Consider the following 121,896-nt stretch of genomic DNA (forward strand, 5'->3'; position numbering starts at 1 on the left):
CTGAGTCCCAGGAATTCAACTGAAGTCTTTTCAATGCATCGAAAATTATCAAGGCTCTTCCGAAAAAGTCCATTCAGTTTTATTGTGAGCAGAAAAGGAAGTGGTACCAGACAAAAGCTGGCATTTCCGCACCCTTTCCTGCAGGACCCAGGAGCTGGTCAGCCCCTCCCTCCTTCCAGGCTCTCCCTCCCCCATCCCCCGTCCCTGCCCAGTGAAACTTTCTGTCCAGGGAATGGAAATGATTGCAGATGGAGTTTTGAATTTTAACGTTTTTGAGGCAGGTTCTCTTGTATCTGACCTCACACTTAGGAACCTGAGTATGACCTCGAACCGATCCTCCTGCCTCTGGCTCCTAGTCACTGGTACTCCAGGTCTGCACATTCATGCCTGGACTGTGAGGTGCTGGGAAGCAAACTTGAGGCTCCGTGTGCATAAGGAAGCCATGTTTCTAGTCCATACTCACTCAATTCGACATTACCTTCGTAAATTTAGTTTTATGTGTATGGGCTTTTGCCCGTGTGCCTGTTTGTGCACCTACTGCCTGAAGAGTCCAGAAGAGGGTGTCACAGGTCCTGAAATTGGAACCACAAACGGTTATGAGTTGCTGTGTGGGTGCTGGGAATTGAACCTAGGTTCTCTGGAAGAGCAGCCAACTCTGAGCCATTTCTCAAACATTTACTTTTGAGACGGGAGCTCACATAGCCTCGGCTGGCTTCAAACTTATAGAAGTAGCTTAGGATGATGCTGTATTTCAGATCCTTTTTACTACTTCCCCAGACCTGGGATCACAGGTGTGCAATGCCGTTCCTGGTTTATGTGGTACTAAGGTTTGAACCTAGGACCTTGGGCTTGTGAGGCACACGGTCTATATTGGCTTTTGTTTCAGTGCTGGGGACAGAATTCAGGGCACTGCCCATAGCAAAGGGCTCTACCACGGAGTTGCACCCCCCCCTCGGTTTTCCTTAATTTAAATGGATTTAAGGAGGACCATCCTGCTCATGGCTGCTACACTGAACAGTCTAATGCCATCTCTTTACTTGGGACAAATGTGGCTTTAGGTGTCCTGTCCTGGTACACATGGGTTCTAAGTTATGCCTCTCTCTAGACTGCTGCAGGCTTGTGTATCAGAAGAGACTAGATTAACGGGTAGAGTGGGAGTGGGTTGGTGGGGAGGCCCAGTGGTTAGGGGCACTACGTTCCTAACCCGCTGAGAGGACTCAGGCTGGGTTCCCAGCACCCATATGTCGACTCACAACCATCTGCAATTCCAATTTTCAGAGGATCTGATGCCCTCTTCTGGCCTCTGTGGGCACTGCATGCTCATGACATACGCATTAAAAAAATGAAGACAGGATTAAGTAGCCCGTGCTGGATGGATGAACTTTGCTTTTAATAGTGGTAAAATGAGATGCACACCGAAGAATTATTTTAAAGTAAATGACATAACATCCGTAGGTAATTGATTTGGGCGAAATATACCTATTTTCTATGCTTCCACTCTCTCAGTAGTGTAAACGTCTTGGGGGTAAAATGGGCTCTGAGTGGGAAAGGTTAAGCATCTCTAAGTTCATCCCTCAGCCACACCCAGTGGCTTCATTTTTGGGGAATAATGTGCTAGTGTGAAAGAACTCGGGGGGGGGGTATGGCTATTCAGGACCATGTTTTATGGGGCCTGGAGTCTTTTTCATGACTGGGATCTGCCCTTTTTATTAACGGAAGTGAGCAGTATTCCCTTCCTGAGTTCCTGAGTGACCTTTTCCCCCCTCAGAGAGGCTTTATGCTGCCAGTTTCCCCACAGCCAGATTCCTTACAGGGGACCCACCCACACCTCACATGAGGTGCCTGCCTGCTCTGGCCTCAGGAGCTGAGACGTAGCCACTAGGGGACAGTGGCTCTGGGGCTGACCTTGCCAGTGGCGCCGGTCCCTCAGGACAGTGAGAACCGCAGGACTCTGCCTTCCCTCCTGGTTCTCAACCAACTACAGCAGTAGAAGGGTGTGTCCCTCCGGTGACCCAGATCCCTTTAAAGTGTAGACTCAGGAAGCTCAAAGCTGCCAGGACAGTTTACTGTTCGGCCCGACCATCACCTAACATCTGTGACCTGCAGACTGTGGCAGACCACAGGCTGTTCTTGTAAATGCACGTGTGTTAACTTAGAAATACCTCTCGAAGGCCCGTGATCCATTCCTCTGAGCTGCAGTCATCATGAAGGCGAGCTCCGTCTCGTCTGTCTCTGTGGGGGACGGGATGCTAAGGTCAGCTAGCACTGCTGGCCCAGGCACTTCGACACTGACCAGCCCTCTCTGCTTTTCACTTCAGAGCCGCTCTCCCCCCAGCCATTGCAGGCTGATTTTCTTGTTCTAACCAAATACCTGACCAAGCAGAGCAACCCGAGGAAGGAAGGCTTTGTTTCAGCTCAAGGCCTGAGGGAATAAAGTCTGTCCCAGCAGAGAAGGAAGACAACAGGAACGGGAACTGCTGGCCGCATCCTACCCACAGGTAGGAAGGGAGACGGGTGCTGAGGTTTGGCTCACTTCTTTCTGATTTATTCTGCGGGCTGCCCTGGCTCATGGGACAGGGTGACCACCGTCAGGACGGCTCTTCTGTTCTCAGTTACGGATCCTTGGAAACACCCTCACGGACTCTCGCAGAGGTGTGTCTCCTGGGCGATTCACCACCCAGTGTAGTTGTCAGTAGAGATTGGTCTTCACACCCCGCTTGCTCCCTTCTCCTCTGTGCACAAAGGAGCCAAGCCTGTACTGCCTGGCCAGCAGTTACTGAGGAGAATCAACTCCCGTCACATTAGCTAAACTGCAACGGTGTTTACCTTTGACTGTATAGATGTCCTCAGGAAAGTCTGCCCGAGGAGGAGGAGGAGGAAGAGGAGGAGGAGGAGGAGGAGGAGGAGGAGGAGGAGGAGGAGGAGGAGGAAGAGTGGTTCAGGGAAATGCCCTATTCCTTAGGGCTGAGATCCAGGTGGGATGGAGTGTCTCTCAACCAGACAATGCCCCTGCCTCAGTCAGTGAGCTGAGCCAGTCCCTTTGAATGTCTCTCAATCTGAGTGTGCTTCGTTCAAGTCAGTGAACTGAGCCAGAACCTTTGAATGTCGTGCCTTTTGGCTCTGGCACAGGAGGCGGGGCCAGCCTGGGTCAGGGAGTCTGTATTGGGTGAAGGGTTGGGAGAGATGCTTGAGTTAGTCCCTAGGGTCCTTGGGACCGTTACTGTCCTGGGAAACCCATGGCCGGGAAGCTTTGGGGGGGGTCATCAACTTCCCAGGAAGATTTGTCTCACCCTAAGAATAGACTTGAACAGTCTCTCCTGGACAGATGAGGTCATGGCTTGACTGTGAAAGCCTCTGTTTTAGATCTAGAAATGAGCAGGTGAAGGAGGCAAACGTTGAAGACACTACAGATGAGCTATTTATCCTTTTTTTAAAAAAAATTTAAAATCTATTTTTAACGTTTGTGTATCTGAGTACACTGTCGCCATCTTCAGATACACCAGAAGAGGGCATCAGATCTCATTACAGATGGTTGTGAGCCACCATGTGGTTGCTGGGATTTGAACTCAGGACCTCTGGAAGAGCAGTCGGTGCTCTTAACCCCTGAGCCATCTCTCCAGCCAGAGTTATTTATTCTTTGTGGATGGAAAGTAATACGAGGCACCTAATACGAGGATGTATTAAAACACATGGGGCTGGAGAGATGGCTCAGCGGTTAAGAGCACCTGACTGCTCTTCCAGAGGTCCTGAGTTCAATTCCCAGCAACCACATGGTGGCTCACAACCATCTGTAAAGAGATCCGATGCCCTCTTCTGGTGTATCTGAAGACAGCTACAGTGTACTTATATATAATAAATGAATAAATAAATCTTAAAAAAAAAATAAAACACATTAAAAAAAAAACACGATGCAAGTGTAAGTCTAAATATTCGTAAGCATATACGAATTTCCTCAGCGTTATTGATAGGAAGAAATAAAATACACAACAAAACAAAACAGGCCTCAAAACCATTTGGCCCTCAGTGAATGTCTTCAAGTTCCATCCCCCATCCCCCACCCCCCACCCTGGACCACTCTGTTGAGTTTTTTCCAAACACTTGCTCAGTGCAGGGAGCTATGGAGCCAGAAGGCTCTCCCTGCCTGACTGGACAGTCCAGTCTCTTCACTGTGGGCTCTTCTTGGTATGTTTGGTTGACACCAATCTCTGGTCTCTCGATGGTGGTGATGGTGGGGCGGGTGTTCCTGCGTGGTCTCTCATGGCCTTGGGTCAGCCTGCCCTCCATGTCCTCAGAGCCCAGCTCGAGGCAGTAAGGGAGTCCATCTGCTAGAAAGGATCTCTGACCACACAGAGTTCTGCCATTCAACTTCCCACAATCACGGTGGGAGGACTGTAACGGACAAATAGACTTCTTCTTGGACCCCATGACCTGGCCACGTTGCCTTTCTTGAGCAAAGTGCAAGATCACTGAACTCATACCCTCTAGGAACTATTCACATTTTGGCCACCAGAGGGCAGCAGAGGCCGAGGAAGCCTAGTGAAGACTTTCTGAGGGCATATGTGGATGTATAAATATATTACACAATAATATATACTAAAAACAAGCCCATATAGATTGATTTTACTTGTATGTGTGTACACCTTTGTGAGTGTATGTCACATGAGTGCAGTTTGCAGCCGAGGCCTCGGAGGGAGCTGGAGCTGCTGAAGCTGGCGTTACAGGCGCTGAAAGCTCCTGACAAGGATGTTGGGATCCCGTGAAAGACCTCGCCTGATGGCTGAGCCATCTCTCCAGCACCTGGCCTAGCACTTCATACAGCCTTGGGGTAGCCTCTTGCTGGGCCCAGCCAGTCTCTTGCCCACCTCTGAGCTGTACCGTTCTTCCAACCCCTTTTAAACACTCCTTAAGAATACGATGTTTAGGGTTGGAGAGATGGTGGGGGGCTCATGCTGGCCACCGACATCAACCCTGGTTCTAGGTCCTCAAGGCCTGCGATGGCCGACCATGTACTGGGGCAGTGCAGAAGTTCCTGGCCTTGGTGCTCCCAGCCTGTGGGGACCTTAGTTTCCAGCAGGACCAGATGACACAGACTTACGGCTTCAGGAGATCACGTGAGATGTGGTGGGGTCAATAAGTCAGGCCTCTGGCAGGGCTTTTCCTTCTGAGTGAGCTGTGTTTCTGTTTAGTAAAGTGAAGTGCACTCCACCCTGCAAGAGAGCAGGCCTTGGGGAGAGCCTTGGACTAGAAATCAGAAGAACCAGAGGCTTGCCCAATATAAGGCCTAGCCGGAGCCATGCCTGATGATGCTCTGAGGGTAGAAAATGGCAAAGGCTGCAGGGTCCCCTCTAAAGAGAAGGTACTAGGCAAGGTCTCAGGACAGAAGGATGTTAGTGCCACACTAACTCCTGCTGGCCTCCTGCTTTCTAACTCCCCAGTAAGTAGTGGGGGCCGAGTGGGGAGAGTTCACAGGTCATGATGAGCCCAGAGATGACCCCCACTCCTCAGGCACATTTTGGGGGCTGTGCTCAGGGAGGGCTTCCCAAGGATGCTGTTTTATCAACAAGCAGTCTTTACCAAGAGGACTGGGGAGCCGGCTTGCTTGGGAAAGTCTGCTGTGTGAGTATGGGGGCCTGAGTGAGCTCCAGTCCCAGCACCCGATAGCTGAGCATAGCGAGGTGCCTGGGACCCCAGTGCTGGAAGTCGGGGCATAGGCAGGAGGATCCCTGACGCTCACTGGCTAGCGGGGTGTATGCAAACCAATGAGCTTCATGGTCAGTGAGAGACGCTAGCACAGCATATGGTCAAGCTAGGCGTGGTGCACACCTTTTATCCCAGTGCTCCAGAGGCAGACGAATCTCAGAGTTTGGGGTTAGCCTGATCTACAGAGCAAGGTCCAGGACAGCCGGGGCTACACAGAGAAACCCTGTCTTGAAAAATAAAAGGGAAAAATAGCGCGGTGTTTAAGAGCACTGGCTGCTCTTCTAGAGGACCCAAGTTCAATTCCCAGCACCCACAAAATGGCTCTTAACAGTCTATAACTCCAACTTCAGGGGACCCAGTACCCTCGCTGGCCATCACAGACACTGTACTGTATGCATGTGGTAAACATGTAGTCAAAATGTGTTTTAAAAAAAGTCAATAGTTATTGCACATACTTAATGTAAACCTGTAGCCTCTACATGCTTGTGTACCTGTTCACACAATATACTCTACACATGCATGTACACATGCACACGTGTGCACACATGCACATGTACACAGACGCACACACGTGCACACACATGCACACACATGCCTGCACGTACACACATGCACACATACAAGCACACACACATGCATGCACACACATGCACACACACATGTACGCACATACGCACACATACGCGCGCACACCCACACACACGATATTACAGAGAAAGTACAGAAGGACACCCAGGCAGCAGTGGTGGCACCAGAAGGGTAAGTGGATCCCTGCTTGGGTTGCTTGTGTTTCTGGAAGCTCAGTGTCCACGCATCAGCGGTTGGGAAGGGAGGGTTCTCCAAGCCCAGGCGGCATCATCATGGCTGCCTACCACCTGCAGGCACCTGGTGAATGCTGGAGTCCTCACTGTCCGTGATGCTGGAAGCTGGTGGCTGGCTGTGCCCGGAGCTGGGAGATTCATTAAGTGCTTTGTTAAAGGTAAGGTACCCCAGGTTGAACAACGCCCTTTGGAGGGGGTTTTTAGGGGTGTCCTTAGGTCTCCATGTTTGACTCACCTCTTCCTTTTCCTGGATCCTCTCCTCCAGGACGCCAGGCTGTACTGAGCATGGTGCGGAAGGCCAAGTACCGGGAGCTTCCCCTGTCGGAGCTCCTGGGCTGCAGGGCCCCTTCAGCAGTGCGGCTAGGTCTTGCCTACCATGTGCATGACCTCATTGGGGCACAGCTGGTGGACTGGTGAGTCTAGTCCTGAGACCTGGGAAACTGCAGGGACCAGGGTTGGCTTCCCTAAGTCATGCTTCAGTGAAGCCCAGTTTCTCTCAGTCTTTGTGGTGAGTTCCACAACACTGTACTAAATTCTGAGTATTTTTCACCCTCAGGCTGAGGCAGTTGGCTCCAGTCTTGTCTTTCTGTTACACAGTGTCCCCACCACTTCTGGAACCCTCCTTCGCCTGCCAGATACGTGAGGAGTCAGCTCTTGGATTCTTCAGCTCACTGAGCGAGGTTCCCGGACGTGCCGCCCCAGGGACTGAGCGAGGTTCCCGGACGTGCCACCCCAGGGTGGCTGTACAAGTCACCACAGAGGGCGCAAGGCTCTGCTGCTGCAAGCTGAGGCTCCCACCTGAGCTGGGCTGTGGGCACTGCAGCCCTTGGTTCCTTCCGTGGGTGTGGAGCCAGGAGCCGAGCCAAGGGGATAAGAAGATGGCTGGAGACACTGGAGAAGGAAGCAGAAAACTCTGCCCTTCACGTCAGACTGAAATTGCCAAATAAAATACTTGTGCCTGCACTTCTTCCCGGTGCTTTGTTCAGTGTGGTGTGTGCTGATGCCTGTGGAGAGGGTGAAGCCCAACTTAGGCCTGAGTTTCCTCATAGTTTACAGAGAGAACAAGGCTTACTAAGGCCAATTTCCCTGTGGGGTGAAAGTGTACCCCACTTCTGAACTACAGGCTTCCTGTTAGAGCCTATACGAAGCAGACTGTCTTGACTATGAGGCAAGGGTCCGGAGTCCATTCTAGTTTTGCTAGGAACTTTACCTGCCTGCCCTGTCCTGTCCTGCCCTGTCCTGTCCATGCGCCATGTTGGAGCTGTATACACTTGTACATGGGCAAGCACATGCACATGTGTACACACACACACACACACACACACACACATATACACACACACACATACACACACACACATACACACACACACACACACACACACACACACACACACACACACACACACACACACACACGGGAGGGAGGAACCTGGTTGGTACTGGGAATAAACAAGGAAGCACAAGATGCATTTTGGGGCCAAGATTTCTTCAGAGACCCTGACGTTTGGGTTGCCTCCCTTGCTTTGGGCCTGGGGCCAGTTATGTTTCTTGGCCATCACGTGATTTCCCGACTCATGGGGCGAGGGGAGGGGCAAGGTCCAGAGTCAAACTCTGCCCCAACCCTAGGTTGACCAGAAGGGAGCAGACTGTCAGACTAGACGGGCTGACCTCTCCTGGATCCTCCAACCATGCGGCTCCTCTGGGGCCTGGCCTGGGCATTCAGCTTCTTCGCCTCCTCTCTGCAGAAGCCCAGGTCCTGGGGAAGGAAGTGGCATTTGGGGGGTCAGGAGTGAGGGAGAGGAGGGTGGCAGGGTTAGGGTTAGGCTGGGTCTGAAGATGCACCTCACTGCTCTCATAGGTTGCTCCTGTTCTCCCCTTCTGTGGTTAATTTGGGGACCCCCCTGTCAGTAGGGGTGCAGCTCCTGGATGCCCCTGCAGGACAGGAGGTGAAAGGCTCAGTGTACCTCAGAAACCCAACAAGCGGTCCCTGCTCCCCAAAGAAGGACTTTAAGCTCAGCTCGGGAAATGACTTTGTGCTTCTCAGACTTGAGGTAACCAGTGCCCACACCCCTGCTGTTTCCTCAGGCCTCTCTGCTACACCCCATTGGCTGTTTCCTTAATTACAGACAGGAGCTTGCTATGCGACATAGGCTGGCTTTGAACTCATGGCTGTCCTCTTGCCTCAGCCTCCGAAGTGCTAAGATTTACAAGTACACCTGGTTTGCCTGTTGTCTTTTATTTTATTGTTTAGTTTTGCTTTTGAGACAGGGTTCGCTCAGTGACCCTATTGTGGCCTCCCAAGAGTTGGGATTACAGCTGTGCTCCATTGTGCCTGGCCCTTCTGTTGTGTTTTCAAGCCCTATCTCCCTCGGTGACCTCCTGCCTCTCCTCCAGCACTATGGCCTTGCTGTCCCTACCTGGGGCTCTGTATCGGGTTCTTTTGCCGTCTGATCCTTTCCTTCTCTCTTGACAGGTCCCACTGGAAGATGTGAGGAATTGTGGCCTCTTTGACCTACGCAGAGCCCCCCACATCCAGCTGGTGGCTTACTCTCCGTGGCTAAAGAACACAGCACCCAAAGCCACCGAGACTCAGGGGGTCAACCTGCTTTTCTCTTCCCGACGAGGCCACATCTTTGTGCAGACCGATCAGCCTATCTATAACCCTGGGCAGCGGGGTGAGCCATCAGCCTCGGGAGGGGCCTTTGCTCTGTAGCTCTCAGGCTGCTCAGAGCGTGTTTGGTCACCTCTATGTAAGGTGACTCCACATACAGGGCCACCCTGAAGTCTTGCTTAGCAGTTTAGTCCCTATTGTCTTCCTGCAGCTGTCCCAGTCCCTTTGCCCATTCACCTCTGATCCCCCTCCCCATCCTCCTTATAGTACGTTATCGGGTCTTTGCACTGGATCAAAAGATGCGTCCATCTACGGACACCCTCACGGTCACAGTAGAGGTGAGTGTCTGACCTCTGACCTTCCCAGCCCTGTGCACGAATGTGACCTCCTCCCTGACCACACCAACTCCCCTTGCAGAACTCCCATGGCCTCCGTGTACGCAAGAAGGTGGTATTTGCCCCCACATCCATCTTCACAGATGACTTCGTAATTCCAGACATCTCAGAGTGAGCTCCCCCACCTCAGGGTACCCCTTTATCTGCAGCACCCCAAGTCCTGCTTCCCTTGGCACTGTCCACCACCTCTGACAGACAGAGACACATTCCAGATGTTCTGACCCACCCCCCAAACCTCTGTTCAAAGCACAGCTTTCTTCTGGAGGACTCAGGCCATAGCTGTCTATGGGTGGGTAGCTCAACTCTCTACCTTGTCCATTCTCAGGCCGGGGACCTGGAAGATCTCAGCTAGGTTCTCAGATGGCCTCGAGTCCAACAGAAGCACCCACTTTGAAGTGAAGAAATATGGTTAGTGCTGAAAGCATGGGGTAGGGAGAGGGTGAGGTGGGTAGGCCTGCGGGTGGACGACCTGGTCTCTAGTACCTGGCCCATCCATCTCTTCACTCTTATTCAGTCCTTCCCAACTTTGAGGTGAAGCTTACTCCTTGGAAGCCATATATCCTGACAGTGCCTAGCTACCGTGAAGAAATCCAGTTAGACATCCAGGCCAGGTAAACCACCCCCTGGTCCTTTGCAAAGCCCAGCTTCCTGCTATCTTTGGCTTTCCTTCTCTTTCTTCCTCTTTTATTTGAGGGTTTTGTTTTCTTGAGACAGTCTCACGCCCACTGTATACTCATCATGTAGTCCTGTCTGGCTTGAATTCACAGAGATCCATCTGCCTCTGCCTCCTGAGTGCTGGGATTAAAGGTGTGCACACATGTGTCTGTGTGTGCAGGGCCATAAGTGTGTATGTGGAGGCCAGAGGATGACCTTAGGTGTCCTCCTTTGGGACACAGTCTCTCACTGCTGTGGAACTCACTGAGTGGTTAAGTTGGCTGGCCAGGTAGCCCTCAGAACCCTCCTGTCTCTGTGCTCCCACTGCTGGGATTACAAGCGGATGCTGCCACACCTCCGGGCATTTCCACAGGGATCCTGGGGCATCGAACTCAGGTCTTTGTGCTTGCATGGCAACACTTTAGCAAGTGAGTTATCGCCCCAGCCCTCAGCTCTAGCCCCCTCTTCTCTACCTCCCCCCACCCCGTGGCAACAGATACGTCTACGGGAAGCCCGTGCAGGGCGTGGCATATACCCGCTTCGCACTCATGGATGAGCAGGGGAAGAAGACTTTCCTTCGGGGCCTAGAGACCCAGACCAAGGTAGGGTAGTGGTGAGGGGTGTGATGAGGGGGTGACAGAGGGGGAGACAGGTGAGATGCCGGCCCCACTCACGGCCTTTTTCCTTCATCTTAGTTGGTGGAAGGCCAGACTCACATCTCCATCTCAAGGGACCAGTTCCAGGCTGCCCTGGGTAAAGTGAATACTGAGATCGGAGACCTGGAGGGGCTGCGGCTCTACGCTGCTGTAGCTGTCATTGAGTCTCCAGGTGGGTGGCTTCCCTCTGCTGGCACCTCAACCCTTGCTCTCGAGGATGTGAGGGGGCAGCTTAAAGATACAAATGACACCATCAGCCTGCTCCTCCCGTCCTCACTGCCCGTGCACTGACCTCTGCCACCTCCTCTCAGGCTCACAACTAAACACAGACCCAGGAAAGGGTCCTGTCGTTTCCTGTCTCCCTTTACTTAACTGTTCCCAGTCACTCTTCTCGGGTTCACTATCAGATAGACATGATGGAGATGAACGGCTCTTGTCTCCTTTTCCCTGGGCCACGCCCTCCACCTCCCTGCCTTCTCTGTCTTTCAGGAGGAGAGATGGAGGAAGCAGAGCTCACATCCTGGCCCTTCGTGTCATCTGCCTTCTCCTTGGATCTCAGCCACACCAAGCAGCATCTTGTGCCCGGGGCCCCCTTCCTGCTGCAGGTTCTTCTTGGAAGGGCGTGGCCGGAGGGGAGAGCGTGTGGGCCACACAGTCTTGATGACTGACTCTTTTTGACTGACTCCTCTAGGCCCTGGTTCGAGAAATGTCAGGCTCTGAAGCCTCTGATGTTCCTGTCAAAGTCTCTGCCACATTGTTATCTGGGTCCGACTCGAAAGTCCTTGACTTTCAACAGAACACCAACGGGATTGGCCAAGTCAGCTTTTCTATCCATGTCCCGCCAACCATCACAGAACTTCGACTCTTGGTAGTGCTTCTCTGTGTAGATGGGCTTGGGGACAGGGAGGGCATGCAAGTTGTTTCCTGGGTGCCTCTGGCCGAGCTCGGGAGAAGGGATGACATATCTGGGTCCTTGGTCATAGGTCTTCATGCCTTTCTCGCCAGGTATCTGCCGGTTCCCTCTACCCAGCTGTAGCCAAGCTCACTGTGCAAGCCCCACCTTCAAGAGGCCCTGGCTTTCTGTCCATTGAGCCACTAGACCTTCGGTCCCCTCGTGTGGGGGACACCTTCATCCTGAACCTTCGAACCGTGGGCATCCCTGTGCCTACCTTCTCTCATTACTACTACATGGTATGTGGGACTTGGGGTATAGGAGCTCTAGGTGTAGGATTGGGGGCAGGGTGTATACCAAACAGGAAGCCACTCACTGCCCCTGCCCCCTGCTCAGATCATCTCCAGAGGCCAGATCATGGCCATGAGTCGGGAGCCCAGGACGACCCTGACCTCCATCTCTGTCTTGGTGGACCATCACCTGGCTCCCTCTTTCTACTTTGTGGCCTACTTCTATCACCAAGGACTCCCAGTGGCCAACTCCCTGCTCATCAATGTCCAGCCTGGGGACTGTGAGGGCAAGGTATGGAGAGGTGGTGTGGGCTGTGTGTGTATGTGTGTGCGTGTGTGTGTGTGTGTGTGTGTACATGTTCATTTGCATGTGTGTGTGCATGCATGTGTGTGTGAGTGCTCGAAAGCATCTCTGCTTGTATGTGTGTGGGGGGACATGTGCTTATGTGCTCGTCTGCACATGTGCATGTGTGCTTGTGTCTGTGCATATGTGTGTGTGTCCAAGTGTGCATGTGCATCCAGGGGTTAAGAGGAGAACAGGATGATTGGTTTAGCCACTGAGTGTGCATGGGGCTGGAGGTGAGAGTTGACTGTTTTTCATTTTCCTGCGTGTGAGGTGGACATGTTTGCATGCATATTCTGCATACTGCATGCATTCACATGCACACATGCATATCCTTGTAGTGAGCTGGGGATCATCTGGCTCTCTCTTCAGCGTTAGTCATTGGGTCAGTTTTTGTCAATCAAGCCTAATGCTCACTGATAAGCCTCGTCTTGCTGACCACCTTGCTGTCAGGATCCCCCTGTCTCCACCTTTCCAGGCTGGAAGTACAGGCATACCCTCATGCCCACCTGGCTTCTGGGGGTTCAATCCTCGTGCTTGGATGGCGCATACTTCAACTACTGACTCATGTCCCCAGCCCACTCCCCATGTGCTGATTGGCCGTTTCTCCCCATCTCTGCCAGCTGGAATTGAAGGTGGACGGTGCCAAGGAGTATCGAAATGGGGAGAGCATGAAGCTCCAACTTCAAACTGACTCCGAAGCCCTGGTGGCACTGGGAGCTGTGGACACAGCTCTGTATGCTGTGGGTGGCCGGTCTCACAAACCCCTCGACATGAGCAAGGTTTGTCAAACCTTCATCATGCATCCCTCTCCTCCCACCTCTCTCCCTCCTCTCTGTCTTCCCCTCTCTCTCCCTCTCCCCCTCCCCCTCCCTCTCCTCTGAGCTTAAGCTCTGGGGCTTAGTTCTCCAGTCTCAGTCCCTATAGGCTTTCCCCAGTCTTCCCCTGGGCCCTAGACTCCCTGGTCTCTCCACTCCCATCTCTCATCTTTGGGCCCTACCCTAATTCCCTCAGCCAAGCGAGCGGCAGATCCTGCTTTTCAGTTGCTCACATCTCCCAGCATCTCTTGCCTTATCCTGCTAGGTCTTTGAAGTAATGAACAGTTATAACCTTGGCTGTGGTCCTGGAGGTGGGGACGATGCCCTTCAGGTGTTCCAGACTGCTGGTTTGGCCTTTTCTGACGGTGATCGACTAACTCAGACCAAAGAGGGTAAGGACGGAGTGAGTGGGGACAGACAAAGGAGGAAAGGCCGTGTGTGTATGTGTGTGTGTGTGTGTATGTCTATGTGTCTCTGTGTATATCTCTGTGTGTGTCTCTGTATGTCTGTGTGTGCATGCCTGTGTGTCTGTGTATCTGTGTGTGTGTCTGTATGTCTCTGAGTGTGTGTGTGTATGTCTGTGTGTCTCTGTATGTCTCTGAGTGTGTGTGTGTCTGTGAGTATCTGAATGTGTGTGTATATCTGTGAGTATCTGAGTGTGTTTATGTGTGTGTGGGGCTGAGGGATGGGGAAGGAGGCAAGATGTACTTCCTGTGGCTTGCCTACTCTCTTGCCCTCTACCAGACTTGAGCTGTCCCAAGGAGAAGATAAGTCGGCAAAAGAGAAATGTTAACTTCCAGAAGGCTATTAGCGAGAAGTGTATGTTGTGGGTGCCCATGGAACACTGGGAACCATGTCTGGGGCCAGGGTGGGATCTGCTTCTCTGTCCTCTGCAACCCCCTCAGCCAGTTGTGGTGTTGAGGGTGAGGAAGCCTAGGGCTGGAGGAGGCTGGCTGGTGCAGTCCACCGGCTTGCTGACTGCTCTCCAAGCATGGCTCTAGGGGTTGGTGGGGTCGAGTGGGGCTGAGGTTTCAGTCCCTGCCGCTTGCCTAGCCTCCGCTGGCCGGCAGTGGGCCAGTATTCCTCTCCAGACACCAAGCGCTGCTGCCAGGATGGGATGACCAAGCTGCCCATGGCACGCACCTGCGAGCAGCGGGCAGCCCGAGTGCCTCAGCCGGCCTGCCGGGAGCCCTTCTTGTCCTGTTGCAAGTTTGCTGAGGACCTCCGCAGGAACCAGACCAGGAGCCAGGCGGGCCTCGCCCGAGGTGAGCAGCCGCTGAAGCTGAGGGATGGGTGCTGATGCCTGAGAGGGCAAAATCATTCCCTCCTCACCGTCTGTCCGTCTGTCCGTCCCCACTGTCCCCAGCCCAGAACGTGATGCAGGAGGAGGATCTGATAGATGAAGATGACATTCTTGTGCGCAGCTTCTTCCCAGAGAACTGGCTCTGGAAAGTGGAACCTGTGGACCGCTCCAAACTGTGAGGGCCTGGCGTGCCCGATCTTGCCTCTGGACTGGGTCTGGGGACAGTCCTGGGGGTGACAGGGTGACTCTGCATTTCCCCTCCACAGGTTGACTGTGTGGCTCCCTGACTCTCTGACCACATGGGAGATTCATGGTGTGAGCCTGTCCAAAAGCAAAGGTGAGGTGGCACTGTCCAGACATCTTCTCATTCCCGGTGACCCTGCTCAGCCTTCTGCTCCCTGTGCGGGGGGACGGGGGTGGGGGAGGGCGCGAAGCCCTTGGATCTCGGAAAATCTTCACTGGCCCTTCCTCTCCATGGCCCCGTGGCTCCATCTCTGTCCTGTGCCCCATCTCCCTGTCCACAGGCCTGTGTGTAGCCAAGCCAACTCGCGTGCGAGTGTTCCGAGAATTCCACCTGCACCTGCGCCTGCCCATCTCTGTCCGGCGCTTCGAGCAGCTTGAATTACGGCCCGTTCTCTACAACTATCTGAGTGAGGACGTGACTGTAAGACCCCACGGGGGAGTATCCAGGGTGGAGGGGGGAGGGAGGGGTTGCAGCCAGGAGCAGGTCAGGCAGTGGTCCTGATCCCATGAGGGCTCCGTGGCCATCCCTGTTTTCCTGTCCCCAGGTGAGTGTCCATGTGTCCCCAGTGGAGGGGCTGTGCCTGGCTGGTGGTGGATTGCTGGCCCAGCAGGTATCAGTGCCTGCAGGCTCCGCCCGGCCTGTGGCCTTCTCTGTGGTACCCACAGCTGCTGCCAGCATGCCCCTGAAAGTGGTGGCTCGGGGGTCTTTTGATATAGGGGATGCTGTGTCTAAGATTCTCCAAATTGAGGTGAGTGACTGTTGGGTAATCTAGCATTCCCCTCCTTCTCAACACCCCTTCCCCCTCAACACCTCCCTCAACCCTGGCTCCCAGCCATTTAGCATTCCGTTGGCCAGGCCTTGTATCAGTGCTCAAACCTAGTGCATTGATAAGCTCGTGTCCCAGAAATTGCTTACTTATATTGAGACAGAGCTTGCCTATGTAGCCCAGGCTTGCCTCAAACTCATTCTGCAGTCCAGGCTGACCTTCATCATCCAGTAATCCCCCTGCCTTTGCCTTCTGAATTACTGGTGCTACAGGCACTCGCTGTCACACCCAGCTGTCTCTGAAACTGTTTACTCTGTTTTATTTTATTTTGGTGGTCATGGAGGTTAAGTCCAGGACCTTGTACGAGGTAGAGAAGTGAGCTGTGTCCCTGTTTCCAGCTATGAAGTTCACATGCCAAGTCCCAGGGGGGTCTACCCAGGATGGGAGGGTGTAGCCCTGGCTAATCTCCCACTCCATTTTTTAATTGAGACAGAAGGAAGGGGCCATCCACAGAGAAGAGATAGTCTACAACCTCGACCCCCTAAGTGAGTGCCCCCTGCCCCACCACCTATATACTAAGGGAGTTATGGGGCACAGGGGCTGGGCCACAAGCTCCTCTCCTCACCCCAGATAACCTTGGTCGGAGTTTGGAAATCCCTGGCAGCTCAGACCCCAACGTCATTCCTGATGGAGATTTCAGCAGCTTCGTCAGGGTTACAGGTGGGTGTCCGGTCCACACCTGAGCGCCTGTGTTCACCTGAAGCCGGTGGAGCCCTCTTCTAGTCATCTGAGTCTTTAGACTCAGTCTCATCTTCAACATCTCTGTCCTTTAGCCTCCGAACCCTTGGAGACTTTGGGCTCTGAAGGCGCCTTGTCCCCAGGGGGAGTGGCCTCCCTCCTGAAGCTCCCCACGGGCTGCGCAGAACAAACCATGGTCCTTTTGGCCCCTACCCTGACTGCTTCCCGCTACCTGGACAGGACCGAGCAGTGGAGCAAACTGCCCCCTGAGACAAAGGACCATGCTGTGGATCTGATCCAGAAAGGTTAAGGGAAAGCCAGCATCAGAGCCAGGGAGGGCAAGAAGGGCAGGCAGGAGCCTAGTGAGTGAAGCTGGGGTAGGGGTGGTGGTGGGGCGCTGGGAGTGCAGCCAGGAAACAGACAGCAGGAGAGTCAGAACCTTGACTGTCCTCTTTCCCAGGCCACATGCGGATCCAGCAGTTTAGGAAGAAAGATGGCTCCTTTGGGGCGTGGTTAGACCGGGACAGCAGCACCTGGTGAGTCTAGGGACCCTGTTCAGGGCAGCCAGAGAGTAAAAGGCCACAAGCCAGGTCTCCGGAGAGACTAGCATTGTTTCCCACCCCACCAAACTCCCTTCTGCTCCAGGCTCACGGCCTTTGTGCTGAAGATTCTGAGTCTGGCCCAGGAACAGATTGGTGACTCCCCCGAGAAGCTGCAAGAGACCGCCGGGTGGCTGCTGGGCCAGCAGCTGGACGATGGCTCATTCCACGACCCGTGTCCGGTCATTCAAAGAGGCATGCAGGTAGAACACGCCAGAGGCACCGCGAGGATGTCAGCAGTGAGATGGACTCACAACTCTGGCCTGACAGTCTCTCTCTGTCTCTCTGTCTCTCTGTCTCTGTCTCTCTTTCTCTCCTCACTAGGGGGGCTTGGTGGGGACCGACGAGACAGTGGCACTGACCGCCTTTGTGGTCATCGCCCTTCACCACGGGCTGGCCGTCTTCCAAGACGAGAACTCGCAGCAGCTGAAGAAGAGGGTGGTAAGGAAGCCCGGGTCTGTCTGCCCTTCCTGCCCGACCGTCCTCGCTCTGGGAGCCCAGGCACACAGGCTCAGGCCTCTGCTCTGTTCTAGGAAGCCTCCATCATGAAGGCAAACTCGTTCTTGGGGCAGAAGGCAAGTGCTGGGCTCCTGGGTGCACACGCATCCGCCATCACAGCCTATGCCCTGACACTGACCAAGGCCTCGGAGGACCTGCGGAATGTTGCCCACAACAGCCTGATGGCCATGGCTGAGGAAACAGGGGGTGAGGGCGAGGGCGCCCTGGCAGAGCACCAGGGATTTGGGGCCCTTGGGATTCCTGAGCAGAGACTGAAAAGGCCTGAAGAGAAAGGGTGTGGGAGCGGGGCGCTGACAGGGGGCGCCAGAGAGCCTGGAGGCTCAGCTGCAGTCTCCTCATTCAATCCGTGTTGCATTTCCCTCCCTTCCAGAAAACCTCTACTGGGGCTTAGCCATTGGCTCTCAGGACAACGTTGTGTCATCCACCGCAGCCCCTCGTAATCCCTCAGAACCTGTGCCCCAGGCCCCAGCCCTGTGGATCGAAACCACAGCCTACGGCCTGCTACATCTGCTGCTGCGGGAGGGGAAGGGAGAAATGGCTGACAAGGCGGCAACCTGGCTCACACACCAGGGAAGCTTCCAAGGGGGATTCCGCAGTACCCAGGTAGGGGCAGCCACAGGGCAGCTCCGGGTAGGTGGTTCCTAGACCAAGTGCCCGACTCTCGCCCTGACCTCCTTAGGACACTGTGGTCGCCCTGGATGCCCTGTCTGCATACTGGATCGCTTCACACACCACCGAGGAGAAGGCACTCAATGTGACTCTCAGCTCCATGGGCCGCAATGGGTACAAGTCCCACCTGCTACAGCTGAACAACCACCAAGTCAAGGGCCTGGAGGAGGAGCTGAAGGTGACCTCCTCCTTCCCTCCCTCGTGGGGTGGCTGGGGGTATCAGGGCCAGGTCAGAAGCCTCTTTCCAACGCCCAGTCCAGCATTGAGGGTGCCGTGGGAAGACTGCCTTTCTTCTGGTCGTGTGGTCAAACCTCCAGGGTTATGTTCCCTCACCCATACAACAGTGTGTCTCTAGAGTCCACACAGGGCACTGGTTCTCACCTTCCCTAATGCTGTACCCTTTAATATAGTTCCTCATGTTGTGGTGATGCCCTACCGTGAAAGTATGTCACTGCTACTTGATAACTGCAGTTCTGCTACTGTTATGAATTGTAATAGAAACATCTGATATACAGGATATCTGATAGATGACTCCCAAAGGGGGTCACGACCCACAGGTTGAGAAACTCTGGTCTTGGCATCAAGATTGATACTGTAGCCAATTCTGGGACAGAGGGTGTGTGTGTGGGTTGGGGGGCACACCCGGCCTGCTCCCGGGTGCCCTCTGACCGGCTTTCTTCTCCCTCCTGGAAGTTCTCCCTGGGCAGCACCATCAATGTGAAAGTGGGAGGAAATAGCAAAGGCACCTTAAAGGTGAGGGGAGTCTGGTGCAGGGGGGAGAGTGGGGTGCAGGGGTGGGTGGGAGAGGGTGATGGGGTGGGGTGGGAGCAGAGGGTGGGGCAGCAGGCTAGAGTTGGGGTGGAGGGCAGCAGGGTGCAGTGGGCAGTGCGTGTAAGGGGTAAAGGGTGCTGGTGTGGGGACGGGGTGCTGGACATGGTGGTACCAGGTCGCGTATGGTAGAACAGCAAGGTGGGAAGGGGTGGAGTGGGAGGTGTGGGGTGCAGGGATGGGAGTGGGGGGTGGGTGAAGTGGGGTGGGGATCTGGGCCTTGACTGGGACTTTGTGGGTGGAGCTTTGTGTTAGGGAGGAGGAGGCCCTCTCTGCCTTGCTGTCCCCTGTGCCTTTCCTGAGCCGCCATCTTTGCTCTGGGCTGGTTTCCCTCCATTTCTGGATATCTGCTGTCACCTGCAGCTTCACAGCCCAGTTCTCAGCCCAGGCTGTCTCTTGTCCCGAGTACCTCAGACATGGGTCCCCATGCCCCGTTTCTTCCTATATGCCTCATTTGACCAGGGAGCCAGCTCTACCTATGAGGCTGTCTCTCTAGAGATGCCTTGGTAGCCTCCCTCCTCTTGCCCAGGTGATTCTTGCCTTCTGTCACGCTAACCTTCTGATCACTGCCCCCATGGCTGTGAGGCCGGCAGCCTGGGGAAATGCGTCCCTTTCAGCATGAAGTGGAGTCCAGAGGATCAGTGTGAGCCCAGGCTGTGAGAGAGGCCAGGAGCACTGCGGCTTCTGGCAGGCTGGGCTCTCGGGCCACCCCGCCTCCTCGCTGGGGCACCTTACCCAGCGCTGTAGATGCGCTGGGCTGTTCACTGGGGCTGGGGATGGGGGAAGGGAGAAGTAAATCCCAGGAGACCCCCTCAAGCCTGTGACATATACGTTGTGTGTTCTTGCCTGGTCTCCGACTGAGTCAGATCCTTCGTACCTACAATGTCCTGGACATGAAGAACACAACATGCCAAGACCTTCGGATAGAAGTGACAATCACAGGCTATGTGGAATATACAAGTAAGGCCAGGGTCAGGGACCCTTGACCGACCCCTGCATGGCTGACATGGTCTGGTCACCTCCTCACCACTGCTCTGCACAGGGGAGGCCAACGAAGACTATGAATACGACTATGATATGCCAGCCGCAGATGACCCCAGTGTCCACTCGCAGCCTGTGACACCCCTGCAGCTGTTTGAGGGTCGTCGGAGCCGCCGCAGGAGGGAGGCCCCCAAGGCTGCGGATGAGCAGGAGTCCAGAGTGCAGTACACCGTGTGCATCTGGTGGGTGCCAAGTGCATGTGGTGGGTGCCAGGAGCTCTGGGGCAGAAGGGTGTTGGGAAGAAGCAGGGCCAGGTTTGGAGGCGTGGCAGTCAGAGAGTCTGTATAGCCAGCCCCTCTTCCCTCCCTATAGGCGGAACGGTAACCTGGGGCTGTCTGGGATGGCCATTGCTGACATCACCCTCCTGAGTGGATTCCAAGCCCTGAGGGCTGACCTGGAGAAGGTACAGCCACCCACGGCCTCCTCCTTAAGAGCCCTGTTCCCACTTTATAGTCACTTCAAGTATCGAACCCAGTCATACAATGACCAGGGTCCCTGACCCGTGACTCCCTCTCTGTCCCTGTAGCTGACCTCCCTCTCTGACCGTTACGTGAGTCACTTTGAGACCGACGGGCCCCACGTCCTACTGTACTTTGACTCGGTGAGTGGAGAGAAGTTCTACAGGAGGGGACATCATGGCACTGGGTTCTTGAGTCTATGTGGTAGGGGTCAGAGGTTGTAGAAGGTGAGGAGGGTGAGGCATGAGGAGGTGGCTGGGAGGCTGAGAGCCTTAAAGAACTCACAGGTCCTCCCATTCAAGGCTGGGGCTGTGAGCTTAGCTTGGCAGGGTTTATGGGGAGCCATGGGGAATTAGAGACCACCGTGGACACTGGCAGGGGAACAAGGGCCTGCACAGGCCTGTGCTGCTGGGGAACGAGGGGGAGCCAGGGAGGCAGGGTTGATTCAAAGGAGGATCCCTCAGGAATGTGTGCCCGTAGTGAGGCTCCACAGAGATCCTCCAGCAGTGAAGGACTGGGACAAGGTCACCGGATTGACAGTGAAGTCACCAGAAACCTTGGGGACCAGGTTTTAGAGTCCAGTGGCAGGAAGATGACAGAACATGAAGGGTGCGAGAGATAAGGTCATGGTAAGCAAGCTGAGGCAAGGCAGGTGACGGCAGCCAGTCCTGTGGCCCTGAGCAGCCTTCCATCCTGGCACCAGGTCCCGACCACCCGGGAGTGTGTGGGCTTTGGAGCTTTGCAGGAGGTGGCCGTGGGGCTGGTGCAGCCAGCCAGTGCTGTCCTGTATGACTACTACAGCCCTGGTGAGCACTTGGGAAGCAAGATGGTGGGGGTCAGTCCTCTCATCAGGGAAATGGTGGGGCGGGCAGGGGAGGCCTGGGCTCCACAAGGCCCTCATCTCTTGCTGCCTTGTCTAGATCACAAGTGCTCTGTGTTCTATGCTGGACCCACCAAGAGCAAGCTCCTCTCCACCTTGTGCTCTGCAGACGTCTGCCAGTGCGCTGAAGGTGAGATGAGACCCGGGTGGGGCTGAGGGAAAGGGCAGGGTGGTCGAGCTGCTCTCATCTGACCCTTGACTGCAGGGAAGTGTCCTCGACAGCGAAGGTCACTGGAGCGAGGGGTGGAGGACAAGGATGGTTACCGGATGAAGTTCGCCTGCTATTATCCCCGAGTGGAGTATGGTCAGTCCCCTTGGCCTCCGTTCTCTCCAGGCCCACCTGTGGCCTCCCTGCTTTGCCCTGACTGCCTTCCCCTTCCCTGTCCCTCCCAGGCTTCCAGGTTAAGGTTCTCCGAGAAGACAGCAGATCTGCCTTCCGCCTCTTTGAGACCAAGATCACCCAAGTCCTGCATTTCAGTAGGAAGGAGAAGTGGGCGGGCAGACTGGGGAGTGGCAGAGGCTGAGGTCTGGGTGTGGGGCCTCTTGGAATTGGGAAAACTCAAAATCTGAATATGAACCCCCATCCTCCCGTTTCCCCAGTCCCTGGTCTTTAGGAACCTGGGCTTGCTCAAACAAATGCTGTTGTGAGCAGAGTGGGTTAAACCACAGGATCTACAGAGTCCTGCCCTGGGTTTCTCCCAGCCCTGAGTTTCTTCTCCTCTGATGGCTCTGTCTCTTTGTTCCCTCAGCAAAGGATGCCAAGGCCTCCATAGGTCAGACCCGCAACTTTCTGGTCCGGGCTTCTTGCCGCCTTCGTTTGGAGCCTAGCAAAGAGTACTTAATCATGGGGATGGACGGAGTCACCAGTGACCTCAAGGGAGAGTGAGTTACCCAATCCATCCCTTCCCCTCCCTTAACTATGGCCTTCCTTTGGGGACAAATCCTAGGCACCCAGCTCTGCCTGTCCAAAGCCAAGTCCTTGAGTACCTGTCCTGACACTGCCATGTCACCCGCAGCCCCCAGTACTTGCTGGACTCAAACAGTTGGATCGAGGAGATGCCATCTGAGCGCCTGTGCAGGAGCACCCGTCAGCGGGCAGCCTGTGGCCAGCTCAATGACTTCCTGCAGGAGTACAGAAGCCAGGGGTGCCAGGTGTGAGGGCGTCGGACTCTGGATCCCTGAGCTCAGCCCCAGGGTCAGGGCCTCTCACGAAGCAGGGCCTGCTTAACAGGGTAAATAAAATAAAACTTTTGACAGTAAAGTGTCCCCGGTGTCTGTCTGTCGGCGCCGCAGCCTGCCACCCACCCAGGGGTTACAGGCCAGAGCCTTGGGCTGTGAAGACTGAACCCTCCCTAAGGTCTTCCTGGGACTCAGGCAATCTTGGGGCCCAGTAGCCAGTGCCACAGAGGCCTGTTCTGGGTGTCACAGTCAGTGAACCTCACCTCAGGGGCACCTCTCATCTTTAAGCCACTGTTGTCTGTGACTTGTGTCATCGGAGTCCTGGGGTCCAGTGGCTTGAACTGTGTCAAGGCCTGATGCAAGCCTAGTGACCTTGTTAATGGGGCCATTAGGCAATTTTCTGGAGTTGTGCAAACTTTAGGTCTGATGGTGATTTAAACAGGACAAAGGTTGACCGTATTTTTCCTGAATATTCAAGGGGAACACAGCTCACAGGGCCAACCCTCCCCACCCTGTCTGCCTACCTCCCCCGACCTTGGTGGCCCCTTTGGTTATTCAAGGGTGACCTCCTTCTTCCAAGGAAATTTCCTGAGGTCAGACGAATCTGCCATTTGACATTCCACAGGGATCCACAACCCATCTTGTTCTCTGTTCTGCTCAGTGATTGGTTCCAGAACCAGAACCATAGCCTCTTATCCCAGAAGCCCATACTGGGCAATAGAATGGGACCAGGTAGTTCCTGTGCCCTGAGGAGGTAGGACATCATTGAGGGAAGGACCAGAGGAGTGCGAATACTCCCCATGTCTGCTTTGTTTTGTTAAGCAGGGTCTCATGCATCCCGGGCTGGCCTCAGACTTGGTGTAGAACCTCGATATCTGAGTGCTTAGATTGTAGCAAACATCACCACACCAAGGGATTTTGCAGTGCTAGGAATTGAACCCAGGGCTTTGTGCACACCAGGCAAGCACTCTGCCAACCGCATCATATCCCTGAATGGTTTGTTTATTTGTTTGTTTTGACTTTTTGAGACAGGTCTTATGTCAACCCTGGCCTTTGAACTCGTGATCCTCAGGTTCCCTGGAATTACAGGTACAGCGAGCACACGTGTGGGTCTGTGTTTGGAAGGTGGAATAGTTGGGCAAAGAGGGCAAGGACGTTTGGAAGGTCGCTGGAAGCAGAGAAAGGGAAATGTACAAGGGTGGGGACAGGACAGAGCATGTTTGGGATGTACTGCTGGAGGCGTGGGGGGCACGGTGAGGCAAGCAGATGCATTTTTGGAGGGACTCCCACAAACACCAGCTTTCTAGGTCATCCCAGCAAACAGAGCCCCTCGTGCGGGGAACTGTGGGGAGTTCTAGATTCCTGGGTGTTTTAGAACCTCAGGTCCCCTGCTTTCAAGGTCCTGAGACTTACACCTGCCTCCCCCGAACCAGTCACCAGAGCAGGGATTCACTGTAACCTGGGTCTGGAGGGTCACCCATAAAGAGGGTGCTGCTGTTACTGCCCCACCCTAGAAATACCTCCTTTTTACGTCCTGCTTGGCAAGGCTGGGACCCAGGCTGGGCCTGAGCCTCTGCCACAAGGGTCTGTCAACTTTTTGCTCACCCGACTGTGGCTAGCACAGTTGGATTCTCATCTTGAGCCTCCAGCTGTACTGCTGTGCTTTGCGTGAGTTTTGGAGTAGAGGGGGGCCCCCTGGTCCTGGGGTCTGTCTATGAAGTTGGGGATGGGAAGTTGGGGGACTTCTCACCCATCTCCTTAAGTTCTGCCACCCTAATTGGAATAGTCTCTTCCCGGATACTCCAGGAGACTTCCAACTGCCCCCTTATCAAGGGTCCCTGATCTGGTCTGGGGAAACCCCATCTCTAAGAGTTCTAACTTCTGAACCAGCTGTCTCTGCCCAGCTCCCTCCTGGGGAGGCCTGGGTTGGGAGACTGCCTTTATCATGATGGGAGCCATCTTCTCCCTGAACTGGTAACCTGTGGAACCCTGGGTGCCTGCCGAAGGCTGGTTGTTCCTCTCTGCCGCTCTACACATGCACTAGTCATTCAGCCTTGACCCAAGCATCTCCATTAAAGGACAGGGGCTATGGTGAATGGTGTAGCCTGTGGTTTGCTCCAAAACGGGGCGCCTTGTCTTCTGAACGCTTTTTGTGTGGTGCTGGGGTAGAACCCAGCCCAGGGCCTCTCAATGTGAGGCAAATACTAACACAGAGCCTTGTTTCTTCTGAGATACGGTCTTGCTGTGCAGCCCAAGCTGACAGACTCAGCCCTCCTGCTACTGCCTCAAAGTGCTGAGATAGGCAAGCGCCACCACACCTAGCTGTCCACGTTTCTGACACTGAAAGAGGCCATATAGGTAATGGCACTAGGCCAGGCATTGTAGTATAGGTCTGTCATCCCAGCACTTAGAGTTGGAAACAGAGGGGTCACATTAAGGTCACCCTTGGCTACATCAAGACCAGTCAGAGTTATATATCGAGACCTATATAAGAGAGAGAGAGAGAGAGAGAGAGAGAGAGAGAGAGAGAGAGAGAGAAGAAGGGGGAGGAAGAGGAAGAGGGGGAGGGGGAGGAAGAGGAGGAGGGGGAGGGGGAGGAAGAGGAGGAGGAGGAGAAGGAAGAAAAGAAGAAGAAGAGGAAGAAGAAGAGGAAGAGGAAGAGGAAGAGGAAGAAGAAGAGAAGAAGAAGAAGAAGAAGAAGAAGAAGAAGAAGAAGAAGAAGAAGAAGAAGAAGAAGAAGAAGAAGAAGAAGAAGACGACGACGACGACGACGACAACCACGATGAAAGTCTGGCTGTGGTTGTGGTGGAACATAAATTTTTGTATGTTTGTTTACTTTTGCACATACATACAACATGAAATATAATAAGTAAATGTAAAACTAAACAACCAAAGAACCCCCCCGCCCCTGTGTTTTGTCTGCATGCGTGTATGTGCACCATATACATGCAGTACCCCTCTGCAGCCAGAAGAGGGCACTGGAACTTCGGTACTGGCGTTAGAGAAGGTAGTGAGCTGCCAAGTAGGTGCTGGGAACTGAACCTAGATCCTCAGCAAGAACAGCCAGTGCTCTTAACCACTGAGCCACCTCTCCAGTGGTTACATGTTTACCATTCCAGAAATGGTGAGGCAGAGGCAGGAACATCCCTGGGGCTCAGTGGCCAGGGTTGTTCAGGAAAATGAAAACTCAGAGGTCATTTTCCTTGGACAAACCACCTGAGGTTGACCTTTGGTTTCCACACACGAGCACAAATATATACCCACACGTAACTCCCTCTGCTGTTCTCACCCCTGCCTCACCCTCATCCAAAGCCTCAAACCAAAGGGAAGAACAACAAAGAATTACACAGGGAACCACGTGACTCATGTCTGCCTTCTGGGCCATTAGAGCGGCTGGAGGAAGTTTCAAAGTTTCAGCCTGCCTGAAGGAAGTTTCAAAATTTCAGCCTGCCTGAGCTACACTGTGAGTTCAAGGCACCCTGGGCAACTTAGTGATGCTCTGTATCAAAGCTAACAAAAGAGGGCATAGGGCTGTGAGTGCAGCTGGCAGTGGAGGGCTGGCCTAGCCTCACAAAAATAAAGTAACTAGTGGTAACAGTTAGCAATATGATACTTGCAGGGACTATAGGTAAACTCAAAAGGTGTATTGTGCAGAGACGGTCATTCATTTCTTTTCTCTAGAACAAATCCACTCCACTCAGCCGGTCCAAGGTGAGGTATGGCGGGAGGGGTCGACTCGGGTGGACCTCTTGGCCCACATGGCTGATGGCTAACATGGAGTTAGGAAGTGGATCGTGATAGGGAAAGGTCAGGGTTTTACATCCCTTCCTTCTTCTTGATGGATGGTCCCATCTTTGATCCATGGACTTTCCAAGGCTGATGGTGCCAATTTGAAAACACACTGCTCCGTGTGTGGGACAAGTGGGAAGGGACCTGAAGCTAAGGGTCAGAGCCACAAGAGAAGAGAGGGCTGGAGCTGGGGCTATAAAAGGCCATACCAGTGTCCTGCACAAGCGTTGGGCCATGCTGCTACCTGGGCTGCTGCTGCTGCTGCTAGCTGGCACCCGCTGGCTGTGGGGTCAGTGGAAGCTCTGGAAACTCCGCCTCCCGCCTCTGCCCCCCGGGGTTTCTGCACTTTCTACGGCCTAAACTCTTGGGAGCGATGCACTTGAAGCCCTCCATTATTGATGTTATTTTTATGGTTAGAATTAAGTATGACTGGGTTCATAGAAAATCCCCAGCCAGCTGCAGAAGATTAATACAAATCTGGTGGTCAAGATAAATAATAATATGATAAAGTTCTCCTGCTGACTAATAATATGACAAACCTGTGACCTTTCTGACATCCTGTCAACATCAGCCGGTTCCCTGACCACACGAATACTGTGTCCTTGGCCTGCGTAAATGTTTCACACTTCCCCCTCCCTCTGTTACCCATGTTATGGTATAAATTCAGCCTTGGGGAAATATAAAATTGTTGCCTTGACCAGACTCTTGTCTTGGCGTCCTTCTTCATATCCCTTGTACCCCATTCTCTTCCAGGTACCCTCAGCTGCCCTCATTGATTAATGGCGCCCAGCGTGAAGCTGTTTGGAGGTCTTCTGGAGGAGAACGTCGTCTGTCACTTCCAACCACGACCAGCAGGAAAGGAGCGACACCACGACGTTCTTCTCAAAGCAGTTTATTCAGGAACCTTTTAGCATGCAAACAGCAACAATGTCTCTCTCCAGCCCTCTGAGCGCCCTCCCTTATAACCTCCCTCAACTCCGCCTCAACCGTCCAGTCTGCGTAACCTCCGTTCATAGGTCCACGTCACATGGCCTGATCTATCATGGTGCACCTGCGCAGCTCTCACGATGGGGCGTGGCTTACTTTCAGGTGCTAGTCATAAGACTCGGCAGAAGTCCTGGACGCCATCTTGGGATTGCCGCTGCACCTGCTCCCTATATCTCCCCCTTCTTTATGTTTTTGGCAGAGAGAATGCCTGTCTTAGGTTGCCCCCTGCAGCAATGCCCCTTACCCATCATCGGGAGACAAACAGCTTAGGTTTGATCCCTGTCTTAGGTTGGTGACACGCCCAGGGAGTTTTACCCGTCATTGACTACTTCTCTAGCATACCAAGCCACACTTAAGGAGACTGTCCTGTCTCCACTGCTGCAAAAGCTTGAATCATTAAGGCTTGAGGTCTTCGTTGATGAAACCGCATACGGCAAATGCACCAAAAGGCCAGGACGCACCTAAGAATCAGGCACAGGGCGAGTCCAGTGAGTTCTGCCCATTCTTTTAGCCGAGAGGCAGCTGTGGTGATCCAACCGTCCAGTCCTCCAGCTAAAGATACGTCCACACGGGTGGAATTGATATGGACGATAGATTGTCTAAGCTCCCGAACCAGTACAATAAACACAAAAGGAGGCCATATACAGACAGGCGTAGCCTTAAAGGAAACATTAAGCCCATAAGCAAGTTGAGAAACAGAGGTTTCAAACCCTATAGATCCATTCCAATGAAAGCTTACATTACCCCAACCCCTTCCCACTAACCTGCTCAGAGGAGAGATATCTGTGTAAATACCATTCACTCCACATAACAACCACACATTGAAAGGATTACTAGCTACTGCCTGAGCAGGATTCTGATAAGTCCAATTATACCCTGAAAATGAGCCATTATGGGCTGTGCTAATATAAGGAGAAAAGGTAAAATACTTCTTTACAGCCCATGTTGCCTTTCTATCCTGACACCCAGTCCATGGCGGAAGTGACTCACGGGTACCCTTGCAAAAGGGAGCCCATCTAAGTTGGGAAGGCATGGTATCATTGCCTTTGGAAATACTGGCAGGTGACACCCTTCGAATCCATGTGGCATTAGTTTTGGTAGAACTATTGATAGGCATGTCACACCATGCAGCTGATTGATTATCATTTCAGCTGAAGCTGCAATGAATCATTGATAGGTGCTATTTCTCCATCCCATGGCAAAAAGGGTAACTGTAACAAAGCATTAGAAGAGAAAAACCGGGGAAACACTTGTGCCGAATGTGTCAATGGCAGGGGTTTGGGAAATACAGATAAAAGTCCTCAGCGTAGGTCTTCAGCCATCACCGAAGGAAGCATCGGCAACAACAGGAACATTCATAGTATCCTCCTTTCGTTCATCTTGGACCACTCTGGTCAGCCTCTCCGGGACCCACAGCAGCTGCCGATGATCCTGAGGAGACACACAAACAGACCCTCTTGCCCAGACCAACACTGGGTCAGGGCCCTTCCAACAACCAGTTAAAACATCCTTCCACATCACCATGCCCTTAGGAGAAACATCAGGGTTGACGTGACGCTCGGCTGCAACCTGACCCTGCTTATCTTCATTTAAAAAATTCAAGGTAAAGAGAGCAATGGCTAATCTTTCCCTAGGGTTGGAGCCAGCGGAGGCAATTCCCCCCTTTTGTTTAATTAAACATTCTTTTAGGGTGAGATAGGGTTGTTCAATAATGCCCTGACCCTGAGGGTTATAGGGTAATCCATGGGTCAATCGAACACCCATCATTTTACAAAAGGACACAAAAGAGGCAGAAGTATAAGTTGGCCCATTATCAGTTTTCAATTCTTTAGGCTGCCCCCAGGCACTCCAAGCTTCAAAGCAATGTGCAATCACGTGACGTGCCTTCTCTCCTGTATGCAGAGAGGCAAAAACAACTCCAGAAGCTGTATCAATGGAAACATGAAGATATTTTAACTTTCCAAATTCTGGAAAGTGGGTAACATCCATTTGCCATAGGTGTAGAGGGCACAACCCGTGTGGATTGACTCCCACTCCAGTCTGAGGCAATAATGGCGCACATGTTTGGCACATTTTTGCAATATCCCTTGCTTCCGCTTGAGAAATATTAAAGGGATGACAGGGTCTTTGAATTAACATGAAAATGTGAATGAAAATCTTGAGCCAATGCAACAGGTGAAGCAATGAAAAAGGCCATGCATGCCTTTGAGGCTTTATCTACAATATCATTCCTCTCAGCTAGGGGTCCAGGCAACCTGGTATGAGCATGGATATGTTGTGCAAAAAAAGGTGAAGACCTACGCAAAATTAAGTCTTGTAATGCTAGAACCAATTTTCCAATGGTAGATGTTAAATTAACTTTGCCCACCACCTCCAAACATTGTAACATATTAACAACATATTGGCTATCAGAGATCAAATTAAAAGGGCCTGGAAATAATTCAAACACCTTAATCACAATTTGTAACTCAATAATTTGGGGTGATGCAGGGGGAAATAGTATAGTAACTGGTGCTGCTCCTGGAACTACATATGCTCCACAACCCGTCTTGGAACCATCTGTAAAGATGAGCAGAGCATCTGTTAAGGGATGTTTAGAAGTAATATGAGGAAAAAAATCACAGGATGAGCTGTAATCAATTGCAATATTGGGTCCTTGGGAAAACGACTATCAATGTTACCTTGAAAACTGCACCTTACAGTAGCCCAATCATCTACTGTGTCTGACAACACTTTTAACTGTTTAACATTATAAGGAACTGTTAAAGTTCCTGGCGGGATGCCAAAAAATTGTACACATTGCTGAATACCAAGCAAAGCTAATTGGGCCACCGAGGTGGGATAATGAACAAGCGTTTTAGCTGGGGAGATCTTTGGATGTATCCAAAGCAAGGGAGCCCCTTGCCATAAGACCCCTGTTGGCTGTAATTCTGTTGGCAGGATACACAATACAATAGGCTGTGACTCATCTCGGTGCTTCAAAGCAGCAACTTTAATGCCCTCCTCCACCAAACTCAAAGCTGCTCTGGCAGCGTCAGTAAGATGTTTGGGAGAATTCAAGTCAGTATCGCCTGGCAAAAGGTCATATAGTGGCTGCAATTGTTTATTGGTTAAAGACAAATAAGGTCGAACCCACTGAATGTTTTTGAACCCGATAATTTTTGAAAATCATTTAAGGTACATAACTTATCAGTATGAATGTGGATCTTTTGTGGGGTCACTGAATCTGCAGTTATTTTTGCCCCTAAATAGTTTACTACTAAGCCCTTTTGTACCTTTTCCGGGGCCACAACTAAGTTCCTTTCCTGTAGCTGTGTAACCACGAAGCTATACGCTTCATCAAGCAACTCCTCTCTGGGAGCCGCAATAAGGATGTCATCCATGTAATGATAACATTTCACCATAGGAAATCTCTGTCTAACCCCTTTTAAGGCTGTATCAACATATAGTTGACACATAGTAGGACTATTTGCCATACCCTGTAGCAGAACCGTTCACTCAAACCTTTTATCAGGCTCTTCATGATTTTGAGAAGGAACAGTGAAGGCAAACCTAACCATATCATTCTGATGCAAAGGAATTGAGAAAAAACAATCTTTAATATCTCAAACTATTATAGGCCAATTTTTGGGCAAAGTAGATGGGAATGGTAGCCCTCTCTGTACCGAGACCATCAAAACCATTTGTCTATTTATTTCTCTCAGGTCATGTAAAAGTCTCCATTTTCCTGATTTTTTCTTTATAACAAATGTAGGAGTATTCCAGGGGGAAGTAGAAGGAAGTATATGGCCCAATTCTAGCTGTTCTTGTACCAATTCCTGGACAGCATTCAACTTTTCTGAGGGAAGTGGCCACTGAGGAACCCACACCGGATCCTCAGTTTTCCATGTAATGGATAAAGCCTCCTCAGTGGCCCCTATGAAAAACCCAGCCCGCCACGATCAGTCTTTTTGCGGACCGTCACAGGGGAGGCTTTGCCCTGTAAACAGTGGCCTAGCCCCCTTCCAGGGACATAGCCCATTCCCATCATCATATCCTGGGCCTGTGTGCTGTAGCTCCCTTCATTGGTTAAAATAAAGCCCATTTCTTTCATCAGGTCCCGACTCCATAAGGACACTGGAATGGCCAATACATATGGTTGAAACTCACCAGAATGTCCCTCGTCATCCTTCCAATGTAGGATATGAGAGCTCATTTCTGGCATCTGAGCATATCCTAGTCCTCTCAGTGTTTGCTCTGACTGTTGTCTTGGCTACCCAGTGGACCAATCCTTGATGCTGATGATACTACGATCAGCACCAGTATCTAGGAGGTGGGATATGGATTTCCCTTCAATAGACAGTTTTAACAGTGGTCGAGTGTCAAGGTCCAAGGAACAAAAGTTGTTAGAGACCCTGGTTGAGCCAAAGCCCTTACTTCCTCGTTCCAAATCTTTAGCAGGAAATTTAGAGTGATAGCTAGATAAAAGGAGCAATTGAGCTATCCTATCCCCTGGAGATATCACAACGATACCTCTAGGGGAAGACACCATTATTTTAACCTGTCCGGTAAAATCTGGATCAATCATCCTGGGATGAACTATTAACCCTTGCATGGTAACAGAGTTTCTTCCTAAAATCAATCCCACTGTATCAGCAGGTAAAGGGCCCTGAAAATCTGTATCCACTAATTGAGTTCCCATTCGGGGGGTTAATATGAGTCTGGTGGTGGAACTAAGGTCAAGTCCTGCACTTCCTTTTGTTGCTCTCCGGGGTGGCCCCAGTGCATCGGAGGATTCAGGTTGGGCCATCCTTCTGACACCGCCCCATATATTTGCGGGCCTTGGGTTGGGGGCCCCTCCTCAAGTTTTTTGGCCAGGCACCAGTATTAAGTGTCTACCCGTGAATGTCCTTAACCGACTGGCACTCATTGGCCCAGTGATTACCTTTTCTGCATTTGGGGCATAGTCCAGGCATCTTAGGCTGTTGATCCCCTTTTCCTTTTAGCTGTGGGCATTGGCGCCTCATATGGCCAGGCTGCCCACATTTAAAGCAGTTATTATTCTTTTGGCCATTCTGTCCTTGGGACATCTGCATGATGGCAGCAGCCAACCCTGAATTAGACAAAGGCCCCCCCAAGTCCCTGCAGAGCTTCATCCACACCTCTAAGCCTTTTCCCTTATATGGAGTAATAGCTTGTCTGCACTCTTTATTACACTGCTCAAAGATAAGCCATTTCAACAGTGGCATGGTGGTATCAGGATCCCCAAAGACCCAGCCTCCCGCCTCCACTATACAAGCCACGTAATCTGCAAAGGGCTCAGAGGGTCCCTGGATGATCTTAGTCAATTTTCCGCTCACCTCTCCTCTATTAGGAAGGGATTTCCATGCCCTGGTCCCTATGGTGTTGATTTGTTCATATACTTGAAGAGGATAATTGATCTGAGCTGCTGCAAATCTCCCTTGTCCTAGCAACATGTCCTGATCCCAAGCTTGCTGCCCGTTACGAGCGTTGACCACAGCCTGCTCGGCGGCAAACTCAGGAAAGTATGCTTTCTAGTCCAAATACTGGCCTGATGTCAGACAGGCACGAGCCAGATTCTGCCAATTGCTAGGAGTCATACAAAAGCAATGTAAGGATTCTAACTGCGCCACTACATAAGCAGCGGTAACACTGTATGCGGAAACTCCTTCGGCCAGTCTTTGGACGATCTTCCAGTCCAGTGGCTCATGTGTGCGATTGCCCTGCGCATCCTGAAATACAGGGAAGCATTGGGCTCGCAGTTCCCTCCAGGTTTCCGGGTGTAGACTACATCCCTCTGTCCCGCCCGGAGCGTACAGCGGTGGATGAGGCGGCCCCGGAGCTTGTTGTGCCCACCTCGGCCAGCAAGGAAGACACAACACGGTCGGATTCTTCTCAACAGCCTTTATTGCAGGACCACCTCATTGTTGATACGGGGACCTCGAGCGGCAAAGGCGCTCGCCTTATATACACAACAGGCTGTGGTCGTACTACTTGTCCTTCAGGGATTGGCGGAGCATGAATCACCCCACTATCACCCCTGCTACTTGTCCTCCAGGGATTGGCGAAGCACGAATCACCCCAACAGCATGGTACCGCCCCGGCCAGACTGACGCCAGGTGCAAACCCACGTATGCGCAGTACTGTTGTGTACCACAGGAGGGCGCCGGATCCTACAGCCGCCCTGGCAAGGGGACAAGCCTGCGCATGCACGATAAGTTGTTTACTACCAGATGGGACTGGATGTCGGCGCCATCTTTGTTTTACCGCGCCGCTCCCTACAGGAGCTGATGGCTCTACCTTCAGCTTTACTTTCTCTAAGCTGTCTGCAATGCTCTCCAGATCGTCTTTGACTTATCTCCCTCGCTAGAAGTTCCCTCGGTCTCCGATCTTTGGGAGCGTTCCTCTCTAACCTGACTTAACACCTCATTGCCCTTTTTTTGCTCTGCACCATATCTTTCCTTGTCTCCTATACAATTTTTCACTAATTTCCATACTGGCATTACTCCTTTTGGTAAAACCCCCTGCTCCTCGGCAAACCTCAAGTCTTTCCCTAATTTTCCCCAACTGGGCATCGTCAGGTGTCATGTTACAGGAAACCATGGAGCAACCTGGTCCACTGCTTTTAAAAAATTCTCCACTGTGTCTTCCTTTAGCCCGATTCCTTTCGCTTTCAACAAATCCTTGAGGGCTTGGCGAACTGTCTGAGCGGAGGTCAAGTTCCCCATTGCGCTTGGTGTAACTTGTCCCAAAACCGGGAACCTTACTGTCTTAATCCGAGAACTTAACCCTCGTCCCAAAACCTGGAACCTTATTGTCTCAATCCGAGAACTTAACTTGTCCCACTTACCTGGAAACTTACCGGCTAGCCACCCTGACTGCGATGAGTTCTGAATGAATATCCCCGTACGGGCCACCACTTGTTGCTTCCAACCCCGACCAGCAGGAAAGGAGCGATACCACGACGTTCTTCTCAAAGCAGTCAGTTTATTCAGGAACCTTTTAGCATGCAAGCAGCAACAATCTCTCTCCAGCCCCCGAGCGCACTCCCTCATAACCTCCCTCAACTCCGCCTCAACCGTCCAGTCTGTGTAACCTCCGTTCATAGGTCCACGTCACATGGCCTGATCTATCGTCATGGTGCGCCTGCGCAGCTCTCACGAGGGGGCATGGCTTACTTTAAGGTGCTAGTCGTAAGACTCGCAGCAGTCCCGGGCGCCATCTTGGGATTACCGATACACCCGCTCCCCACAGTCGTCCCCCGTGAATAGGCAGGCCTGTCTTCCTTGTTTGTCGGAGCCTTTGCTCTCCCCTCGGAGCCTTTGCTCCCCCGCTTCTGGCAACCATGGACTTCCCGACCTTGGTTCAGAGGCTTGGTGTGTGTTTCTCCCCTGACGACGCAGATCTTAGTGGTGAGTGATGGGACAAGCATTCTACAGTCACCTTTTGTGACAGGACTCAGGGAGTCACTCAGGACGAGAAGAATAGGGTTAAGAAAAAAGATTTAAAGAAATTCTTATACTTTGTAGGAAATATTTGTCCATTGTTGCCCCAGGAGGAAACAATTGATACAAAAGATAGTGCAGAATTAGTGAATGTTTAGGGGATCGGCTAACCTTGTTGCTGAAGTCTTCCCTCTGTAATGAATAAAAATTGTGTGCTTTTTGGGTTCAAGGTTGCCTCTCCCTGCGTGGATGAGCAACCCCATGTATGTGGATTAAAAACCTTACACCCTCATGCTATTGCAGCAGTCACTTTGTCAATCTGTGCTCTGTGGGTGGCGCTCCTGAGGTAAGGCCATTACGGGGTCTTACAACATTTTGGTGCATCAGCTGGGAACTGCACTCCTCCCAGACCACAATTGGCAAAGAGATCGGAGGTAAGCTCGAGTAAATCTGTGTTTTGTGTTCTGTGTCTGCTGTCTGAAGGGTTCAAGTCCCTTCAGAGGGGGGTTCGAGTCCCCCTCCCAGGGGTTAGACTCCCCTTGGTGGTTGCTATGGGTCCCATGAAGGGCTTATAGCTGTGACAGGCAGATGTGCTAGTTGTCACAGGCCACAGGCCCTGAAGGATGCTCTAGGAGAAGAAAGGAATCTAGAGGAAACTCTAGAATCCCGTTGGGAGGTGGGATCAGATGGTCCGCCTCATCCTGGAAGCAGCTAAGGTTAAGCTGCAGTTTGGGCCACTTACTGAAGGTATCAGGCATCTGTGGAAATCGCTTATAGGATGCCTTGTCTTGGTCTTGTTTGTCTAGTTTGTTTTCTGTGGTATTGTCGAGTGTCTTTTTGGCTTTTGTTTCGTTTTTGGACTTGGCCTGAAGACTGTGTTTGAAATCACGGAACTGTTTGTTTTGTTTGTCAAAGAGTTTTACTTGGTCCTCAACTTGGAAATAATTTGTTTCTGCCTGGGAGTTTTGTCTTTCTCTCTTGAGCCTCCTCCCCAAGGAGAGATGCCCCTCCCTTTGCTTCCCTTGTCCAGCCTAGCTGCTGCTAACAGTTCATCACACATGTGCATGAAGGACTCCATGTTAGCGAGTGACCCTGTCTGAAGTAGGCACAAACAAGAACCTGAAAGCTTTGCCTTGGATCCTGAAGAAAGGATCTCCCTGTTGCTTAGAAGTCACAGCTTCTAAAGATGAGACTTTTGGCCCTGAAAAAAAATTCCAGTCTCTGCCTTCAGTGGCCAGACCGTCAACACTTGCTCACAGAAGGAGAGCGTTCATTAAGGGAGCCTGTCTTATCTGCTGGCCCTATTCCAAGAGAGGAGTCTGTCTCCAACATTAAGTCATCTTCCCCGTTAGTCATCATTGACATAAAGAGTGCCTCTGATCCTATTCCCGCAGCAGTCAGTTCCTGCCCCTGTGGTCAAAATGCCCCAGGTTGGGGGGCAGGGATCCCCTAAAGTAGTTTCAGAAAGAGTCTGCAGCAAACTTCGAGGAACTTTGTTTTGCCAGACAGAACAGGCTTTACTTACTCTAGGATGATAACAGGAGAAAGTCTTGGCACCGGCTCTTCAGCTTACTCCAACTGGAGGCTGTGGCCAAGGTCAGGATCAATGTTTTCTTTTCCATGGACCTCTAACCCAGTGAGACAGCTTGGCGAAGGGCTACTACTGCAGTCCTGGGAGGGCTGTAGTTCTATTAAAGATCAATATTCCAGTGTTAGCAAACTCTATATTGGATATAAGAGTCAGGAAGTCCCGCTCAACTGTGTACACCTGCCTCAGGAATGGCAGCAGAAAGAGTCCTTATAGCCAGTCATCTCTGACTATAGCGTAATCTCTGATACCCGAGGCTTCAAACGGATCACCCCCCCCCCCCCGCCGAGCCTCCTTCAATACTCAGATGCTATTTTCTCCTGGTCTTTTGACTCAAGGTTGCCAGGCATGTCTGACAGCCTGGAAGAAACGTCCCCCCTAAAGCGGACGAGACATACAATTCTTTTGTCAGCCACTTGGCATCTAGTACCCAGGTCCTAACTATCTCTCCATCCTTTTGTTAAGAGTTCTTACTGGAAGCCTAGTGACGTTTGGAGGCTGGGTCTCTTGAGAGGCAGAGCCACGGAGCTGACACTGAAGGGAGGTACTCCTTAAGCAAAATCTAAGTCCAGAGAGACAGCCAGGAACAGACCAGCTGCCCCTCTGCTCGCCTTTCTGTTTCACAGGCACAAAGCTTGCGCTCATTTTTGCAATGGCCTTTTCATCCCAGGAAAGCTTCCTCATTTAGCTGTGTGACTGAATGCTATTTGTCACCTGATCTGGTTGTTCCACCAGCTCTCACCAGGCCACACCCTAGCTTTCTTGCCTGGGCCCCTTTCTTTTGTTTTTAAGAATTTTATCACCTAATACACCTTGTTGTTTTGACTTATAATACCTCCCATCCTACTAATATGCATGTCCCAGATTCCCATTGTGAAGGTTTTAATTCTAAAACAAGGGGATGGTGCATCGCCCTAAATATTAAATTTACCTCCACGGTTTGAAACCAGGATTGGACACGTGGATATACTTGGGGACTTAGAATGTTTCAATCAGGTGCTGATACAGAGATTATATTTACCATAAAATTGTTAAAAGAGCCTATGCATTTTTACTCCTGGCTTCTGGGCACTGACCCCAAGAAGGAGCCCACGGAGGCACTGAACACGGCACAGGGCACACATGTGACTTCATCTACAGCCTGCACTCCACCGAGAGGGGCTGCTTGCTCAAAGAACTGCACCGTTTCGAGTCCATTGCCGTCGCACAAGAAGAACTGGAAGCTCTTGTAGGGCGCCCTCCAGTGGTAAACAACGGCACTGCGCATGCGCAGGTTTTGCACCTGGTGTCAGTTGGCCGGTAATATGCTAATGAGGGGGCGGTACCATGCTAGTGAGGTGATTCATTCTCTGCCAAGACAAGTAGCAGGGGTGATAGTGGGGTGATTCATGCTCCGCCAATCCCTGAAGGACAAGTAGTACGACCACAGCCTGTTGTGTATATAAGGCGAGCGCTTTTGCTGCTTGGGGTCCCCGTATCAGCAATGAAGGTGTCCTGCAATAAAGGCTGTTGACAAGGATCCGACGGTGTTGCGTCTTCCTTGCTGGACGAGGTGGGCGCAACAACTGGTGGCCCCGTACGGTGACCCGAGAATATTCTCGTGGATCCAGAAGTCTTCAGATTCAGGACGGCGACATCGATAAATTCTCGGATAAGGGAAGATAAGGTTCTCTGGAGGTAAGCAGAGACGATGAAGAAAGTTCTCTGGAGGTAAGCAGAGAAGTTGAAAGCCTTGGTATAGAGGCCGAGAGTTAGTGAAGTTGAAAGCCTTGGTATAGAGGCCGAGAGGTTAGTGAAGTTGAAAGTCTTGGTATAGAGGCCGAGAGGTTTGTGAAGCTGAAAGCCTTGGTATAGAGGTGGAAAGGTTTGGGAACTACGGCAATGTTGTTTCCAATTGATCCTTTGTGGGTAGGGCTTGTAATTTTGTTTCTTTTTTTCTTTGTGTGGGATAGAGAAGCCACAGACAGCAAGCTTAAGCCCGGACCAAAACCTCTTTGGCGAATGGTCCCTGCCTGCTTGGAGGATAAAAGATGTGAGGAAGCCGTTAGGACAGGTCATAGGGTCCTTGCAGAGCAACACGAAAGTATGTTGGAGGGAGAAAAGGTCTCGAAAGAAAAAAAGAAAAGAAAAGGAGATAAAAGGAACACAGTATTTTGGGAGAAAGATTTTGTCTTTGTGTTTTTAAAAGGTGTGACTAGGCTCTGGAAACCTCACAGAGTCATACTGATCAGATTTGATAGAGGTAGACTGCCTGAAAATTTATTCAGAAGAATCAAACAAAAAGATAAACTTTTGTCTTGAGAATTGTATAGAGTGTGCCTACTTGGATTCCTGGTCTCAAGGAGATTTAGCAGGTGACAAGGTGCTTCTCTTAAAAAAGCAGTTTCAATCAGCCCTTGGAGCCTTGCACCTGTAGCTAAGGTATGTGTAGCCACTTCAATTTTGTTTTCTGATTGGTTTTAAATGTATAAATATTCTCTACATGCCTTGGTTGTGGACTATTGGCTTTTAAGTTATTGGATATGGTTAAAAAATGTAACATTGGTAACAGAAAGTTGACATAAAACTGGTAAATTTGGATGGAGTCATTCTAGACAACATGTGGCATGAACCAATCTAGGGAAACAGGTCTAAATTGGGATGATTTTTTTTGGAAATCTTATCCTAGAAACCAGGCTTCAAAAAGATTTTAAGACAATGTCTCTTTGTTGGGGTATTGGAGACTGCACCATCATGCGTTCATATGTAGGAATTGGCAGTCAAACCTTGTCGCATGAAGGATAGACTCGGTGTTTTGGAGACTGGATTTTGGGATGATGAGGCTGATCTCGAGGAAGAGGCTGCTCAGTGTGAGAGGGAGAGATATGATCCAGACTGGCCACATGCTAGTGCACATGGCAACGAGGCAGATAATTAGGCAAGAAAGCAGTTATACCAACAGTACCTCCGTATAACCCTCAACATAAAAGGATGGTGAAGCCTACAAAAGCTACTTCCTTTTGCCCAGAGGTGTGGAAAGAGATGGGATTAATAAGACCCTTGAATATTACCCTTCTGCTGTTGCACAGCTTGCTGTATTAGGCGTAAAATCTTGTATTCAGCATTTTGGTATTTTTCCCAAGAAAATTATTATACCATATACAACAGCTCAGATAGAAACATTGTGTGCCTTGATAGATGATTGGGCCATATTACGCTGCAGTTTTGATTGAGAGTTTGACAATCATTATCAAGAACAAATTGAAGCACTGTGTCATATGACGCAGCTGTCTTGCGTTTCCTCCTTTAGAGTTTATGCATTATTCCTTTGCGAGCTAACTTTTCTTAGCATTTTCAACAGAGCAAAGAAATCTCGAATTATCTGAAAGGAAACTGGTCCATGAAAACAGAGCAACTATCAAGACACTTGCTGATGCAGATTGCTGTCCTCAACAGCACTAGGTTGGACCCCATCACAGTTGAAGATTTGACCTCATGGATTACCAATGCTTTCTCCCTTTTTAAGGAGTGGGCGGGCATGTTTGCCTGGGGAGCTATTGTCCTCCTGGGATGCGGAGTAGGTCTCTGGGTTATTGGCCGTTTAAAAAGAGAACATGCCAGACACAAAGAGGTTGTTTACCAGGCTATGACCGCTATAGAGCATGGTGCTTCTCCCAACATATGGCTGGCTTCTTTGAAAGATTAAGAGTTCGCCCTACGGTCCCCAGCTCCAAAAAAAAAAAAAAAGAAACCCCCCCCCCAAAAAAAAGAGTTCGCCGTAGATCATTTTTGTCACTGTCATGTGGAGTCATTGTATCCAGAGACGGGCAACTTTCTTTGAGCTCGGACCAACCTAAGACATGGAGCCCAGTGGTGATAGGGTAACTCTATGACGGATAAGGCCGAGTTTGGATGAGAACGACCTAAGACAGGAGCAATGACAAGATTGACCTGACACCCAGATCTAGACCAGTCATTTTATTAAACAAAAAAGGGGGCGATGTAGGGCGCCCTCCAGTGGTGAACAACAGTACTGTGCATGTGCAGGTTTTGCACCTGGTGTCAGTTGGCCGGTAATATGCTAATGAGGGGGCGGTACCATGCTAGTGAGGTGATTCATTCTCCGCCAATCCCTGGAGGACAAGTAGCAGGGGTGATAGTGGGGTGATAGTGGGGTGATTCGTGCTCCACCAATCCCTGAAAGACAATTAACATAGTCCCAGCCTGTTTGTGTATATAAGGTGAGCGCTTTTGCTGCTTGGGGTCCCCGTATCAGCAATGAAGGTGTCCTGCAATAAAGGTTGTTGACAAGGATCCGACGGTGTTGCGTCTTCCTTGCCAGACGAGGTGGGCGCGACAAGCTCTGCCACCCACTCCACGACAGCTGAGATATGTATTTTTCTACAATGTGATACATTTCGTAGGGTTTAGCTTTTTGGATAATGAAATTATGATTGTTGCAGGAACCCAAATTGAATTGTCTATTGGAATTAATTTTGGGAATTTCAACAATGTCAATCAACATGTTATCTTTATTTCTTTGTATCAACATATTATTTAACTTTCAGTCATTGATACTGTATGTACCGAATTGCTTATTTCTGACATAACATGCATGGGATACCTATTTATGTCTTTAATTTTTTTTCCTGATGGTTATAATTCAATGCTGAGGTTTCTCCAAGTTATTTAAGATGTTTAATATCAGTTAAAATTGTAATTCCCTGCCTGGTGGCATCCCTTCTGTGATATTTCACGGTAAACATTTACAATCATATAAATTCATTCAATTTTTAAACTTCCACGTCTATCCAAAATAGAGCAGAGTTTTAAGTATATCTGAATATTTTAATTTTGACCCCACACTGTCTTTAAGAGTCAGAGGTTAATCAGAAAGAACAATTGTCTGGGCCCCTCTTTTACATAAACCATACGTGATAACAAGTGTGCTTCTTTCTGATTGGCTTTTTACCTTTAATTTCCCAACTTTGAGTTGAATTCTGGTTTGTGAGAGAAAAGGCAGTGCTTGGATACTTCCTGTGTCATAGAATATGGTTAAAGAGAGCATGAAAACAGGTCAGAGAAGGCTTAAAAAAGAGAAAATGAGGAAGAGAAAAAGCTGAGAACTGGTATCAAAATTGGTCTCTGTTGGACCCCCTAGTAGGCCTTCTTTTGCTTATATCTTTTGGCCCTTGGACATTTAATCATTTAAGCAGCTTTGTTAGACAACAGGTAGAGAATATAGCAGCAAAACCTATTCAGGTATATTATCATAGGCTAGCTATGGAGGATGCCTTTGGTGAGGGCCAAGCTCACCTACACATCTCCTCCCAGACCAGGCAAGGACATTTTTGTCCTTTAGCCAAATGAGGCCAACATTCTTTTTTGCCTGCTGTCCTGATGCCTTTGCTGAACAATCAATGAATTGTCACCCCTGCGTGCTGAGCTGGACAGTCAATGTTGGGTAAAAGAGTGATATATTCACTAATAAAGGGCCCAAGACAGGAGGAATGCCATTAGCTGCTGCCTTATCCCTTGATGGACCCTGGCCACAAGGTTCTCTTGGCCATGTGACAAATATCACTCCAACCTAAGACAGATGCAGTTCCCGAGGGGCTCATTTGAGGACAGCATGGCTGTTTGGCCACCTTTTCATTTGACTATAAGGAAGGGGGAGATGTTGGGAGAGATGCCGTTGAAGCCCTCCATTATTGATGTTATTATTATGGTTAGAATTAAGTATGACTGGGTTCATGGAAAATCCCCAGCCAGCTGCAGAAGACTAATACAAATCTGGTGGTCAAGATAAATAATAATATGATAAAGTTCTCCTGCTGACTAATAATATGACAAACCTGTGACCTTTCCAACATCCTGTCAACATCAGCCTACTCCCTGATCACACGAATTCTGTGTCCTTGGCCTGCGTAAATGTTTCACACTTCCCCCCTCCCTCTGTTACCCATGTTATGGTATAAATTCAGCCTTGGGGAAAAATAAAATTGTTGCCTTGACCAGATTCTTGTCTTGGTGCCCTTCTTCGTGTCCCTTGTCCCCCATTCTCTTCCAGGTACACCCAGCCCCGTTGTTGACACTAATCTTCCCCTCCACCTGTTTGGCCTGGCTCAGAAACTTGGGCCCATCTACAGGATCGCTTGGGGCTACAAGGTAAGCCAGTCTTCTGTCTTTGTGTGAGCCCTTCTTCCCTTCTGACACTGCCGTTTCTCCTCAGATGCGGTGGTGCTGAACTCTAACAAAACCATTGAGGAGGCCTTGATCCAAAAGTGGGTGGACTTCACTGGCTGACCCCAGATACTAGATGGTAAGGGGTTGGGACACAGTTTTCCTCCTCCTCCTCCTCCTTCTCCCCCTCCTCCTCCTTCTCCTCCTCCTCCCCCCTCTTCTTCCTCCTCCTCCTTTCCTCCTCCTTCTCCTTCTCCCCCCTCCCCCTCCTCCTTCTCCCCCTCCCCTTCCCCTCCTTCTCCCCTCCCCCTCCTCCTCCTTTCCCTTACCCTTCTCCTTCTTCTTCCATATATCATCAAACTGACTACCAAGAGTCATATCCTAGTGACCCTGTGTCTACACCAACACCAGTTTGCCAGAACTACCCCAGTACCATATTCGTTGTTTTCTCTTCATGCTACAAATGATAGCAATCAAACATCACCAGAAAAAGAGAGCACTTGAGAAAAGCCTTTTACTTGTCCCAATGCAAACAATTCTTCATGGGACTGGAGAGTGGGCTCAGTGGATAAGAGTGTTTGCTGCTCATGCAGAGGACGTGGGTTCAGTTCCCAGCACCCATACAACTGTGCACAAACCCCCGTAGCTCCATTTCACCTCCTCTAATGCCCCCTACTGATCCTGAGCCCCAGGCACACATGAGATGCCCATAAGCACATGCAGGCAAAAACAGCCACCCACACTGAACAGAAATGAATCTTTGAAGAGGATTCTTCATTTACTCTTGGGTGTATAGTGTGGGCATTTGTGTGAGTACAATCAAATAGGAACCAGTGTGCCCTGCCTTGTCTCACTCACGGAGGTCACAGGATGGCGGTCAGGTCTGTTCTTACCCTCATGTGGATCTACAATCCAACTCAGGATGTCAGGCTCGGTAGCTAATGCTTTCTATCTACTTAATTGTGGTGTCACCCATTGTTTTGCTGGTGACTCTTCCCTCCCTTCCTTCCTCTCTTCTTCACTCTCTATCTCTTTCCTTCTTTCTTTTTCCTTTTTTTCTTTTCTTTCCTTATTTAGGAGCTGGGGACCGAACCCATGGTCTTTTTTTTCTTTTTGAGTGAGGAGCCCACTACAGAGGTGTCCTGGAACTGGATGAGTAGCCCAGGCTGGACTAAAAGATACAGTGATTCATGCACTCCACCATTGCTGGTGTAAAGACGTGTGCTGTGTCACTCAGACTCCAGGGTTTGAGACAGGGTTCACATAGCTCAGGCTGACTTTGAACTCACTATGTAGCTAAGGATGCCCTTGAGTTCCTGATGGTCTAGCCTCTACCTTAGAGAAGCTATGGCTATGGATAGAGGGTAGCTTTGCTAGGGTTAGTGTTAGGGTTAGGGGGAGGGTTATGGTCAGTTTTAGGGTTATGGTGCTGGTGTTCGGGATGGTAGGGTTTGGGTTAGAACACTTATGGTTCAGGTCCAGGTTATGGTTATGGTTAGGACCCTTAGGATGGGTTATGGTTAGGGTTAGTGTACAGAGTCAGGATCATGTGACTATAAGAGCAGTCATCGCTGCCTTCTTTATTAGCACTTACTGTCGATGCAGCTGCCTGTGACTGTGATGCCCTGGGAGAAGACACAATGGGCATCCCATACTGGTTTCCTCAGTGTCCACTAAGTCTCTCTGTCAGCTCCTGGTGACTGCCTTAACTGGTCCTCCCCTTTGGGAGACATGGGCTGGGGACTGAGAAGGAGATAAGGTTTGTTTACAGACAGGCCCCTGGAGTCCAAGGTCCCTCGAAGGTTTCTGCTGAGTCTGTGATGTTAGGAGCTGGGGTTGGGCTGGGCTGCAGATGAGGCAGGGACTGTGGTAGGAACTACATGTTTAAGGAAGACAAAGCACCTGCCCCTCACCTCAGCAGTTACTGGAGCTAGACCTGGGCTCATGACACCATGTGGGTTTGGAGCTGTGACAGGAGTTGACATAAGTCTGTGGTGTGCAGATGTGAGCCGCTCCTGATGCTGAAAACAGATTCAGTAAAGATCTCTTGTCTTCTTTCTGTCATCTTTTAAAATTTCCATAAATGGGGGTCTTAGGATTCTTTCCATTGGACAGCGTGGGAAGTGGCCAGGGTGGGATTGCGGTTGGGGTGGTGAGGTGAACCTTCACCTCTTCCCCCTAGAACACCACGTACAGAAGGAACACACCCTGTTCACACTGCTGGAACTTTTGCTTTCAGTGGCTGAAACTGTAATCGCTCTGTTGGCTCAAAGGGCGCTGCTTGAATAGGCGTGACCATTGCCGTGCCCTGGTCCGTGTGTGAGCCTGTTTTGGTCATCCTCATTGTCACCTTTGTCATTGTCTCAGGAGTGGTGGTGACAACTTGGGTAATGCTGTACTCTTGTCCTCTGCTCTAGAAACCATGATTCTGGAGATGTGGAGACCCACTGCTGACTTTGAGAAGAGCCAAGCTTAGAGCTGTGAGAGCCTCTTGGAGCAGGGCTGAGGTGTGAGAGGAAGATTTGGGGTTTGCTGTGTTACCTTTGCCCTGAGCTGTTCCTGATGAAGTCACGGCCTTTCAAAGCTGAGAGCCAAGAGAAGCAGGTAGGTGGGCATTGAAGACAACTGGGGCCTGCAGAAGAAGCAGAGAGAAGATTAGGTTGAGTGAGTCCCAAAAGGTCACCTTCCTGGTGGGTGAGCATGGAGACAGCTCAGAGAGCCTCTGTTTCCCTTCTCCCTTAGGCTCCCTCCCCACCCCTTCTCCTTCCAAGCAGCAGGTGGTTTGGGAAGAAGCTGTTCTTTAATGAAGTTCTTGTTCTTTAGAACCCTGTGTACACCCAGCTTGGTCTTTACCAACAGAGACTATGAGGATAAACCTGTGTTGTGGGACATGTGTGTATGATGCCTGTCATGTAAAGTCATTTCAGGAACCATGGCTCAGGCTGGGCTGGAACAGAAGTGTAGACAAACTCCACAACCAAGATCCAGAACAAGGCTTTTGTGATGGCCATGTCAGCCTTCTCAGAGATCTGTGTCTCTGATCTGCCCGTAAGGGGCTGGTCACAGGTGTGGAGCCATAGAATACAGGGTCCAAGGTATTCCTGAGGATGGGGCTGGGCCCAGGCTCCATGTGTTGGGGTCACAGGCAGTATGTGGCTAAGGGGGAGTTGGAGTCATGGTGTCTATACTGGGCTCTCCCCAAGGCCATGGGACAGGAAGGGCCTATATTTCTGTGTAGAGCTTGGTTGCTCTAGAGCTGGGACTGGGTGGGGAATAAAGTAATAGCTTCTTCTCAGATGACTTGATGTCCCCAGCCTCCCAGTCTTCTGCAGGGCTGAGAGCAGCCCATGTTGGGCCATTTGTCAGTGTTGGCTTGTGGGGAGCCTTCACCCTGTGTGCACAGATAAGTCAGTCCTGTGGATTGATTTGCACCCTCAGCAATGCAGTCTCTGATGAGGGGGTCCAACATCTGGCTTGATTTTGCCTTCTGCTGCCTGCCCCAGGGTGTTTATCTACCACTCTGGTTTCTCTCTTCAGCTCAGCGGACATGGAAAATTGTTGCAAGCCCTCTCTGCTCTTCCATATCTTGTGCCTGTTGGTCCTTACACAGATGACTAGCTTGGTAACCGCAAGTGAGTCTGTCGTGCTCTCCCTTCCCGTGTCTCCCTACAGTGGCTAGGATGTGCCAGGAGCTCTGCAGCTCAGATGTGCAGGAGCTGGGTAGAGGAGGACTGAGTTGGGGGAACCCCGATGGCCTGGGGTACCTTGGTGGGAGACAAAGTCAGCATTGACCCATGAGCAGAGCAGGCAGATTCTTTGTGTCCATGTAAGGGTCAGAACTTGGGGTTGGGAGAGAGCACTCCTGTGTCCTGGATTCTCTAGTGGCAGCAGTGTGCTAGACACAAGTGGAGCAGTGCGCAGTGACAAGGAGCTTGTGGGGCCACAGTCCCTGTGACAAAGTCCTTGGGGTTTACATGGCCAAGGCCCCAGGGAGAGGCACTCAATCTTTCTTCTGTACCAGGAAGTCACTGGGGCACCTGGAGTGTAGGTGGCTCGTTCAGAGAAATCACCCCAGAATGCGTGTCCATGTAACATATATGATGCCCCCAGAATCCAGAAGAGTGACACTGAGTGTCATGAACCCCCCCTGTTTGGGCTGGGATTTGAACCTGTGTCCTCTGCAGGAATCTCTGGGATCTTAGTTTTTCAGTCATCTCTTCATCCTCGGTTCTCTGTTTTAATATTTTCTTTATTCAGTTGATGAAGAAATTGGCTGATAATGGAATTTAGCATTGGTTATGGGAACTTTCCTGGGTCTTGTTTGAGACCACTCAGTACCCCTGTTTCACACCTATATGGTGTGAGCATCGGTAGAGATCTTTATAGGTTTATGATTTTGAACCTACCACAACACACTGACATTAGAATTCTCAGTGACGATTCAGCTGCCTGGTGAGGAAGTAAATGCAAGCTGGAGAAAGATTCCAGAAGGGATTCCTTCATGGAAGGGTCTGGGGCCAGGGTCATAGGTAGCAGAGTTTTTTTTTTTGCATCATTTATGGAGGGCACTGCTGTGTCCAAAGGTAACTTGTCCATTCCTACATTGGTTAAGTTACTCATGAATGCCTGATGCACAATGCCTAGAGCAATCTACCCCTCGTGTTCTCCTGTCATGATATTCTTCTTCAGAGTGTGTTCTGTGCACTGCCCTGTGTCCCTCCAGCCTCTCACTGCTACATCTGTGTCCACAGAGGATTTCCTGGTCTTTGGTCCCTCAGACCCCATTGTCGCCACACTGGGTGGGGAAGCCATCCTTCCCTGCTCCGTGTTTCCAGTCATGAGTGTGGAGAACATGGAGGAGCTGAGGTGGTTCCGCACCAGATTCTCAGAAGCAGTATTTGTCTATCGGGACCAAGAGGAGCAGAAGGAAGGGCAGTTGCCTGGGTATTCACAGCGCACCTCATTGGTGAAGGACCAGTTCCATGAAGGCAAGGCTGCTGTGAGGATCCAGAATGTCCAGGAGTCAGATAGTGGGATATACGTCTGCCACTTCAAACAGGGACACTTCCATGAGGAGGCCATCTTGGAACTGAAGGTGGCAGGTGGGTTAACTGATCCCTGTTCTAAAAACCTTGGGTGACCTGTGTGTGGGAGGAAACACAGATCACATCACCCAGCCCTTCCTTTCTTTTATGCTTTGAGAGAAGTTCTCATGTTTGCCAGACTGTCCTTGAGCTTGTCTGTTGTGCTGGGCTCACATGCATGCTCAGGTCTCTCATTTTAATCTCTACTTATTTTTAATTTCCCATTTTGAGGTGAGAAACAGGTAGTAAGTTTGTCCATGGATAAATTCTACCTATATTGTATACGTGGATTGTCCTAAAATGTGCTGTGTCTAGTTCTGTGAATTGGGGATTATGTCAGTGTTATGAAAATACCAGCAGTTGAAATGTATATTTTAGAGGTGTTGGCAGGAAAATCAGAGTGGCTGAGGGAGTTGTCAGTGACAAGTGATGGTCAATGCTAAAGGCAAGTGGTTGAGGAGAGGAAGGAAGGAAGCTCAGGGTCTGACTTCCCTGGAGAGGAGAGCTGGGTGTGAGCCTGCCATGATGGTCACAGATGTGTGGAGAGTGGACACATGGAGCACTAGTTTCCATCTCAGGGCTCCTGTGTTCAACATCCTTCAGATTTCTCAGGATTTTGCATTGTTAAAAGTGATGCCTGTGAGTAGTGTGTAGTCCTTCCACTCTACTCACCTTTCTCCAGGAAGTGGACTGCACTACCAGGCCCCACCCGGCCTCCCTTCAATCTTGGGACAAAACACACACACACACCGTTTGTTCCTTTACGACCTGTCTTCTGGGACAATTACTGGACACTACTCTCTTCTGCCAGGAATATCTTCACCATACTAATTTTTCTTATCTGTCTCTCCCAACTGCCCCATTCTTTGGTTGCTAAACTCCCCTGACCACCCACGAGGTAGAGCAGCTGTATGACTATTCCTGTTTGAGATGTCACATGTTTGCCTGGTTCTCACCTCAAATCATGGTGAACTCCTTACTCTTCCCTGTGTCTCTCTCCTACCTCTAGGGATCCAGAATTCCTGCCTCTACCTTCTGACTGGGAATTGGCCCATGGCTTCCTTTACTGATTGATCACGAACCATCTGGGGAACAGGACCTTAGCGTCAGCACTGCCTCCTACTCCTTTGTTCTGTTCCTCACAGTGGGCTCTCTTATCTTTCCTCTGTCAGGCAACAGGGGAGCAGCCTAGGCCTAATCCAGGAAAGCCTTTCCTCTTCAATTCCCATCTGCCCTGTGAAAGGATCCTGTGAGTCACAGAATTTGTCCCAGGGTCCCTCAATCTAAATGGCTTCTTGTGTGTTCACATCTGTCCTGCAGCGATGGGCTCTGTCCCTGAAGTGTACATCAAAGGTCCAGAAGAAGGTGGAGTGTGTGTTGTGTGCATGACTTCAGGGTGGTACCCGGAGCCCCAGGTGCACTGGAGAGACTCCAGAGGAGAGGATCTCCCAGCATCCTCAGAGACCCTCCATGAAGATGCTGAAGGGCTGTTCAGCACAGAGACCTCACTGGTGCTGAGAGACAGCTCTGTGAGGAATGTGACCTGCTCCACCTTCAATCCCATCTTGGGTCAGGAGAAAGCCATGGCCATGGTCATCCCAGGTGAGAGCTGTCCCTCACTTGTACAGGGACTGGGAAGTGTATGGTCTTCCTGGAAGGTGCTGGTCTGTCTTTCTTCAGCTTCACTAATCACTGGCTCTCTGCCTGGGCCCCAGAGCCCTTCTTCCCTCAGGCCTCTCCCTGGAAGGCAGATATTTCTGAGATCCTGAAAATGATGCAAGTTCTATTGTTACTCACAAGCTGTCTTCTCATGAGAGCACATTCTGCAAGGCTGAGGTTGCAGTGGAAATGGAGCCATTTTCAGCTTGAGAAGGATGAGTCACAGATGACAAAGGAGGATGCTCTCAGGACTGCTAGTGAGTCACCACAGCTGCGAAGGACAGATTCAGAGTCCCCAGGAGGGCCTGGTGTTCTGGGATCAGGATAGGTGGCCTAACATCCCCAGAGTGAAGGGGTGTAGTCCTTTGGTTCGGGTGGTCTGCAGTCCAGAGTGTCAGGCACCCACACTGTGTTTCGTTTCTTCCTCCCAAGTGTACAGACCCTCTCTCCTCGATGTTTTTCAGGTGCACTCAGGGAGGAGCTTGGTGAGTCTTGTTTTCCTTCTGAGCCCTCTAGTGCCCTCTCGAGCCCAGCCATTTTCTTGACTCCTGTGTGTTGCTTTCCAGATCGGAGGAAAGCTGCCTACAATCGAGGTGAGTGACTGTCCCAGTGTCCCATCATTCCTGAGTGCCCTCTCCTTAATTCTAGGCAGTATGGGTTCCTTCCTGAGGACAGAAGTGGAAGGTTCTGGGAGGTGGAAGCCTGGTATTTAGACACCTGTTCTCTGCCCAGAGCTGGAAAATATGTGACTCTTTGGTTTGTCCTGGTCCCTAGGTCTTAATTCAACCAATTCCTGCCAAATATATTGGTGCCTCAGGTTTCAGTACCTCTAGACCTCTGTCTGCACCTGACACAGCTTCTGTCTGAGCAAACGGCAGCAGTAAGATGTCTTTAAAGGATGTATGTTAGTTAGGTTTCTCTTGCTGTAATACACTAAGGTAATTAGGAGAGGGGATGTTATATTTGTCATACACATTTTTGAATCATAGTTTGCTATTGGGGAAAACCTTGTCTCAGACTCAACTCAGGACCTAGCACAGGGACTTGGATCAGGAACTGAAGCAGAGACCACAGGGCAAGGCTGGTTCCTTGCTTGTTCCCAATGGCTTCTTCAAGTTTCTTGCTGGCCCTGTACAGGATCACCTGTATAGATGTGGCACTGCCCACAGTGGCAGGCTCCTTGTGTGTAAATCAATCAATCATCAATCAATCATCAATCAATCAATCAATCAATCAATCAAGAAAATACCTCACTGCTTTCCTACAGCCAGTCTATTGGAACCATCTTCTCATTTGAGGCTCCCTGCTCTCACATGACTCTAGCTTTGAACACTGACAAACGCTCCTGAAGGTGTTGATGAAGGTGATGGGCAGAGACTTGGGTGTCTGTCCTCAACAGGAAGGAGATTGGAATGTTGGTGCTCTGGTATAGCTGTACCTGGCTTTAAAGATGTTTTACCCAAGGAACACTGGGAATTTCTCCAAAAATTCATTATATATCCACACTAGTACACATTCTATTCTTCAACACACTTCCAAATAGCTCTTTTAAAAAAGAGCTGATGTAGTAATGTTTTCTGATGATTATGGAATAACTTTAATTTCTTGTCTAAGATATTTACTTGTGTTGCAATATTTTGCTTAACAGTGACACTGAATAAGTTTAGAATAGTAATGTGAAAACTACGCCTATCATTGTTTTTCTTTTTGAATTAGATGTAGCTATTTTACAGCTGACAGCCGCACAGAAGGGCTGCAGAGATAGCTCAAAGGTTAAGAGCACTATGTGTACATCCTGAGGTCCTGAGTTCAATTCCCAGCAAGCACATGGTGGCTCACAACCATCTGTAATATCATTGGATGTCCTCTTCTGTTGTGCAGGTGTACATGCACATAGAGCAATCATATATGTAAGATAAACACATTTCAAAAAAACAAAATTTAAAAAGCCATACAGAACAGGGGGCAATGGGAGATTTTAGCTCACAATGACATCTTTCTGATCTGTTTTTCTGGGAATTTTCCACAACACTCTGTTGTCCCTGCAACTCTTAGGAGTCAGGTTCTCAGGGTTCTCTCTGTTCCTAGGCATAGACTCATTTTAGAATGGATGGAGGAAGGTTTCACAAACTCTCTGAATGGGGCTATTTTGAATGGGTTCTCACCAGAGTGTGTTCATTTACAGCCTGGAGGAAGGCGCATCTGTATGCAGGTATGTGGCTATTATAGAGTGTTCCCTCTGGCCTGAGCTCGGGTCTTAGTTAGGGGTTCTCCTGCTATAATAAAACACCAAGACCAGAGCATTTCCTCAAGGAGGAAAGAGTTTACTTGATTCTCATTTCCAGTCTATCAACACAGCAAGTCAAGGCAGGAACCCAACAGGCAGGAACCTGGAGGCAGGAGATGAGGCAGGAGCCATGGAGGAGTGCTGCTCAGCAGATTGCTTCCTGTGGCTTGCTCAGTTTCTTTTCTCCCAAATCCTAAAACCACCTGCCAAGGGATGGCAGTGCCCACATGGGCTGGGTTCTCCCATATCAGTCAGCAGTCAAGACAAGGTCCCACATGCTTGCCTCTAGGTCAGTGCTATGGAAGCACTTTCCCTATTCAGGTTCCTTGTCCCCAGATGAGCCTACCTTGTTTCGAGCTGACATTGAAGCCAGCAGGAAGTAGTTGTCATCGTCTTGAGCTGTCAGAGGCTGTGACTGCTCCAAGGAGACCTGCACAGGACAGGGTCCATTAGGAGAGAGGACAAAACCTCTTCCAAAGATTCCTTTTTTCTTCCATTCTCTGTCTGTGTGTCTATCTCTCTCTGTGTGTGTGTCTGTCTGTCTGTCTGTCTCTCCCCTTGTACCTTTGTGCGTATGTTATCCTGAGTGTAGAGATTACAGCTTATGGAAGTCATGCTTAACCTCGGTACCAGCACCATTAGCTGCCAAGTTCTCAGTCACCCTCTGCATGAGTTATGACTGTGGTGGCCAGGGGAAGGTCTGCTGATCATGTCCTCCCCCAAGTAAGTGTGTGGGCATTTAATGGCTATTGGTGGAAGGGTTTTTCCCCTTAAGGATTGCATTTTCTCCTCCATAGCTGGTGTTTCCATAAGGATCTAATTGAGCTCCTTGATTCTTTGTTCCCACAAGCTGTACCTGAGTGGAATCTTCCCTTTGGTCTGTCATTGGCACTCTCTCTGTATGTGACAAGACATTTGTTCATCTCCCCAGCAGGAGGGTGCACAGCTCTGACATCTTTCCTCTGATCTCTCTTTCTTCAGCTTCTGTCATCCTCCTCTTCTCTCTCAGTTCCCATCCCTGCTGCCCCAGGATGATCTAAGTGTTCCCCTGTCCCTGTCACTGAAGGAGCCTCCATAGAATAGTGCAGGAATTCCAATTCCTCTTTAGAGCCACAGGATACATCCTGGGCACCTGGCAGGGTAAGTCATTGTCAGCATCAGCCTGGTCCAGTCTGCTGCCATCTGGATCAGTGGACATCTTGTAGGTGCAGGGTTAGTGGGGAGTTCAGCTGCTAGCAGAGACTGTGAAGGAGGCCATGATGTCCTTGTGGATCAGAAGTGCTGTTTCAGAAGATTCCACGTCAGTCTATGAGGTTTGGGAACATGGTCTCTGTAAGATAGTCTTTGGTTTTGTGTCCTCCTTAATGTTGGGGTTCCTGTGTCTTTGTCTCAGTTATGTGTTCCTTTCCTTTATTGTCCTCTGATCTCCTGGTGTTACCTACATCTCTGCTTCTGTCTCTGTCTCTCTTTGTCTCTGTCTCTCTGTCTCTTTGTCTCTCTCAATCTCTCTCTGTCTCTGTCTCTCTGTCTCTCTGTCTCTGTCTCTCTCTGTCTCTGTCTCTCTCTTTCTCTCTCTCTCTCTCTCACAATCTCTGTCTCCATCTACCCTTCCCTTTCCTTCTCTCCCCTTACTTCTCAGCCTCTTTCTCATACCCCTTCTCTGTACATCTTTCCCTTCTCCTCTCTCTCTCTCTTCCACTTATTTCTCACACCCTCTCCCTCCTTCCTCCCACCTCCATCTCTCTATTCTGTCTCTGTCTCTCTGTCTATCTGATTGTCTTTCTGCCTCTCTCTCTCTCTCTCTCTCTCTCTTTTTCTCTCCCACTCCCTCCCTCCCTCCCTCCCTCTCCCTCGCCCTTGCCCTCTCCCTCTCTCTCTTTCTCTCTGTCACACACACACAAATCACACCTTCCATCCCCGAGTGGTGCTTGGCATTGTGGTCCCTTTTGATTCTTCTTCAGGGACCCTGGATTCTGGCGTCCAGTGCCTCCAGGTGGTTAGGGTCTTGCTGACGCATGTGTGATCAGCTTGACATCCCACTCAATGTCCTGTTATCGCTGTATTAGGGGACCCCAATGCAAGTTAGCACTGCTCAGAAGTATCATCTCCCTTATTTTTAAAAAGGAGATATTTGTCTAGCCATCTGTCTGTCTGTGTCTGTCTTTTTATTCTGTGAGTGAGTATTTTTCTTGAATGTGTGTCTATGTGTCATGTGTATGCCTTGGACTCTGGGCTTGTGTGTCTGTGTCTGGAACTTCAGGAACAGACGGTCATGGGCGTCCATGAGTGTCTGGGAACAGAAGCAATGCCTTCTCAAAGAGCATCAAGTCGCCTTGGACTTTCGTTTGCTTGTTGTTCTGTAAGACCAAACACTGGGCCTTGCAGGTTCTGTACTCTAGAGCACAATTCATGATGCTGTTTTCTCAGACAGGGTCTTACTGTGTAGCTCAGACTTTTCTCTAACTCCTCATATAGCATAGTTGCTCTCAAACTCACAGGTCTTCTTCTTCATAACCATTCCCCCCTTCCATTGTTGGAAAGTTCTGATTCAAGGATGTGTAGCTTCCAAGATGGTTGTGTCTGGGTCTGACAAGGTGCAGTGAGAGGAGGCTTCTCTGCCTTTATTAGGGATGGAGATTAAGCCCCCCTGTTTGGACGGGCTACAGCAGATGTGTGTTTGTGTGTGTGTGTGTGTGTGTGTGTGTGTGTGTGTGTGTATCTGGGTTTATATGTGTGCATCTCTCCCTCACTCTGTGTGAGTATATATGGGTGTTTTATTTCTGTCTGTCTCTCTGTTTTTGTATGCATTTATGTGTGTATATGTGTGTTTTTGTGTGTCTCACATCTTTCTTTCTCTCTCTGTTTATGTGTGTATGTATGTATGTATGTATGTATGTATGTATGTATGTATGATTTTAATGTGTATATCTCTCTCCCTCTGCCTCTGTGTGTGTGTGTGTGTGTGAGAGAGAGAGAGAGAGAGAGAGAGAGAGAGAGAGAGAGAGAGAGAGATTGTCCCCATAACCCCTACTTCAGAAGCCCAGAAAGTCTGTGTTTCTGACGGTTGCTGTCCAGATAAATGGGTAATCTCTTAACCCCCTCACACGATCTGTATTTCTCTTGTAGATTGGCGCAAAGAACACTTCCAGACCTGTGAGTGACTCTGTGTTCTCCTGTGGTTCCCATGGCTCTGGTCTCTCCTCTTCTCTGTGGTCTCCCAGGTGTCGATGGATGGCAGAGGTGGCAGTTACTAAGCTGGTCTCCTTCTTAAATGCCTTGTTATTTTGTCACCCTAATTGAACTTTTCTTCCCTCCCTCTGCTTGCAAGACCTGGGTTTGAGTCACAAGGCTCTCATGTGAGGGACTTAATGCCCTAGAAGATGCTAAGATGTTTTGAGATGGGAGAGGGGTAGCCATAGCTTTTTCAGCGTACTGGACAGGACCTCTCATGATTGGTAACTCTCTCTCCAGGGACTTTCACTCTGGATCCAGGCTCTGCCCACCCCACCCTTGTCATCTCCCAGGATAGGATGAGAGTGACCCGGAAGGACACCATTGTGTGCTTGGATGGCCTCTTCAGTGTGCTAGGCACCAAAGGCATCTCTTCTGGAAGATATTACTGGGAGGTGAAGCTGGCAAACGGAGAAGGCAGCAAATGGATTCTGGGGGTCTGTAGGGAGGGTGTGGAGAGGAAAGGCTTTTATTTTGAGAGTCCAGAGAAGGGGTTTTGGACAGTGGGGCAGTCTAGTTGTGGGTATTTTGCCTATGTTGACCGTGGGAGGGCTTCCTTATCCATCAGGCAAGCTCCGCAGAGTGTGGGGGTGTTTGTGGACTACGATGAAGGGGACATCTCCTTCTATAACATGAGTGACATGTCCCACATTTTCTCCTTCCACAAGGCTTCCCTCTCTGGGACTCTCCTTCCATACTTTCGGCTTATGTCTGGAAATGTCTCGATGACTGTCAGCTCCATGGCCTGTGTGTCTGAGGGGCAGGAGGGAGAAGAGGGAGAGAAAGGGGAGGAACAAGAGGAGGGCAAAGAGGGGGAAGAAACTCCATTCCTCTAGCGTGTCAGGGACACTCTGTTCCCATAGTGTGGATTACTGCCTAAGTTGTCAATGTGACTCCATGTGGGAGGGTAAAGTATTTTCATATTTAATGTGATTTTAGATTAAATGTTTACATTTCATGTAAAATAGCAAATTGTACATTCTGGTGTGTAAAAATTGTCTCAATTTTCAGTATCTATTAATAAAGATTTATTGGAATATAGTGGTTTTCTCTCATTTGTATAGTCTGTATGGCTGCCTTGGGTACAACAGGATAGAAGTGAGCTGTTGTGATAAAATATAAGCAGACACTAAAGTGTATTTCTAGTGGTATAGAGACTTTCAGCTGACTGTTAATAAAAGAGTTATTTTATAATTCTAGTGATCATTTTAAAAGTAAAAATGGTGTCCTGGAACAATTGGTTTCATGGTTGCATAACATCTGGACCTGAACATCATTTCATGTGGACCCCAGTGTCTTCTAATTGAGTTCACAGGCTGACCAAGGTCTCCCTGCCTCCCTGCTGAATTGTGGGTAGCTGTGGGGGTGCCACTATGGATTTAGGAACAATGGAGGTTGAGGTGAGTGTGGTGGAAATGTGTGGGGGTAGGAAGTCCAGAGAGAAGGAAGAGCTCTGGGGTCTTTGCAGGGGAAGAGGAGGAGGAGTGTGCAGGGGAATTGGACAGCTGGAATGGGGTCGGGGAACAAGGAAATTTCTGGGATGAGCTAGAAATTAAGGGCATTAGAACATCTCAGGATTTTTTCACACTGATCTTAGCTAAGATTCCTAGCAGTAGGGGTTGTCAAACCTGAAACAGCCTCTTGCTATAACAAGGTAAGACTTCCCGGGAAGGGATTAGAACACCAACCCAGCCACAAAACCTTAGGCCTGTAGTAAGGAAGCTTAGACAAGGTGTCCTGCCTACAAGATGTAAGATGGAATGGCATTAGAGGGACTAGCCAACCAGTGACTGGCCCAGCTTGAGACCCCAGTCATTATAGGAGCCCACCATTATATTATTGATGGCCTGTGAATGATATTCTCCTGTACTGGCAGAAGGAGCCCAGCACAGCTGTCATCAGTGAGGTCTCACCCAGCAAAGGACAGAAGCAGATGTAGAGATCACAGCTCAGTGTTAGGCTGAGCTTGTGAGAATCACGTAGATGATGGACAGGAAGGATGGGAGGAGCCACAAGGGTTAAGGAGACCATAAGAAGACCCACAAAATCAATTAACAGGAACCTACAGGTGTAGGGAGCAGCTTGGCAAAACAAAGATGGCGCCGACAACCAGCCCTGTCTGAATGTAAACAACTTACTGCGCATGCCCAGGCTTGTGCCCTCGTCAGGGCAGCTGTATGATCCGGCGCCCTCCTGTGGTGAACAATAGTACTGCGCATGCGCCGGTTTTGCACCTGGTGTCAGTTGGCCGGTAATATGCTAATGAGGGGGCGGTACCATGCTGGTGAGGTGATTTGTTCTCCGCCAATCCCTGGAGGACAAGTAGTGGGGTGATAGTGGGATGACAGTGGGGTGATAGTGGGGTGACCCGTGCCCCACCAATCCCTGAGAGATTATTAGCATACTGTTGTGTATATAAGGCGAGCGACTTTGTTATTCGTGGTCCCCTGTCCCTGTTCAAGAGAGCTGTTCAGTAAAGGCTTGTTCGCAGAAGAATCCTGTTGCCTCGCATCATTCTTACTGACGAGACGTTGGGCGCGCCACAAGTGGTGCCGAAACCCGGAAACCAACATCGCCGGTGCCGAGGGGAACCTTCAGTGTGCTGAAGCAGATTCAGAACTGCGAGAAGGTAAATTAAAAGGTAAGCTTCGAGAGGCATGCCCCTTTTTGGAAGAGAGCATGTCAGAAATGGAGCAGAGTGAGAAATTAGGAGCGCGCAAAAAGGAAAAGGTTACTAAAACAAAAGTGAAAGAGATACAAAAGGCGGAAGAAAGCCGCTGGAGGAAAAAATAGGTATGCCCCGAGGACGAAGTACAAGTCATCTGGAGAGGATACTTTGTATCCATTAAAAGAATTAGAAGCCTTAGAACTGGCTGGCAGTGACTCTGAGCAAGAGTTGTCAGAGTCGGAGGGGGAGGAATTAGAGGAAGAGGTAGCCAGATATGAGGAAGAAAGATATGGGCCTAGGTGGAGAGCCACTGTGAAGAAACCGAAAGTTATGGATCCTTTGTGGGCAAGGCTGGTAATTTTGTTTATTTTTTTCTTTGTGTGGGAAGCCATTACAGCCGTTAGGACAGGTCAGAGGGTCCTTGCAGAGCAACAAGAAGTATGTCAGAGGGAGAAAAGGTCTCAAAAGAAAAAAAGAAAAGAAAAGGAGATAAAAGGAACACAGTATTTTGGGAGAAAGATTTTGTCTTTGTGCTTTTAAGAAGTGTGATTAGGCTCTGGAAACCTCACAGAGTCATACTGATCAGATTTGATAGAGGTAGATCGCCTGAAAAATTTATTCAGGAGAATCAAACAAAAAGATATCTTGATTCTAAACTTTTGTCTTGAGTATTGTACAGAGTGTGCCTACTTGGATTCCTGGTCTCAAGGACTTTCAGCTGGGACCAGTCAGGACACATCAGCTACAGCATTTGTTTCATTTTTCCTACCCCCTACCCCCAAGGACATCTCAACGCCCATGCACAGCTCGATGGAGTTAATGTAATTGGGTTGTGAGTGGAAATATTCAGGACTGTGTTTCACTTCCATACCATTTGTGAATGTCAGTCGTGCTGCTCAGATATCCCGTAATATATCTCAGTATCTTACAGGAATTTGGTCTCAACACATTGATGGACTAGTCCAGGAATTGAGACAATCCATTGTCCATATCAACTCCACTCGAGTGGATGGTCACTGTGGAGGTGGTGGGAAAGGGGAAATCCTACCTCTCTGCTGGCTCCTATTGGAATCTGGGTCCCTTTGGTGGGACAACATCTAGTTTTTCCCCTCTGTGTCTGTTGTCTGTCCTTGGTGCACCAAGCTGTCCATGTCTGTCAATTTATGTCTGGGTTTTGCTTCTCGTTGCTTGAATGTTTTGTGTTTCATGTTTAAAAGAAAAGGTTAAAATTTTAAATGCTGGTTGATTCACCCATTGATGTAGCTTAATGTAAATAAAAAGTTTCAATTGGCTTTTGGAGCCTGCATCTGTAGCTAGAAGCCTAAGTCGGCTGGGCAAGCTCCCCAGGGGGCTGGCTAAAGTTTATACTAGCTGATCCTAAAGACACCAGGAGCTTCACAGCTTCTAAGGAAATGGAACTGATGGCTGTCTCTCTTAGAAAAATCTTTGACTATGATTATTGGACTCAACAGGTGACAAGGTGTTTAGTTTGACAATCATTATCCTAAGGATCCTTTGCCACAATTTTTTACTGAACACCCAGTGATCTTTCCTAAGGTCACTGCCTCAGAGCCTTTGCCGGGAGCCTTAGATATTTATACAGATGGCTCCAAAACAGGTGTAGGTGCCTATATGGTTGATTCTAAAGAACCAGTATTAATTCAATATAGTCCAGGCACCCCCCAAATTACAGAATGTAAAATTGTATTGGAAGTTTTCAAAAGATTTCATGATTCTTTTAATTTATTTTCTGACTCTGCTTATGTAGTTAATGCGGTGCGCTCACTTGAAATTGCAGGGCCAATTTGGTCGACTAGTACCGTATGTCAAATTCTTTTAGAATTACAAAATTTGATTTGGGCCAGAAAAAATAAATTTGTCATACAACATATTTGAGCCTATACAAATTTGCCTGGTGCCATGACCAGTAATAACGCCCTGGTGCCTGCTAGTACTCGTAGAGAGTTTATTTTTCATACTGGTCCGGTTGATCTCGCTAGAGAATTTCATCAAAAGTTTCATGTTCCTGCCTTACTCTTCAACAAAAATTTAACATCTCTAGGGCTACAGCTCGTGATGTGGTGTTACGTTGCCAGAATTGTGTTCAATTTCACCACCCTCCTCATGTGGGGATTAACCCTCGTGGTCTGATCCCGCAAAAACTTTGGCAGATGGATGTCACACACATATCTCAATTTAGAAATTTAAAATATGCTCATGTTTCTGTTGATACGTGTTCCAGTATTGTACACGCTACTCTGATGACTGGTGAAAAGGCTTGTAATGCCATTAGTCATTGCTTCGAGGCATGGGCAGCCTGGGGAAAGCCTGATAGTCTCAAGACAGACAACGGGCCTGCCTACACTGCAAAGTCCTTTCAGGCATTTTGCCAGACAATGCAGGTTGGTCATACTACAGGATTACCATACAATCCTCAGGGTCAAGGAATTGTGGAAAGTGTACATCGTACCTTAAAAGAGCTTATACAAAAACAAAAAGAGGGAATTGCCAGCAGCCAAACACCAAAAGAACAATGTTCTTTAGCTCTTTTTACTCTAAATTTCTTAATTCTGGATGCGCATGGCCGCTCTGCTGTGGATTGCCATGCTACTACTACACCTATAACTAATGCAGAAGTAAAGTGAAAGGATGTCTTAACTGATGAATGGCGTGGCCCAGATCCCATGATTTCGAGATCTAGGGGAGCTGTTTGTGTTTTTCCGCAGAATCAAGAAAATCCAATTTGGGGGACTGGAGAGATGGCTCAGTGGTTAAGAGCACTGACTGCTCTTCCAGAGGTCCTGAGTTCAATTCCCAGCAACCACATGGTGGCTCACAACCATCTGTAATGGGGTCTGATGCCCTCTTCTGGTGTATCTGAAGACAGAGACAGTGTACTCACATACACATAATAAATGAATAAATCTTTACAAAAAAAAAAAAAAGAAAATCCAATTTGGGTACCTGAGCACTTGACTCGAAGATTGCCTTCTGCTCTTCCTGAAGATGAGACTACGAACCCTACTATTACTGGGAATGGTAATCCAGGCTGATTCACTCATCTTGTGGGCTATTGCCAGATCCTGGCCAGTACCCATGCCAGTTATAAGCTCTAGTGTGAGCAATGTACCCATTTGGCATCTGGCTTTCTATTAGCTAATCAAAGGATAGATTTAGTTCAAAAACAAATTGAAGCACTGTATCATATGACAAGGCTGTCTTGCGTTTCCACCCTTAGAGGTTTATGCATTATTCCTTTGCGAGCTAACTTTTCTCAGCATTTTCAACAGAGCAAAGAAATCTCAAATTACCTGAAAGGATACTGGTCCATGAAAGCAGAGCAACTATCAAGACAATTGGTGATGCAGATTGCTGTCCTCAATAGCACGAGGTTGGACTCCATCATAGTTGAAGATTTTACCTCATGGATTACCAATACTTTCTCCCTTTTTAAGGAGTGGGCGGGCATGTTTGCCTGGGAAGCTATTGTCCTCCTGGGATGCGGAATAGATCTCTGGCTTATTGGCCGTTTAAAAGAGAACATGCCAGACACAAAGAGGTTGTTTACCAGGCTATGACCACTATAGAACATGGTGCTTCTCCCAATATATGGCTGGCCTCTTTGAAAGATCAAGAGTTCGCCCTAGATCATTTTTGTCACAGTCATGTGGAGTCATTGTATCCAGGGACGGGCAACTTTCCTCGAGCTCGGACCAACCCAAGACACGGGGCCCGGTGGCGATAGGGTAACCCAGCGACGGGTAAGGCCGAGTCATCGTCAGGAACGACCTAAGTCAGGAGGAATGACAAGATTGACGTGACACCCAGATCTAGACCAGTCATTTTATTAAACAAACAACGGGGGGATGTAGGGAGTGGCACGGCAAAACAAAGATGACGCCGACAGCCAGCCCCGTCTGAATGTAAACAACTTACCGCGCATGCGCAGGCTTGTCCCCTTGTCAGGGCAGCTGTATGATCCAGCGCCCTCCTGTGGTGAACAATAGTACTGCGCATGCACCTGGTATCAGTTGGCCGGTAATATGCTAATGAGTGGGCGGTACCTTGCTAGTGAGGTGATTCGTTCTCTGCCAATCCCTGGAGGACAAGTAGTGGGGTGATAGTGGAATGACAGTGGGGTGATAGTGGGGTGACCCGTGCCCCACCAATCCCTGAGAGATTATTAGCATACTGTTGTGTATATAAGGTGAGCGACTTTGCCAATCGTGGTCCACCGTGTCAACAATGAAGGTGTCCTGCAGTAAAGGCTGTTGAGAAGAATCCAACCGTGTTGCGTCTTCCTTGCCAGCCGAGGTGGTCGTGACATACAGGGGCTCACACAGACTGATCAGCCAACCAGGGATCATGTGCAGGATTGACCCTAGGCAAACATGTGACAGTTGTGTAGCTTGGTCTGTATGTGGGACTTCTGCAGCAGGAGCATGGGCTGTCTCTGCTGCCTGCTTTTGGGACACTACATCCTACTGCTCTGCCTGTTGTACCCTCAATAGGAAAAGGAGACTTACTGCAACTTGCTACCAAGGCCTGTTGATACCCATGGGAGGCCTCCACACTTCTGAAGAGAAAGGTAGGAGGATAAAGTGTGTGGAGGGGGGATGGTAGGTGGGGTGTGAAGGACTTGGGGTATAGCCAGGAGTATAAACTTTGGTGAGGGTGTAAAGTAAATAGATAAATACAGGAATCCAAATTCAAAAACCAGATGTGGTTTTGACTGGGCAGTGGTGGCTTCTGCCTCAAATCCCTAGAGAGAGTTTGATCTTTAAGTTTGAGGCCATCATAGTCTGCACAGAGAGAGTTCCAGTACAACCAGGACTCCCCAGAAAAAACCCTGTCTTTAAAGAAATTGTTTCATTCATCAAAATGAGCATGGTTATGCGTTTGGTGGTTATATTATACTCTTCTGGGAGAGAGATCAAGCTAACTGTTCAATGCGTTCCTGTTACTGAACCAGGGACAGGTTATTTTAGGAGAAAGGTTTCCATCTGTGTGACAGGAAGGGAGAATAGGCTCTGGACCCCTACCAGAGTGATATGGATCTGATATGACAGGTGTGACTCCCTGAAACCCATGAAAGATCAAGAAAACCCAACAGGACAGGCAAGGGTTCATCATGCCATCCATCACAGGCCATGAGTGAAGACTTATTACAATTGGTTACTGAGAAGATTAACTCTTGAAAAAGACATCTGTCTTTCACCTGCTCAAACAAAGAACAAAATGTCATCCTTAACTGACCTGTGAATCCTATCCATAGGAATATCTTAGTGGGTCTAAAACTTTAGCTGTGGGGTTCATAGATTGTAGAATGACAGCTCTGACAAGATTCATGAGCTCAGATGCTGAACTGACCCGCTGATTCAGTCCCCTGCTTCCTGTGCTGTCCAGAGACTTCCTTCCAGAGCAGTTTTAGGATTATTGCTATTCCAGGTCATCTCCCTCATCCAACCTTTCCCACAGATCCGGTGGGAACTTCAGTCAAGCTCTGGACCTTTCAAATATGCAGAGTCTGGATAACAGGTGCTAAAGCTACCCTTCTTACGTCTAACAAGTTTTCCTCATTTTCCTCCCCTCTGCACCCCTTTAGAGAATTTCTTGTCACCCTTTTCAGCAGGAGGAAGTTGTGGAGAGTCCTCATCCTGATCCCTTGAGTTTGAATGTCTGGTTATGATTATTTTATAAATTATAGATAGGTTATCATTTTAAGGCATTACTGGACAATCATCATAATTTTGAACAGGAAGGAAACATGTGGGATGGATTATTAATTTTATTCTTTTTTTCCTTTTCTTTTTTTCGGAGTTGGGGAGTGAACCCAGGGCCTTGCGCTTGCTAGGCAAGTGCTCTACCACTGAGCTAAATCCCCAATCCCATTAATTTTATTCTTAAACAAACATTGTGCAGCCATAATCTTCACTGATAGAAATCTTTATAATTGACACAAATTGATGTTATAATTTTTTACATTCATGCAGAATTCATATATCGATAGAGGTTAAGTTTTTCATTGATATAAACTTTGTATATTGAGAAAAAATTGAAATTAATATTGCTCCTTAGATAGGCAGTGAGCCCATACAACTCATTTAAGGATATGAGGCTTAGACTCAGTCCTTCTACTAGCTGCTTTAAACTGTAAGATGACTGATTAGCACAGGCTAAGGGCCAGATAGTAAACTCACGGTCACCTTGGAATACCCCAATATTTGTGGTTAAAAAGAAGTCAGGGAAATGGAGACTGTTGCATGATTTACGAGTTATTAATCAGCAGATGCAAATCATGGGCCCAGTGCAACGCGGGCTTCCTCTTTTATCCTCTCCGACAGCCTGGTGGGCCCCCGGTCCCAGGGCCCTCAAAGATATGGGAACCGCTTTCACAGGGCCACGACCCCGGCAGAGGAGGTCCCCCAAGGGGCGACACAAAATTGGACCTGTGTGCCGCCTCCGACTTCTTTCTAATGCCCCAGATGGGCATTCAGCCAATTCCTGCTCAGACTGTGGGGCCTCTACCCCCGGGAACCATAGGCCTTGTCCTTGGGAGAGGATCTCTCGCCCTACAAGGACTGATAGTCCATCCAGGCCTTGTTGAAGCTCAGTGCTCTCTTGATGTTCAGATTCTTTGTTCAAGTCCCGATGGGGTTTTTTCCATAAGTAAAGGAGATAGAATAGCACAGTTATTACTCCTTCCTTGCTCCCAGGCCATGATACAGGATACCAAGGGGCCCATGTGATCCACTGGTCATGATTCTGCATATTTGGTGGTTCACCTTAACAACCGCCCAAAATTGAGCTTAGGAATTAATGGAAAGAAATTCGAAGGCATACTGGATACTGGGGCTGATAAAAGTATAATTTCCTCAAAATGGTGGCCTCAATCATGGCCTACCACAAAATCTTCTCACTCGCTACAAGGATTAGGCTACCAGTCGTGCCCTATGATCAGCTCTGCCACTCTAACTTGGATAACTGCCGATGGCCGACAGGGACAATTTATTCCTTATGTACTTCCCCTACCTGTTAATCTTTGGGGGAGGGATGTTATGCAGACCATGGGACTGACCTTATCTAATGAATACCCCCCACAAGTGGCCCACATGATGTCAAGGATGGGCTATAAGGAAGGGAAAGGCCTAGGGCGATTAGAACAGGGTCGTCTCATTGAACCGATCGCCAACGGCACCATTGGGGCAGCACAACCCATACCATGGAGGACGGAGGACACGGTGTGGGTTCCCCAATGGCCATTAACCTCTGAGAAATTGCAGGCAGCTAAAGGACTGGTGGATGAACAATTAAGATTGGGACATTTGGAGCCCTCCACCTCTCCTTGGAACACCCCAATTTTTGTAATAAGGAAAAAATCAGGAAAATAGCGACTACTCCATGACTTGAGGGCCATTAACAATCAATGGAATCCCTTGGACCCATTCAGCGGGGCCTTCCTATACTCTCGGCCCTACAAAAAGATTGGAATTTGGTAATAATAGATATCAAGGATTGTTTTTTCTCTATTCTGCTTTACCCCCCTGGTAGGCCCAGGTTTGCTTTTACTGTCCCATCAATTAATCATACTGAACCTGATAAAAGATACCAGTGGAAGGTCCTATCTCAGGGCATGGCCAACAGCCCTACGATATGTCAGTCATATGTTCAGGAAGCCCTCAAACCAGTCAGGGAGACCTATCCAAATTTACTGTTAAACCATTACATGGATGATATATTGACGTGTCATAAAAGACTTAGAATTACTCAACAAGCCTATTCCTTATTACAAAAAACCCTTAAACAATGGGACTTACATATTGCTACAGAAAAGGTCCAAATCGCTGACACAGGTCATTTTCTAGGATCCATTATTTTCCCTGATAAGATTATACCGTGGAATTAAAACCTTTGCTCGAAATATTGGAAGGGGACAGCCACATCACCTCCCCTCGTGTGCTAACTCCCGCTGCAACCAAGGCCTTACTAAAAGTAGAAGATGCCATAAAACAGGCCCAATTGCAATGCATTGATTGGTCTCTACCTTTTTCACTCTGTGTACTAGATACCAAGGATTTACCCACTGCAGTTTTATGGCAACAAGGTCCACTGTTATGGATCCATCCACATGCTTCCCCTGTGAAGATTATTGATTGGTATCCAGCCGCAGTAGCACATCTGGCTATTAAGGGCCTAAAAGCTGCCATCTGTCATTTTGGAACTCCACTCCAATCCTTGATTATCCCATATACATCCTACCAGGTCCAAACTCTAGCCACTACCTCTGATGATTGGGCAGTGCTGCTCACATCCTTTACAGGGAAGATAGATAATCATTATCCTAAACACCCCCTATTGTGTTTTGCAAGATCACAACCTGTTGTTTTCCCTTGCGTCACATCCCACAGACCATTAAAGGAGGGGATAACAGTGTATATGGATGGGTCAAAAACAGGGGTGGGAGCATATGTGGTAAACTCCCAAGTATTCTCACGACAATATTTTGAAACCTCACCCCAAGTGGTAGAATGCCTAGTGGTCATGGAGGTCCTTGAAAAATTCCAGGTTCCTCTAAATATTGTTTCATATTCCTCCTATGTGGTTAATGCTGTTAGTATTCTTGAACCCGCCGGTATAATTAAAACCACTAGTAAGGTGGCAGATATTTTCCGAAAAATCCAAATTATCCTATTAAATAGAAGATTCCCTGTATACATTACTCATATACAGGCCCACTCTGGACTCCCTGGCCCAATGAGTTCAGAGAATGATTTGGCTGACAAAGCCACAAAAATGATAGCTGTGGCCCTGGCCTCTCCTCTAGAGGCCGCTAAAGCCTTTCATGGCAATTTCCATGTCACCTCAGAAACTTTACGCTGCCGCTTCTCTATAACTAGAAAAGAGGCACGTGATATAGTCACCCAATGCCAACAGTGCTGCCAGTTCCTCCCAGTTCCTCACATCGGGGTCAACCCGAGAGGAATACAGCCATTGCAAATCTGGCAAATGGATGTTACTCATAATTCTACTTTTGGAAAATTGCAGTATGTGCATGTATCTATAGACACATGTTCTGGCATTCTACATGCCACCCCACTTACAGGAGAAAAAACAACACATGTCATTCAGCACTGCCTTGAAGCATGGAGTGCTTGGGGAAAGCCAAAATGTGTAAAAACTGACAATGGCCCCGCCTACACATCTCAAAAATTCTGTCAGTTTTGTGCTCAGATGCAGGTTACCCACCTGAGGGGCCTGCCCTACAACCCTCCAGGACAGGGAATCATAGAGCGTGCTCATCGGACGCTCAAATCATATTTAATAAAACAAAGAAGGGGAATTATGATAGAACTCCCCCCAACACCCCGAGTGGCCACTGCTCTGGCCCTTTTTACCTTAAATTTTTTAAATCTTGATGAAACTGGACAAACAGCAGCTGAGCTACATTGCTCAGAGCCCAAGAGGACAAAAGAATTAGTCAAATGGAAGGATGTATTAACAAATGAATGGAAAGGCCCGGATCCTGTTTTAATAAGATCCAGGGGAGCTGTCTGTGTTTTTCCACAGGACAATGAAAATCCCATATGGATCCCAGGACGACTTACTCGGAGCATCACAGCAAGTGATCAAGAAGGGACTGGGACTCCTGCACCTCCTCACTCTTCTTCCATGGATGCCAGCAACGGTGCAGGGCGAGCTACGGTGGGGAATAATGTCAACCTTTTCACTCCCGATGCCAGTGATGTACCACTAACAAGGAGTTAGGGTTGGTCTATTTACCTGAGAATCCACAGGTTGAACGACTAAAAGAAAATAGGACTTCCCCTTAAGGGCAGCCTTTGTTTTGGCATATTCAACAAAACATCTTTTGATCGCACTTGCATTATGTTGTGTAATCAATCTTCTGCTTGGTTAAGGGAGGCCACATGGGGAACTGGTGAGGAGGACATTGTGGCTAATGCCACAGTTCTCTATGGTTGGTGCCCTTACATTAACTCCTCCACCTGCCCTCTCCGTCAACCAAAGTTGGCACCCTTTTGTAGAGGGACCCAGGATGAAGAATTTACTTTGCCTTGGACTGGTTGCCAGTCCCGGGACTCTGCCTGGGCAGTCCAGAATCTTTTTTCCTTCTCCCCTAATTTGGGAGGCAGAGTGAACTTCACTACCATTGATCCTAGACGGTCCAATAATAATCCTTTTGATCAATGGATGCTTTGTGGCGTTAATGGTAGCTGCACTGATCTTACGCCCATGGCGATGCTACTTGGAGGAAAGGGCGAAAAGGGACGTTTATGCCCTGTGTTGGGATGCCAGTCAATACCCTATTGCAGTAGTTACCCGCATGCCTCGCTTTATCCCGATCCCTGTTGATACCCCGGGGACCATGACATTATTTAGAGGAAAAAGAGATTTTGGTATTTCTGCAATTATTGTTGGCATTATTGCTACGACAGCAGTTGCTGCCTTGGTTACTGCCTCGGCATTGGCTTTGTCAAATTCAGTACAGACAACCCAAACTATCAATGATTTATCGTCTCTGTGGCTCTGGACAGACAGGCCTCAGTCAATACTCAGATAGATGGAGGCCTTATGCTTGTCAACCAACGTATAGATCTGGTCCAAGAGCAATTAGACATTCTATGGCAACTGGCCCAGCTTGGCTGTGAGCAAAAACTCCCAGGCCTTTGTGTCACCTCCATATAATATGACAAATTTACCCGAGCTGCTAATCTGTCTAAGAGTCTTTCACAGCATCTGTTACAGAATTGGACCTCGGAGTTTGAACAGACGCTTCGGGAGCTGAGAGCGACCATCATTCAAGTAAAGTCTACCCGACTGGACCTGTCTTTGACGGAGGGATTGTTGTCCTGGATCACCACAGCAGTCTCTTATTTCAAGGAATGGGTTGGAGTGGGACTTTTTGGAGTGATCCTCTGCTGTGGATTAGTGTTACTCCTCTGGTTGCTTTGCAAATTGAGATCTCAAACAAGAAAGGACAAAGTAGTGATCGCCCAGGCGCTTGTAGCCCTTGAACAAGGAGCGTCAGCCGATATCTGGTTGACCCTTTTCAAGCAATAGGTCGCCGGCTGGACAGCTCTTGCACTCCTAGAACCTCGATTCATTGCACAGGATTAGAGTGTCCGGCTTGAGCAGCCCATGAGGGGTGACGAACTTAGCATCGCACAGGGAAGTTCTACCAAATATGCTCCCTGGAAGGCATGTCATATTATATGAGGGTTTCTGCCCCAGTTTTCCCTCCCTCGAAAAATGGCAGTGCGATGGGTCGGGAGTGCCCTGGGTCCCAACAACAGCCGAGGGTATCTCTCTTGTACAGGTTCCCCAACTTTGTGCGAGGATATGACCTCTGTCTTCGCCCTCCTATATCTGGGTGTCCTATTTGCTTAAAAAACAGAAAAGGGGGATATGTGAGGAGCTGCCCTCACATACTCTGTTACAGATGGCGCCGGCATCCGGCAGGACGCACCTAGTAAAAAGGGCAATACGCAGGTGCCTGGTAACTTCCCTACTCAAAGGGACATGTACGCTTTGGTATGTCATCTGGCATAATTGGCAGCGACCAGTCAGAGAGTGACACGTCCTAGGCGAGGATAGTTTCCTATATAAGGGATGGTTATTCCTCACTCAGGGTCTCCGCATTGTAAGCTTATGCTCTCCCTCTCAAGACGCATTAAAGCTTTTCTGCAGAAGGGTCCTGTGTGTGCCGCGTCATTCTTGCTGGCGAGACGTAGCACGGGACAATCCGCCAGATCCGTTGTGGGTCCCTAAAAGATTGACCAGGAGGTGCAACAAGAACGAAGATCCTGCTGTTGCTGACACTTCTCGGTGTGACCCAAGTGCTGGTCCAAATTGAGCCCCGGTGGGGGATACTATCGGTGTTCCCGAGACCCATGCCGATATGTCGTGACCGTTAAGCCCACTCCTTTCATTTGTCTAAGCAGTTGTTAAGTTATCTTTTGGGTAATTGGACTGGAGAATTCGATTTTTTAATGGATCAGCTACGTGTAGCCATTGTGACCGTGAATTCCACACGAGCGGATGCTGGACTGGCTACGGGATTGTCATCTTGGATTGCTGCTGCTGTGAATCATCTGAGGGAGTGGGTGGGTATGGGAGCCCTAATGGGCTCTTGCTACTGGTCTCCCTAGTTAGCCTCTGGTGTTTGTGCAGGATGAGGTTCATATAGAGGCGGCATGCGGCCATGGTCGTGCAGGCATTTCCAGTCATTGAGGCAGGACAGTTCCCCCCCAGGCGTGGCTAACAGTCATATAAGATATATAGCCACCCTTACTCTACTGGGCCCTGTTTCCCCTGGCACATTCCATCGTCCCTGAACATAACGAATGACCCTACTCAGTAACGGGTAACTTCCCTTCTCACCTAAGACATGGAGCCTTGAGGATGACAAGGTAATCCTATGACTGGTACACGAAGGGACGATCCTAAGACGGGAGGGGGGGTCGCTGCACTCAGTATATGCCAGTGTCATCTGGGTGCCAATAAAACAAAAAGGGGGAACTGTAGGAAGCTGTGAGGTCCCGCGCCCTGGGGATGGCGCCGGTTTCCACCTTCCACTCCTTGAAAAAAACAAGTCCGGTTTCCACCTTCCACTCATTGAGAAAAACAAGTCCTTGAGAAAAACAAGTCCTTATTTGGCTGTTCCTGCTTGGCCTGGTCGCTTCCTCATAGTACAACCTATCTGCTGTCCCCACGTGGCTTGCTAGGATTGGATAGTGCTAGCTATTTAAGTGTGGTGCAGGGATTTCCCGGGGTCAGAAGACTGTATCAAGGTTCCTGAGTAAATCTGCTTGAAGAAGATCTTTGCTGATCGTGTCTTCCTTGACGGTCAAGGTTGGGCGTGACACTTGGGACATAGGATATTGATGTACTGAGATTGGGGTAGCCTGGGCCTTGAGCTCTATAAGGATGACAGGGCCAGGGTATGGCCTTCCTGACCCCTGCTGTGTCTGCCCATGTCTGGGGAAAGGTTTTTAGCTTGCAGGTGGGTTGGTCCTTCAAGAGGGGGCCCAAACCATGGTCTTCTAACCTAATCATGAGGACTTTAATGGGCTTGCCAATCAGTCCCTTCAATTGTGGTCCATCTGGGAGGAATTGAATTTGGGCCCCCATCTTTGTGAGGAGGTCTTGCCCAAGTAGTAGGTAGGGTCAATGGGGGATAACCATGAATGAGCGGGATACCTGGCCCACACCTAGATCAGCTGCTCTCAGGTAGTCCATGTATTCTGTTTGATCCCCTTGGCCCCTTGCACCCACAACTTTTTGTTGGAGATAGGTCCGTCCACCTGGAGCAGGACAGAGTGCTGGCCTCCAGTGTTCACCAAGAATTGGGTGGCTTTCCCTTCCACTCTCAAGGTTACCTTGGGCTCGGGGAGGGGATCGGAACTCTGTTCTCCCTAGTTGTTTTCATCACTCAGGGCCAGCACCTTTGGGGTAGGGGAGCGCCTCTCCCAAGTCATGGCCTCCCTCCCTGCCTTCGTTTCATTGGGACATTCCCTAGCCATGAGTGGCCTCGTTCCATTCCTTACAGTATGCACACTGGTCCGTGTCAAGAAGCCTTTCCCCCTTTTTCGGTCGGGACCCAGCTTCTCTACTCTCCCTCACTACTGTTGCCAAAATCCTCTGTAAATTTTTCTCCTGGTCTTTTTCTTTCTTAATCTCTCTCTCATCTTCTTCTTCCTGTCCTCTCCGTTCACTTTCTTCCTCTGTCTCTCAATTGTTAAAACTTTCTCAGCAGCCTGCACCAAACCCCTCAAAGACCCATCCTGCAGCCCCTCCCATCTCTGAAGTCTCTTTTTAATGTCCCTACTGGCCTGACCTATAAAAACCATGGTCATGGAAGTCTGGTGCTCTCACTGCTAGGGTCATAGGCTGTATATTGACAGAACGCTTCCATGAGCTGCTCCAGGAAGTTGGCTGGGGACTCATTAAAACCCTGCCTCAGTTCTCTTACCCTAGTCAAATTGTTTGGTCATTGGGAAGTGCCTTTGATTCCTGACAGGAGAGACCGACTGGAGACATTTATGTGCTTCTTAGCTTCAGCTGAATTATAATCCCAATTATGTCTCCTGCGGGGAAATCCACCGTCAATGTCAGCCTGATTCTGGATGGGGACCCCGCTGGCCCCAGGAACATTTTTCCTGGCTTCTATGAGAAGAAGTTCCTTTTCCTCAGTGGTGAAGAGGACCAGTAGGAGCTGCTGACAATCATCCCAGGTGGACTGAGGGGTAACGAGAATTGATTCTATCAGGTTAGCGAGTCCCTTGGGGTTGTCTGAGAAGGGCGGGTGTTGTGCTTTCCATATATAAATCTGGAGGACAAAGGCCAGTACTGCATGACCTGGTTCCCATCCGCATCCGTGGGTACATAGGCTCGAAGAGGGAGAACCACCGTGGTATAGGGAGGTGGGTCTCCTATTCCAGGTTCCCATTAATGGCCCCGGGTCCCACCTGGTTGGGGAAGGAGAGGGTAGAGTCCTGAAGGTGCTGGGGCTGGCAGCACTTCAGACCCCTCATTTGATTCCAGTGGGGCCTTGGGTACAGCTGCTGGGGGATATGCAGTTGTGGGTCCAGAAGGAGGTCTGCTGTGCTGGTGTCGTGCAGAATCATCTTCTGTGGTTCCTTCTGCATAGACTTGATGGGAGAACATGCCTGATCCAGAGAGGAGGGTTAGTTACTAAGATCTCCCAAACAATAATGTAGGAGTCCTGGTCAGGGTGGGCAGTCCAGCCATCTCCAAATACCTTCCTTTTCATTTCATTTATGTCAGAGAAATCAAATGTCCCAGTGGTGGGCCATTCGACCTCAAATGGAGGCCACTCAGATGAGCACAAAGTTGTCCATTTTCCCTTTCAAATGGTCACCAAAAGATTGTTAGCTCATCCCTTAGTCTCATTCCAATGACATACTGTCAGACTCAAGGGAGTTGATTTCTTCTGTCCCATGTCCAAAAATTTTGTTAGTCCAAGTCAATAAAAAAAAATAATCAGAGACAGATTGCTAACAGGAACACACAAAAAGAGAGAGAACAAAATAGCAAACAGGATGCGCACACCAAACCAGAGGCCAGGGAGTCTAACTGGTGACTCGGCCAGCTCCTGCTTGTACCGAGGCAAAAGGTTCCACAGAGGGGGCCTGAAGCATCCTCCAGACTCCCTGAAGCCACAGCATTAGGTACCTCTGTCTGCTGCAGTCTACCCCACCAGAATAGGCGCTCCTTGAACAACACCCAAACTGAGAGAGAGAGGGCACAGGAGAGTTAGACAGTAACAAAGAAAGCAAGACAACCTCGGTACTTGACCTTCAGGCCTGAGTCCTCCATTCACTGCCTCTTGCATCTCTCCAGGGGAGTCTCATTTCCTGGCCGATGCAGCAAATGTGAGACCCAACCCAAGAGACTCCCGTGAATGAGACGTGAAACCTGAGACTGTTGTAATGGCATGAGGAATTTTTTTTTTATTTCCAGCAAGCTGGGGTCTGCCTACCTCGAGAGGAGAGGCAGACCTTGAACAATCCGTAAAGTACAGTTTTATAAATTTCATAAATGGCAGGTTACAGAGATAGAGATTGGACATATAGGGGCATTGGTGAGCCTAAGGTCACTAGACACCAGGGCAGTGTCAGGATCCTTGAAATGCATTCCTTTAGATAATGTTAAGACAGTCCTGCTGTGAAGAGTCTTGTGAAGGGATCCTGGTGACCTTAGGAACTGCTGCACTCCCTCCTGGATGGGAGGGGCTGTCTGTGGCTGGTGGAAAATTCCTAGCTCTCACAGTCGGATAGTCGTCTACTAAGCTCTGCCAAGACAGGTTAAGCTGTTCCTTCATATTTCATCCTTCACGAAAAGTGTGCCAGACGGTTCTGTACCAGAAGGGTGAAGACAGAGCTCCAATATTTGTGCAACTAGGGGCTGTCCAGGTAGCCAGCTGTCTCTATAGTTGTTTAGATCATTTGGAATCTACGTTTGGTGCTTTCTATATACTCAGGTAATGTTTAATTCATACTCTGATTTCTGATAGGGTTGAAGACTAGTTATAGTCTCCTAATCAAACTCAAGTTGTTTAGCCCTGAGAGAGAAGCTATAGAGTGGAAGACATGGAATCCAGATGATGTTTCAGGCTAACATCTAAACATATTCAGGGGTAGAATTATACCTCTTTAAGGTAGGAGTGATGGTAGGGTACTTTATCTAATTGACAAATATGATGGATTAGATCTTAATTGTAACATGTCATACTTTGCAATTTATATAATTGTTATGCTTTTGTTCAATTTATGTCTCAGAGAAGAGCTTTTTTGATTGGACAGAAATTGTGAGATGTAGGGAGTGGTTCAGATGTTTGGTCAGGAATCCACATGTGAACTTTGAAGGTCCTTTTTCCCAGTCGGCTCTTGAGCTACCAATAAAGATGCTAGCTAGAGGCCAATGGGTTGAATAGGTAGGACTTCATGTTTTCCTGCACGCAGGGTAGGAGAGCCAGGGGAGGGGAAAAGATTCCTCATTGTTGTGGTTCCAGGGGTGGGGGGTGAGAAGGAGCAATCAGCCATTTGCGATCTCAGGAAGATGGCCAGTGGCCACTTCCCTGACTGTTGCTGGGGTAGCAGGTGAGACACTAGAAGCATAAATAAGCTGAGGGCAGATTTAGGGGGTTGAACAAGGAGATGGTAATTGAGCAACTAGTGTTGAGGACAGATTTAGGATGCTGACCTGGGAGTGAACAGAAGTGTGTGAGATAGCCAAGGAAGACTTAGAACTGCCCAGCTATTGAGTCAATAAGGCAGGCTGAAAATAAGCTAATGTGTGTGTGTGTGTGTGTGTGTGTGTGTGTTTGTGTGTGTGAGTGTGTGTGTGTGTGTGTGTGTGTGTGTGTGTTTTATCCATGCATCTGAGGGAATCTAGGCAGGGCTTGTAGTGTAGTCTATCCAGAGCTTAATGATGGGGAGCAAAGATTACACTCTGCAAATCGTTCTACCTCAAATTAAGCAAAAGTCCTTCAGGGGTGCCCTCCATATTTGTGTGTGACTTAGCTCCGTATATCATCAAATTGACTACCAAGAGTCACATCCTAGTGTTCCTGTGTCCCCACCAATACCAGTTTGCCAGAACTACCCCAGTACCTTATTCGTTGTTTTCTCTCTATGTTACAAACTATAGAGATCCAACATCACAAAAAAGAGAGCCCTCGAGAAAAGGTTTTACTGGTCCCAATTCAAAAAATTCTTCATGGGACTGTAGAGTAGGCTCAGTGGATAAGAGTGCTTGCTGATCATGCAGAGGACGTGGGTTCAGTTCCCAGCACCCATACAACTGTGCACAAACACCCGTAGCTCCATTTCACATGCCCCCTACTGATCCTGAGCCCCAGGCACACATGAGATGCCCATAAGCACATGCAGGCAAAAACAGCCACCCACACTGAACAAAAATGAATCTTTGAAGAGGATTCTTCATTTACTCTTGGGTGTATAGTGTGGGCATTTGTGTGAGTACAGTCAAATAGGAACCAGTGTGCCCTGCCTTGACTCACTCACGGAGGTCACAGGATGGCGGTCAGGTCTGTTCTTACCCTCATGTGGATCTACAATCCAACTCAGGATGTCAGGCTTGGCAGCTAATGCTTTCTATCTACTTAATTGTGATGTCACCCATTGTTTTGCTGGTGACTCTTCCCTCCCTTCCTCTCTTCCTCACTCTCTATCTCTTTCCTTCTTTCTTTTTCCTTTTTTTCTTTTTGAAAAAAAGTGAGGAGCCCACTACAGAGGTGTCCTAGAACTGAATGAGTAGCCCAGGCTGGACTAAAAGAGACACTGATCATGCACTCCACCATTGCTGGTGTAAAGACGTGTGCTGTGTCACTCAGACTCCAGGGTTTGAGATAGCTCCAGGGTTCACATAGCTCAGGCTGACTTTGAACTCACTATGTAGCTAAGGATGACCTTGAGTTCCTGATGGTCTAGCCTCTACCTTAGAGAAGCTATGGCTATGGATAGAGGTAGCATTGCTAGGGTTAGTGTTAGGGTTAGAGGGAGGATTATGGATAGTTTTAGGGTTATGGTGCTGGTGTTAGGGTTGGTATGGTTTGGGTTAGAACACTTAAGGTTCAGGTTCAGGTTATGGTTATGGTTAGGACCCTTAGGATGGGTTATGGTTAGGGTTTGTGTACAGAGGCAGGATCATGTGACTATAAGAGAAGTCATCTCTGCCTTCTTTATTAGCACTTACTGTCGATACAGCTGGCTGTGACTGTGATGCCCTGAGAGAAGGCACAATGGGCATCCCGTCCTGGTTTCCTCAGTGTCCACTAAGTCTCTCTGTCAGCTCCTGGTGACTGCCTTAACTGGTCCTCCCCTTTGGGAGACATGGGCTGGGGACTGAGAAGGAGATAAGGTTTGTTTACAGCCAGGCTCCTGGAGTCCAAGGTCCCTCGCAGGTTTCTGCTGAGTCTGTGATGTTAGGAGCTGGGGTTGGGCTGGGCTGCAGATGAGGCAGGGATTGTGGTAGGAACTACATGTTTAAGGAAGACAGACCACCTGCCCCTCACCTCAGTAGTTACTGGAGCTAGACCTGGGCTCATGACACCATGTGGGTTTGGAGCAGTGGCAGGAGTTGACATAAGTCTTCGGTGTGCAGATGTGAGCCGCTCCTGATGCTGAAAACGGATCCAGTAAAGATCTGTTGTCTCCTTTCTGTCATCTTTTAAAATTTCCATACATGGGGGTCCTAGGATTCTTTCCCTTGGACAGCGAGGGAAGTGGCCAGGGTGGGATTGCGGTTGGGGTGGTGAGGTGAACCTTCACCTCTTCCCCTTAGAACACCACATACAGAAGGAACACACACCCTGTTCACACTGCTGGAACTTTCGCTTTCAGTGGCTGAAACTGTAATCGCTCTGTTGGCTCAAAGGGCGCTGCTTGAATAGGCATGACACCACAGCATTGGTTGTTTTGTTCAATCTGTCCGCCCGTCTCTCTTTCATTGTTAACATCCTTGTCCTTGTCATTGTTGTTGTCACTGTGCCCTGACCCGTGTGCCAGCCTGTTGTGGTCGTCCTCATTGTCGTCTTTGTCATTGTCTCTAGAGTGGCAGTGACAACTTACGTTGTGCCGTACTTGTAGTATGCTGCTCTAGAAACCATGATTCTGGAGATGTGCAAACCCACTGCTGACTTTGGGAAGAGCCTCTTGGAGCAGGGCTGAGGTGTGAGAAGAAGACTTGGGGTCTGCTGTGTCGCCTTTGCCCTGAGCTGTTCCTGATGAAGTCACAGCCTTTCAAAGCCGGGAACCAAGAGAAGCAGGTAGGTGGGCATTGAAGACAACTGGGGCCTGCAGAAGAAGCAGAGAAGCTTAGGTTGAGTGAGTCCCAGCAGGTCACCTTCCTGGTGGGTGAGCATGAGACAGCTCAGAGAGCCTCTGTTTCCCTTCTCCCTTAGGCTCCCTCCCCACCCCTTCTCCTTCCAAGCAGCAGGTGGTTTGGGAAGAAGCTGTTCTTCAAAGAAGTTTTTGTTCTTTAAAACCCTGTGTACACCCAGCTTGGTCTTTACCAACAGAGACTGTGAGGATAAACCTGTGTTGTGGGATGTGTGTGTATGACGCCTGTCATGTAAAGTCATTTCAGGAACCATGGCTCAGGCTGGGCTGGAACAGAAGTGTAGACAAACTCCACAACCCAGATCCAGAACAAGGCTTTTGTGATGGCCATGTCAGCCTTCTCAGAGATCTGTGTCTCTGACGCTGCCCGTAAGGGGCTGGTCACAGGTGTGGAGCCATAGAATACAGGGTCCAAGGTATTCCTGAGGATGGGGCTGGGCCCAGGCTCTATGTGTTGGGGTCACAGGCAGTATGTGGCTAAGGGGGAGTTGGAGTCATGGTGTCTATACTGGGCTCTCCTCAAGGCCGAGGGACAGGAAGAGCCTATATTTCTGTGTAGAGCTTGGTTGCCCTAGAGCTGGGACTGGGTGGGGAATAAAGTAATAGCTTCCTCTCAGATGACTTGACGTCCCCAGCCGCCCAGTCTTCTGCAGGGCTGAGAGCAGCTCAGGTTGGGCCATTTCTCAGTGTTGGCTTGTGGGGAGCCTTCTCCCTGTGTGCACAGATAAATCTTGGTCCTGTGGGCAGATTTCCTCCCTCAGCCATGCAATCTCTGATGAGGGGTCCAAGATCTGGGAGAATCTTGCCTTCTGCTGCCTGCTCCAGGGGTTTACCTGCCTCTCCTCTTTCTCTCCTCAGCTCTGCAGACATGGGAATTTACTGCAAGCCCTCTGTGCTCTTCCAGGACTCCTACCTCCTGGTCCTTACACAGCTGCTTTGCTGGGTGACCACAAGTGAGTCTGTCCTGCTCTCCCTTCCCGTGTCTCCCTACAGTGGCTAGGCTGTGTCAGGAGCTCTGCAGCTCAGATGTGCAGGAGACTCACAAACCTGGCACTAAGCATTTTGCTGTCTTTCCGTTTATAGTGAGTTAGGAATGAAAATCTAGGCGAGCATGAGTGCATCAGCCTTCGAGAGGCTGACACTGGAATACGGTGAGCCCTTGGCTAGCCTGAACTACATAGCCAGATCCTCCCTGGGGAGTATAGGTGGGACAGCCTTGGTGCTGGCATTGTGCCTGGGGTGTGAGAGGCCAGTGTGGCTCCAGCAGAACAACCCAACAAGAGAGAAAGAGGGGCTGCGTGGAGGAGGACTGAATTGGGAGAGCCCTTTGGCCTGGTGTCCCTTGGTGGGAGTCAGGGTCAGCAGTGATCCTTGAGCACAGCAGGCAGAGGCTTTGAATTCATGTAAAGGTCAGAGGTTGGGGTTGGGAGACAGCTCTCAGGTGTCCTGGACACTCTAGTGGCAGCAGTGTGCTAGACACAAATGGAGGAGTGCATAGTCACAAAGAGCTCTTGGAGCCACCTTGCCTGTGACAAAGTCCTCGAGGTTTACAGGGCCAAGGCCCCAGGGAGTGGCACTCAATCTTTCTTCTGTACCAGGAAGTCACTGGGGCACCTGGAGTGTAGGTGGTTCGTTCAGAGAAATAACCCCAGAATGTGTGTCCATGTAACACACGTATGCCTGATGACCCCAGGATCCAAGAGTGACACTGATCGCCATGAACCACCCAGTGGGGGCTGGGAATTGGACCTGTGTCCTCCGCAGGAATCTCTGGGATCTTTTTGTTCAGTCCTCTCTTCAGCTTCATTTCTATGTTTTAATATTCTCCTTATTCAGAGGATGAAGAAACTGACTGATATCGGAATTTAGCATTGGGCGTCAGAACTTTCTTGGGTCTTGTGTTAGACCAGCCAGTTAAACCTATGCCTCTCACGGTGTGGCCAAATAACCAACCATGTGAGCATCGGTAGAGATCTTTATAGGTTTATGATTTTGAACCTACCCCAACACACTGACATTAGAATTCTCAGTGAAGATTCAGCTGCCTGGTGAGGAAGTACATGCAAGCTGGAGAAAGAATCCAGAAGGGATTCCTTCATGGAAGGGTCTGGGGCCAGCGACATAGGTAGAAGAGTTTTTTTTTTGCATCATTTATGGAGGGCACTGCTGTGTCCAAAGGTAGCTTGTCCATTCCTACATTGGTTAAGTTACTCATGGATGCCTGATGCACAGTGTCCAGAGCAACCCCATCTACTCCTTGCTTTCTCCTGGCATGATATTCTCCTTCAGAGTGTGTTCTGTGCACTGCCCTGTGTCCCTCCAGCCTCTCACTGCTACATCTGTGTCCACAGAGGGTTTCCGGGTCTTTGGTCCCTCAGACCCCGTTGTGGCCGCACCAGGTAGGGAAGCCATACTTCCCTGCTCCGTGTCTCCAGCCATGAGTGTGGAGAACATGGAAGAGCTGAGGTGGTTCCGCACCAGATTCTCACAAGCAGTATTTGTCTATCGGGACCAAGAGGAGCAGAAGGAAGAGCAGATGATTGAGTATTCTTGGCGGACCTCGCTGGTGAAGGATAAATTCCATGAAGGCAAAGCTGCCGTGAGGATCCAGAATGTCCAGGAGTCAGATAGTGGGATATACGTCTGCCACTTCAAACAGGGACACTTCCATGAGGAGGCCATCTTGGAACTGAAGGTGGCAGGTGGGTTAACTGATCCCTGTTCTAAAAATCTTGGGTGACCTGTGTGGGAGGAAACTGACAGATGACATCACCCAGCCCTTCCTTTCTTTTAACCTTTAGAGAAGTTCTCATGTCTGCCAGATTGTCCTTGGGCTTGCTGTGTTGTGCTGGGCTCACATGCATGCTCAGGTCTCTCATTTTAACCTCTTCAATTTTAATTTCCCATTTTGAAGTGAGAAACAGGTAGTAAACTCCTCCATAGATAAATTCCACCCATATTGTATATGTGGCCTTTCCTAAAATGTGCTGTGTCTACTTCTGTGAATTGGGGATTATGTCAGTGTTATGAAAATACCAGCAGTAGAAATGTATATTTTAGAGGTGTCGGCAGGAAAATCAGAGTGGCTGAGGGAGTTGTCAGTGACAAGTGATGGTCAATGCTAAAGGCAAGTGGTTGAGGAGAGGAAGGAAGGAAGCTCCGGGTCTGACTTCCCTGGAGAGGAGAGCTGGATGTGAGCCTGCTATGGGTGTCACAGGTGTGTGGAGAGTGGACAGATGGAGCACTAGTTTCCATCTCAGGGCTCCTGTGTTCAACATCCTTCAGTTTCCTCAGGATCTTGTGTGGATGAAAGAGAGGCCATGTGTGGCGTGAAGATGCCTTTCCTCTTTTCCACTCTACTCACCTTTGGTCCAGGAAGTGGACTCTTCTACCAGGTCCCACCCAGTCTCCCTTCAGTCCTGGGACAAAACACACACAGACACACACAGTCCATTCATTTAACCTGTCTTCTGGCACAATATTGAACACTACTCTCTTCTGTCAGAAACATCTTGCCCTTACTATATATTTTATTTGTCTCTCCCAACTGCCCCATTCTTTGGTTGCTAAACTCCCCTGACCACCCACCTGGAAGAGCGGCCAGTGTGTCTATTCCCGTTTGAGATGTCACATGTTTGCCTGGTTCTCACCTCAAATCATGATGAACTTCTTACTCTTCCCTGTGTCTCTCTCCTACCTCTAGGGATCCAGAATTCCTGCCTCTACCTTCTGACTGGGAATTGGCCCATGGCTTCCTTTACTGATTGATCACGAACCATCTGGGGAACAGGACCTTAGCGTCAGCACTGCCTCCTACTCCTTTGTTCTGTTCCTCACAGTGGGCTCTCTTATCTTTCCTCTGTCAGGCAACAGGGGAGCAGCCTAATCCAGGAAAGCCTTTCCTCTTCAATTCCCATCTGCCCTGTGAACGGATCCTGTGAGTCACAGAATTGCTCCCAGGGTTCCTCAACCTAAAATGGCTTCTTGTGTGTTCACATCTGTCCTGTAGCAATGGGCTCTGTCCCTGAAGTGTACATCAAAGGTCCAGAAGATGGTGGAGTGTGTGTTGTGTGCATGACTTCAGGGTGGTACCCAGAGCCCCAGGTGCATTGGAGAGACTCCAGAGGTGAGATTCTCCCAGCATCCTCAGAGACCCTCCATGAAGATGCTGAAGGACTGATCACCACAGAGACCTCACTGGTGCTGAGAGACAGCTCTGTGAGGAATGTGACCTGCTCCACCTTCAATCCCGTCTTGGGTCAGGAGAAAGCCATGGCCATGGTCATCCCAGGTGAGAGCTGTCCCTCACTTATACAGGGACTGCGAAGTGTATGGTCTTCCTGGAAGGTCCTGGTCTGTCTTTCTTCAGCTTTACTAATCACTGGCTCTCTGCTTGGGCCCCAGAGCCCTTCTTCCCTCAGGCCTCTCCCTGGAAGACAGCTTTTCTCGTGATCCTGACCATGATGGGACTTCTAGTCTTGGGGACAATCTCTCTTTTCGGATGGGAACGTTTTGTAAGGCTGAAGTTGCAGAAGGAACAGATCCATATTCATTGTGAGAAGGATGAGTTACAGACTGAAAAGGAGGATGCTCTCAGGACTGCTAGTGAGTCACCACAGCTGCAACAGACAGATTCAGAGTCCCCAGGAGGGCCTGGTGTTCTGGAATCAAGATAGGTGACCTACCGTCCCCAGAGTGAAGGGCTGTAGTCCTTTGGTTCGGGTGGTCTGCAGTCAGAGTGTCAGGAACCTAAACTGTGTTTCGTTTCTTCCCCCCAAGTGTACAGACCCCCTCTCCTCACTGTCTTACAGGTGCACTCAGGGAGGAGCTTGGTGAGTCCTATTCTCCTCCTTAGCCCTCTCCTCCCCTCAGGAGCCCAGTAGGTCTCTTGACTCCTGTGTGTTGCTTTTCAGATCGGAGGAAAGCCGCCTACAATCGCGGTGAGTGACTGCCCCAGTGTCCCATCATTCCTGAGTGCCCTCTCCTTTTTTTTTTCCTTTTCTTTTTTTCAGAGCTGGGGACCGAACCCAGGGCCTTGCATTCGCTAGGCAAGCGCTCTACCACTGAGCTAAATCCCCAACCCCTGAGTGCCCTCTCCTTAATTCTAGGCAGAATGGGTTCCCTCCTGAGGACAGAAGTGGAAGGTTCTGGGAGGTGGAAGCCTGGTATTTAGACACCTGATCTCTGCCCAGAGCTGGAAAATATGTGACTCTTTGGTTTGTCCTATTCCCCGAGTCTTAATTCAACCAAGTCCTGACAAATATATTGTTCCCTTGGGTTTCAGTAGCTCTAGACCTCTGTCTGCACCTGACACAGCTTCTGTCTGAGCAAACGGCAGCAGTGAGATGTCTTTAAAGGATGTATCTTAGTTAGGTTTCTATTGCTGTAATACACTAAGGTAAGTAGGAGAGGGGATGTTATATTTGTCATACACGTTTTCGAATCATAGTTTGCTATTGGGGAAAACCTTGTCTCGGACTCAACTCAGGACCTAGCACAGGGACCTGGATCAGGAACTGAAGCAGAGACCACAGGGCAAGGCTGCTTCCTTGCTTGTTCCCAATGACTTCTTCAAGTTTCTTGCTGGCCCAGTACAGGATCACCTGTATAGATGTGGCACTGCTCCCAATGGCAGGCTCCTTGTATGTAAATCAATCAATCAATCAATCAATCAAGAAAACACCTCACTGCTTTCCCACAGCCAGTCTATTGGAACCATCTTCTCAGTTGAGGCTCCCTGCTCTCACATGACTCTAGCTTTGAACACTGACAAACGCTCCTGAAGGTGTTGATGAAGGTGATGGGCTGAGACTTGGGTGTCTGTCCTCAACAGGAAGGAGATTGGAATGTTGGTGCTCTGGTATAGCTGTACCTGGCTTTAAAGATGTTTTACCCAAGGAACACTGGGAATTTCTCCAAAAATTCATTATATATCCACACTAGTATACATTCTATTCTTCAACACACTTCCAAATAGCTCTTTTAAAAAAGAGCTGATGCAGTAATGTTTTCTGATGATTATGGAATAACTTTACTTTCCTCTCTAACATATTTACTTGTATTGCAATATTTTGCTTAACAGTGACACTGAATTAGTTTAGAATAGTAATGTGACAACTACGCCTATCATTGTTTTTCTTTTTGAATTAGATGTAGCTATTTTACAGCTAAAAGCCACACAGAAGGGCTGCAGAGATAGCTCAAAGGTTAAGAGCACTGTGTGTACATCCTGAGGTCCTGAGTTCAATTCCCAGCAAGCACATGGTGGCTCACAACCATCTGTAATATCATTGGATGTCCTCTTCTGGTGTGCAGGTGTACATGCACATAGAGCAATCATATATGTAAGATAAACACATTTCAAAAAAACAAAATTTAAAAAGCCATACAGAACAGGGTTCAGTGGGAGATCTTAGCCCACAATGACATCTTTCTGATCTGTGTTTCTTGGAATTTTCCACAACACTCTGTTGCCGTGCATCTCTCAGGAGTCCGGTTCTCAGGGTTCTCTCTCTTCCTTGGCATAGACTCATTTTAGAATGGATGGAGGAAGGTTTCACAAACTCTCTGAGTGGGGCTATTGTGAATGGGTTCTCACCAGAGTGTGTTCATTTACAGCCTGGAGGAAGGCCCAGCTGTATGCAGGTATGTGGCTATTATTGAATGCTCCCTCTGGCCTGAGCTGGGGTCTTAGTTAGGGGTTCTGCTGCTATAATAAAACACCAAGACCAGAGCATTTCCTCAAGGAGGAAAGAGTTTACTTGATTCTCACTCCCAGTCTGTCAACACAGCAAGTCAAGGCAGGAACCCAACAGGCAGGAACCTGGAGGCAGGAGCTGAGGCAGAAGCCATGGAGGAGTGCTGCTCAGCGGATTGCTTCCTGAGGCTTGCTCAGTTTCTTTTCTCCCAAATCCTAAAACCATCTGCTAAGTGATGACAGTGCCCCCATGGGTTCTCCCATATCAGTCAGCAGTCAAGACAAGGTCCCACATGCTTGCCTCTAGGTCAGTGCTATGGAAGCACTTTCCCTCTTCAGGTTCCTTGTCCCCAGATCACCCTACCTTGTGTGGGGCTGACATAATAGGAAGTAGTTGTCATCCTCTTGAGCTGTCAGAGGCTGTGACTGCCCCAAGGAGACCTGCACAGGACAGGGTCCATTAGGAGAGAGGAGCAAAACCTCTTCCAAAGATTCCTTTTTTCTTCCATTCTCTCTCTGTCTGTGTGTCTGTCTATCTGGTGTGTGTGTGTGTGTGTGTGTGTGTGTGTGTGTGTGTGTGTGTGTGTGAATGTGTGTGTGTGTCTGTCTGTCTGTCTCTCCGCTTGTACCTTTGTGTGTATGTTGTCTTGAGTGTAGAGATCACAGCTTATAGAAGTCATGCTTAACCTCGGTACCAGCACAATTAGCTGCCAAGTTCTCAGTCACTCTCTGCATGAGTTATGACTGTTAATGGTGGCCAGGGGAAGGTCTGCTGATCATGTCCTCCCCCAAGTAAGTGTGTAGACATTTAATGGCTATTGGTGGAAGGGTTTGTTCCCCTTAAGGATTGCATTTCCTCCTCCATAGCTGGTGTTTCTATAAGGAACTAATTGAGCTCCTTGATTCTTTGTTCCCACAAGCTGTAGCTGAGTGGAATCTTCCCTTTGGTCTGTCATTGACACTCTCTCTGTATGTGACAAGACATTTGTTCGTCTCCCCAGTAGGAGTGTGCACAGCTCTGACATCTTTCCCCTGACCTCTCTTTCTTCAGCTTCTGTCATCCTCCTCTTCTCTCTCAGTTCCCATCCCTGCTGCCCCAGGATGATCTAAGTGTTCCCCTGTCCCTGTCACTGAAGGATCCTCCATAGAAGAGTGCAGGAATTCCTTTTTAGAGCCACAGGATACATTCTGGGGCACCTGGCAGGGTAAGTCATTGTCAGCGTCAGCATGGCCCCGTCTGCTGCCGTCTGGATCAGTGGACATCTTGTAGGTGCAGGGTTAGTGGGGAGTTCAGCTGCAGGCAGAGACTGTGGAGGAGGCCATGATGTCCTTGTGGATCAGAAGGGCTGTTTCAGAAGATTCCATGTCAGTCCAGGAGGTTTGGGAACGTGGTCTCTGTAAGATAGTCTGGTTTATTGTCCTCCTTAATGTTGGGGTTCCTGTGTCTTTGTCTCAGTTATGAGTTCCCTTTCTTTGTTGTCCTCTGATCTATTGGCGTTAACTATATCTCTGTTTCTGTCTCTGTCTCTGTCTCTGTCTCTCTGTCTCTTCTCTCTCTCTGTGTCTCTCTCTCTCTCTCACAATCTCTCTCTGTCTCCATCTACCCTTCCCTTTTCCTTCTCTCCCCTTACTTCTCAGCCTCTTTCTAATATCCCTTCTCTGTACATCTTTCCCTTCTCCTCTCTCCCTCTCTTCCACTTATTTCTCACACCCTCCCCCTCCTTCCTCCCACCTCAGTCTTGCTATTCTGTCTTTGTCTCTCTGTCTATCTGATGTCTCTCTCTCTCTCTCTCTCTCTCTCTCTCTCTCTCCCCTCTCCGTCCGTCCCTCCCTCCCTCTCCCTGGCCCTTGCCCTCTCCCCCCCCTCTGTCACACACACACAAATCACACCTTCCATCTCCGAGTGCTTGGTATTGTGGTCCCTGGATTCTGGCATCCACTGCCTCCAGGATGGTTAGGGTCTTGCTGACACATGTGTGATCAGCTTGAAATCCCACTCAATGTCCTGTTATCACTCTATTAGGGGACCCGACATGCAAGTTAGCACTGCTCAGAAGTATCATCTCCCTTCTTTTTAAAAAGGTGATATCTGTCTAACCATCTGTCTGTCTGTGTCTGTCTTTTTATTCTGTGAGTGAGTGTTTTTCTTGAATGTGTGTGTGTCTTTGTGTGCCATGTGTATATGTATGCCTTGGTCTCCGGGCTTGTGTGTCTGTGTCTGGAACTTCAGGAACAGACGGTCATGGGCATCCATGAGAGTCTGGGAACAGAAGTAATGCCTTCTCAAAGAGCATCAAGTGGCCTTGTACTTTCGTTTGCTTGTTGTTCTGTAAGACCAAACACTGGGCCTTGCAGGCTCTGTATTGTAGAGCACAATTCATGATGCTGTTTTCTCAGACAGGGTCTTACTGTGTAGCTCAGTCTTATCTCTAAGTCCTCATGTAGCATAGTTGCTCTCAAACTCACAGGTCTCCTCCTTCATCACCGTTCCTCCCTCCCATTCTTGGAAAGTTCTGATTCAAGGATGTGTAGCTTCCAGGATGGTTGTGTCTGGGTCCTGACAAGGTACAGTGAGAGGAGGCTTCTCTGCCTTTATTAGGGATGGAGGTTAAGCCCCCCTGTTTGATTCTTTATGGGAGGGCTACAGCAGATGCGTGTGTGTGTGTGTGTGTGTGTGTGTGTGTGTGTATGTGTATCTGTGTTTTCATGTGGGCATCTCTCCCTCACTCTGTGTGAGTATATATGTGTGTTTTATATCTGTCTGTCTCTCTGTTTTTGTGTGCATTTATGTGTGTATATGTGTGTTTTTGTGTGTCTCACATCTTTCTCTCTCTCTCTGTTTATGTGTGTATGTATGTGTGTTTTTATGTGTATATCTCTCTCCCCCTGCCTGTGTGTGTGTGTGTGTGAGAGAGAGAGAGAGAGAGAGAGAGAGAGAGAGAGAGAGGGAGGGAGAGAGAGAGAGAGAGAGAGAGAGAGAGAGAGAGAGAGAGAAAGAGAGAGGCATATTGTCCCCATAACCCCTACTTCAGAAGCCCAGAAAGTCTGTGTTTCTGATGACAGTTGCTGACCAGATAGATGGGTAATCTCTGAATCCCCTCACATCATCTGTATTTCTCTTGTAGATTGGCGCAAGGAGCACTTCCAGACCTGTGAGTGACTCTGTGTTCCTTAGGGACATTCCTCCTGTGCTTCTTGCTCTGGTCTCTCCTCTTCTCTGTGGTCACCCAGGTGTTGATGGGAGCAGTGGTGTGGATGGCAGAGGTAGCAGTTACTAAGCTGGTCTCCTTCTTAAGTGCCTTGTTATCTTGTTACCCTAATTGGACTTTTCTTCCCTTCCTCTGCTTGCAAGACCTGGGTTTGAGTCACAAGGCTCTCATGTGAGGGACTTAATACCCTAGAAGATGCTAAGATGTTTTGAGATGGGAGAGGGGTAGCTGTAGCTTTTTCAGCGTACTGGACAGGACCTCCCATGATTGGTAACTCTCTCTCCAGGGACTTTCACTCTGGATCCAGCCTCTGCCCACCCCACCCTTGTCATCTCCCAGGATAGGATGAGAGTGACCCGGAAGGACACCACTGTGTGCTTGGATGACCTCTTCAGTGTGCTAGGCACCAAAGGCATCTCTTCTGGAAGATATTACTGGGAGGTCAAGCTGGAAAACAGAGAAGGCAGCAAATGGATTCTGGGGGTCTGTAGGGAAGGTGTGGAGAGGAAAGGCTTTTATTTTGAGAGTCCAGAGAAGGGGTTTTGGACAGTGGGGCAGTCTAGTAGTGGGTATTGGGCCTATGTTGACTCTGGGAGGGATTCCTTATCCATCAGGCAAGCTCCAGAGAGTGTGGGGGTGTTTGTGGACTATGACAAAAGGAACATCTCCTTCTATAACATGAGTGACATGTCCCACCTTTTCTCCTTCCACGAGGCTTCCTTCTCTGGGACTCTCCTTCCATACTTCCAGCTTAAGTGTGGAAATGTCTCGATGACTGTCAACTCCATGGCCTGTGTGTCTGAGGGGCAGGAGGGAGAGGAGGGGAGGAAAGGAAGGAAGAGAAGTAGAAAGGGGAGGAAGAGGAGGAAGGGGAGGAGGCCAAAGAAGGGGAAGGGGTTAGCTTTGCTTCCTTTGAAGGAGTCTCTGAGTCCCACAGGGGAGGGCCTGGTTCCAGGCTCTTGTGTTGTGGTCTCTCCCTCAGGGGAAGAATCTCCATTCCTCCAGGATGCCAGGGACACTCTGTTCCCATAGTGTGGATCACTGCCTAAGTCGGCAGTGTCACTCCTGTGTCAAGCCGCAGGTCAAAGCCTCCATGAGTCCTGGAAGGGCCTGGAGTGTTGAGCCACTGCTCTTCAGTCTGACTCTGAGGCTGTGCGTGTGAAGGCAGTGAGGTCAGGCTTTGTGTTGGGTGGTGGAGGACAAGCCCTGACTGTTGTCTCAGCTGGAGCAAAACAGGCTGGTTTGAGCTCTGGGTAAGGCATTTTCCTGTCATGTTAAAAGCAATTTATTAGATTTTTGTGCCATTCGGCATGAAGCGGACCAAGGGCTGAGTGGACGTTGTTTTAATTTGTTCATCTGGCCGTGGGCACCTAGGGGCTATTCTGTGTCTTGGCTCTTGTGATCAATGCTGTAGTGAATATGGGGGAGCAGATGTGTGACACATGACTTCCTGACTCCTACATTTGTTCTTGGTGATGAGATTGCTGGATCCTAGATAGTTCCTGGAAGCGGACCTTCTCAGTAGACAATGACCTGTCGGTCCATCCATCTCCATGAACCAGGCTTATCGTAGTAGCAGGTCTGTCTCTGATTCTTACACAAATTCTTTCATTTCTATATTTGAATCTCTTTCTCTTTCTCACAGAATTACACATGTAAGTACAAAAGTTAATTTATATTTTTTTAATGTTGGCTTCATGTATTTTAACTTTTTACTGTTTAGACAACTATTATTTACCTATATCTATCAATTGTCTGCCTGTCTGTCTGTCTGTCTTTAAAGAGATGTCACATATCCTAGGCGGGCTTGGAACTTTCTTTGTAGACAAAAGTGTTGGCTTGAATGAAAGTGTCCCCCATAGGTACAAGTGTTTGGATAGTTGGTCTCTGGTTCATGTAGTGTTGGGGTAAGTTGGGTCCCATGTCCTAGATGAAGTGAGTCACTGGGGTGGGCTCTAAACCTTCCACACAGGGCATCACTCCCAGCCTACCCTCTCTGCTTCCTGCTTCCTGAGTAAGCTCTCGGTTTCCTGCCGCTCCAGGTCTGTGCTTCAGCTCTGTCATTGTGGAGTCCTGAGCGCAAGCCTCAGTCTGAAAAACAGAACAAGAGCAACGAACATGCACTGCTTTGTCAACTGAAATCATTTCTCTCTTACCTCAGAATTCATTAGTATTTTTTCTTCCCTTTGAGAGTTGAAAAATTGACTATAACTCAACTTGTATCAAACTGTTTTTGTAACTATTTTGTGCCCTGTGAATATTTTTTACATTGAATGTGATTTTACATTGAATGCCTATATTTCATGTAAAAATATCAAATCCTACTTTCTGGTATGTAAAATTGTCTCAATTTTTAGAATCTATTAATAAAGTTTTATAGGAACGTAATGGTGTTCTCTTATTTGTGTAGTGTGTATGGCTGCCTTGTACCCAATAGACAGAATTGAATTGTTGTGAGGAAATATAATGGGGGTGATAGTGTGTTTGTAGTGGTATAGAGAAATTCAGCTGGTTGTTACAAAAGAGTTATTTTATTTTGTAGTTCTAGTGACCATTTTTTTAAAGTAAAAATGGCATCATGGGAAAGTTGGTTTCATGGTCGTATAACATCTGGACCACAACATTATTTCATGTGGACCCCATTGTCTCCTAATTGAGTTCTCAGGCTGACCAAGGTCTCCCTGCTGCATTGCGGGTAGGTGTGGGGGTGCCACTGTGGATTTAGGAAGAATGGAGGGCAAGGTGGGGGGTGGTGGAAATGCATGGGGGTATGAAGGTCAGAGAGAAGGAAGAGCTCTGGGGTCTTTGCAGGGGAAGAGGAGGAGGAGTGTGCAGGGGAATTGGACAGCTGGAATGGGGTCAGGGAACAAAGAAAATTCTGGGATGAGCTAGAAATTAAAGGCATTAGAATGTCTCAGGATTTTTTTCACACTGATCTTAGCTAAGATTCCTAGCATTAGGGGTTATCAAACCTGAAACAGCCTCTTACTATAACCAGGTAAGTCTTCCAGTGAAGGGATTAGAACACCAACCCAGCCACAAAACCTTAGACCTGGAGTAAGGAAGCTTAGACAATTTGTCCTGTCTACAAGATGTAAAGATGGGACAGAATTAGAGGGATTAGCCAACCAGTGACTGGCCCAGCTTGAGAGCCCAGTCATTATAGGAGCCCACCATTATATTATTGATGGCTTGTGAATGATATTCTGCTGTACTGGCAGAAGGAGCCCAGCACAGCTGTCATCAGTGAGGTCTCACCCAGCAAAGGTCAGAAGCAGATGCAGAGACCACAGCTCAGTGTTAGGCTGAGCTTTCGAGAATCACGTAGATGATGGAGAGGAAGGATGGTAGGAGCCACAAGGGTTAAGGAGACCATAAGAAGACCCACAGAATCAATTAACAGGAACCTACAGGGGCTCACACAGGCTGATCAGCCAACCACGGATCATGTGCAGGATTGACCCTAGGCAAACATGTGAGAGTTGTGTAGCTTGGTCTGTATGTGGGACTTCTGCAGCAGGAGCATGGGCCTGCTGCCTGCTTTTGGGACCCTACCTCCTACTGCTCTGCCTGTTGTAGCCTCAATAGGAAAAGGAGTCTTACTGCAACTTGCTACCAAGGCCTGTTTATACCCATGGGAGGCCTCTACACTTCTGAAGAGAAAGGTAGGAGGAGAAAGTGTGTGGAGGGGGGATGGTAGGTGGGGTGTGAAGGACTTGGGGTATAGCCAGAAGTATAAAGTGTGGACAAGGTGTAAAGTAAATAGATAAATACAGGAATTCAAATTCAAAAACCAGATGTGGCTTTGACTGGGCAGTGGCGGCTTCTCCCTTAAATCCCTAGAGACAGTTTGATCTTTAAGTTTGAGGCCAACATAGTCTGCACAGAGAGAGTTCCAGTACAACCAGGACTCCCCAGAAAAAACCCTGTTTAGAACGGAATTGTTTTATTTATCAAAATGAGCCGGGTTATGCGTTTGGTGGTTATATTATACTCCTCTGGGAGAGAGATCAAGCTAACTGTTCAATGTGTTCCTGTTACTGAACCAGGGACAGGTTATTTTAGAAGAAAGGTTTCCATCTGTGTGACAGGAAGGGAGAATAGGCTCTGGACCCCTACCAGAGTGACATGGATCTGATATGACAGGTGTGACTCCCTGAAACCCATGAAAGATCAAGAAAACCCAACAGGACAGGCAAGGGTTCATCATGCCATCCGTCACAGGCCATGAGTGAAGACTTATTGCAATTGGTTACTGAGAAAATTAACTCTTGAAAAAGACATCTGTCTTTCACCTGCTCAAACAAAGAACAAAATGTCTTCCTTAAGTGACCTGTGAACCTGCTTGAACAGTTTAATATTTGAACATTGTGTTTGGCCGTATTGTGTTACAGTTTTGCAGTATATTGTGCATTGGTCTGATATTTTAGTGTGAGTAGAGCACACGTCTTCTTTAAGATATCTGCTTTTTCCTTCTTCGTATTCTTATCAGATAGCATTGCTTACACTCCTTCTGGTGAAATACTTTGTTATCCCAGGCACCTAAAGTGAATTAGGAAGGCCTGGTTCCCTCACTCGAGAAATGAGGGGAGCAGTCTAAAGAATGGTACGCATGCTTGCATGGACACGTTCCTGAGACGCTGGATGTGAAATGCCGCACACAACACTCAGAAACCACAACCAGTGTGTCTGCTGCTCTGTCCTCTCTTGGGGTGACTGCTGTCTTCCTATGATGAGGTTAAGGAGCACTTGGAAGAAGTGCTGGGTGGGGAGGGTCTTCTGAGCTGGTGTGGGGAGCTGCTCCTGGCTGCCCTAGGCTGAACTCATTGCCATCTTGGATGATAGGTCCCTGTACAGGACACTCGTGCTTGGTAAGGAAACCGGTGTTTTTCTAAGAGTTACAGTTGAATTGTCAGTATATTGCTTTTTTCCTTGTTAAACCCACAGAGATGTTTATAGGCGCAGAAACCTCAGTCATGTATGTACACATTTGTGTTGTTTAAAATGATTATATGATCGTTTTCAGCAAAGATAACAATGTTATCAAAAAGCATTTGTCTATTATGTGGAACTTGTAAAGGAGAAATAAAATACCAATTAGAGCAAAAAAAAAAAAAAAGTGACCTGTGAACCCTATCCATATGAATATCTTAATGGGTCTAAAACTTTAGCTGTGGGGTTCATAGATTGTAGAATGACAGCTCTGACAAGATTCATCTGCTCAGATGCTGAACTGACCCGCTGCTTTAGCCCCCTGCTTCCTGTGCTGTCCAGAGACTTCCTTCCAGAGCAGTTTTAGGATTATTGCTATTCCAGGTCATCTCCCTCATCCAACCTTTCCCACAGATCCGGTGGGAACTTCAGTCAAGCTCTGGACCTTTCAAATATGCAGAGTCTGGATAACAGGTGCTGAAGCTACCCTTCTTATGTCTAACAAGTTTTTCTAATTTTCCTCCCCTCTCCCCTCCTTTAGAGAATTTCTGTCACCCTTTTCAGCAGGAGGCAGTTGTGGAGAGTCCTCATCCTGATCCCTTGGGTTTGAATGTCTGGTTATGATTATTTTATAAATTATAGATAGGTTATAATTTTAAGGCATAACTGGACAATCGTCATATTTTTGAACAGGAAGGATTACTAATTTTATTCTTAAACAAAATTGTGTAGCCATATTCTTCACTCATAGAAATCTTTATAATTGGGGGCTGGAGAGATGGCTCAGTGGTTAAGAGCACCGACTGCTCTTCCCAAGGTCCTGAGTTCAAATCCCAGCAACCACATGGTGGCTCACAACCATCTGAAATGAGTCTGATGCCCTCTTCTGGTGTGTCTGAAGACAGCGACAGTGTAATCATAATATATAATAAATAAATAAAATATTTTAAAAAAGAAATCTTTATAATTGATACAAATTCATATAGTTTTTTACAATCGTGCAGAATTCATATATCAATAGAGGTTAAGTTTTTCATTGATATAAACTTTGTATATTGAGAAAACATTGAAATTAATATTCTTCCTCTTAGATAGGCAGTGAGCCCATACAACTCATTTAAGGATATGAGGCTTAGGCCCAGTCCTTCTACTAGCTGCTTTAAACTGTTTAAAATGACTGATGAGCACAGTCTAAGGGACAGATAGTAAACTCAGGGTTATGTTGGATTCTGATGTAATTGTAACAATGTATTTTTTATTTATTCTAATAGAAATGGTTAAGAGTAGCTAAGGTTTAACAGTTCGGAGATACTTCAGTAGATAGACTTCAAAAACTTCAAAAGCCCACAGAATGTGACTTTTAATGTTATTTCCTTATTAAAGACCTTTTGACCATGAGAGGTGTCTGTCCTGACAGATTCCCCCATTCCCCTTCAAGAGGAATCAGACATCTTTACCTGAAGGCGAGGTTGTTTATTGTGGCAAGGTAGCCACTAGACAGAAATTGTTCGTATCATCAGCAGACAATATTCTGTCAAAAGGACAAACAGAGGTGGTTTAAGACTCAACCCAAGAGACTCCCGTGAATGAGACAAGAGACTGGAGACCGCTGTAAAGGCATGAGGAATATTTTTTATTTCCAGCTAGCTGGGGCCAGCCTACCTCGAGAGGAGAGGCAACCCTGAGAAATCCGTAAAGGACAGATTCATACATTTCATAAAGTTTGGGTTACAGAGATAGAGACTGGGCATATGGGAGCATTGGTGAACCTTAGGTGGCTACAAACCAGGGCAGTGTCAGGGTCCTTGAAATGCATTCCTTTAGACAATGTTAAGACAGTCCTGTGAAGGGCTCCTGGTGATCTCTGGAACTGCCCTAGACACTCCCTCCTGTTGCACTCCCTCCTGGCTGGCAGGGGCTGTCTGAGGCTGGGGCACTCCCTCCGGGCTGGCAGGGCCTGTCTGAGGCTGGGGCACTCCTTCCTGGCTGGCAGGGGCTGTCTGAGGCTGGTAGAAAAATAGTAGCTCTCACATTTCTCCCTTTCCCTTGTGAGAGTTTCCATCATAAAATCACGCAGTTTCTTTGGCCATGACAGCCTGGTATTGCTGTCTAAGCACCATTCCTTGCACTGTACTTATGCTGTCTTTAGCGAAAGATACCAGGCGATTTAGAAGGCAGGATCCAAAGGTGAAAAGCAAGAGCAACACAATGAAAAGTCCCATCAGAGTAGAAATCAGGGTGGTTAACCACAGGGCAGAACTAAACCAGGATTGGAACCAGCTCTGGGTCGCCTCTCTTTCTCGGTTTCTCTTGGCTCGCCCTTCTTGGATTTTGGCTGTAGTGTCCCTTACTACACCTGAAGGATTTATGTACAAGCAACATTCTTCTTCTCCTAGTGCTCTCATAGCCCTCCTTGTTATAAAAACAGTAAATCTAGGCCTCTTCTTTTGGATAACCACCTCTGCTAAGGAAGTTAGTGATTCTGTAGGTGGGAGATGGAGTCCTCAATTGTCTGCATGTCCATATCGATGGCCATGTGCAGATAAGAGTAATAATGAGACTGGGTGGCTAGGGTGGCGATTCCAGTCCCCAGTCCTCCCAGGCTGGCCCCTATGAGGACACTCAGGGTTAGGGCAGTCATAGGTTCTCTTTTACCCATAGCAGTTCTGTAGTGTTTTCTATTTCTTAAGGAATTCAGAGTTCTCAGAGTACAAAAGCCGGGGCTCTACCCTGACCAAGGTGCAGAATCCCTGGTTCCTGCTTAGAACCTCCAGGCACACGCAGGGGTCAGTCTAGTGGAATATGCGCACCAGGCATCCTCAGGACCCATTAGGTATACATTGTCGCGCCCACCTCGGCCGGCAAGGAAGACGCAACACGGTTGGATTCTTCTCAACAGCGTTACTGCAGGACACCTTCATTGTTGACACGGGGACCACGAGCGGCAAAGTCGCTCGCCTTACATACACAACAGTATGCTAATAATCTCTCAGGGATTGGTGGGGCACCGGTCACCCCACTATCACCCCACTGTCATCCCACTATCACCCCACTACTTATCCTCCAGGGATTGGCGGAGAACGAATCACGTCACTAGCATGGTACCGCCCCTTCATTAGCATATTACCTGCCAACTGACACCAGGTGCAAAACCTGCGCATGCGCAGTACTATTGTTCACCACAGGAGGGCGCCGGATCATACAGCTGCCCTGACAAGGGGACAAGCCTGCGCATGCGCAGTAAGTTGTTTACATTCAGACAGGGCTGGCTGTCGGCGCCATCTTTGTTTTGCCGTGCTGCTCCCTACATCTCCCCCTTGTTTGTTTAATAAAATGACTGGTCTAGATCTGGGTGTCACGTCAATCTTGTCATTGCTCCTGCCTTAGGTTGTTCCTGACGATGACTCCACCTTATCCGTCCATGGGTCACCCTATGGCCACCGGGCCCCATGTCTTGGGTTGGTCCGAGCTCAAGGAAAGTTGCCGGTCCCTGGATACAATGACTCCACATGACTGTGACAAAAATGATCTAGGGCGAACTCTTGATCTTTCAAAGCGGCCAGCCATATATTGGGAGAAGCACCATGTTCTATAGCGGTCATAGACTGGTAAACAACTGCTTTGTGTCTGGCATGTTCCCTTTTTAAACGGCCAATAAGCCACAGACATACTCCGCATCCCAGGAGGATAATAGCTCCCCAGGCAAACATGCCCGCCCACCCCTTAAAAAAGGAGAAAGCATTGGTAATCCATGAGGTAAAGTCTTCAACTGTGATGGGGTCCAGCCTAGTGCTGTTGAGGACAGCAATCTGCATCAGCAAGTGTCTTGATAGTTGCTCTGCTTTCATGGACCAGTTTCCTTTCAGATAATTTGAGATTTCTTTGCTCTGTTGAGAATGCTGAGAAAAGTTAGCTCGCAAAGGAATAATGCATAAACCTCTAAGGGAGGAAACGCAAGACAGCTGCGTCATATGATACAGTGCTTCAATTTGTTCTTGAACTAAATCTATCCTTTGATTGGCTAATAGAAGGCCAGATGCCAAATGGGTATTAAATTCTTTTTGTATCTCTAGTGCCATTGCAGTTCTTTCTACAATCTGATTGATAGTCTCAGCCGTCTGTATTTGATTGGTCATAGCGATTGCAGCTGTGGTAGGTGCGGCAGCAGACAGCACAATGGCTGACATTATGACTGCCGTAATTCCAAAATCTCTTTTGGCTCTCAGCAAATTAAGAATAGGAAAGCTATCTGGGTTTGCCTCCACTGGGATTGGCACAAAGGAGGGAATCTTAACCATCACTGCGGTGTCATTGGTGCCATCCCAGCATTCAGCTAAATAGCAGACTACATCAGAGCTATTACAATTTAAAACACCATTGCTGACATTAGTGTTTATCAGAAAGAAAAAAGGTGATCTAACACATACTGAAGTACTAGTGGTAGTATTATTTGCCAAGAGGTTATTATATTGAATATTGGTCAACCTGGTATCATTTTTTCTGGTAGCTGAAACATTATACAGCACGAAGTTCTCACCCATCAACCTAGCAAAGGGGGTCAGGGATGTATATGCCCCTTGCTCATTGGACAGCACCCATTGAAACCAAGGTCAGAGATTATGCTTGCCAGTCTTATTCTCAAAACAGTAGAATTGCTATGAACTGGCATGGGTACTGGCCAGGATCTGGCAATAGCCCACAGGGTGTGCAAATTAACCTGTATTACCATTCCCAGTAGTAATAGTAGGGTTCGTAGTCTCATCTTCAGGAAGAGCAGAAGGCAATTTTCGAGTCAAACGCTCAGGTACCCAAATTGGATTTTCTTGATTCTGCGGAAAAAGACAAACAGCTCCCCTAGATCTCGAAATCACAGGATCTGGGCCACGCCATTTATCAGTTAAGACATCCTTCCACTTTACTTCTGCATTAGTTATAGGTGTACTAGCAGCATGGCGATCTGCAGCAGAGTGGCCATGTGCATCCAAAATTAAGAAATTTAGAGTAAAACGAGCCAAAGAAAGTTGTTCTTTTGGTGTTCGGCCGCTCGCAATTCCCTCTTATTTTTTTTTTTATAAGCTCTTTTAAGGTACGATGTACCCTTTCCACAATTCCTTGACCTTGGGGATTGTATGGCAATCCTGTAGTATGTTTGACCTGCATTGTCTGGCAAAATGCCTGAAAGGACTTTGCAGTGTAGGCAGGCCCGTTATTTGTCTTGAGACTATCAGGCTTTCCCCTGGCTGCCCATGCCTCTAAGCAATGACTAATGGCATTACAAGCTTTTTCACCAGTCATCAGAGTAGCGTGTATAATACCGGAACATGTATCAACAGAAACATGAGCATATTTTAAATTTCTAAATTGAGATATGTGTGTGACATCCATCTGCCAAAGTTTTAGCGGGATCAGACCACGAGGTTTAATTCTCACATGAGGAGGGTGGTGAAATTGAACACAATTTTGGCAACGTAACACCACATCACGAGCTGCAGCTCTAGAGATTTTAAATTTTTGTTGAAGAGTAAAGGCAGGTACATGAAACTTTTGATGAAATTCTCTAGCGAGATCAACCAGAGCTGCATGAAAAACAAACTCTCCACGAGTACTAGCATCCACCAGGGCGTTATTACTGGTCATGGGACCAGGCAAATTAGTATGGGCTCGAATATGTTGTATAAAAAATTTATTTTTTCTGGCCCAAATCAAATTTTGTAATTCTAAAACAATTTGACATATGGTACTAGTTGACCGAATTGGCCCTGCAATTTCAAGTGAGCGCACCGCATTAACTACATAAGCAGAGTCAGAAATTAAATTAAAAGAATCATGAAATCTTTTGAAAACTTCCAATACAATTTTACATTCTGTAATTTGGGGGGTGCCTGGACTGTATTTAATTAAGATTGGTTCTTGAGAATCAACCATATAGGCACCTACACCTGTTTTGGTATAATATCTAATGCTCCAGACAAAGGCTCTGAGGCAGTGACCTTAGGAAAGATCACTGGGTGTTCAGTAAAAAATTGTAGCAAAGGATCCTTAGGATAATGATTGTCAAACTCTCCATCAAATCTATAGCATAGGGGTTGGGGATTTAGCTCAGTGGTAGAGCGCTTGCCTAGGAAGCGCAAGGCCCTGGGTTCGGTCCCCAGCTCGGAAAAAAAAGAACCAAAAAAAAAAAAAAAAAACAACAAACTACAGCATAATATGGCCCAATCATCTATCAAGGCACACAATGCAAGGCACACAATGTTTCCATCTGAGCAGTAGTATATGGTATAATAATTTTCTTGGGTAAAATACCAAAATGCTGAATACAAGATTTAACGCCTAACACAGCAAGCTGTGCAACGGCAGAAGGATAATATTCAAGGGTCTTATTTGGAGAAATATGGGGATAAATCCAAAGAAGCGGTCCCTGTTGCCATAGCACTCCTGTAGGCTGACGAAAGGTTCTCAGTATACACAAAAGGAGATCCTCCTTTTCCTTGCACCTTTTTAGCATTGCCTTTTCCAGTCTTTCTTCTACTTTCCTCAAGGATAATCGTGCTTCCTTGGTTAAAGCACAGGGTGAAGTAAGCTGAGAATACCCTTTCAGGATCTCATAAAGTGGTTGTAAATCTACATTGGGCATTTTAATATAGGGTCGAATCCAATTTATGCTTCCTAGCAATTTTTGAAAGTCATTTAATGTTTTTAAATGATCTTTTCGTAATTCAATTTTCTGAGGGGAAATACTATGAGGAGTGATTTTAGTTCCTAGATATTCCCCCATTTGGCCCATTTGAACCTTTTCAGGTGCTATGAACAATTGATTGTTTTCAAGCACCTTAACCACTTTTGCATAGGCCGCTTCTAGGGTGCCACAATCTTCATATCTCTCCCTCTCACACTGAGCAGCCTCTTCCTCGAGATCAGCCTCATCATCCCAAAATCAAGTCTCCAAAACACCGAGTCTATCCTTCATGCTACAAGGTTTGACTGCTAATTCCTACATATGAACACATGATGGTGCGGTCTCCAGTATTTAAATAAAGAGACATTGCCTTAAAATCTTTTAGAAGCCTGATTTCTGGGATAAGATTTCCATAAAAATATCATCCCAATTTAGACCTGTTTCCCTAGATTGGCTCATGCCACATGTTGTCTAGAATGACTCCATCCAAATTTACCAGTTTTATGTCAACTTTCTGTTACCAATGTTACATTTTTTTTAAAAACCATATCCAATAACTTAAAAGCCAATAGTCCATAACCAAGGCATGCAGAGAATATTTATACATTTAAAACCAATCAGAAACAAAATTGAAGTGGCTACACATACCTTTAATATTTAAATCAATCACCATTTTTACTTTTTCTAGCTGTAGTTTTAAGAGAAACACCTTGTCACCTGTTGAGTCCAATAATCACAGTCAAAGATTTTTCTAAGAGAAACAGCCATCAGTTCCATTACCTTAGAAGCTGTGAAACTCCTGGTGTCTTTAGGATCAGCTAGTATAAACATTTAGCCAGCCCCCTGGGGAGCTTGCCCAGCCGGCTTAGGCTTCTAGCTACAGATGCAGGCTCCAAAAGCCAATTGAAACTTTTTATTTATTTGTCCCTTTCTTGAAAGGAGTTAAAGCTACATCAATGGGTGAATCAACCAGCATTTAAAATTTTAACCTTTTCTTTTAGACATGAAACACAAAACATTCAAGCAACGAGAAGCAAAACCCAGACATAAATTGACATACATGGACAGCTTGGTGCACCAAGGACAGACAATAGACACAGAGGAAAAGAACTGGATGGTGTTCCACCAAAGGACCCAGACATCCTGCCTAAAGAACCCAGAAGCAGAAATAAGCACTTCTCCAATAGGAGCCAGCAAGGAGGCAAGACGTCTCCCACCTCCTTCTGTCTCCAGGAGAGCTCCAAAAAGTTTAAGCTCATTTCCTTCTTTTGCCAAAGCATCTGTGGAGAGTTCGGGAGGACTGTTTTTCTCAACCCCATTCTCTCTCTTGTCTAGGGTGTAAACTGTCTCTAGTCAGGGTCCAAAGACTAAAAGCATCTATGAGAATCGACTTTACTTCTCTAGATTTTAACATAACTCTAAAAGAACACATACACAAAAACATTTTACCATTATTACCTTGTCCCCTTTTGACCACTCCCACTACCCCAAATCTTTATCTTTGCACATGCTTTCAATTTCTGCGATCCTTCTGAATTCTGCTTACTGAGTCCTTTAAAATCTCTATCCACCACCTGAGTTCCCATTCGAGGGGTCAATACGAGTCTGGTGGTGGAACTGAGGTTGAGTCCTGCGCTTCCTTGTGTTGCTCTGCGGGCGGCCCAGGACCCGATGGTTCTACCTTTAGTTTCACTTTCTCTAAGCTGTCGGTGATGCTTTCTAGATTGTCTGACATTTCTAAGGTCAAGGCTTTTAAAGAAGAATATATCTTATTTGTTTCCTGGTCTTGATTATCCTCTTTTTTTATCTCTCCCTTCTCTCTGTTCCCTTTATCTCCTTTTCTTTTCTCTTTTTCTTTTGAGACCTTTTCTCCCTCCGACATACTTTCTTGTTGCTCTGCAAGGACCTTCTGACCTGTCCTAACCGCTCTAACGGCTTCCCACTCAAAGAAAAAAATAAACAAAATTACAAGCCTTATCCACAAAGGATCCATTGGAAACAACATTGCCGTAGTTTACAAACCTTTCGGCCTCTATACCAAGGCTTTCATCGTCACTGCTTACCTCCAGAGAACTTTATCGTCCCTTACCAGGAACTTTCCAACATTGCCATCCTGGAGCTGAAGAGTTCTGAAATCCAGGAGGATGTCCTCGGGTCCCTGTACAGGGCCACCACTTGTTGCGCCCACCTCGGCCGGCAAGGAAGATGCAACACGGTTGGATTCTTCTCAACAGCCTTTACTGCAGGACACCTTCATTGTTGACACGGGGACCACGAGCGGCAAAGTCGCTCGCCTTACATACACAACAGTATGCTAATAATCTCTCAGGGATTGGTGGGGCACCAGTCACCCCACTATCACCCCACTGTCATCCCACTATCACCCCACTACTTGTCCTCCAGGGATTGGTGGAGAATGAATCACGTCACTAGCATGGTATTGCCCCCTCATTAGCATATTACCGGCCACCTGACACCAGGTGCAAAACCTGCGCATGCGCGGTACTATTGTTCACCACAGGAGGGCACCAGATCATACAGCTGCCCTGACAAGGGGACAAGCCTGCGCATTCGCGGTAAGTTGTTTACATTCAGACGGGGCTGGCTGTCGGCGCCGTCTTTGTTTTGCCACGCCGTTCCCTACAATCCATCTCTATTCGTTTGGGTGCTATCGGTGTGATTGCACAGGAACTGTTTTTCTGGGGGCACTGAGCCCACACATAATCCTTGACCTGACACCTGCTGTAAGGTGAGAGAAGCCAGACTGGGACCTCCATCCGCAGGCATCATCTTTGACAGTCTGACTCACAGAGGTTGTGACAGCCATTCCTTGGTAGTAGGGTGGACCAGTATCATAACAGAGCCAGCAAGAGCTGCTGGAGGTGGGTCTAATAAAGTTTAGGACCAAGAAAGACTTTCTATTAGGTTCAGAAGTGGGTCCCATCGCTCTGGAGATCCCAATTGATGAGGAGACTCTCTGTCACCTCTGTGAGTGGAACCCTGGGAGCGGGCAGTGTGTGTCGGGCCCTTGTTGTTCTGGGGGCTAGAGATGGAGGGGCCAGTACATAGTTGGGCCCAATGAAGGCAGTCGGGGCCTCAGTGCACAGGAGGATGTTGAGGAGAAGCCCATCAGCATAACCAGACTGGTGCAACCACGCTCCCCAAGTATTTCCCTTTTCCCAACTAGGCTCCTTTTCCTGCCTCAGTAAACTGGATAGAAAGGGGGTTGCAGGACAAGTTAAGGCAGGGTCCCTTCCCCTCCCAGGTCCTTGAGGGTTGTTGACTTCCCCAAGTGTCTTAGGTGGGAGCTCCAAAGGGGAAGGTGCCTGTAGGATTATTCCATCCCCACAGCGGCTGCGTATTAGTCCTTTGTCTGTGGACCCCCTTTTCACAGTTATCAAGTCCCATGAGGAGTGCGGTTTCCAATAAGTGATTCCCATGGTTTCACAACACCATGTACCACAAAAGTAGCCTTCAGCCTCTCCGCACCTGTGAGCCTAGGCCCCGTTTCGTCCATTTCGTGGGACAGGGGCATAAATTGGTGAGAGTTGAAGCTCACTCCTTAGATGGGGGCACCCGCATCCTAACCCTTGTCCCATCCAGGCCACTCCCACCCAGGGCTTTGGAGAGGTTGTGTGTTTTCCTTTGTATTCAGGTAGTCCCTCCCCTGGTTCCTGGGTCGGGATATCCCTCGTGTCTAGTCCAGCCGCCAATTTACAAAGTCAGGAGTCAGTTGGGCCACCAGGTGTAAGGGGGAGCTACCGTTGAGATAGACCCTATGACACAGCCAGTGGTTGATGAAATCACCCAGGTGAGTCTAGTGGGGGTGTGGGGGTCAGGTTTTTCTGTAGTAGATCTAACCAGAGAACAGAGGGCTACAGTCAGGAGCCAAGATAGTCTAGGCAGGTTCATGACTCTTTGACAATCTTGATGTTCAAGGAGTTTTCAGTTTTCCGGAAACTCCAGGAAGGATCATTGCTGGGAGGGGACGATTTAGATGCTAGCTTCACATGGGATGCGTGGATCCAGGCTACAATTCCGTCAACTTTGACTGCTCTGGGAGTGGTGAGCAGCACTACCTATGGTCCCAAATAGGCTACGGGTCTTTTCCAGGGGCCCAATTTTTGGGTGAGTACCGCTTTTGGTGGCCCCTTGTTCTTGGCCACAAAAAGATGGAAAGGCTTCAAGGTGTCTGGAGGCCCCAGCTCCAGCACTGTCATCAGGGCCAGTTTGATAGCAGCAAAGGCTTCTTGCTCCGTCTCCCCCCATGTGAATGGTTGCCCTTTTTTTTGTGAGGGGGCTGCCATCTCTGCAAAGCCAGGAACCCATGGCCGGCAGAACCCGGCAATGCCTACGAATTCTCTTACCTGCTTAGACATGTCAGTGGGGGAATATGGAGGATGGTTTCCTTCAGGCCTCCGACGGCCACCATTGGCCATCTTTCAGTAGGTAGCCTAGGTAGCTCACCGGACATTGCAAATCTGGGCATTCTCTGCCGAGGCCCAGTACCCAATCTCCCCAGCTCCACAAGTAGGTGATGGTGCTTTCGAGGCATTGGACCTCACTATCAGCTGCCACCAATAGGCCATCTACACATTGAAAAAGGGTTATCCCGTGTAGATTGCCAGGTCTTGGTGAAGAGCCTCATCAAAGATGGTAGGTGAGTTTGTGACACCCTGGGGCAGTCGCGTCCAGGTTATGGGTCCCCTGACCAGTTACCCATAATTCAGGGTCTTTCCATTCGAAGGCAAATAACTCTTGGCTTTTGGGGACTAATGGCAAGCAGAAAAATGTATCTTTCAAGTGTAGGACAGTGTACCACATCCTAGAGGCTGGCAGAGAGCTTAGTGGGGTGTAAGGGTTAGGGACTGTAGGATGTAGATGGGTCATGCATCAGTTGACCTCCCTGAGATCCTGTACTGGGCGATAATCCTGGGTGCCCGACATTTTAACTTGCAAGAGGGGTGTGTTTCAGGTTGACTGATATTTGCGCAGAATACCCAATTGTAGGAATCTGTGGATATGGGGTTGATGCCTTCCTGGGCCTCTTGGGACATAGGGTATTGATGTACTGAGATTGGTGTAGCCTGGGCCTTGAGCTCTATAAGGATGACGGGGCCAGTGTATGGCCTTCCTGACCCCTGCTGTCTTTGCCCATGCCTGTGGAAAGGTTTTTAGCCACCAGTCGATGCTCTCAGGTGAGTTGGTCCTTCAAGAGGGGGCCTGTTGCAGTTTCCTCTCCAACCTGAATCAGCCCGTACAAAGAAAACACAACTCAATTAATGTGAAAATAATCCAGTGTCTATATTTGGCAGATCTATCCTACACTGTCCTATTCCTAGCTCCCAAATCTCTCATCCCTTGCACCTTTTATTTGCCAAGTCTCCAGCTTCTTCTTCTGCCATGACGACTCTCTCCTCGCTTCTTCTTTCTCCTCCCCTGATTCCTCTAACTTTTCTCAGTTCCCCATCGTGTGCTAAACAGTCCCTTTTTCACCTATCTTCCTTACTCCTCTCCCAACTCTCTCCCCCCTCAACTCTTCAATCCCCTCCCCCTTCCTCAGGTTCTACTGGCTCAACTGTCACCAACTGTCTTCTCTCACCCTATTGTCTGATTCTAATCCCCCTCTCACTCCCGACTTTTCCCTCTGTCCAAATCTCACGCTCTTGCCTTTATTTAACAAATTCAGAGAAAATTTCAAGGCAAACCACAACAGTGGCCCAAACCATGGTCTTCTAACCTAACCATGAAGTCTTTGATGGGCTCGCCAATCAGTCCCTTCAATTGTGGTCCATCTGGGAGGAAATGAATTTGGGCCCCCATCTTTGTGACAAAATCTTGCCCAAGTAGTAGGTAGGGTCAATGGGGGATAACCATGAATGAGCAGGATACCCAGCCCACACCTAGATCAGCTGCTCTCAGGTAGTCCATGTATTCTGTTTGATCACCTTGGCCATTTGCACCCACAACTTTTTGTTGGAGATAGGTCTGTCCACCTGGCACAGGACAGAGTGCTGGCCTCCAGTGTTCACCAAGAATTGGGTGGCTTTCCCCTCCACTCTCAAGGTTACCTTGGGCTCGGGGAGGGGATTGGAACTCTGTTCTCCCTAGTTGTTTTCATCACTCAGGGCCAGCACCTTTGAGGTAGGGGAGCACCTCTCCCAAGTCATGGCCTCCCTCCCTGCCTTCTTTTCATTGGGACATTCCCTAGCCATGAATGGCCTCGTTCCATTCCTTACAGTATGCACACTGGTCCGTGTCAAGAAGCCTTTCCCCCTTTTTCAGTCGGGACCCAGCTTCTCTACTCTCCCTCACTACTGTTGCCAAAATTCTCTGTAAATTTTTCTCCTGGTCTTTTTCTTTCTTAATCTCTCTCTCATCTTCTTCTTCCTGCCTTCTCAGTTCGATTTCTTCCTCTGTCTCTCAATTGTTAAAAACTTTCTCAGTAGCCTGCACCAAACCCCTCAAAGACCCATCCTGCAGCCCCTCCCATCTCTGAAGTTTCTTTTTAATGTCCCTACTGGCCTGACCTATAAAAACCATGGTCATGGAAGCCTGGTGCTCTCACTGCTAGGGTCATAGGCTGTGTAATGACATAATGCTTCCATGAGCTGCTCCAGGAAGTTGGCTGGGGACTCATCAAAACCCTGCCTCAGTACTCTTACCTTAGTCAAATTGTTTGGTCGTTGGGAAGTGCCTTTGATTCCTGACAGCAGAGACTGACTGGAGACATTTATGTGCTTCTTAGCTTCAGCTGAATTATAATCCCAATTATGTCTCCTGCGGGGAAATCCACCGTCAATGTCAGCCTGATTCTGGGTGGGGACCCCACTGGCCCCAGGAACATTTTTCCTGGCTTCTATGAGAAGAAGTTCCTTTTCCTCAGTGGTGAAGAGGAGCAGTAGGAGCTGCTGACAATCATCCCAGGTGGACTGAGGGGTAAAGAGAATTGATTCTATCAGGTGAGCGAGTCCCTTGGGGTTGTCTGAGAAGGGTGGGTGTTGTGCTTTCCATATATAAATCTGGAGGACAAAGGCCAGTACTGCATGACCTGGTTCCCATCCGCATCTGTGGGTCCATAGGCTCAAAGAGGGAGAACCACCGTGGTATAGGGTGGTGGGTCTCCTATTCCGTATTCCCATCAATGGCTCTGGGTCCCACCTGGTTGGGGAATGGGAGGGTAGAGTCCTGAAGGTGTTGGGGCTGGCAGCACTTAGTCCCCTCATTTTATTCCAGTGGGGCCTTGGGTGCAGCTGCTGGGGGGTATGTAGTTGGGGGTCCAGAAGGAGATCTGCTGTGCTGGGGTCATGCAGAATCATCTTCTGTGGTTCCTTCTGCATAGACTTGATGGGAGAACATGCCTGATCCAGAGAGGAGGTTTAGTTACTAAGATCTCCCAAACAATAATGTAGGGGTCCTGGTCAGGGTGGGCAGTTGAGCCATCTCCAAATACCTTCCTTTACCTTTCATTTATGTCAGAGAGATCAAATGTCCCAGTGGTGGGCCATTCGACCTCAAATGGAGGCCACTCAGATGAGCACAAAGTTGTCCATTTTCCCTTTCTAATGGTCACTGACAGATTGTTAGCTCATCCCTTAGTCTCATTCCAATGACCTACTGTCAGACTCAAGGGAGTTGTTCCTTCTGTCCCATGTCCAAAAATTTTGTTAGTCCAAGTCAAAAAAAAATCAGAGACAGATTGCTAACAGGAACACACAAAAAGAGACAGAGAACAAAATAGCAAACAGGATGCACACACCAAACCAGAGACCAGGGAGTCTAACTGGTGACTCAGCCAGCTCCTGCTGGTACTGAGCCAAAACGTTCCACAGAGGGGGCCTGAAGCATCCTCCAGACTCCCTGAAGCCACAGCACTAGGTACCTCTGTCTGCTGCAGTCGACCCTACCAGAATAGGGGCTCCTTGAACAAAACCAAAACTGAGAGAAAGAGGGCACAGGAGAGTTAGACAGCAACAAAGAAAGCAAGACAACCTCGGTACTTGACCTTCAGGCCTGAGTCCTCCATTCACTGCCTCTTGCATCTCTGCAGAGGAGTCTCATTTCCTGGCCGATGCAGCAAATGTGAGACCCAACCCAAGAGACTCCCGTGAATGAGACGTGAAACCGGAGACCGCTGTAATGGCATGAGGAATTTTTTTTTTTATTTCCAGCAAACTGGGGTCCACCTACCTCGAGAGGAGAGGCGGACCTTGAACAATCCGTAAAGTACAGTTTCATAAACTTCATAAATGGCAGGTTACAGAGATAGAGATTGGACATACAGGGGCATTGGTGAGCCTAAGGTCACTAGACACCAGGGCAGTGTCAGGGTCCTTGAAATGCATTCCTTTAGATAATGTTAAGACAGTCCTGCTGTGAAGAGTCTTGAAAAGGGATCCTGGTGACCTTAGGAACTGCTGCACTCCCTCCTGGATGGGAGGGGCTGTCTGTGGCTGGTGGAAAATTCCTAGCTCTCACAGTGGGATAGTCTGCTACTGAGCTCTGCCAAGGCAGGTTAAGCCGTTCCTTCATATTTCATCCTTCACGAAAAGTGTGCCAGGCGGTTCTGTACCAGAAGGGTGAAGACAGAGCTCCAATATTTGTGCAATTAGGGGCTGTCCAGGCAGCCAGCTGTCTCTATAGTTGTTTAGAATGTTTGGAATCTATGTTTGGTGTTTTCTATATACTCAGGCAATTTTTACTTCATACTCAGATTTCTGATAGGGTTGAAGACTAGTTATAGTCTCCTAATCAAACTCAAGTTGTTTAGCCCTGAGACAGAAGCTATAGAGTGGAAGACATGGTTTCCAGATGATGTTTCAGGCTAAGATCTAAACATATTCAGGGGTAGAATTGTACCTCTTTAAGGTAGGAGTGATGGTAGGGTACTTTATCTATTTGACAAGCATGATGGAGTAGATCTGAATTGTAACATGTCATACTTTGCAATTTATATAATTGTTATGGTTTGGTTCAATTTATGTCTCAGAGAAGAGTCTTTTGAATGGGACAGAAATTGTGAGATGTAGGGAGTGGTTCAGATGTTTGATCAGGAATCCACATGTGAACTTTGAAGGTCCTGTTTCCCAGTCAGCTCTTGAGCTACCAATAAAGATGCTAGCTAGAGGCCAATAGGCTGAATAGGCAGGACTTTGTGTTTTCCTGCACACAGGCTAGGAGAGTCAGGGGAGGGGAAAAGATTCCTCATTCTTGGGGTTCCAAGGGTGGGGGGTGAGAAGGAGCAATGAGCATTTTGAGGTCTCAGGAAGATGGCCACTGGCCACTTCCCTGACTGTTGCTGGGGTAGCAGGTGAGACACTAGAAGCATAAATATGCTGAAGGCAGATTTAGGGGGTTGAACAAGGAGATGGTAATTGAGCAACTGATGTTGAGGGCAGATTTAGGATGCTGACCTGGGAGTGAAAAGAAGTGTGCGAGATAGCCAAGGAAGACTCAGAATTGCCCCGCTATTAAGTCAATAAGGCAGGCTGTAAATAATCTAGAGAGAGAGAGAGAGAGAGAGAGAGAGAGAGAGAGAGAGAGAGAGAGAGAGAGAGAGTGTTTTATCCATGCATCTGAGGGAATCTAGGCAGGGCTGGTAGTGTAGTCTATCCAGAGCTTAATGATGGGCAGCAAAAACTACACTCTGCAGATCGTTCTACCTCAAATTAAGCAAAAGTCCTTCAGGGGTGTCCTCCATATTTGTGTGTTACTTAAGTCCATATATCATCTAATTGACTACCAAGAGTCACATCCTAGTGTTCCTGTGTCCCCACCAATACCAGTTTGCCAGAACTCCCCCAGTACTATATTCGTTGTTTTCTCTCTATGGTATAAATGATAGAGATCAAACATCACCAAAAAGAGAGCCCTCGAGAAAAGCCTTTTACTGGTCCCAATGCAAAAATTCTTCCTGGGACTGGAGAGTGGGCTCAGTGAATAAGAGTGCTTGCTGCTCATGCAGAGGACGTGGGTTCAGTTCCCAGCACCCATACAACTGTGCACAAACACCCGTAGCTCCATTTCACCTGCTCTAATGCCCCCTACTGATCCTGAGCCCCAGGCACACATAAGATGCCCATAAGCACATGCAGGCAAAAACAGCCACACACACAGAACAGAAATGAATCTTTGAAGAGGATTCTTCATTTACCCTTGTGTGTATAGTGTGGGCATTCGTGTGAGTACAGTCAAATAGGAACCAGTGTACCCTGCCTTGACTCACTCACGGAGGTCACAGGATGGTGGTCAGGTCTGTTCTTACCCTCATGTGTGTCTAAAATCCAACTCAGGATGTCAGGCTTGTTGGCTAATGCTTTCTATCTACTTAATTGTGACGTCATCCCTTGTTTTGCTGGTGACTTTTCCCTCCCTTCCTTCCTCTCTTGCTCACTCTATCTCTTTCCTTCTTTCTTTTTCCTTTTTTTCTTTTTGAAAAAAAGTGAGGAGCCCACTACAGAGGTGTCCTGGAACTGGATGAGTAGCCCAGGCTGGACTAAAAGAGACACTGATCATGCACTCCACCATTGCTGGTGTAAAGACATGTGCTGTGTCACTCAGACTCCAGGGTGTGAGACAGGGTTCACATAGCTCAGGCTGACTTTGAACTCACTATGTAGCTAAGGATGACCTTGAGTTCCTGATGGTCCAGCCTCTACCTTAGAGAAACTATGTCTACGGATAGAGGTAGCATTGTCAGGGTTAGTGTTAGGGTTAGGGGGAGGATTATGGTCAGTTTTAGGGTTATGGTGCTGGTGTTAGTGTCCGTAGGATTTGGGTTAGAACAGGTAGGATTCAGGTCCAGGTTATGGTTATGGTTAGGACCCTTAGGATGGGTTATGGTTAGGGTTAGTGTACAGAGGCAGGATCATGTGACTATAAGAGCAGTCATCTCTGCCTCCTTTATTAGCACTTACTGTTGATACAGCTGCCTGTGACTGTGATGCCCTGGGAGAAGACACAATGGGCATCCTGTCCTGGTTTCCTCAGTGTCCACTAAGTCTCTCTGTCAGCTCCTGGTGACTGCCTTAACTGGTCCTCCCCTTTGGGAGACATGGGCTGGGGACTGAGAAGGAGATAAGGTTTGTTTACAGCCAGGCCCCTGGAGTCCAAGGTCCCTCGCAGGTTTCTGCTGAGTCTGTGATGTTAGGAGCTGGGGTTGGGCTGGGCTGCAGATGAGGCAGGGATTGTGGTAGGAACTACATGTTTAAGGAAGACAAACCACCTGCCCCTCACCTCAGTAGTTACTGGAGCTAGACCTGGGCTCATGACACCATGTGGGTTTGGAGCTGTGACAGGAGTTGACATAAGTCTGTGGTGTGCAGATGTGAGCCGCTCCTGATGCTGAAAACGGATTCTGTAAAGATCTGTTGTCTTCTTTCTGTCATCTTTTAAAATTTCCGTATATGGAGGTCTTAGGATTCTTTCCATTGGACAGCGTGGGAAGTGGCCAGGGTGGGATTGCGGTTGGGGTGGTGAGGTGAACCTTCACCTCTTCCCCTTAGAACACCACGTACAGAAGGAACACACACACTGTTCACACTGCTGGAACTTTAGCTTTCAGTGGCTGAAACTTAATAGCTCTGTTGGCTCAAAGGGCGCTGCCTGAATAGGCGTGACACCACAGCATTGGTTGTTTTGGTCCATCCATCTTCTCATCTGATCATCTGTCTGTCCATCTGTCCTCATCATATTTGTGCCCTGGCCTGTGTGGTAGCCTGTTTTGGTCATCCTCATTGTCGTCTTTGTCAGTGTCTCTGGAGTGGCTGTGACAACTTGGGTTATACTGTACTTGTAGTATGCTGCTCTAGAAACCATGATTCTGAAGATGTGGAGACCCACTGCAGACTTTGGGAAGAGCCAAGCTTAGAGCTGTGAGAGCCTCTTGGAGCAGAGCTGGGGTGTGAGAAGAAGAGTTTGGGTCTGCTGTGTCGCCTTTGCCCTGAGCTGTTCCTGATGAAGTCACAGCCTTTCAAAGCCGGGAGCCAAGAGAAGCAGGTAGGTGGGCATTGAAGACAACTGGGGCCTGCAGAAGAAGCAGAGAGAAGATTAGGCTGAGTGAGTCCCAACACATCACCTTCCTGGTGGGTGAACATGGAGACAGCTCAGAGAGCCTCTGTTTCCCTTCTCCCTTAGGCTCCCTCCCCACCCCTTCTCCTTCCAAGCAGCAGGTGGTTTGGGAAGAAGCTGTTCTTTAACAAAGTTCTTGTTCTTTAAAACCCTGTGTACACCCAGCTTGGTCTTTACCAACAGCGACTATGAGGATAAACCTGTGTTGTGGGACATGTGTGTATGGCACCTGTCATGTAAAGTCATTTCAGGAACCATGGCTCAGGCTGGGCTGGAACAGAAGTGTCGACAAACTCCACAACCAAGATCCAGAACAAGGCTTTTGTGATGGCCATGTCAGCCTTCTCAGAGATCTGTGTCTCTGATCTGCCCGTAAGGGGCTGGTCACAGGTGTGGAGCCATAGAATACAGGGTCCAAGGTATTCCTGAGGATGGGGCTGGGCCCAGGCTCCATGTGTTGGGGTCACAGGCAGTATGTGGCTAAGGGGGAGTTGGAGTCATGGTGTCTAGACTGGGCTCTCCCCAAGGCCGTGGGACAGGAAGAGCCTATTTCCGTGTAGAGCTTGGTTGCCCTAGAGCTGGGACTGGGTGGGGAATAAAGTAGTAGCTTCCTCTCAGATGTCTTGATGTCCCCAGCTGCCCAGTCTTCTGCAGGGCTGAGAGCAGCCCATGTCCGGCCATTTCTCAGTGTTGGCTTGTGGGGAGCCTTCACCCTGTGCACAGATAAGTCTTGGTCCTGTGGGCAGATTTCCTCTCTCAGCCATGCAGTCTCTGATGAGGGGTCTAACATCTGGGAGAATCTTGCCTTCTACTGCCTGCTCCAGGGTGTTTACCTGCCTCTCCTCTTTCTCTCCTCAGCTCTGCAGACATGGGAATTTACTGCAAGCCCTCTGTGCTCTTCCAGGACTCCTACCTCCTGGTCCTTACACAGTTGCTTTGCTGGGTGACCACAAGTGAGTCTGTCCTGCTCTCCCTTCCCGTGTCTCCCTACAGTGGCTAGGATGTGTCAGGAGCTCTGCAGCTCAGATCTGCAGGAGACTCACAAACCTGGCACAAAGCATTTTGCTGTCTTTCCATTTATAGTGAGTTAGGAATGAAAATCTAGGCAAGCATGTGTGCATCAGCCTTTGAGAGGCTGACACTGGAATACGGTGAGCCCTTGACCAGCCTGAACTACATAGCCAGATCCTCCCTGGGGAGTATAGGTGGGACAGCCTTGGTGCTGGCATTGTGCCTGTGGTGTGAGAGGCCAGTGTGGCTCCAGCAGAACAACCCAACAAGAGAGAAACTGGGGCTGCCTGGAGGAGGACTGAGTTGGGAGAGCCCTGATGGCCTGGTGTCCCTTGGTGGGATTCAGAGTCAGCAGTGACCCTTGGGCAGAGCAGGCAGAGGCTTTGCCTTCATGTAAAGGTCAGAGGTTGTGGTTGGGAGACAGCTCTCATGTGTCCTGGACTCTCTAGTGGCAGCAGTGTGCTAGACACAAATGGAGCAGTGCATAGTCACAAAGAGCTCTTTGGCCAAAGTTCCTGTGACAAAGTCCTCGAGGTTTACAGGACCAAGGCCCTAGGGAGAGGCAATCTTTCTTCTGCATGAGGAAGTTACTGGGGCACCTGGAGTGTAGGTGGTTCGTTCAGAGAAATAACCCCAGAATGTGTGTCCATGTAACACACGTATGCCTGATGCCCCCAAAATCCAAGAGTGACACTGATTGTGATGAACCACCCAGTGGGGGCTGGGAATTGAACCTGTGTCCTCTGCAGGAATCTCTGGGATCTTAGTTGTTCAGTCATCTCTTCAGCCTCAGTTCTATTTTTTTTTTTTTCCGGAGCTGGGGACCGAACCCAGGGCCTTGCGCTTGCTAGGCAAACGCTCTACCACTGAGCTAAATCCCCAACACCCAGTTCTATGTTTTAATATTCTCCTTATTCAGAGGATGAAGAAACTGACTGATATCGGAATTTAGCATTGGGTTTCGGAACTTTCCTGGGTCTTGTGTGAGACCAACCAGTTACACCTGTGCCTCTCACGGTGTGGCCATATAACCAACCGTGTGAGCATTGGTAGAGATCTTTATAGATTTATGATTTTGAACCTACCCCAACACACTGACATTAGAATTCTCAGTGAAGATTCAGCTGCTTGGTGAGGAAGTACATGCAAGCTGGAGAAAGAATCCAGAAGGGATTCCTTCATGGAAGGGTCTGGGGCCAGCGACATAGGTAGAAGAGTTTTTTTGCATCATTTATGGGGTCACTGCTGTGTCCAAAGGTAACTTGTTCATTCGTACATTGGTTAAGTTACTCATGGATTCCTGATGCACAGTGCCTAGAGCAACCCCATCTACCCCTTGCTTATCCTGACATGATATTCTCCTTCAGAGTGTGTCTGTGCACTGCCCTGTGTCCCTCCAGCCTCTCACTGCTACATCTGTGTCCACAGAGGGTTTCTGGGTCTTTGGTCCCTCAGACCCCGTTGTGGCCGCACCAGGTAGGGAAGCCATACTTCCCTGCTCCGTGTTTCCAGCCATGAGTGTGGAGAACATGGAGGAGCTGAGGTGGTTCCGCAACAGATTCTCACAAGCAGTATTTGTCTATCGGGACCAAGAGGAGCAGAAGGAAGAGCAGATGATTGAGTATTCTTGGCGGACCTCGCTGGTGAAGGATCAATTCCATGAAGGCAAGGCTGCCGTGAGGATCCAGAATGTCCAGGAGTCAGATAGTGGGATATACGTCTGCCACTTCAAACACGGACACTTCCGTGAAGAGGCCATCTTGGAACTGAAGGTGGCAGGTTGGTTAACTGATCCCTGTTCTAAAAATCTTGGGTGACCTGTGTGTGGGAGGAAACTGACAGATGACATCACCCATCCCTTCCTTTCTTTTAACCTTTAGAGAAGTTCTCCTGTTTTCCAGATTGTCCTTGAGCTTGCCGTGTTGTGCTGTCCTTGAGCTTGCCGTGTTGTGCTGGGCTCACATGCATGCTCAGGTCCCTCATTAAACTCCTCAATAGATAAATTCCACCCATATTGTATACGTGGATTGTCCTAAAATGTGCTGTGTCTAGTTCTGTGAATTAGGGATTATGTCAGTGTTATGAAAATACCAGCGGTTGAAATGCATATTTTAGAGGTGTTGGCAGGAAAATCAGAGTGGGTTAGGGAGTTGTCAGTGACAAGTGATGGTCAATGCTAAAGGCAAGTGGTTGAGGAGAGGAAGGAAGGAAGCTCAGGGTCTGACTTCCCTGGAGAGGAGAGCTGGGTGTGAGCCTGCCATGAGGGTCACAGGTGTGTGGAGAGTGGACAGATGGAGCACTAGTTTCCATCTCAGGGATCCTCTGTTCAACATCCTTCAGTTTCCTCAGGATCTTGTGTGGATGAAAGAGAGGCCGTGTGTAGAGTGAAGATGCCTTTCCTCTTCTTCCACTCTACTCACCTTTTCCTCCAGGAAGTGGACTCTTCTACCAGGCCCCACCCAGTCTCCCTTCAGTCCTGGTAAAAAACACACACAGACACACACAGTTCATTCATTTAACCTGTCTTCTGGCACAATTACTGGACACTACTCTCTTGTGCCAGGAATATCTTCACCATACTAATTTTTCTTATCTGTCTCTCCCAACTGCCCCATTCTTTGGTTGCTAAACTCCCCTGACCACCCATGTGGTAGAGCGGCTGTATGGCTATTCCTGTTTGAGATATCACATGTTTGCCTGATTCTCACCTCAAATCATGATGAACTCCCTCCTCTTCCCTGTGTCTCTCTCCTACCTCTAGGGATCCAGAGTTCCTGCCTCTACCTTCTGACTGGGAATTGGCCCATGGCTTCCTTTACTGATTGATCACGAACCATCTGGGGAACAGGACCTTAGCGTCAGCACTGCCTCCTACGCCTTTGTTCTGTTCCTCACAGTGGGCTCTCTTATCTTTCCTCTGTCAGGCAACAGGGGAGCAGCCTAATCCAGGAAAGCCTTTCCTCTTCAATTCCCATCTGCCCTGTGAACTGATCCTGTGAGTCACAGAATTGCTCCCAGGGTTCCTCAACCTAAAATGGCTTCTTGTGTGTTCACATCTGTCCTGTAGCAATGGGCTCTGTCCCTGAAGTGTACATCAAAGGTCCAGAAGATGGTGGAGTGTGTGTTGTGTGCATGACTTCAGGGTGGTACCCGGAGCCCCAGGTGCATTGGAGAGACTCCAGAGGAGAGGATCTCCCAGCATCCTCAGAGACCCTCCATGAAGATGCTGAAGGACTGTTCAGCACAGAGAACTCGCTGGTGGTGAGAGACAGCTCTGTGAGGAATGTGACCTGCTCCACCTTCAATCCCATCTTGGGTCAGGAGAAAGCCATGGCCATTGTCATTCCAGGTGACAGCTGTCCCTCACTTGTACAGGGACTGGGAAGTGTATGGTCTTCCTGGAAGGTCCTGGTCTGTCTTTCTTCAGCTTTACCCACCACTGGCTCTCTGCCTGGGCCCCAGAGCCCTTCTTCCCTCAGGCCTCTCCCTGGAAGACAGCTTTTGTTGTGATCCTGACCATGATGGGACTTCTAGTCTTGGGGACAATCTCTCTTTTCGGATGGGAACGTTTTGTAAGGCTGAAGTTGCAGAAGGAACAGATCCATATTCATTGTGAGAAGGATAAGGCACAGACCGAAAAGGAGGATGCTCTCAGGACTGCTAGTGAGTCACCACAGCTGCAACAGACAGATTCAGAGTCCCCAGGAGGGCCTTATGTTCTGGAATCAAGATAGGTGACCTAACATCCCCAGAGTGAAGGGCTGTAGTCCTTTGGTTCGGGTGGTCTTCAGTCAGAGTGTCAGGAACCTAAACTGTGTTTCGTTTCTTCCCCCCAAGTGTACAGACCCCCCTCTCCTCACTGTCTTACAGGTGCACTCAGGGAGGAGCTTGGTGAGTCCTATTCTCCTCCTCAGCCCTCTCCTCCCCTTGGGAGCCCAGTAGGTCTCTTGACTCCTGTGTGTTGCTTTCCAGATTGGAGGAAAGTCGCCTACAATCATGGTGAGTGACTGTCCCAGTGTCCCATCATTCCTGAGTGCCCTCTCCTTAATTCTAGGCAGTATGGGTTCCCTCCTGAGGACAGAAGTGGAAGGTTCTGGGAGGTGGAAGCCTGGTATTTAGACACCTGATCTCTGCCCAGAGCTGGAAAATATGTAATATGTGACTCTTTGGTTTGTACTGTTCCCCGAGTCTTTTTTTTTTTTTTTTTTTTAGATTTTATTTATTTTATCTATGTGAGTAGCTGTCTTCAGATACACCAAAAGAGGGCATCAGATCTCTTTACAGATGGTTGTGAGCCACCATGTGGTTGCTGGGAATTGAACTCATGACCTCTGGAAGAGCAGTCGGGTGCTCTTAACCGCTGAGCCATCTCTCCAGCCCCTGTTCCCCGAGTCTTAATTCAACCAAGTCCTGACAAATATATTGTTCCCTTGAGTTTCAGTAGCTCTAGACCTCTGTCTGCACCTCACACAGCTTCTGTCTGAAGCAAACGGCAGCAGTGAGATGTCTTTAAAGAATGTATCTTAGTTAGGTTTCTATTGCTGTAATACACTAAGGTAATTAGGAGAGGGGATGTTATATTTGTCATACACATTTTTGAATCATAGTTTGCTATTGGGGAAAACCTTGTCTCGGACTCAACTCAGGACCTAGCACAGGGACTTGGATCAGGAACTGAAACAGAGACCACAGGGCAAGGCTGCTTCCTTGCTTGTTCCCAATGGCTTCTTCAAGTTTCTTGCTGACCCAGTACAGGATCACCTGTATAGATGTGGCACTGCTCCTAATGGCAGGCTCCTTGTATGTAAATCAATCAATCAATCAATTGATCAATCAAGAAAACACCTCAGTGCTTTCCCACAGCTAGTCTATTGGAACCATCTTCTCAGTTGAGGCTCCCTGCTCTCACATGACTCTAGCTTTGAACATTGACAAATGCTCCTGAAGTTGTTGATGAAGGTGATGGGCAGAGACTTGGGTGTCCGTCCTCAACAGGAAGGAGACTGGAATGTTGGTGCTCTGGTATAGCTGTACCTGGCTTTAAAGATGTTTTACCTGAGGAACACTGGGAATTTCTCCAAAAATTCATTATATATCCACACTAGTACACATTCTATTCTTCAACACACTTCCAAATAGCTCTTTTAAAAAAGAGCTGATGCAGTAATGTTTTCTGATGATTATGGAATAACTTTACTTTCCTCTCTAAGATATTTACTTGTATTGCAATATTTTGCTTAACAGTGACACTGAATAAGTTTAGAATAGTAATGTGACAACTACGCCTATCATTGTTTTTCTTTTTGAATTAGATGTAGCTATTTTACAGCTAAAAGCCACACAGAAGGGCTGCAGAGATAGCTCAAAGGTTAAGAGCACTGTGTGTACATCCTGAGGTCCTGAGTTCATTCCCAGCAATCACATGGTGGCTCACAACCATCTGTAATATCATTGGATGTCCTCTTCTGGTGTGCAGGTGTACATGCACATAGAGCAATCATATATGTAAGATAAACACATTTCAAAAAAACAAAATTTAAAAAGCCATACAGAACACGGTTCAGTGGGAGATCTTAGCCCACAATGACATCTTTCTGATCTGTGTTTCTGGGAGTTTTCCATAACACTCTGTTGCCCCTGCATCTCTCAGGAGTCAGGTTCTCAGGGTTCTCTCTGTTCCTAGGCATAGACTCATTTTAGAATGGATGGAGGAAGGTTTCACAAACTCTCTGAGTGGGGCTATTGTGAATGGGTTCTCACCAGAGTGTGTTCATTTACAGCCTGGAGGAAGGCCCAGCTGTATGCAGGTATGTGGCTATTATTGAATGCTCCCTCTGACCTGAGCTGGGGTCTTAGTTAGGGATTCTCTTGCTATAATAAAACAGCAAGACCAGAGCATTTCCTCAAGGAGGAAAGAGTTTACTTGATTCTCACTCCCAGTCTGTCAACACAGCAAGTCAAGGCAGGAACCCAACAGGCAGGAACCTGGAGGCAGGAGCTGAGGCAGAAGCCATGGAGGAGTGCTGCTCAGCGGATTGCTTCCTGTGGCTTGCTCAGTTTCTTTTCTCCCAAATCCTAAAACCGCCTGCCAAGGCATGGCAGTGCCCCCATGGGCTGGGTTCTCCCATATCAATCAGCAGTAAAGACAAGGTCCCACATGCTTGCCTCTAGGTCAGTGCTATGGAAGCACTTTCCCTCTTCAGGTTCCTTGTCCCCAGTTGAGCCTACCTTGTGTCGAGCTGACATAACAGCAAGTAGTTGTCATCCTCTTGAGCTGTCAGAGGCTGTGACTGCTCCAAGGAGACCTGCACAGGACAGGGTCCATTAGGAGAGAGGAGCAAAACCTCTTCCAAAGATTCCTTTTTTCTTCCATTCTCTCTCTGTCTGTGTGTCTATCTCTGCGTGTGTGTCTGTCTGTCTGTCTCTCCCCTTGTACCTTTGTGTGTATGTTGTCCTGAGTGTAGAGATCAAAGCTTATGGAAGTCATGCTTAACCTCGGTACTAGCACTATTAGCTGTCAAGTTCTCAGTCACCCTCTGCATAAGTTATGACTGTGGTGGCCAGGGGAAGGTCTGCTGATCATGTCCTCCCCTAAGTAAGCGTGTAGGCATTTATTGGTGGAAGGGTTTTTCCCCCTTAAGGATTGCATTTTCTCCTCCATAGCTGGTGTTTCCATAAGGAACTAATTGAGCTCCTTGATTATTTGTTCCCACAAGCTGTACCTGAGTGGAATCTTCCCTTTGGTCTGTCATTGGCACTCTCTCTGTATGTGACAAGACATTTGTTCATCTCCCCAGCAGGAGGGTGCACAGCTCTGACATCTTTCCTCTGACCTCTCTTTCTTCAGCTTCTGTCATCCTCCTCTTCTCTCTCAGTTCCCATCCCTGCTGCCCCAGGATGATCTAAGTGTTCCCCTGTCCCTGTCACTGAAGGATCCTCCATAGAAGAGTGCAGGAATTCCTTTTTAGAGACACAGGATACATTCTGGGGCACCTGGCAGGGTAAGTCATTGTCAGTGTCAGCATGGCCTAGTCTGTTGCTGTCTGGATCAGTGGACATCTTGTAGGTGCAGGGTTAGTGGGGAGTTCAGCTCCTAGCAGAGACTGTGGAGGAGGCCATGATGTCCTTGTGGATCAGAAGTGCTGCTTCCAGAAGATTCCATGTCAGTCCTGGAGGTTTGGGAACGTGGTCTGTGTAAGATAGTCTAGTTTCTTGTCCTCCTTAATGTTGGGGTTGCTGTGTCTTTGTCTCAGTTATGAGTTCCCTTTCTTTGTTGTCCTCTGATCTATTGGCGTTAACTATATCTCTGCTTCTATCTCTGCCTCTGTCTGTCTCTGTCTCTGTCTCTCTCTCTCTCAATCTCTCTCTGTCTCCATCTACCCTTCCCTTTCCTTCTCTCCCCTTACTTCTCAGCCTCTTTCTCATACCCCTTCTCTGTACATCTTTCCCTTCTCTCTCCCTCTCTTACACTTATTTCTCACACCCTCCCCCCTCCTTCCTCTCACCTCCGTCTCGCTATTCTGTCTTTGTCTCTCTGTCTATCTGATGTCTTTCTCTCTCTCTGTCTCTCTGTCTCTGTCTCTGTCTCTCTCTCTTTTTCCCTCCCTTCCTCTCTCCCTCCCTTTCCCTCTCCCTCGCCCTTGCCCTCTCCCTCTCTCTCTTTCTCTCTGTCACACACACAGAAATCACACCTTCCATCCCCGAGTGGTGCTTGGCATTGTGGCCCCTTTTGATTCCTTCTTCAGGGACCCTGGATTCTGGCGTCCAGTGGCTCCAGGATGGTTAGGGTCTTGCTGACGCATGTGTGATCAGCTTGATATCCAACTCAATGTCCTGTTATCACTGTATTAGGGGACCCCAATGCAAGTTAGCACTGCTCAGAAGTATCATCTCCCTTCTTTTTAAAAAGGTGATATCTGTCTATCCATCTGTCTGTCTGTGTCTGTCTTTTTATTCTGTGAGTGAGTGTTTTTCCTGAATGTGTGTGTGTCTTTGTGTGCCATGTGTATGCCTTGGTCTCCGGGCTTGTGTGTCTGTGTCTGGAACTTCAGGAACAGACGGTCATGGGCGTCCATGAGAGTCTGGGAACAGAAGCAATGCCTTCTCAAAGAGCATCAAGTGGCCTTGGGCTTTTGTTTGCTTGTTGTTCTGTAAGACCAAACACTGAGCCTTGCAGGCTCTGTATTGTAGAGCACAATTCATGATGCCGTTTTCTCAGATAGGGTCTTACTGTGTAGCTCAGTCTTATCTCTAAGTCCTCATGTAGCATAGTTGCTCTCAAACTCACAGGTCTCCTTCATCACTGTTCCTCCCTCCCATTCTTGGAAAGTTCTGATTCAAGGATGTGTAGCTTCCAGGATGGTTGTTTCTGGGTCCTGACAAGGAGCAGTGAGAGGAGGCTTCTCTGCCTTTATTAGGGATGGATGTTAAGCCCCCCTGTTTGAGTCTTTTTGGATGGGCTACAGCAGATGTGTGTGTGTGTGTGTGTGTGTGTGTGTGTATGTGTGTGTGTATGTGTATCTGGGTTTATATGTGTGCATCTCTCCCTCACTCTGTGTCAGTATATATGTGTGTTTTATTTCTGTCTGTCTCTCTGTTTTTCTGTGCATTTATGTGTGTATATGTGTGTTTTTGTGTGTCTCACATCTTTCTTTGTCTCTCTGTTTATGTGTGTATGTATGTATGTTTTTATGTATATATCTTTCTCTATCTGCCTGTGTGTGTGTGTGTGTATGTGTGTGTGTGTGTGTGTGTGTGTGTGTGAGAGAGAGAGAGAGAGAGAGAGAGAGAGAGAGAGAGAGAGAGAGATTGTCCCCACAACCCCTACTTCAGAAGCCTAGAAAGTCTGTGTTTCTGACGGTTGCTGTCCACATAAATGGGTAATCTGTGAACCCCCTCACATGATCTGTATTTCTCTTGTAGATTGGCGCAAAGAACACTTCCAGACCTGTGAGTGACTCTGTGTTCCTTAGGGACACTTCTCCTGTGCTTCCCATGGCTCTGGTCTCTCCTCTTCTCTGTAGTCTCCCAGGTGTCGATGGCTGCAGTGGTGTGGATGGCAGAGGTGGCAGTTACTAAGCTGGTCTCCTTTTAAATGCCTTGTTATCTTGTCACCCTAATTGAACTTTTCTTCCCTCCCTCTGCTTGCAAGACCTGGGTTTGAGTCACAAGCTCTCATGTGGGGGACTTAATACCCTAGACGATGTTAAGATGTTTTGAGATGGGAGAGGGGTAGCCGTAGCTTTTTCAGCATACTGGACAGGACCTCCCATGATTGGTAACTCTCTCTCCAGGGACTTTCACTCTGGATCCAGCCTCTGCCCACCCCACCCTTGTCATCTCCCAGGATAGGATGAGAGTGACCCGGAAGGACACCACTGTGTGCTTGGATGACCTCTTCAGTGTGCTAGGCACCAAAGGCATCTCGTCTGGAAGATATTACTGGGAGGTCAAGCTGGCAAACGGAGAAGGCAGCAAATGGATTCTGGGGGTCTGTAGGGAAGGTGTGGAGAGGAAAGGCTTTTATTTTGAGAGTCCAGAGAAGGGGTTTTGGACAGTGGGGCAGTCTAGTAGTGGGTATTGGGCCTATGTTGACTCTGGGAGGGATTCCTTATCCATCAGGCAAGCTCCACAGAGTGTGGGGGTGTTTGTGGACTATGACGAAAGGAACATCTCCTTCTATAACATGAGTGACAAGTCCCACCTTTTCTCCTTCCATGAGGCTTCCTTCTCTGGGACTCTCCTTCCATACTTTCAGCTTAAGTCTGGAAATGTCTCCATGACTGTCAGCTCCATGGCCTGTGTGTCTGAGGGGCAGGAGGGAGAAGAGGGAGAGAAAGGGGAGGAACAAGAGGAGGGCAAAGAGGAGGAAGAATCTCAATTCCTCCAGCGTGTCAGGGACACTTTGTTCCCATAGTGTGGATCACTGCCTAAGTCGTCAATGTGAGTCCATGTGGGAGTGTAAAGTATTTTCACATTTAATGTGATTTTAGATTAAATGTTTACATTTCATGTAAAATAGCAAATTGTACATTCTGGTGTGTAAAAATTGTCTCAATTTTCAGTATCTATTAATAAAGTTTTATAGGAACATAGTGGTTTTCTCTCATTTGTATAGTCTGTATGGCTGCCTTGGGTCCAACAGGATAGACGTGAGCTGTTGTGATAAAATATAAGCAGACACTAAAGTGTATTTCTAGTGGTATAGAGACTTTCAACTGACTGTTACAAAAGAGTTATTTTATAATTCTAGTGACCATTTTAAAAGTAAAAATTGTGTCCTGGAACAATTGGTTTCATGGTTGCATAACATCTGTCCCTCAACATCATTTCATGTGGACCCCAGTGTCTTCTAATTGAGTTCACAGGCTGACCAAGGTCTCCCTGCCTCCCTGCTGCATTGCGGGTAGCTGTGGGGGTGCCACTGTGGATTTAGGAACAACTGAGGTTGAGGTGGGGGTGGTGGAAATGTGTGGGGGTATGAAATCCAGAGAGAAGGAAGAGCTCTGGGGTCTTTGCAGGGGAAGAGGAGGAGGAGTGTGCAGGGGAATTGGACAGCTGGAATGGGGTCAGGGAACAAGGAAATTTCTGGG

At 48.6% G+C, this 121,896-nt stretch overlaps 4 protein-coding genes and 2 pseudogenes across 12 annotated transcripts; all 6 read left to right on the top strand.

The window, feature by feature from the left end:
• Stk19-ps (serine/threonine kinase 19 pseudogene) lies at positions 4,978 to 7,484 on the top strand (annotated as a pseudogene).
• Positions 8,176 to 22,489, top strand: C4b (complement C4B). Its single transcript, NM_001002805.2, has 41 exons — positions 8,176 to 8,277; positions 8,383 to 8,575; positions 8,998 to 9,199; positions 9,403 to 9,473; positions 9,553 to 9,641; positions 9,856 to 9,938; positions 10,045 to 10,141; positions 10,681 to 10,786; positions 10,880 to 11,012; positions 11,330 to 11,445; positions 11,532 to 11,708; positions 11,846 to 12,031; positions 12,129 to 12,314; positions 12,989 to 13,147; positions 13,449 to 13,575; positions 13,928 to 14,002; positions 14,254 to 14,448; positions 14,550 to 14,661; positions 14,753 to 14,823; positions 15,011 to 15,150; positions 15,275 to 15,478; positions 15,990 to 16,041; positions 16,127 to 16,216; positions 16,330 to 16,539; positions 16,695 to 16,770; positions 16,880 to 17,036; positions 17,158 to 17,274; positions 17,367 to 17,538; positions 17,723 to 17,955; positions 18,032 to 18,199; positions 18,715 to 18,774; positions 19,716 to 19,809; positions 19,892 to 20,072; positions 20,203 to 20,293; positions 20,417 to 20,491; positions 21,052 to 21,154; positions 21,269 to 21,358; positions 21,434 to 21,532; positions 21,622 to 21,705; positions 21,978 to 22,110; positions 22,245 to 22,489. Exons 1-41 carry the CDS (start codon positions 8,213 to 8,215, stop codon positions 22,384 to 22,386), a joined length of 5,214 nt encoding a protein of 1,737 aa, NP_001002805.1. The 5' UTR covers positions 8,176 to 8,212; the 3' UTR covers positions 22,387 to 22,489.
• On the top strand, positions 26,423 to 42,522 carry Cyp21a1-ps (cytochrome P450, family 21, subfamily a, polypeptide 1, pseudogene; annotated as a pseudogene).
• Btnl4 (butyrophilin-like 4) lies at positions 42,135 to 55,610 on the top strand. Its single transcript, NM_001166354.2, has 11 exons — positions 42,135 to 42,517; positions 44,796 to 44,982; positions 45,916 to 46,010; positions 47,130 to 47,480; positions 48,783 to 49,064; positions 49,178 to 49,378; positions 49,586 to 49,606; positions 49,688 to 49,714; positions 51,307 to 51,333; positions 54,535 to 54,561; positions 54,880 to 55,610. The coding sequence occupies exons 3-11, from the start codon at positions 45,926 to 45,928 to the stop codon at positions 55,473 to 55,475; spliced, it is 1,617 nt and encodes a 538-aa protein (NP_001159826.1). The 5' UTR covers positions 42,135 to 42,517; positions 44,796 to 44,982; positions 45,916 to 45,925; the 3' UTR covers positions 55,476 to 55,610.
• Positions 55,611 to 75,019: 19,409 nt separating this feature from the next.
• Btnl8 (butyrophilin-like 8) lies at positions 75,020 to 89,004 on the top strand. Of its 8 annotated transcripts, NM_001395869.1 has the most exons (12): positions 75,625 to 75,730; positions 76,459 to 76,637; positions 77,569 to 77,663; positions 79,227 to 79,412; positions 80,720 to 81,001; positions 81,115 to 81,315; positions 81,522 to 81,542; positions 81,624 to 81,650; positions 83,329 to 83,355; positions 86,533 to 86,559; positions 86,903 to 87,512; positions 87,599 to 89,004. In NM_001395869.1, exons 3-12 carry the CDS (start codon positions 77,579 to 77,581, stop codon positions 87,663 to 87,665), a joined length of 1,533 nt encoding a protein of 510 aa, NP_001382798.1. In that variant the 5' UTR covers positions 75,625 to 75,730; positions 76,459 to 76,637; positions 77,569 to 77,578; the 3' UTR covers positions 87,666 to 89,004. The 8 variants fall into 8 exon arrangements, with proteins under 8 accessions (XP_063135410.1, XP_063135414.1, XP_063135409.1 ...); XM_063279340.1 differs by having other exon boundaries at positions 75,020 to 77,380; positions 79,062 to 79,412; positions 86,903 to 89,004; XM_063279344.1 differs by having other exon boundaries at positions 75,020 to 76,637; positions 79,062 to 79,412; positions 81,490 to 81,542; positions 86,903 to 89,004.
• Positions 89,005 to 109,198: 20,194 nt separating this feature from the next.
• On the top strand, positions 109,199 to 121,642 carry Btnl7 (butyrophilin-like 7). Of its 2 annotated transcripts, XM_063279338.1 has the most exons (12): positions 109,199 to 109,305; positions 110,022 to 110,221; positions 111,152 to 111,246; positions 111,287 to 111,375; positions 112,705 to 113,083; positions 114,372 to 114,653; positions 114,767 to 114,967; positions 115,175 to 115,195; positions 115,277 to 115,303; positions 117,085 to 117,111; positions 120,227 to 120,253; positions 120,598 to 121,395. In XM_063279338.1, the coding sequence occupies exons 3-12, from the start codon at positions 111,162 to 111,164 to the stop codon at positions 121,218 to 121,220; spliced, it is 1,761 nt and encodes a 586-aa protein (XP_063135408.1). In that variant the 5' UTR covers positions 109,199 to 109,305; positions 110,022 to 110,221; positions 111,152 to 111,161; the 3' UTR covers positions 121,221 to 121,395. The 2 variants fall into 2 exon arrangements, with proteins under 2 accessions (XP_063135408.1, NP_001382079.1); NM_001395150.1 differs by lacking the exon at positions 111,287 to 111,375 and having other exon boundaries at positions 109,200 to 109,305; positions 112,898 to 113,083; positions 120,598 to 121,642.
• Positions 121,643 to 121,896: the final 254 nt, after the last annotated feature.

The sequence above is a fragment of the Rattus norvegicus genome, chromosome 20 (assembly GCF_036323735.1).
Source record: "Rattus norvegicus strain BN/NHsdMcwi chromosome 20, GRCr8, whole genome shotgun sequence".
Taxonomy (NCBI): domain Eukaryota; kingdom Metazoa; phylum Chordata; class Mammalia; order Rodentia; family Muridae; genus Rattus; species Rattus norvegicus.

Bases quoted from the DNA above. Each gene is read 5' to 3' on its own strand.
- C4b (NM_001002805.2), top strand. From the start codon at position 8,213: ATGCGGCTCCTCTGGGGCCTGGCCTGGGCATTCAGCTTCTTCGCCTCC. The intron at 9,200-9,402 runs GTGAGCCATCAG...TCCTCCTTATAG, and splicing joins CTATAACCCTGGGCAGCGGG to TACGTTATCGGGTCTTTGCA. The intron at 16,540-16,694 runs GTTAAGGGAAAG...CCTCTTTCCCAG, and splicing joins TGTGGATCTGATCCAGAAAG to GCCACATGCGGATCCAGCAG.
- Btnl4 (NM_001166354.2), top strand. From the start codon at position 45,926: ATGGAAAATTGTTGCAAGCCCTCTCTGCTCTTCCATATCTTGTGCCTG. The intron at 49,065-49,177 runs GTGAGAGCTGTC...CCTGGGCCCCAG, and splicing joins CATGGCCATGGTCATCCCAG to AGCCCTTCTTCCCTCAGGCC. The intron at 51,334-54,534 runs GTATGTGGCTAT...TTTCTCTTGTAG, and splicing joins GAAGGCGCATCTGTATGCAG to ATTGGCGCAAAGAACACTTC.
- Btnl8 (XM_063279346.1), top strand. From the start codon at position 77,579: ATGGGAATTTACTGCAAGCCCTCTGTGCTCTTCCAGGACTCCTACCTC. The intron at 81,316-83,259 runs GTGAGTCACCAC...GAATGGATGGAG, and splicing joins GGATGCTCTCAGGACTGCTA to GAAGGTTTCACAAACTCTCT. The intron at 83,356-86,532 runs GTATGTGGCTAT...TTTCTCTTGTAG, and splicing joins GAAGGCCCAGCTGTATGCAG to ATTGGCGCAAGGAGCACTTC.
- Btnl7 (XM_063279338.1), top strand. From the start codon at position 111,162: ATGGGAATTTACTGCAAGCCCTCTGTGCTCTTCCAGGACTCCTACCTC. The intron at 114,968-115,174 runs GTGAGTCACCAC...ACTGTCTTACAG, and splicing joins GGATGCTCTCAGGACTGCTA to GTGCACTCAGGGAGGAGCTT. The intron at 120,254-120,597 runs GTGAGTGACTCT...CTCTCTCTCCAG, and splicing joins CAAAGAACACTTCCAGACCT to GGACTTTCACTCTGGATCCA.